General features: G+C 48.0%; 2 pseudogenes; one reads left to right on the top strand and one right to left on the bottom strand.

Moving 5' to 3' along the window:
- Positions 1-29,942: 29,942 nt before the first annotated feature.
- LOC134729852 (lymphocyte-specific protein 1-like) lies at positions 29,943-130,481 on the top strand (annotated as a pseudogene).
- An 812-nt stretch (positions 130,482-131,293) lies between these two features.
- Positions 131,294-134,076, bottom strand: LOC129395673 (proline-rich protein 33-like; annotated as a pseudogene).
- Between the last annotated feature and the right edge of the window lie 10,103 nt (positions 134,077-144,179).

Below are 144,179 nucleotides of genomic sequence, written 5' to 3'. Positions count from 1 at the left end.
CCTACCCTAGCCTCTTTGACACCCCCCGCTGCCACATTGTTTTGCTCCTGGACCATTTCCCCTCCCTGCCCTTCCACTCTCTGACCCCCACAGCTCTGCTTCTCATTACTTGGGGGAGGAAAGAAACTCCTGATCATTTGCCAAAAGGACATACCCCTGGAAAGGCCAAGTGCCTTCTAGGAAGGTAGGATGTTGAGGCATAGCCTATGCAGAGAGGGCGGGTCACCCCCTAGATCTGAGGGGAAACTACAGGTCAACGGCTGACAATGGCCATGCTGGATGCTCGATGCTGCCTCGCCACTGCACTCTGCTTGCCACCCCTCACTCCCCCATTTTGTGTAATAAAGCTCCCTGTGTATTCCCAAGTGCTGGCTGTCTTGTACTCACTAAGGGGGCAGGGCTGCCCAGCATGGAAAGGCTGGGCCAGTGGACAGCTCATTCCCACACTGCACAGCATACTGTGGCCTCTGGGTTTAGGCAGTCTGTCCTGTCTCATGGCCTTTGCAGTATCAGACTCCAGCACATAAGCTCTGTGGTGGCCTAAGTCAGGGTACACACAAAGGTGGGGTCCAGGCTTCCTTTTCCAGAATGTCTGTGATAACCTACCCCCACCATGACTAGCCAGCAAGATCCACCTTGGGGTCTATGCCCAACACCCCCGAGAATGTGCTCAGTGAAGGTTTTATAAACAGACAAATGGGTGGATGGGTTGGTGGGTGGGTGGATGGATGGATGGATGGATGGATGGATAGATGGATGTGTAGGTGAGTGGTTGAATGGATGGATGAATAGATGAATGGATGGCTGAGTGGATGGATAGGTGGGTGAATGGATGGGTAGGTGGGTGAGTGGATGAATGTTTGGGTGGGTGAGTGGAGGGATGGGTGAGTGGATAAATAGGGGGCTGGATGAATGGATAGAAGGATGTATGGGCGAATGGGTAAGCGGGTAATTGGATGGATTGATGGATGGATGAGAGGGCGAATAGGTGGGTGAATGGATGGGTGAGTGGGAGGATGGCTGGCTGGATGGCTGGATGCATTGATGGGTTAGTGAATGGATAGGTGGATGGATGAATGGAGGCATATATGAGTGGATTGGTAGATGAGAGAATGGTTGGATGGATGAAGGGATGACTATGGATGAAGGGATGACTGGATGTATGGACAGAGGGAGGGAGGGAGGAATAGGGAATGGGATGAGTGAGTGGATGAGTGGGGAGTAGGTTAATGGATCATTGGATAGAAGGAAGGAGGGATAAATGAAGGATGGGTAGATGGTTGGATGGATGGATAGGTGGATGAGTGGATGGATGGATGAATGAAAGGATGGATGAATACACGTGTAGATAGATGGATGGATGGATGAGTGAATGGACATTGGGTGGATGGATCAATAGGTGGATGGATGAATGGGGTGTGGATGTGTGGATGGGGAGATGAATGGGTGGATGAAAGATGGATGGATAGATAGGTGAGTGAGTGAATGGATAGGTGGATGAGTGAATGGAGGGATGGATGAGTGGATGGGTAAATGGGTGGGTGGATGAATGGGTGAGGGAGTGGATGAATGTATGAACATGGGGAGAGACAGATGGATGGAGGAAGGGGTGAATGAGTCCATGGGTAGGTGGGTGGGTGGAGGGATGCATGAGTGGACATGTGGATGGATAGATGGATGGATGGATGGATGAACGGTGGGTGGATGGAGGGGTGGATGGAGAGAGGGAGGGATGGAGGGATGGATAGATGCATAGATGGGTAGACGATTGGATGAAGAGGTGGATGGATGCATAGATAGATAGATAGATAGTTAGATGAAGTACATGAATGTATAGGTGGGTGGATGGAGGGATCAATGGATGGATAGATGAGTGATGGATGGATGGATGGATCAATGGATGGGTGGCAGAAGGGATAGAGGAAATGGAGGGATAAATGACTGAATGGTTAGGTGATTGTATGGGTGGATGAAGGGATGGACAGACGGAGGGATGGATGACGGAAAAGAAGGAGGGAAGATGGAAGTAGTGAAAGTGAGAGTGAATCCATGGGAATGAATGATGGGTGGGAATCCATGGGAATCCATGGGAATGAATTGACAACTGTAAAAATCACAAACAGCCTAGAGACATCATATCTCCTCTCCCTTGTCTCCCAGGTCCAGCACTGAGGCCTGACACTCAGCCCTGCAGCCCTGAGTGTCTGGAAAGCCCCATTGAGGAGCAGGCCCTCCAACCTCTGATGTTCTGGCTTTCACCTTACCATTCCCTCGGCTCTGCAGAGGCAGTTTTCTGAAGGATTCATGTCAAACCCTGCTTGCCTCATGAATACAGAAAAGCAAAACCTCAACAGAGCCACCACCCACTCAAGGGAGGTGAGATGTTTCCCTCCTTTCTCAGATGACTCAGCCACTGAGAGATCATCCAGGCCACCCTGCCCAGCTGGGGAGCCACCCAGTGACAGCACTCCCTTCCTTTCCCATGTGATCTGTATGGGACAGTAAGCAAGGGCAGCTGGCAGAGGCATGCCCAAAGGCCACAGCTGGGCACTCAACATGGGTGCATAATGATCAGCACCGGGGGAAGGGGATAGCTGGTGTCAGCAGTGCTGAGGAGCCAGCCATTGCCCCCTGCCCCTGACCAGCCCTGGCCCTTCATCAGATCCTCTGCACCCCTTGGCTGAGATCCAGGGCTTGTCCCTCTAAGCTCTGCCCAGCCACAGCTCTGCTGTGTTTCTGATGCAGCCTCCCCTCCATGGCCACAGCAACCCCATGTCCCTGATCCTGGAAATCTGGAGGTCAGGTCCTGCCCAATACAGAGGTCAGGAGGCTTAAAGGGGCTGCAGCCTATGAGGCCCCTGGCCAGGGATAGCAGATGAAGTCTCTAGCCTCTGTCCTGCCTGCCCAAGCAGCCACTTGACACCCTGTGACTCCTGCTTTAGGCCCCTAGACCACCCCCACACAGAAGACACCTGTCATCTCTGCAGAATGAGTCAATGAATCTGCAAAATTCAGAAGGACTAGGCATGTGGGGAGGCAGCTACCTGGGGCTGGAGCAGCTCAGTCCACAGGTGCTGTGTCAGCTGCTCCTGTCTTGGGCCTGGCAGTGTTTGAGCCCACATCTGGGCCAAGCGCACTCCAGGCTGCATCCATCTTGGGCACTCAGGACAGCTCAGGACACCAGTAGATGCTCAGGACACAATTGGTCTCCACCATTCCCAACCATGTGCAATGGGTGCTGGGAACGAGATTGAGGGGCCCTGGCCACCATCAGCGTGTCACTCAGGCAGGGAGCTGGAGCCAAGACACTCAGGAGGCTGTCTTCCCTCCCTCAGCCTGCTCCCCGCGCTCTGGGCTCGGCTCAGCATTCACCAATTTCAGAACTGCCTTACCATGCACAACTGCCCTGGAGCCAAGGCCCCGTGGTCTGTACTCAGACTCCTCCTGGGTGGAAATCACTCCACAACCCAGGCTGGGAATCTCCTGTGCTGTGCCCTCACCCAGGTCTACGATGGCCCCCAGGAGGCCCCTGCCCTGCCTTCTCTCCTTGGATCACCCCAGTCAGGCCACATGGCATCAGGGCACAGATTACCTGGTGCAGGCCCTCCAGGCTGCTGGTGCCTGCTCTGTGCTGTCCTTGCTACCAAAGATGGTTGGCACCTCATTCAACCCCTCCATGGAAGAGCAAGGCCACAGAGCCCAGGGACAGGCAGAATGTGCCTGAGGCCATATGACAAGGCAGGCTGGCTCTAGGCAGCCAGCTGAAAGGACAGGTACCATCCCCTGCCTGTGTCTTCCCCCTGAGTGCCGGGCACTGGGAAGGCTGTTGGAGCTTTAGTTGCTGGGAACGTCACTGTCCTCCTGCTTTGGATATGTGGCTTCCTCTGCGCTAGACACCTTCTCCTTCCTGTTTGTGTCCTCAAGGCTTCGGGGGTAACATACAGCTCTGTCCCCTGGACATCTGTGACCAGTTTTCTGCCCACTGGAGACATCTGCCTGCACCAGTCCTGGGGGAGGTACAGTAGACATAGACTACAGCCAGCCTGGCTGTGTCTCTCATCAGACACTTATTGTGTGGGCCCCAGTGGTGTCCACCTGGGAAAGCAGAGCTGACCTCTAGGGGTGTCTCAGATGGGATGGGGGCCTAGCCTCAGTTCCATGGGGGGTCTTCCAGGCCTCAGGCTGCTTCCTCCCCATGGGGAGACAGCAAAGGGCCTGGGGCATTGAGCCAGGTAGCAGGAGGCAACCCTGGCTGTGCAGACCCTTTTCCTGGACCAAATGTTTACTCTCACCGAACATGCTGGGAAACTTGGCAGTCCAGTTCTGGTGACCCCCACACCAGTCTGGCCCAAAGGGAGCCCTGGACTTTGTGTCCCAGGGCCACCCAACCTTCCTTTTCCCCTCCTCAGCCCAACCAGAATGTATCTGCTGCTGGGAGTAAAAATCGAAGCTGACACCTCCTAGAGGCAGAGGGAGGACATTGCCTCCTTCTCCAAGCATGTCCTCTGCATCCTGGACTCCTTCAGCCTCCTCCTCTGGCCGTTCCTATACTATGTTAAAGGCCTGCAGGGGCACAGCCCCCCTGCCCCACACACACAGGGAGCTTAAGCATTTCTCACACTCAATCCACAAGTGGGTATGGGCAGGAGCAGTCACCCAGGGTTGGGGCCAATGGGGCCTCCTGCATGGAGGACAGCCTCTCATTCCAGGGACACTCTGGGGTCCTGGGGCACTGAGGTCCCAGGCCCTTGTGGTACTGAGCATCTCAACTTGAAGCATTATGGTTCAGAAGCCCCAGGCAGCTGCTCCAGGGTCTGGAGAGTTTGTGATTCAAACACAATGATGTGATGGTCTCAGCACCAGGAGGATGCAGAAGAAGGTGGAATGTCAGAGGCCAAGGGGGAAATTGGTGCTCAGGGAAGCCCAGTGCTAGGGAGTGGCCTGAGACAGGAGGCAGAGAGGTGCGGGATGTGAGCAGCATGGGAGAGGCTGTGTGGGGATGCTGCTAGGGCTTAGGATGCCAGCTTGTGGCCGCCATGCATACAGATATTTGCCCGGGCTAGTCCTGGCCTTGCTAGGCTGTTCTCTAGCCTTGGCCTCCAAAACCATTTTGTAGAGATGCAAATGAAGACAGGAGGGCAGGGGCTCATGTATGGCCAGCCGAGTAGTGCATTGGAGTGGGGCATCTAAATCCCATGAAGCCTTGGGAGCCAGCGTCTGAAGGTGCAGGACTTAATTGGACAGAGGCTGGACTGGGGCAGGATGGGGCATGAATGAGGGGCTGGGCTTCATCACTTCCCACTGGCTGGAGGCTGGAGGAGCTGGGGCTCCTACGAGTCCCCACCCACCCTCCCTGCCCTAGACATGGTCCCCCCTGACTTGTGCCATCTGATCAGGGCTTGGCCACCCCTCAAGTCCATGGGGAGACATGGGGCAAGGCAAAGGCTGGCTGGGTGGACAACAGGTCTAGGGTCATGGTCATGCCACAGCAAGCAAGGGGCAGTGGCTCCTGCCTCCCCACCCTGCCCTGCCCCCATTACCTATGAAGGAGGGAAGGGTGCTGCATGTGCCCAAGGAACCTGATGGCATAGGTTATTTTTATGCAGCCTCTCTGAGACAGGCACTTACTGGACACCTGCTTTGCTCTTCAGTTGTTGAAATGCCATCCCCTGCCCCCGGCCAAGGGCCAAGGGCCAAGACTACGCCTTCAGTCATTCTCCAGTCTCACTTTTCCTTTTGGGCCTGTTTCTCTTGGTCCCTATATAGAACACTGATGTTGCCAGGTTTAATATTGCCTCCAGATTTTGTTCAGGGCCCAAAGCTCACTTTTGGAGCTTTCTCCTGATATCTGAGACTGGTTGGGTAATAAACTTATCTTTTAGAATCAATTGTTCCTCTAGTGAGTCAGTTGACAGGGGAGTATATATTCTTAAGGCCTCCTGTAGCTGCTCGAGGAAGACAGAAGGATTTTCTTCCTTTCCCTGAGTTATGGTAGACATCATTGAATAATCAATGAGCTTTTTCCTAATTCTCCTTAGTCCTTCTAGAACACATGTCAACAGAAATTTATGACTCCAGTCCCCATGATCTGAGTCAAGGTTCCAGTGGGGATCCATACTGCGCATGGCTTGCTGAGTGGTAGGGAATTTATCCTTTTCTTTGGCTGTCATTCTATCATTTACTTGACTAAGATACCCGGTATCTCCAAGCTCTCAGGCTGCAGCTAAAGGTGCAATCTTTTCATTAAAAACCAGTGTTTGATCTAACTAGTTTGATCTAATAGCATGACATCTCTCCAAGTGAGATCAAAGGTTTACACTAGACCCTGTAGGACATCTATATACCTGTCAGGATCATCTGAAAACTTCCCCAGATCTACCTTGATCTGCTTTAAATCAGAGAGGGAGAAGAGGACATGTACCTGGGTTGGGCCAAATTCCCCTCCCCCTACAGCTGGAAGGGGACATAACAAATAGCAGGGGGTTTTTGTGGTCCTTCTGAGATTCCTTTGCTTGTTTCCTTCTGGGCAGGGGTGATTAGAGGAGGCTTATCAATAATATGAAGGGGAGCTATAGGGAGGCTAGGATATAGGGGTAAACTGAGAAGTCCTCCTGTGGGATATAAATTGCAAGCTTTGCAGAGTTGTGGATTCTCCTTCAATGAAAAGAAAGCTTGAACAAAAGGTATTTCACTCCACATGCCTTCCCCCTTACAGACGGAATGTGATGTCAAACTGCAGAATGGTAGTGTACTTTATACTTCCCTCACATGACCATTTTTCTCCATCAGAGAGAGAATATTGGGGCCAGGTCATAGTGCAGAATAAAATGAGCCACCTTTTTTTCAGGGTTTGCAGGTCAAGTTGGTCCCAATGGCTTAGGATGTATTTCAAGGGTGAGCCTGTTGATGCCTGAGTGTTTCCCATCTGAAAGACAGAACTGCCCATGGTTTTGGTTTGTTTGTTTCTCCCCTTGCCCAAGAACCCACAATGGTCCCTGGACCCTGCTGATTGGAATAATTGCACTCACCAACACAGAAGCAGAAACACTAGTTTTCCTCCTTGACCACAAGGAAGATTGAGGAAGGTCAGATTTAGTGGCCCTTACTGACATATTCTCAAAAACCTGCACCCTTGCTTGTCCTCTTAGACCACAAGGAAGATCGGATTTAGTGGCCCTTACCAACACATTCTCCTGTTAGAGTCCTAAGCATTCTCCTCTTAGTATTGGGACTTTACCCTTGTCCTATAAAGATGTTATGCCCCAAAAATGAAGTGGAGGGCCATACCCTGAGGGAGGGAAGGGATCTCCAGTGTTGGAAGAGTGATGCCTTTTGTCCTCACTTGAATAAGAAGGATATCATTTCTGAGGCTCCCCATATCTTAGCTTCAGAAAGAGCTTTTGTTAGGCCTGCTAGTCTGAGGAGGGATCCTAAAATTCCAGATAGTCCCCTGCCTCAACCAGGCTTTAGGCAAAAATTATGTCTTTCTGATTGGTGAGCCCAGGTGCCAAAAGAATGTAACAGTGTACTGAAGTTTATACTAGAAATTATTCTTATAAGAGAAACTAAAAAAGCACCAGAGACAGGGAGTGGTTTTTAGAAGCAGGACTAGCCTCAAAGAAGGCAGGTGAGAGGAAATTTTTCTGACAGACATTAGGACCTAGGAGGCAAGGGTCAGGATAGATAGGATAGATGGGAAAGTCTTGCTTGGGTGACATGATTTTGAGAGTCCCACTCATGGCCACAGTGTCAACCAACTTGTCAGGACCCCAGAGCTGAATGGCTTTCCTCTCTGTCAACCCTCGGCTTAGCATAGAAGTACAGGAAAAGCAGAAGCTGGTTCTAGGCAAACCAATGCTCCCAACTCCAAATGGAGTCAGGGGGTGTTAGAGAGCTCTTTCCCAGAAAGCCTGACACCCATGTCTTTAGTCCAGCAGCCACACTAGTTGCTTTTAACTGGCCAGCAGGTGCCCAGTATTTAGCCCCAAATTCTAAGGAAAAATAGGGCAGAATAGCAAGCAAAAGGGGTCTGATGGTACTCAGCACTTGGTGATTGGCCCTTCATAGTTGCCAAAATGTGTTTGGAATTGGTTCCTTCCAGTGGGTTCTTGGTCTCACTGACTTCAAGAATGAAGCTGCAGACCCTCCTGGTGAGCGTTACACTTCTTAAAGATGGTGTGCCTGGAGTTTGTTCCTTAAGATGTTCAGATGTGTATGGAGTTTCTTCCTTCTGGTGGGTTCATGGTCTTGCTGACTTCAGGAGTGAAGCCGCAGACCTTTGCAGTGAGTGTTACAGCTCTTAAAGGTGATGCATCCAGAGTTGTTTGATCCTCCTGGTGGATTCATGGTCTCACTGGCTTCAAGAGTGAAGCTGCAGACCGTAGTTAATAGTATTACAGAAAAGTTTAAAGCTGTAATAAACAAACAATCCCTTGAATGTTAAGACTCTATAGGACAAGGGACCATTGATAGTATCAAAACAAGTTATCAAACACACTGGGAAAAGCAGTAATTACGTATGCATGTTACATAAACCACTCTGATGACTAAAGACGTTCTTAGGAGAAAAGGGCTGCAATGGGACAAAAATGCCAGTTACTTGTTCTGTTATCCAACTTCAATGTCCTCATATTATTTTCTATTTTCAACTTCTTAACACTTCCTTAAATGAAAAGGTCTTCATTAAATATACTTTCTCTAGAATGTATTTTCAGAGAGTGGGAAAGAATGTTTCCATCTCATGATTCTGTCTAGGTGTCTTCTACAGAACATTTCTTCTTGTAAGTCAGTCTAGGTGTCTATCCACAGTGTGTGTATGCTACAGAATTATTTCTGTAAATTGGAAATAATTCCCTTACCAGCATTTAATAAAGATTGACTTATTTCTCTCATTTTCCTGAGGGTTTCTTCTAAGTTTTAAGGCTCTTTGTAAGCTTTGAAAACCTGTTGACACTCCTGTTGAAATACAAACATGGAAACTGAATTACCACATACTAATTTATTTAATGTTTATTCCTATATCCTTTCAACTACACTTGCATTTATACAGCAAAAGGAAGAGGATAGCTAAAGCATTTCGGTTCATATGGCATTCTGCTGTCTTCAAAGTTTAGTCATACTAAAAAGACCTAGTAATACTGCTAATTGAAAAATAGAGTTAGGATATTATTCACTAGGGACCCTTACCTTTCCATTCATATCTTTGGCAGAATTCTTAGCATCTGCTGGGTTCTCACAAGTAATAAATGTGAAGCCTCTGCACTGGTCAGTTCAATCTTTCTTCAAAATAACTAAAATATATGAAAACATTTTACATTTATATAATGGAATCACCATGGTACTAACCATCTGAAAAACCATCTGAAAGTTACATCAAACCAAAGAAAAATGCATTTTACATCATTACTATGATTCTTAATACTAAGTCACCCATAGAGTCTGCATATTTTATTTCATTTTGTTTGCTACCTGCACAAATAACTTACTTTATCTTGTTTTCCTTTTGCAGTAGTAGGTGACTCTCAGCACAGACCCTTCACCTGCAGGCCATGAGAATTTTTCAAATATCGAATTGAAACTTCAAAACAGCAATTTAAACACACACACACAAAATCACTTTGAATGTATATATTGAAGCAAATATATTAAGTATGTTTTTACTGGGGTAAAAAATATATACAGAATATGTGAAAATATATGTTGGTGTTAAGAGTTACCTTCCAACAAGGGACACTGTTTCCCAAATACTGCCTTAAGTGTCCTTTCATTGTCTTCTCTACTTATGCCACAAAGAAACAGCTTGCCAGGCTGATCCGCTTCCATCATTTTGCTGTAAGTGGTAAAAAATTATCTATATTGTATTGAGATAAGGATAAGGACACCCAAAAGATAAAATTTTATTACATACAGTGTTGGAAACTCCAGTGAAATTCCTTTACAGAGGCTGACATCTTTTTAGTATTTCTTCTTTGAAATATGAAAAATGTGTAATTACGTATGCATGTTACATAAACCACTCTGATGATAACATACAGAGCAAAAGAAGCACTGACTTCATGGACAACTGCGGTATTTTACTATGTACCTCACAAACTTGTTTGTGCAAATTAATAACAAAAGTCTTGTGATTTTCTAAAGTTGCAATACACAGGAAGCCTATTGAAATAATTTAATTTGAAAATTATGCATTTAGGAGGTACAATGTGATTTTGTTTGTTTTCTTTTGTTTTTGGTTTTTTTTTTCCCACCTAGAGAATTTAATTTTCTTTGAGGATACTACAAGAGCATTTAGCAGAAAAGCAGTCACTGGGCTTTAACACTATTTAAAAAGATAACTAAGAATTGAGATGTAGACTTGAAGGAGTCTAACATTTTTCAGTTAAGTTGATATCACAGAAATGCAGAGTTGCAAGATTCAAGGACTGTACATTTATCATTGAGATTTTACAGGGAAGTTTACATCTTAACCCAAGATCCTTAGTGCAGAATTTGAAATTATTTGAGACAATTTAGAACTAAGCCACTTGAGGTGAGCAGTAAGATAGAATAGGAGTAATAATCTTGAGAAGGAGAAGAGTAAAATTTCAGACTGAACAGAAAAAAGGAAGACACAAAATTAACAGTTCACAGCAAAGAAGTTTAAACAGAACAAATTAAAATTCTTCCTCAAGTCTGCATCATAATATGGAGGAAATGGAAAACTTCCATTTTCAGTTTCACATTTTATATTAGAAGATTGATGAAGTTAGGCAGTAATTGAGTTCACAATACACAAGATAGCATATTTCCATTAAAAGATTAGCCAGTGAACATATCATAGGTGAAAGACTGACATCTAAGAGTATATTAAAGGAAAAACTTCAACAGACATTTCCGTGTGTGTGTATGTGTATATTGTGTGGTCCCTTGCCTGGGATGATGTTTCTGTGTTTGTGTGTCTTGGGGTCACACACCTGAGATGATGTTTCTGTGTGTATTGTTGGGTCTCATGCACCTGGGATGTTTCTGTGTGTGTTTGTGTATATGTATGTGTGTGTACTGGGGTCACACACCTGAGATGATGTTTGTGTGTGTGTGTGTTCTGGGGTCACACATTTGAGATGGTGTTTCTGTGTGTGTGTAGTTGAGGGGTGATTTTGTGTGTGTGTGTGTGTTATGGGGTCTCACACACCTGGGATGATGTTTCTTGGTGCGTAAGTGTTTGTGTGTGTTGTGGGTTCACACACTTGAGATTATGTTTCTGTGTGCATGTGTATTGTGGAGGGGGAAAGTTTTGTGTGGGGATGTGTTGTGGGGTCTCACACACCTGGGATGATGTTGCTATGTGTATGGCGTGGGGTCACATACCTGGGACGATGTTTCTGTGTGTTTATGTGTTTGTGTGTTGTAAGGTCACACACCTGAGGTGATGTTTCTGTGTGTGCGTGTGTGTGTTTTGGGGGGGTGCTGTGTGTATGTGTGTGTCTGTGTGTGTTGCAGGGTCTGCACACATGTATGATGCTATCTGGAGTTCTGCTTGGTCCTCTGGGTCCTGGCCTTGTCCCCATCCCCATCGCAAATTGAGGGGGTCTGTGCTGCCACCCCCCACCCCCATCTCCCTGCCAACCACAGCAGCAGAACTGCCAGATGTGGCTGCCTAGCCCCGAGTCTTTCTAGGGCCAGTTCTGGACTCCAAACTTTCCTCTGTGAATATTTTGCTGTACAAGTCTCTGCATCTTGATCCAATTGCTGTGATTTATATTTTCCATAATTTTCACTGGTCAGGATTTTCAGATTTATGACCCAAGTGTGCTCTGCTCTCCTGCATTCCAGAGAAGGCCTTCTGTGTCCTGCCTGCCATCTGCTGGGAGTGCGATCTCTTGCACTGCTCATCCCTGACCAGGGCCTGGAAGGTGCCCCTCACGTGGCAGCTGCTCCCGCCTGGCTCTGCCTTTCTGGGGGGTGGCAAAGTCTCACTCGCAGCCTTGCTGTCCTCCCTCACCCCCTCCAGAAGCAAAGTTTCTCTGCCCCCAGTGGATTGAGAGCTGGCATGGATGGACAGGGTCTGGGGCTGGGGGTGAGGCCTGCAGATCCCTTCTGCCTGAAGACCCCATGGAAGTGGAGAGAAGAGGGATCCTATAGGCTACAGCAGGGATGAAGCCTGAGTTTTAGAGGGAAAAGCCACGGGCAGCATCTGATGGGCATCTGGGCACCGCCCTGGCTATAGCAGCAGGTGGCATGTGCCGGCTAGTCCTCTCCTCAGCTGGCTGGAGGTGGTGAGGATGCTGTGCCCTTGGGCAGCCCCTACCCTCCCTCAGCCCATGATCCCCAGGGCCCTCATGCAGAAGCAAGTGCACTCTGTGGAGGGGGGTCTGAGGCTTTATTCACAGGCCCTGGGGAATGGAGGCAGCAAGGACAGAGATGGAGGCGGTGCTCCAGGATGGCCTCTCCATCCTCAGGATTATCAGGGAGTCCCTGACAAGATTGTGGGGGCTGGAGGATGTGGAGTCCAATGAGCAGTGGAGGGTCTTTGCCTTGAGGGGCCTTTTTGGCCTCTCTACTTCCAGCGCCCACCCACTTTGCCCTTGGTCTGGGACCCTTCTTGCTGCTGCAAATGGGAAGCAACTGGTCCTTGAGGGTTGGCCTCTGGCTGTGCTCTTCCTGCTCCCCCACCCTGGGAGGACTGTCAGCCTGATGCCAGGCTGCTCTTAGGGCACACACCCAGCTTCAGTCCAGGCCGTGCTGACTCACCCATGTCTGGCGGGCCTGGGTCGTTAGTGTGGTTAAGGAGCTAGCACGTGAGCCTGGGACACCCACCCTCAGTGCTCGCTACCTTGCCTGAGGTACCACTGCAGACAGACACCCCAGCTGAGGAAGACTGTCTTGTCAGATAATGATAATCCTCCCAGATGCTTGACCTCAAAAGAGCTCATACCCATCCAGGCGGTGGCCTCCAAGGGGCGGCAGTCCCAGGAGCCTGCCCCATTTGTCTGAGGCCTTCACATGGCCATGGGTGAGGAGGACCAGGGTGCAGGTGAGGAATGGAGGCAGGCAGAAGACAGGAGTGCTGGAGCCCACCAGGCTGGTCCCTTTCAGACATCACTGCTCAGCCAAACACATGGCTGGCAAAGGCCGTGCCCTTCCACATGTTCCTGAGCACCCTCAGCACATGCACTCATGCACAAACACAGGTGCCTGCACACCACACCAACTGCTTGCCCTCAGAGGGCCTGCAAGGATCCCTGACAGCACAACAGAGAAGCTGTGAGGTCATGTGCACCATGGAGGAGACTGCCCTGGGTGCTGCAGGGAAGCCAGGGCCACAGGAGGAGGGAGAAGAATCCCAGAAAACATTGATACCCCAAGTAGCCCCCTAACACTGCAATCCTTGGGGAAATGGAACTGGCTTCGCAGCTAGGCTCAATAACAGGATCCCCAGTGTGGCATCGCTGGGAACGCCCTGGATGCAGCCCTGTGCAGGTGGTCGAGTAGCTGTGTCAAGGGATTCCACAGCCTGCAGGGACATAATTCTATGGAAGAGGCATCATCATCCTGAGGAGTCCATGATTTTGGCCAGAGTAACAGAGGTGCTGGTGATGAACCCCTGGCTGCTTAATTTCCTGTCCTAGGCCCCTTGGAGGGTGGGACACTCGATGGATAACCTGGGGTCCAGGTTGGCCACACCAAAGGCCACCCTCACAGCCCCAACTGGAGGTCCCCTGGCTGCTTTCTCCCTGCAGACAGTGCCAGACTCAGGGTGAGGGCATGATGGGTGAGTCCTACTGGGCTCCCTCCTCCTGACTCTGCCATCCCCTAGGGCTCCCCTTGGTGCAGGAGAAGGAGGAGGCTCTGGGTCCCTGGCCACAGGCCTGCACATGCTGTCCTGAGTGACCTGGCCAAATTATTCTCATTTCTATCCTACTGAGGCCAGCCACCACCAGCCTTTGTTAGGGATTGGCTATAGCAGCCAGTCCCGAGGGCCCTTGTGCCCAGCATGGAGCAAGGATGGCAGGGCTACTCACTGCTTCTGGGCCAGGTCGATGCGGCTTCTGAGCTTGGTGATCTGTAAACAACACAAATGAGTCACTGCGGTGACCTGAGGGCCAGGCCTGCGTGCCTTGGGTGAAAGCCCATCTCCATCGCAGGGTGGGTGGGGCCGCTGGGACCCCATGAGGGCTCCTTGGCTCCCTTACTGCCTCCTGGCTCCTTGTGCAGGGGGACACCAACCTTTGGCCCCCTGGCTCGTGCCTGTCACTGGCCTGTACTGGAGTGGGCTGCCACACACAGCAGCCTGGACCTGGCCACTTAACTTCAGCCTGCGGCAGGATGTGGGGCTGAGCACATATGGGGTCAGGGTGCAGGTAAGGCCTGTGGACACTTCCTTCCCAACTCCGGTTCCCTTTAGCCTTGTCTCTGGGGCAGAGGATGTGGCAAGGCTTTGTTAAATAAGCCCCAAAGGTAGGGCTAGGCCACTAGAGTCCTCCTCCAGCCACCGACAAACAGGGGCCTTGGTTAGCCTGGTGAGCAGTTGCCTGGTGAGCAGTTGCCTGCGGAGCAATTGCCAGACTGTTACAGGATGGGAGAAATTATTGGATCACCATACATGTTACAATAAGTGAATATTTACATTACATACAGGACTCAAACGACTAAATAGCATGAAAATGAATGGGCTAATGACATGAATACTCATTCATTTTAGTAAGACATACAGTTGCCCGCACACGTACTACAAAGTGCTCATCACCCCTAATCCATCAGGCAGATGCAAATCAAACCCACGATGAAATGTCATCTCACTTCAGTCAGAATGGCTATTATCCAAAAGGCAAAAGAAACACATTTCTGGTGAGGATGCAGAGTAAAGGATATACGTGCACCCTTTTGGTGAGAATGTAAATTAGTGCAGGCCTTACACAAAGCTTTATGTCAATTTAAGTATGGAGAGTCCTAAGAAGTCTACAAGCAGAACCACCCATCATATGATCCAGCAATCTGTATAGCAGGGCAACACCATTTGTTTGGTTCCCTTCTTTCCAGCATATTCCCTCTGTAAACATTATTTAATGAGTCCCTATGTTGGAGACCAATTTTCCTTAATGGGATTTTTCCCATTTGCCTGGTCTTTATGGAAGATTATCTCTCTATATCACTAAATCTATGACTGTCCATGTCTATGTCTTTGTCTATGTCTACGTCCATGTCTATGTCCATGTCAAGATGTATGTCTGTGTCTGTGTGTATGTCTATGTCTATGTCTATGTCTATGTCCATGTCAAGTCTATGTCTTTATCTATGTCTATCTCTATCTCTCTGTCTGTGTCTTTGTCTGTATCTGTATGCATCTCTATCTCTATTTCTGTCTCTATCTCTCTATCTCTATCTCAATTAAAGCTGTTTGACACCTCTTTCTTCTTTATTTGGATACTTGCTTCTGCCGTGAGACTCTCTTAGTCAACTAAAACCCATCTTCTTGAACCCTGGTGAATTTAGGCTTTGCTAAGTAGACAGCCTTGTTGTTGGGATGCTTTTATAAGGATACTTTGGAACTTCAACGATCTTTGAGAAACTTAACATCTCACTACACTGGTGTGTTTTGACATCTTCCTTCCTAACACTTGTGATCTTTGCTTGTCCTCTTACTATCTTCTATCTACTGTTTAGCTCCCTTGAATGCTTTGGCATATCCTACTTCAAACCTCTCATTGTCCATCCTTCTATCCACTAAGCAAGGCTTTTTCTATTTCAGCCTCTCAGCCCACTGTAGTCACGAGAAATTCAGGCTCTCTGAATCAGAGGCTCTCGAGGGACTCAATAATCTTCCCCACCCTCCAAAAAATTATCTGACTGAAGGGGAAAGAAAAATGGCTAATTAGAAGAGATTGAGCATTTTAATTACCCAGCTTTTGGAGACATTCAGACTGTCACTGGATGTATATTAAAAGTAAAATATAGTCCTCTCACTCACTAGATTAAATCCTATGGTAAAATAATCTCAGAATATTCTTCTTTACCAATACAGATGAAATGTATTAGACCTCCTATGGCATAGGTAACCTTGTCTCATTTTCTGGAAGCACAATTTACAGTAAATATCAAATGGATATAAACCAGTGAGATTTATATTACCCTATTGCTTAATTCATGACTAAATTTTAGGAAAGTTGTGAACTCTGTTGTCCGCTATCTATATTTTCTGCATATACATTATGTGAGTGTGATATATTACTACCTCTGGATATGATTATCCCATTATCACTTAAAAGGGTGCCATATTAGTTGGCTTAGAGATAAGTGAGCACAATTGTGAATTACATACTCTTAAAAATCACAGAAATAGAAGACCAAGTTCACATGACTCATGCAAATATTTAGTAAATGAGATTAGTTTAAAATGGTTTATTGCACACAGCCACATATTACGAATTGTTGTTATTATTAAGTGCAGGGATACATTTTTGAGCCAGGTATGTTGGCTCATGCCTGTAATCCCTGCACTTTGAGAGGCCAAGGGATGTGGATCATCTGAATTCAGGAGTTTGAGACCAGGCCAGCCTGGGCAATATGGCAAAACTCCATCTCTCCTAGAAATACAAAAGTCAGCCAGGAATGGTGGTGCACACCTATAATCCCAGCTATGCAGAAGGCTGAGGCAGGACAAGTCCTTTATCCCAGAAGGCAGGGGTTGCACTGAGCTGAGATTTCACCACTGAACTCCAGCCTGGGCGAAAGTGGGTGACTCTGCCAGTGAAAAGAAGAAACAAACAAACCAAAAAACAAACAAAAAAATCTTAAAAAAGGAGAATACATTTGCATTCTTCTTGGATATACTAATTCACTAATTGAGCTACATTACATTTACTGGACATTTAATATTTTATAAACATTTTTATGACAATAGAGGCATTTCTGCTGTTCAGTAAAAAAGTGTTCTTTTTTGAATGAATGTTATTGGAAATTGATTTTATTGCCAAGCCTTGTCTGAAATATCAAACACGTTTAAGAATGATTTCCATAGAATCAGATATAACAGGGCAGCATTAAAAACTAAAGTTGACTGTGGGGACAATACTTATAAAGCCCTCTTGGGAAAAGCACCCTCGTAATTGATTACAGAGTTCCTAGCCTAAGAGACGAGAAAAACAGGTCACTTCTGAGCAAGTTCTGGAACCTCATGATATTTAGGGACTTTGAGAGGAGGGAAATTCAACCCAATCTACAGGTTCTCATAGAAAAACCTGGTGGGAAGTTCCTGGCTTAGCATCCAGTCTCAAGGCTTTACAAAATATAATCTGAGACTAATCATAGAAAGGTCTCAGGCCGGGTGCGGTGGCTCACGCCTGTAATCCCAGCACTTGTGGAAGCCGAGGCGAGTGGATCACGAGGTCAGGAGATTGAGACCATCCTGGCTAACACAATGAAACCCTGTCTCTACTAAAAATATGAAAAAAAAAAAAAAAACAAAAAACTTAGCCAGCTGTGGTGGGGGGCACCTGTAGTCCCAGCTACTCAGTAGCCTGAGGCAGGAGAATGCCATGAACCTGGGAGGCGGAGCTTGCAGTGAACTGAGATTGAGCTAGTGCACTCTAGCCTGGAGACAGAGGAAGACTCCATCTCCAAAAAAAAAAAAAAAAAAAAAAGTTAGTTCTCACAAAGCAAACTGGAAAGGCCTCTGTGGCCAGGCATGGTGGCTCTCACCTGGAATACCAGCACTGCCACAGGTCAAGGTGGGAGGAACACTTGAGCCCAGGAGTTCACATCTAGCCTAGACATCATGGTACAAGACAATATCCAAAAACAAACAAACAAACAAACAAAAATACAAAATTAGCCAGGCATGATGGTGTGTGCCTGTGGTCTCAGTTACTTTGGAGGCTAAGGTGGGAGGACAACTGGAGCCCTGGAGGTTGAGGCCGCAATGAGTCAGGCACTGTTTCTAATTTAAAAAGGAATAATGAATACTTGAAGAAATAAATAAATAAAGGCCTCTGTGGTCAATGGCCACTCTTACTGCATTTAGATAAATAATGACAAAACTAGTAAGACCAGACTTATTTTGTGAATAAGAGTCAGGAGAAGTAACTGCAGAGAGAATTATATTTCAGTGGAAAACTATAGAACATCCACATGAGGTATCTTACAAATTTTATTAGTCTGCATTTTCAATTCTTCTTTTATTCAATATATAGCTACAACTCTCCAAACTCAAACTTCAACATTGTGTCCCCCTTTCATGATTTAGCATCACTGACAACTAAAATTGCCCAATTATCCCCAAAACTTGTAACCTGAAGCCAGATGACTATGTATAAACATTTAAAAAAATCATCTTCATGTCTTTAATAACTGATGGCAACACCAGAGACACTAAAAACTGCAAACCAGGGAATTCATTCAGTCATCACTGCCATCCTCACTCCACCATCTAAAATATACTTTAAGCTCAACATACAGAAATGTCAATTGGCTGCCTTCTGGATGGGGAACAGGGCCTTTGATTAGAACTGATGAGGTCAGGAAGACAGCACCCTCATAAATGATACTAGTCCTCTCTTGTAAGCAACCCAAGAGGTCCCAAGCCCCTTTTACCATGTGTAGACTCAGCAAAATGGCTGTTTAAAATCCACAAGGTGGGCCCTTGCCAGAACACTATATTTGGTGATGCCTTCATCTTAGGCATCTCAGGCTCTAAGATTATAAGAAATGTTTGTTATAAACTACCAAGTCTAGGTATTTTCTCGTAGCAATCCTAGTGGCCATAGATCATAAAATGTATCCTATTATTCATTAAGAAGTATACTTTTATTATGAAAGTTAAGGAATAAGGCATTAGCTCTTGCTATATAAAGGCTTTTCACCATTTACTCTAACTTGTTGAAACACAGCCCCTATTCCAAGGTTGATAAATTGTATCTTATATGTTATGCTTCTGTTCCCCATTCCTTTAAGTCATTATGACAGAATGGCTCAAGAAGATAATTTGGGTTAAAAGTTCCCAGGGTCAGAGTATCATAGACACTTTGTCTTTTTTTTTTTTTTTTTTTGACAGGGTCTCACTTTGTCACCCAGGCAAAAATGCAGTGGAGCAAACATGCTCACTGCAGACTTGTCCTCCGGGCCACAAGCGATCCTCCCTCCCCAGTTCTGAGGGAGGGGGACTGCACTGATGCACTACCACATCCAGCAATTTTTTGTCTATTTTATAGGGACAAGATTGCTCCATGTTGCCAAGGCTTGTCCTAAACTCCTGAGCTAAAGAGTTATGCCCAGCTCAGCCTCCCAAAATGCTGGGAGTAAAGACCTGCACCATCACATCTTGAAAGACACTATTTCTTATGATGCCACTGTGAAGATACTAGGGAGTTTCATCTTTTCATTTAATCCTCACAGTCCTACATTATAGGTGAAGGAAAACATAACTTTATAACATAAATAACTCACTTGAAAATCAAAGTTGGTAACTTCCTCTTTAAAATTATTTGCATCATTTCCCTTTAAAAATGTATGATTCTGTCAAAGTTTTCTCATGAAAACCCTTCCTCCTTGCAGATCATTTTGCTACTAGAAGAATTACAGACTATAAAACGTATGGAACTTCATATATTCCATTCTGTACATTGCGTGTTCAGGAAAGTTAAATGGTTTACTTATTTGGTTCCTATTCTTTATATTTTTATCATTAGATAATTTATTATATCTTTAAGCCGTCCCCAATCTGAAATTTTATGCTGTTGTTTTATACACTTCACTTTACAAAAAGCATAGGGTTTAAAGTATTCCTATTCATATCTTCAATGATATCTGATAAGCTCAGCGTGATGGCTCGTGCTTGTAATCCAAGCACTCTGAGAGGCAGAAGAGGGTGGATCAGGATTTTTAGAGAAGCCTGGCCAACACAGTCAAATCCGGTCTGTACTAAAAATACAAAATTTCAGCTAGCTGTGGTGGCACACACCTGTAATGCCAGTTACTCGGGATGCTGAGAAAGGAGAATAACTTGAACCCAGAAGGTGGAAGTTGCAGTGAGCCAAGGTCCAGTCACTGCACCATGGCTTAGGTGATAAAGCCAGACTCTGTGTCAAAAAAAAAAAAAACAACAAAAACTGATTAATTCCCAACCCTCCTAGATTATTCTATTTGTAAGAATATATTGCTAAAACGTTGCTTTATAACGTTCATTGTCAAATATTTGAAGACAATATGAATGTGAGTACTTCCCAAAACTAAACACTCATTTTCACTATGTAAACCAAGACCATTTAATTTCGTTAGCTTTGTACCTAGGAAACTTAGCTGGTTCAGTTTTGATTTTGGTGGAAAATATGTTTTCATTGCTACTATCCCACTTCAGTCACAGAATGCTTCAAGAAGAATGTTCTGGATGTTTTAAACTCTAGTTTCAACAGTAGCTATTATTTTTTGACCTTTACTGTTCCTCTGAAGGATAAACGTTTCATGGTGAGGCTGACAGTTTCTGAAGGCTTCTGAAACTTGAATTTGTGATTATTCCACCTAGGTCCCTGAAAGAGAAGAGATTGCGGGCATGAGCCACCTTGCACAGCTGAAGCTGATAAGTTTTTTAAAAGAAACACAGCCTAATTAGGAAACTTGTGCAGCTTCCAAGGGAGACTTCAAATGTGCCTACTTTTGTATGCTTTTATGTGCAAACCAACAAAGGCAATTCTTCACAAACAACACAATTTACTCTGCTATTGAATTTGCTTTTGAGCATGTGTAGCAATAAAATCAGGCACTTTGCATTCCATCTATAGATTTATCCTGAAAATTTTACTACACACATTACACCTAAACAGATAGCTTTCAAATAGTATTTAAAATAATGAAATTACTTTGAAAAAGATTCCTTTTCACCTCAAAAAATTCATGGAGAAGTTAGTATCTACCTCTCCCCACAAAACTAACTTATTTCTAGTAGTGGTACTCAGGTAATAATGCAGAAACAACATTTTAATTTTCGATACCCAAGAAAGGTTTGGTATGCAAGAACTATTATTTTTAAAATATCTGCTTCAGTCTCCTTTTTCAGGCTGGCTTCCCCCAACACCTTTCCTAGAAGCCCTGTAACTTGAGCTCCCGTATTCTTCATGAGGATCACGGTGCACCCTATTCACTGAAGGTGGATAAGTTTGTTCTTTTCTGCCACTGCGCTCATGACCACTGGAATAGATATCACCATGGCTCCTTGAGTAACTCTCCCAACTCCTATCAAATCTATCTTTTGTATTGTTATATTCATGGCGACTGCTTCCACTGAAAGTCATCTGAGGACCTGGTACAGGTGGTATACCAGGAGAGGTTCCTGCAGGTTTGATGAAATAATAGCACTTACATTGAATTATATTTAAACATTTTTACTGGTATCACTAAACCATTAATCAGTTGAAGTTCTATTTGGAAATAACTGCATTCCTCTACCTCTGTTGACAGGATATTAATTGTAACTGCAATAGTCAAAATATTTTATTTAAAAGAAGTGTCAGTGTAGTACTTTGAAGCTTAAGAAAATCTCTTCTAAAATAAAGGTTGAGTCACGTTTTCTGTAAATGAATTGATGTTCTAACCTTCATATAGATCCCTAGGCTTTATACTGTTAACATTTCCCAATATTTAAACATGTTATGGTTTTCCTTTCTGATTTTCCCTAAAATTTTGTTACAGCAATGATCTGGTCTACTAAATATAATTCTATAATTTATAAAACATACCTAGACTCTTACTATAACTCTGATATGTATGTCTGTAGGAACTTCCACTTGGATGTTCTGAATCATCTCTACCACGGCCATCATGATCACTATTGAAAAAACAACAAAACAAAAACAAAACAAAAAAACACTTCGTTAGTGTCAGAATGAACAATTTAAGATAATATTGGAGAAAACCAGAAAATGTTATAGTACCCGTATCCTCTAGAGGAATGTTTATCACGGAAAGAATGACCATAATCACGCCATGCAGAGTCTTTACATGGCGGAGCATAACACCTGGTGTCCCGAGAACTTCGATGATTTATGCTTGCATAAGTTAAAGAAACAAATTTTAAATGATCAACTTCTAGTATTCAAAACATAACCTGTTTACAACTTAAAAAAAAAAAAGACCAGACATCTAAACAGACATTTCTTCAAGTACAATATATTCAAATACCCAAAAAGTGTGGGGAACTGATACTCCTTATTAGGGCTTCAGAAAATGCATTTCTAAGCCAAAATGTGATACCATACTTCCCACATACTGGAATGCCTATAAATTGTAACGAGCTGGAAATATCAAGTCTTTGAGAGGATATAGGTAAATTGGAACCCTGATACAGTGCTTGTTGGAATGGAAAATGATGCAGCTACTATGGAGACATGTGGTGGATCCTCAAGAAAACAAACATAATTATCATATGATCAAGCAACTCCACACATATATAGCCAGAATTGAGTAAGTGTACTCAAACTAATGTTTGTTCCTAGAAATACTGTGGTAGAAACAACCCAAACAAAATAATGGGTTAACAGCTTGTGTAAGGAGTGAAGTGTGATGATATAAACAAACCTTCAGGACATCCAGCAGAAAGAAAAGAGACAGACAAAAAAGTTGTGTAGTGTTTGAGCCCATTACAAGGAAATGCCCACAACAGGTAAGTTCATAAACAGAACACAGATTGATGTTTCCTGGTGGCTGCAGGAAGGGAGAAAATGAAAGGGACTGCTTAACTGGTAGTGGAGTTGTAGTGTGGAGTCATGAAAATGTTTTTATTACTAAATAGAGGTGGTTGTTACACAACACAGAATGTATTAAATGCCATTTAATTGTTAACCCCAAAATGTTTGATTTTGTTTTGTGAATTTCATCACCACAAAAAAAATCAACTATTTTTTTCAATTCTCCTTTACCTATCTTCAGTTGCATAAGCATCATATCTTGTTGAGATACTGTTGTTTCTCCAGGAGGAGGATGGCTGTCTGCGTGAAGGACCTGCATATTTCTCTCTTCCGTGTGAAATGGGACCTTTAATTGAACATGATTACATATTATGTGAAGTACAGAAAATTTTTAAAACTATCCTTTCTTCTCTAAAACAACTTTAAAAATGATTTCTCCCATGACTCTCCTTCTCTTTCCCTGAGTTACCAGACATTCATGACACCTTCAGTACAGCTTACAGCTTTGTATAATCTCTTGGCTCCTACAAGTCCAATTCTTCTTAAACACAGTTTAAGCTGAACATTCATTCTCAGGTTAACAGTTCATTTTTAACAGTAAATAACTAGTTAGTTATTATTTTCCTTTTCATATGAATTACCGATGACTATTAATGACACAGGGAAAATAAGTAAAACCATCAAAATTTACACTGATTTTAAAGTTTACATATGTTGTCCTATCTCAGTCAAAGAAAGTAAATTTACTCATCATGTTCAATCTGTCTCACACACACACAAGTACTGCAACTCATTGACTACTGAATGTGAAATTTATACATAAAATTTCTTTGTCTCCAAGTGGTTGGCTCTATCTTAAATGAGGACAAATTAAAATATGCTACTCCAGCTTTTCTAACGATGGCTAAGATTTATTTTACATGGAATAAGAAATACTGGTAAAAGAGCCATTACATCATTGTGCCTCATTCAAAATAGAGCAGTTTTTCCTTTAATATAGCTTTCACCTGCTATTTCTGACAGGTCAGTCTCTTACCTATGATGTGTTCACTGGCTACTCTTTAAGGGGAAATGTGCTAGCTTAAGTATTGTGAACTCAATTACTTCCTAATTTCACCAATCCTCTAATACGAAATGTAAAATTGAAAACAGAAGGTTTCCATTTCCTCCATATTATGATGCCTGCCTTAGTAAGAATTTTAACTTGTTCTGCTTAAACTTCTTTGCTGAGAACTGTGACTTTTTTATCGTGCTTTCTTCTGCTCAGTCTGAAATCTTACCCTTCTCCTCCTTCTCAAGATTAGTACTTCTATTCAATCCTACTGCTCACCGCATGTTGCCTATTTCTAAATTCTCTGTTTCACAACTCTGCATTTCTGTGATATCCACTTAACTGAAAAATGATGGACTCTTCCATGGCTACATGTGAAGACTTACTTTACTTTCTAAATAGTATTTCAGCGTGATGATCCCTTTTCTGATAAATCCTCTTGTCCTTCCTAGTATCCTCAGATAACCAGTAAGAATGCCTTGCATATAAGCATTACCTAAGTCACAGAAATTTTATGGCCAGGCACAGTGGCTCACACTGGAGCCAGTGTGGAAGACTGACACATATGGACTGTGTGAGCCCAGGGCTTTGATATCAGCTGCGACAATATAGTGAGATCCTGTCTCTACAAAAATACAGAAAAAAAAATTGAATAGGTGTGGTGGTGCATGCCACTTGTGTAGCAACTCAGGAGGTTGAAACAGGAGAATTGCAAGTGCTCAGGAATTTGAGGCTGTAGTGAGCCATCATTTCACCAATGCACTCTGTCCTGGTGAGAGAAAGACACCAAACTGACAAAGAAACTGAACATGCAATTTTTAAATTGGAACACCACAGGTCCAATACAAAGAGACCTAGGAAATGGAAGAATTGATCAGATTAAGAAGCTTATCATCAAAGAATACTGCCAGGAACTTTAAGAAAACTTAGGAGGAATTCTCTAGGAAACAAAGCATAAATTGGATTGATTGCCTCACTGTAATCCCTTCTTTGATCTACAGTTAGGTCAAGTATTTTTTCACCATGAATCTGAAATTCACCTAGTGAGATGGAAACTATAATAAAAGCCATCGATCAATAAATGTATCCATGTATGTGACAATGCTAGTATGTTTCTCAATCTTAAAGTTAATCATTCAGGTAAATAGCTCATTTTCAGTCATACAAAAACTACTGTCTTCCTCTCAGGTAGCATTTGCCTTGGCCTCCCATCCCACCGTTGCTTCTTGCCACAGTCGAAGGAGCAGATTTTTTAGGAGGAGGACTTCTAGTTCTTGAAAATGGACCTCTTTTAACCCCAAATGTTCCCTAAGAAGAACTCACGTTGAGATCAAGGGTGTATCTACTCTCATCTGTGTTTCAAACAAAATCTGTTTAGTTGAGACACATCGCTGTTTCTTAAAATGCTGAATTTTAGATGTTTAGAAACCTTTCCTACATATTGTAAACTTAAAATTGCACATTTCTCTAAACTTAAAAAATTTAGTATTTCTATATGAAATTAGTGTAATTCAAGCAATAAAAGTCCATTTAGAAAATCTACAAATTAATCAGGAGTCATTATGTACTGGTGTGAGAGACAGATGTGGGATAAGTGGAGAGTGAAAAGAGAGCAGAAATCTATCAGTTAAATGTTTAATTATAATCTAGATCAAGAAAAACATATTAGGAGATCAATGATAAATGGCTGCTCATATCATTCTGGTATGAAGAAAGCTTTGTCAAAACATACCAGAATGTTAAATGAAATTCCACACAAAGGAACTCAACTACAGAATCAAAAAGTGACACCTCAGAAAAATATATTATCTGTAAAATGTGTTAACAGAATTTAGGATTCCTACAGTTCCTTTATGAAATAGTAACTTCCAGCTTAGGTTGTGCTCAATTTTAATAATCTTTAAGAATTGAATTTTAAATAATGAAAACATTTTTGTATATCTACAAAGAATGTAAATATATTCCAATTCCCCAGTGGTGTCACAGATATCAACAGGGACATTCTCATACATAGCAGAGTATTATTAAATTTCACCCTCAAGATCAATTGAGAGTCAAGTAAAATATAACACAAAGCTCTGTCTCTTAGAATGGAACATACACTGCAATTTCTAGTTGAGAAAACATCTCCAATGAATTACACATCTAGTTGTCCAAATTCCAGATTAAGTGTTAGGTTTTTGAAGATTGGTTAATAGATAATATAATTTAACCAGTAGGTGTATTTTTAATGCACCATTTGCTTGTTTTTTTAGGTAAAAATTGACCCCTCATTCCTATCAGTAAATCCCTCATAATACCATTTTCAGTGACCCATCCTCCAGCAAGGAAAGTTACATTCTTATTTGTGAAGCAGTGGTTTTTAGACTTTTCCTGAGTCATATAATCTTTGGAGAAATTAAAGTTCTACATTCCTTAAATGAAAGATTCTGTATGGCAGGCCAATGTGCATATTCTCCACACCAAATGGAAAAGGAATAGATTTGTATACATGTGTGCAAGTGTATTCACAGAAAAACACATATTTTGAAATGAATCCTAAAATACTGAGTTACTAATGTCCTGTTGGAAGGTTTTCATGATTTCATCATATTTTAACAATGCAACTTTTATGAGTTTCAGGGCCCCAAAGTAAGAAACTCTAAATATTATGAATGGGAATGAGTTCTGCAGATATCCTTTTGAGTACACATAATCAGCATTTATAAACTCAATTCACTTTGAAATTTGTATTATTTCAATACAAAGTAAGTTTTTAAAACAATTTTTAGATATAAATATAATCATTCTTAATAATACTTCCTTAGTACTTACAAATCACTTTGCTCATGAAGAAGAATTTACTTTTCATAGGATGTAAATATAATTGAGAAATTTCTACATCTTCAAACACTGTCTTTCATTACTACGGTTTCATCTTTATATGTTAAAATGTTACCCCAGTGTCCCCCATCTGAGGGATGCCATCCACCTGTTCCTCCACTACTTCCTCTTTTCAATCTCAGAATTCCTAAAGGGCTTCTGTGTCTTGAAGGAGATGGTGTTCTCCACGTACCACAACTTTGAAAAGATGGTTTGTTGGCTGCTTCTACTTTATTGCTTTTGCATACAAAAACTAAAAGTATTAAGTGTACTATCGATGAAATTCTTACATTTAACCTAACATTTTACAAACATTTTTTCAACAAATATATTTCAGTTCTAGATGTTTTCTTTGAAACAAACTTTTCTTTCTTTTTTTTTCCCTGAAATGACCACATCGTTCTCAAGGTGAAAGTTAAGACATTTACTGAGTACCTGCCTTCCATGAAGGAATACGCACAAATTCTATCATTCAAATTTCTTGAAAGACCTCCAGCATTAAAAAATGACACCTCAAGAAAAATTAACCTATCACAAATTCTATAAGACAATGCAGCACATCTGTTCTTTACAATACATAATTTACTTCATCTTTGCATCCACATCACTTATTTAAAAAAGCTTCAGTGTCTCAAGTGTATATGAAAGAATGGGTCATTAGAAAAGTAAGGTTATTGGCTGGGCGCGGTGGCTCACACATGTAATGCCAGCACTTTGGGAGGCAGAGGTGGTTGGATCATGTGATCAGGAGATAGAGACCATCCTGCCTAACACGGTGAAATCTTGTTCCTACTAAAAATAAAAAAAAAAAAAAAAATAGCTGGGCATAATGGCAGGCAAACATAGTCCCAGCTACTAGGGGAGGCTGAGGCAGGAGAATGACATGAACCTGTGAGGCGGAGCTTACAGTAAGCCAAGATAACACCACTGCATTCCAGCCTGGGTGACAGAGGGAGACTCCATCTCAAAAAAAAAATTAGATTATTTATTCAAAATGATGATTCAAAATATTGATTTTGTATTATTTCTTGTTTATTTTGCTCATAGTTACATACAATGTCTCTGTATGATTTAAAATTCTGCATTTACTCTACTTCTGTTTCATTAAATGAGATCCATGGTTGATCTCCTTCATGTTTTCTACCTTACTAATTTCTTATTGGCCTTAGACATGTCCCTAAAAACAACTTTTTGTAGAGTACTGCATGTTATGTCTCAGAAATGCTTAAATGTCCTAATTAAATTCATAACAACTTTCTTCAGTTTAATCTTTTCTATAGTCCAAAGTAATGTTTGAAAATAGTTCTTTTAAGAACACTATTTAAAAATTACATGGCTTTTGTTAATTGGTGGAAGATCTTAAATCCCTTCCAAGATATCTTGCAGCCGCATAGCCAATATTTCCTACCTTGAGACTTCTTTTGTTATTTCTGGTCCTAAAATATTTCCCCAGATGTGCATATGGGTGCTTGCTTCCTATTGAGGTTAGTCAAAATTTCTTAAACTGTTTATTCCCTCTGAAAACTCTCAGTACCCCTTTTATGTCTGTTCTTAATAGTTATATAATATAGTTATAACATATATTTATTTTTATTCAATAAAATATGTGATATGAAGTAATTTAGAAATCACATCTACACAAATTACCTGTTTTGTGCTTGAAAACTAGTGGAAAAAAATATCATAGTTTACTATACATAAGTCAAAATTAATAAAATAACTTAAGCACGTTTATTTTGCTTCTGTTTTAGGCTATCTCTCACCGTTTATCTTGATTATACTCACTTATTTGGTTTAAATTATTTTCAATATCAGAGATACAGGAAACATGTTTCAAATACTGTCATACAAGGAGGGAGGCAATTCAAGGTTTTATGGAGGCAAATTTAAACTGTGATTATTTATGGCCCCAGATTCTACATACACTAAAGTAACACACTTTAAGTCAAAAATCCATTATTTCTGTCAAGCAAATCAGAAATTTGACACATGCAGACTAAAAGGACAAGTTTTCAATCACAGTGGTTAAGTAGATTGTGTATTTAAATTATGGCCACATTCACAAAGAAAAACCACTTTAATAAAAGTGCACATGAAAATTATGGTGCCCTAGCTCGCTGTCCCTCAACTTGCCCACCCGTCAGACATGGCCGACAGTAAAAGGAAGAGTCTTCAAGAAACAGACAATGAGTTTACAAAAATGAGTTTCTTAATAACACTAGAGATTTCTTTCCCTAAAGTCTCCTCCCATAGTTCAACACCGATACGTTCAAAACACATCCTGTTTTATAAACAATATCCAAAAAACTTGCTGTCTTTGTATTTTTGCTGAGAGACAAACCTGAGCAGAGAAACAGAAAATAAAGGTGCTTCAGTGTATGAAAAACAGCCTCTGTGTTGCAGGGCCCTCATGGTGCATACATCTGGCTTCAGGACCACAGTTGGCCGACTGCAGCATAAGATCCATACTGTACCTAAAGGACACCGAAAGTGCTGGAAAACCCAGCCTCTCTCCATGGCTGATCAGTGCAGGGGCAGTGGGCATCTTCTGGAGCTCCCTGCATCCTGGTGGCCTGATGTTCCACCCTCCTGGGAAAAGTATCCTGTGAGAAGCCATCAGAGCTTGTACCAGGTGGCACTGGCAGTGTGCACTTTGGAATTGGGTATTTGGAAGTCCTACACTCTAACTGGCACCCTGACTGTTGCAAGCCATTGTCCCACAGTGAACACATGAAACATCTCTCTTCCTTAGGCAGGCCTGGCAGATGATACTGAGAATTGCTGATCTAGAGGAGAGAGAGAGGGACCAGTGCTGGTTGCTTGGGCGTCTTGGGCGCAGTGGGCCTGGGCAGGAGAGTAGGAGGAAATTTGCGTTGTACAGTGGAATTCTTCTGCTCTCGAGGCCAACAGCACTGCAGGAACTCTTACAGGCTTAGGAAAATACAGGCTTCCAGTACCATTCTTCTTCCCTGAGCCTAGTATCATGCTGAACTCCCAGGAGCATTCTGAAGGACCTCTCACCCAGTGTCCTGGGAACACCAGAGGCCAGCAGCCACGGATGCTCATGGAGAGTATGTGTGGACACTGTTGTGCACTGCCTTGCTGACCCTGTGGCTCCTGGAAGCACAGAGGCACCCCTGATGCTTGCTGGCAGGGCTTTCGCCTATGGCTCCTAGACTTCTGTATGCAGCTGACTGGGCTGTGGGCCAGGGTCCGACAGCAAAAGCAGCAGACGGCAGGCCTGGTGGGGCTTCCCAGGAAACCTGGGTCAACGTAGGTGTGACAAAGGATTGACAGCAGGGGACTCCTGAGGGCTTCCAGGGGAGTGGCACACAGAGGCCAGGGGTCATGGTGTTGTGGGGTGGGAGGAGTAGGCCATGGTATGTGGGAGCTCTGGAGGAGGGCGCCCCTGTTCAGCCTTCAGGAAGGAGAAGGCAGCAGGGGAGCAGAGCAAAGAGGCAGCCTTGGGTGATGATGCAGTGCTGGTGGTGGACAACGTAATGGAGATGGTCAAGCTGGTGGCTGGGGAGGAGGCCGATGAGAAGTGGCAGAAGGACCAGAAGCCACAGCCTGGCCTTGGCCTCAACTGGCAATGGACTCTAGATATCCATCTCTTGGAGGTTGGCTATGTGAACACCCCAGGCCCCAGGGCATCCCCGGTTTCTGGACAAGATCCTCAACCTTGCAGCTGCTCGTTCGGTATGGCTCACAGCTCGGGCTGGGTGTTAGGCTTCCCAAAGCAAGATGGAGTGGGGCCAGGCCAGAGGTCCTTGGGGTCAGCCAGAAGGGGATGGAGGACAGAGGAGAAACCAAGGTCAGGCTCCCGTAGAAAGGAGGGCAGGTTGTTTGTGGGTTCTGTGAGAGCACATGGTAGGGACAGGTAGGCAAGATCATGAGGAAGTAGGGAGAATGACAGTGCCAAGTACCCTTTACACACAGCAGAATGTTGAAGGGGACTTTTCTCTTGGAAAGTCCCTGGAGGAAGGAGATTCTGCATGTCCATTCCAGCCATGAAACCATCCCCACTCCCCATGCCCGTTTCCAGCAGTCTTACCCCAGAAACCCAATGTGCACACCCAGAAGTCAGCCCGGGTCACAAAACATGAAGAAGTCCTGCTTAGCTGCATGATGGAATTTCACGTCAGGTTGTAGACATTGTGTTTGAGGAAGGGGTGGGGTTTCTGAGCCAGTTGATGTCCCTCTGGTACCACAAGGTGTCTCAGCAGAAGAACTGAGAAGAAGGAAATCATGCTTCACCCCAGCTAGCTGGCCACCTCTGCCCATCTAGATGAAATGGTACCTTTGAGTCTCTCTTTCCCCTTTTTAGCCAGGCAGGTGGAGGAACTCAGCCATCCCAGGTACCAGTGACAGGATGAAGTTTTCCTCTTGTCACCACACTTACTTCTTCAAGGAAGTGATCACTAAGGAGCATTACGTTGACGTCCTCCTAAAGGAGTGCCTCCTGGCGTGGTAGAGGAGGTGGTATGTGGAAGGGTATGTCTGGCATAAGCCTTCAGGACTCCTCTCCCTCTAGGATAAAGGGTTTCTCATTCCACTGCATGCTAGTGGTTCTGGGATCATGAAGTTCAAGCCCCCAGCTACAGGCAGGACACCACCTAATTGAGGTTCTTCAGCTGGTTGGCTGACCATGACTGTCCACAGTCTGGCAGCATTGCTAAGATGGAGCTGCTGTGGGTCCTCATGTGAAAGGAGTTTAGGGGTTATGCCTTGGCCTCTGGGGAATTCGCTTTGAGCCAAGACCTGACCTGTCCTGGAACACTTTCCCCAGTCCCCCAGATCATCAGCCAGGGCCAGTAGCTCAATCCCCTGTAGTACTACCTGAGGGAGTTAGGGCCTCAGAGAGGGAACAGAGAGGAGGCCAGGGTGGGTGCTGAGAGGCCTGTGGGTGCTGGAGCTGGGACACCTGGAGAACCTGAATTTCAGAGAAGAGACTGCAGTGAGCAAAGCCAGGCCATTCATGGACTGAGGAAGAGAGGCCCATCAGGGAACTGTAACATGCACATTCCAGGATTGTAGTACCTTAAGCCTCCTAATTGGCCTGAGTGGCTAAGTGCACTGTTTTGAGAAGCAAGTCTTAATGGATAGCTGCTTCATCATCCCTTATCAGCTGCCTTCCCCTCCCTTAGGCCTGCTACAACCTGAGGCTCAGTTTGGACTCAAATAAGGCCCTCTCACCCTCTATGCATATGTCCATGCCAGGTCCGTCTATGTCTATGTGTTTTCAGAATGGGTCTCCCAGACCTGTCCTATACATTTACAATGACCTCAGTCTTTTAAAAACATGTTTTGTTCTCTGCAATTCTCACTAACCCTACCATGGCAACCCAGAGAAGATAGGCCACTGCACAGGGAATCTGGATAACCATACTAAGCACACAGAGGGGAGGAAATTGAAGACATGTCCAAATGGCAGAGGACAATTTGTGTGTGTCCAGGGAGGAAATCTGGCTGAGCATTACAGCCCACCTAAGTATTGATGCAAACACCCAGTGTCATTTGTCCCTGAGCATGTGCAGCAAGCCATAAGGATTAAATAACATTCACGTCAATACTACCTAAGTGACCTACAGATTCTAAGCCATCCCAGTGTAAATATCAATGACCTATTCCTCATACAAAAACACTCTGAATATCCTAAATTTGCTATGAAATAGAAGATCCTGAAGAGCCAGAGCAATCCAGTAAACAGCACAGGGCTAGAGGCAGCACACTACCTAACTTTATAATATACTGCAAAGTTTTACCTAAAATAGCACAGCACAAAAGAAAGGAAGACAGACAAGCTAAAGAAAAACAATATGGTCACAGAACAAAGTCACTGCTTTTGCTTCTCACGACCTTTACCCAAAGAAGCAAGAATGCACAATGCAATGTTAAGTCTTTTCTATACGCTAGGTGAAGAAGAACCTGAATGTCTATGTAAAGGATTTTAAAATTAGATTATTTTGGCCAGGCTTGGTGGCTTATGCCTGTAATTCCATCACTTTGGTAGGCCGAGGCAGGTGGATCAACTGAGATCACGAGTTTGACCCCAGGCTGCCCAACATGGCAAAACCCTGTCTCTACTAAAAATACCCTAAGGTAGCCAGGAGTGTTGGTGGGAGCCTGTAATCCCAGCTACTCGGGAGGCTGAGTCAGGAGAATTTCTTCAACCCGGGAGGCAGAGGTTGCAGTATGACAAGATTGTACCACTGAACTCCAGCTAGGGCAACAAGAGCAAAATTCTGTCTCAAAAATAAAAAATAAAAATAAAAATAAAAGAGTAGACAATTTCTCATCAATCTCCAATATCAGTCACATGATGATAAAAAACACAAGAAAAAATCAGAAGGAAGAATCTCCATGACAATGGTGTCAGTAATGATTATCTCAAAGGGACTGCAAAAGCACAGTAAAGAACATCAAAAATAGAGAATGAGGTTATATTAAATTAAGGTGCTTCAGAAGAACACGAGAAACTAAACAGAGGGAGGAGACATCCTACAGGATGTGAAAAATTATTGGATCACCATACATCTTACAATAAGTGAATATTTACAATACATACAGTACTCAAACGACTAAATAGCATGAAAATGAATGGGCTAATGAGTTGAATATTCAGTTATTTTAGTAAGACATACAGTTGCCCAGCACACGTACTACAAAATGCTCATGATCCCTAATCCATAAGGCAAAAGCAAATCAAATCCACTATGAAATGTCATCTCACTTCAGTCAGAATGGCTATTATCCAAAAGGCAAAAGAAACACATTTCTGGTGAGGATGCAGAGTAAAGGATATATGTGCACCCTTTTGGTGAGAATGTAAATTAGTGCAGGCCTTAAACAGAGCTTTTTGTCAGTTTAAGTACAGACAGCCCTAAGAAATCTACCAGCAGAACCACGCATCATATGATCCAGCAATCCGAGTAGCGGGGCAACACCATGTGTTTGGTTCCATTCTTTCTAGCATATTTCCTCAGTGTGCATTATTTAATGACTCCCTATGTTTGAGACCAATTTTCCTTAATGGGATGTTTCCCATTTGCCTGGTGTTTCTGGAACTTTCTCTGTCTCTGTCACTACGCCTATGTCAAGGTCTACGTCTATATCTATGTCTATCTATGCCTATCTCTATCTCTATCTCTCTGTCTGTCTTTGTCTCTGTCTCTATCTATATTTCTGTACCTATCTCTATCTTTATATACCTGTAACTCTATATTTATCTAACTTGAAGCTGTTTGACACCTCTTTGCTCTTTGTTTGGATTATTGCTTCTGTCATGCGACTCTCTTAATCAACCGAAACCCATCTTCTTGAACCCTGGTGGATCTAGGCTTTGCTAAAGAGGCATCCTTGTTGTTTCCATGCTGTTGTAAGGGTAATCTGGAACTTCAATGATCTTTGAGAAAGTTAACATCTCCCTACACTGGTGCATCTTCACATCTTCCCTCCTATTACTTGTGTTCCTTGTTTTTCCTTTTACTATCTTCCATTTAGCTCCATTCAATTCTTTGACATATCCCACTTCAAACCTCTCATCTTCCATCCTTCTATTTACCGCTAAACAAGTCTTTTTTTTTCTACTTCAGCTCTCAACCCACTATAGGCATGAGAAAATTAGGGTCTCAAAATCAGAGGCTCTTGAGGGATTCAAGGATCTTGTCCATATTCCAAAAAAATTATCTGATGGAAGTGGAAAGGAAAAATGGCTAATTGGAAGAGACTGAGCATTTTAACTACCCAAGTTTTGAAGACATCCAGACTGTCTCTGAATGTATCCTATGGGTAAAATGTAGTCCTCTGATCCCCTAGATTAAACATTAGGGCTAAATAATCTCAGAAAATTCTTCTTTACCAATACAGTCAAAAGGTATTAGACCTCCTGTTGAATAGATAACCTTGTCTTATTTTTTTGGAAGCAAAATTTAGATAAAAACATAAAATAGATATAAACCAGTGAGATTTACATTACTCTATTGCTTTATTCATGACTAAATTTTAGGAGAGTTATAAAATCTGTTTGCCAATATCTATATCTTTTACATATACATTATGTGTGTGTTATGTTTCTACCACTATGTGTTATTACCATGTTAATTTTGAATATCACTTAAAAGGGTGCTACTCTAATTGATTTAGAGACAAGTGAGCAGTATTGTGAATTACATACTCCTAAAAATCCTGGAAATAGATAACCAAGTTCACATGACTTATGCAAATACTTAGTAAATGAGATTAGCTTAAAATTATTTAATGCTTTGAACTTAAAAATGAATTAAATAATTAAATTAATTAATTATTTAAAATTATTACCAGTTGTTATGGTGTAAGTGCATGAATACTTTTGTGGGCCAGGTATGGTGGCTCACACCTATAGTCTCTGCACTTTGAGAGGCCAAGGCAGGTGGATCATCTGAATTCAGGAGTTTAAGACCAGACCAGCCTGGCCAATATGGCAAAACCGAAACTCTACTAGAAATACAAAAGTTAGCCAGGAATGGTGGTGCACACCTGTAATCCCAGCTACACAGGAGGCTGAGGAAGGACATTGCTTGATCCCAGGAGGGACAGGTGGCAGTGAGCTGAGATCTCGCCACTGCACTCCAGACTGAGTGAAACAGGGAGACTCTCTCAGTGAAAAGGAGAAAGAAAAAAAAGAAAAAAAAATGTGAAAAAAGAGAATACATTTACATTCTTCTTGGATTTACTAATTCACTAATTGGGCTGCATTACATTCACTGGACATTTAGTATTTTATAAACATTTTTGTGACAGCAGAGGCATTTCTGCTGTTCAGTAAAAAAGTGTTCTTTTTCTTTTAACAGAATGTTATTGGAAACTGGTTTTATTACCAATCCTTGTCTAAAATATCAAATACATTTAAGAATGATTTCCATAGAATCAGATATAACCAGGCAGCATTAAAATCTAAAGTTGACTGTGGGAACTTATAAAGGCCCATTGGGAAAAATAGCCTTGTAATTGTTTATAGATTTCTTAGACTAAGTGATGAAAAAGATCACTTCTGGGCAAGTTCTGGTATTTGGCAACTTTGAGAGGAGAGGATTTCAGCATAATCTACAGGTTCTCATAGAAAAGTCTGGTGGCAAGTTCCTGGCTTGGCATCTAGTTCCAAGGCTTTACAAAATGTAATCTGAGACTAACAGAAAGTTCTCACAAAGGAAACTGTAAAGGCCTCTGTGGCCAGGCCTGGTGGCTCGCACCTGTAATCCCAGCACTCTCACAGGCCAAGGTGGGAGGAAAACTTGAGCCCTGGAGATCACGACTAGCCTATGCAGCATGGTGCAACCCAGTATCCAAAAACAAACAAACAAAATACAAAATTAGCTAGGCATGATGCTGTGCACCTACAGTCTCAGTTACTCTGGAGGCTGAGGTGAGAGGGCCACTTGAGCCCAGGAGGTTTAGGCTGCAGTGAGCCAGATGATGTGTCTAATTTAAAAAAGTAAATAATGAATAAACGAGGAAATAAATAAATAAAGGTCTCTTTGGTCAATGAGCACTGTTACTTCATTTAGGTAAATAATGACAAAACTAGTAAGACCAGACTTATTTTGTGAACAGGAGTCAAGAGAAGTAACTGCAGAGAGAATTCTGTTTCAGTGGAAAACTAGAGAACACCCACATGAGATGTCTTACAAATTTTTATTAGCCTACACTTTCGATTCTTGTTTTATTCAAAATAAAGCTACAGCTCTCCAAACTAAAATTTCAACATTGTGTCCTCCTATCTTGATTTAGCATTACTGAAGACTACAACTACCTAATTGTCCCCAAACCTTGTAATCTGAAGCTGGATGACTCAGTATCAACATTTTAAAAAGTCATCTTAATGTTTTTAACACCCGATTGCAACACTGGAGTCACTAAAAACTGCAAACCAGGAAATTCATCCAATCGTTACTGCCATCCTCACTGCATCTTCTAAAATATACTTTAAGTTCAACATAGAGAAATGTCAATTGGCTGCCCTCTGGATAATGAATACGATCTTTGATTAGAACTAATGAGGTCAGGAAGACAGCACCCTCATAAATGTTATTAGTAACCTCCTGTAAGAAACCCAAGAGTCCCCAACCCCTTCTAACATGTGTAGACTCAGCAAGATGTCTGTTTAAAATCCACAAAGTGGACCCTCGCCAGAACACTATCCTTATTGATTCCTTCATCTTTGGCTTCTCAGGCTCTGGATTACAATAAATGGTTATAAACCTCCAAATCTAGCTATTTTCTCAGAGCAATCCTGGTGGCCAAAGATGATAAAATGTATTCTATTATTCATTAAAAAGCATGATTTTCATAGAAAATTAAGGAATACGTCTTTATAGAAAGGTTCATTATAGAAGAGCTTTTCACCGTTTACTATAACTTGCTGAAGCCTGTATTCCAAGGTTGATGAATTGTTTTTTGCATGTTATGCTTCTGTTTCCCATTACTTTAAATTATTATGATAGAATGCCTCATAAAGATAATTTAGGTTCAAAACTCATAGGGTCAGAGTATCACAGTTCGTCTTTTTTTTTTTTTTTTTTTTTTTTTTTTTGCAGAGTCTCACTTTGTCACCCAGGTGAAAATGCAGTGTGCAGTGGAGCAAAGATGCTCACTGCAGCCTGGTCCTCATGGCCACAAGCAATCCTTCTGCCACAGTCCTCCAAGGAGCTGGACTGCACTGATGCACTACCACCTCCAGCAATTTGTTGTCTATTTTATAGCGACAAGATTTCTCCACGTTGCCCAGGCTTGACTCAAACTCCTGAGCTAAATCAATATGCCTGCCTTAGCCTCCCAAAATGCAGGGATTGAAGACCTGAAGCATCACAACTCGACAGACACTAATTCTTATGCTGCCACTTGGAAGATAGACAAGACTAGGGAGTTTTATCTTTGCATTTAATCCTCACAGTCCTACATTATAGGTGAAGGAAAACATAACTTCATAATGTAAGTAACTCACTTGAAAGTCAAAGTTGGTAACTTCTACTTTAAAATTATTTTCAGATATTCCCTTTAAACACTGATAATCTTGTCAACATTTTCCATGAAAATGCTTCCTCTTTGCAGATTATTCTGTTAATTGTAAGAATTATCAACTGAGAAACTTCTGGAAGTCAATATATTCTATTCTGTAAGTTGTAGGTTCAGGAAATTTATTTGGTTTTCTTATTTGGGTCCTATTCCTTATACTTTTATTGTTACATAATTTCTTAAACCTTTAAGCCATCCCCTATCTGAATCTTTGTTTTGTTGTTTTATACACAACTGTCCAAAAAACATCGGTTTAAAATATTCCTATTCATATATTCAATGATATCTGATAGGCTGAGCATGGTGGCTTATGCTCATAATCCTAGCACTTTATAAGGCAGAAGGGGGGGATCAAGATTTTAAGACAAGCCTGGCCAATATGGTAAAATGCTGTCTGCACTAAAAATACAAAATTTTACCCAGCTGTGGTGCCACACTCCTGTATTTCCAGTTACTTGGAATGCTGAGAAAGGGGAATAGCTTGAGCCCATAAGGTGGAGGTTGCAGTGAGCCAAGGTCGAGTCACTGCAACTTACGTGATAAACTAGCACCGCAGCTTAGGTGATAAAGCTAGACTCTATCTCAAACAAACAAACAAACAAACAAACAAAAACCTGATAAATTTTCAATCCTCCCAGATTGTTCCTATTAGTAAGAATATGTTGCTAAACTGTTGGTTACAACAACTATTGTCAAATATTTGAAGACAATATTAATGTGAGTATTTTCCAAATCTAAACACTCATTTTCCACTATTTAAACTAGGAACATTTAATTTCATTAAGCTATATACTTAGGAAACTTAGCTGATTCAGTTTTGATTTTGTTGCAAAATATGTTTTCAATACCATTGTCCCACTCCAGTCACAGAATCCTTCAAGAAGATTGTTCTGGATGTTTTAAACTCTAGTATCAACCATATCTAATTATTTCCTTTGACCTTTGCTATTCCTCTGAAGGATAAACATTTTAGGGTGAGGCAGACAGTTTTGTGGTCTTTCTGAAGACTTCTGAAACTTGACTTTGTGATCCATCCGCCTCTGCCCCACAAAGCACAGGGATTACAGGTGTGAGCCAATTTGTCAGGCTGAAGCTGGTAAGTTTTTAAAAAGAAACACAGCCTAATTAGGAAACTTGTGCAGTTTCCAAGGGAGACTTCACATATGCCTCTATTTATGTGCAAACCAACAAAGGAAATTATTCACAAACAAAACAATTTACTTTCCTTTTGCATTTGCTTTTGAGCATGTGTAGCAATAACATCAGGCATTTTGCATTACAAGTATAATTTCATTTGGAAACTTTTAATACAAACATCACACCTAAGCCTACAGTATTCAAATAGCATTAAAAATTATGAAATTACTGGCCATGAACAGTGGCTCACAACTGTAATCCCAGCACTTTGGGAGGCTGAGGTGGATGGATCATGAGGTCAGGAGATCGAGACTATCCTGGTTAACACATGTGAAACCCTGTCTCTACTAAAAATACAAAAATTAGCAGGGGGTGGTGACACTCACCTGTAATCCCAGCTACCAGAGCCTGAGGTGGAGAATCACTTGAGCCCGCGAGGCGGAGGTTGCAGTGAGCTGAGAGAGAGAGTAATTATAAATATATGTAATTACTTTAAAAACAATCCTTTTCATCCTAATACCTCAAAAACTTCATGGAGGAAGGTAGTATCTATCTCTCCACACAAAACTATCTGTTTCTTATGGTGCTACTCAGGAAACTATGCAGAAACAACATCTTAATTTTCAATATGAAAACAAGACTTCATATGCAAGAACTATTATTTTAAATATCTGCTTTAGTCTCCTTTTTCAGACTGGCTTCCCCCAGCACCTTTTCTAGAAGTCCTGTAACTTGAGAGGATCACAGTGCACCCTATCCACTGAAGGTGGATACATTCATTGTTTTCTGCCACCATGCTCATGACCACTGGAATAGAAATCACCACAGCTTCTTGAGTAACCCTGCCAGCTTCTGTCATATCTATCTTGTGTATTGTTATAATCATGGTGACTGCTTCTGCCAGAAGTCACCAGAGCACCTGGTGCATGTGCTGCACCAGGAGAGGTCCCTGCAGGGTTGATAAAATAATAGAACTTACGTTGAACTACTTTTGAACATTTTTACTGGTATCACTAAACCATGAATCAGTTAAAGTACTATTTGGAAATATCTGCTTTCTTCTGCCTCTGTTTTGGATATTAACTGACTGCCAAGGTCAAAATGTTTTATTTAAAAGAAGTGTCAGAATAGTATTTTGAAACTTAAGAAAGTTTACTCTAAAATAATGGTTGAGTCACATTTTCTGAAAATAAGTTGAAGTTCTAACCTTTGTATAAATCCCTGTGCTTTATACTGTTAACAATTCTCAATATTTTCACATGGTATTTTTTCCTTTGTAATTTTCCTTAACATTTCATTAAAACAATGATCTGTTCTATTAAATATAATTATATAATTTACAAATAACACCTGGAATCTTTGATATGTATCTCTTTAAGAACTTCCACTTGGACATTCAGAATGATCTCTACCACAGTCATCATGATCACTATATTAAAAAAAAAAAAGGCCAGGCATAGTGGCTCATGCCTGTAATCCCAGCACTCTGGGAGGCCTTGGTGGGTGGATCACAAGGTCAGGAGTGCAATACCAACCTGGACAAGATGATGAAACCCTGTCTTTACTAAAAATACAACAACAACAAAAAATAACTGGGTGTGGTGGCAGGCACCTGTAACCCCATCTATTCATGAGGCTGACGCAGAGAATTGCTTGAACTCAAGAGGCAGAGGTTGCAATGAGCCAAGATCACACCACTGCACTCCAGCCGGGTGACAGAGTGAGTGAGAATCCATCTCAAAAAACAAAACAAAACAAAACAAACACACACACACACTTTTTTAGTATAAGAATGAACAATTTAAGAGATCCATTGGAGAAAATCAGAAAATGTTATAGTACCATAGTTTCCATATTCTCTACAGGAATGTTTATCCCAGTGAGAACAATCATAATCCTGGTATGCATAGTCTTTATGTGGTGGAGCATAATCCCTGGTATCTCAGGAACTTGCATGATGTCTGCCTGCATAAGTTAAAGCAACAAATTTTAAATGATCAGCTTCTAGTATCCAAATCATAACCTGTTTACAATTTAAAAAAGTTAAAGGGCTAGACCTCTAAACAGATATTTCTCCAAATATATTATGCAAATATCCCAAAAGCAGGTGGAACAGATTCTCATAATTAGGGATTCAGAAAATGAACTTCAAATACAAAATGAGACACCATATGTCTCACATACAGGAATGCCAATAAATTGTAAAAAGCTAGAAATATCAAGTCTTTGAGAGGATGGAGGCAAATTGGAACCTGGATACAGTGCTTGTTGGAATGGAAAATGATGCAGCTACTATGCAGACATGTGGTGGGTCCTCAAGAAAACAAACATAATTATCATATGATCAAGAAATCTTCACTCATTTATACCCAGAATTGAATAAGTGTACTCAAACTAATATTTGTGCCTAGAAGTACCGTGGTGGAGACAACCCAACTGAAATAATAGGTTAACATCTTGTGTAAGGATGTAAATGATCCTTCAGCACATCCGGCAGAAAGAAAGGAGGCAGAAAAACTCATGTAGCATGTGAGCTCATTAAAAGGAAACACCAAGAACAGGTAAGTTCATACACAGAACACAGATTAGTGCATGGGAGGGAGCCCCAGACTGATAGGGGAGGCCCAACCCTGTCCTTGGGAGTTTTGGACAGATTGCGGAGGCCCAGCCCTGCCCTAAGGAGCCCCAGACTGATGAAGGAGGCACAGTCCTACTCTTAGGGAGCCACAGGATGACAGATGAAGCACAGCCCTGCCCTCAGGGAGCCCTACACTGATGGAAGAGGGACAGCCCTGAGGAGCCTCAAGGAGCCCTGGATTGATGGGGGAAGCACAGTTCTCAGGGAGCCCCAGACTGATAGGGGAGACACAGTCTTGCCCACAGGGATTCTCTGATCACAGGAGACAGAGCCCAGAGCTGGCTTTGTGGCAGACAGGGTTTCCTACTCTTGGAGCCTTTATAGGCAGCCTCAGCCTGAAGCCCCTGAAATTGCATGAGGATGATGGCTTTGGTGACTGGTCCCAGAGGCCAGAGCAGCAACAGCAGTGCAAGGGGGCCCAGGGTGCCTCAGACAGCAGAGAGCCCCCCACTACCCATACAGGAGTCCTAAAGGGGAGCAAGAGGACAGGTGAGTGGGGGCATAGAGAGTGGGCGCTGGGCAGAGTGGGGCTCCCTCTGGCCTTGAGGGTGGGTGCTGGGCAAATCAGGGCTCCCTTCAGGCCCCCAACCTGCATTTGAGCAGCCACCCCATGCTCCCTGTTCCAAGCAGCCCCTGAAATTCCCCCCTGGCCAGGAAAGGGGGAGAAAGGAGGGAAGGGAGGAAGAGGGTGAGACAGCATGGTGGCCTGAGAGGGGCCATGAGGAAACCTCATTCTGGGGCTCCCCAGGGCCCCTGGGCCCCATCCAGGCAGGTGCCAGGCCGGGTGCTGCCACATGAGCACACAGCTCGGGCGGCTTCCATAATGGAGGTTGAGAGCCTGCTGCTGCCACTCCTTCCTCCCTTGGGGCTGGCTGATCTCCATGCCCACAGATGGGAGCAGGTATTTCCAGATGTGCATGCTGGAGAGTCAGACGGGAGAAAACACTTTCCAGATGTGTGGATGTGTGTGTGCCTGTTTCAACCCCGGCAGTCCCAACAGGGGCTGCTCCCAGTTCCCACCTCACTGCTGCTGCTCAGGGTCGTTGCCACTCTCAGTCACCTGTGGCCATGATGTAGCCGACCCCACCCACCCTGTGGGGTCCAGGCTGTCTGGGAACCCAGACCTTCTCAGGACCTCCTTGCCCTGAGTGGGACCAGAACCCATAGCTGTGCTGACAGTTCTCCCTGCTTAGGGTCTTTCTTGGCTGCTCTGAGGCTCTAAAGCAGCCTGGAGCTCTAGAGACCAGTGTTGCTTCACAATACTCTCTTGTCCTCCTGCAACCAGGTTCCCACTCCCCAAGAGTCACTTGTCCTTGTATGTCTGAAATTGGTTCCTTTTGGTGGGTTATTGGTCTCACTGACTTCAATAATGAAGCAGGGAACCCTCATGGCGAGTGTTACAGTTCTGAAAGATGGTTTGTCTGGAGTTTGTTCCTTCAGATGTTCAGATGTGTATAGAGTTTCTTCCTTCTGGTGGGTTCGTGGTCTTTCTGACTTCAGGAGTGAAGCCGCAGACCTCCGCAGTGAGTGTTACAGCTCTTAAAGGTGGTGCGTCCGGAGTTGCTCATTCCTCCCAGTGAGTTTGTGGCCTTACTGGCTTCAGGAGTGAAGCCACAGACCTTCATGGTGAGTGTTACAGTTCATATAGGTGGCTCTTCTGGAGTTGTTCAGTCCTCCCGGTGGGTTTGTGGTCTGTCTGGCTTCAGGAGTGAAGCTGCAGACCTTCGCGGTGTGTTACTGCTCATAAAGGTGGTGCATCCAGAGTTGTTCCTTCCTACCGGTGGGTTTGTGGTCTCGCTGGCTTCAGGAATGAAGCTGCAGACCTTCATGGTGAGTGTTACAGCTCATACAGATAGTGCGGACCCAAAGAGTGAGCAGCAGCAAGATTTAATGTGAAGAGCAAAAGAACAAATCTTCACAGCATGGAAGGGGACCCCAGCAGGTTGCCACTGCTAGCTTGGAAGGCCTACTGTTATTCCCTTATTTGGCCCCACCAACATCCTGATGATTGGTCCATTTTACAGAGAACTGATTGGTCCATTTTACAGAGTGCTGATTGGTCTGTTTTACAGAGGGCTGACTGGTTCATTTTACAGAGTGCTGATTATTCCATTTTTACAGAGTGCTATTTGGTGCATTTACAATCCTTTAGCTAGACAGAAAAGTTCTCCAAGTCCCCTACCCAATTAGCTGGATGCAGGGCACTGATTGGTGCATTTACAAACCTTTAGCTAGACACAGAGTTCTGATTGGTGCATTTACAATCCTTTAGCTAAACAGAAAATTTCTCCAAGTCCCCACCTAACCCAGAAGCCCAGCCAGCTTCACCTCTCAATACCCCCTCTAAACAGGACACCTCAACTGCTGTTGGGAATTGGGCACTGACTGCTCTAGCTATTTCCTGCTTGATAGGGGTGAAGAACGGGTCCTGCAGTTATAGTGTCCTCTAGAGTGGAAATGTTTAGGCCAGTGGAAAGGCCAGAGGGTTGGTCCAGGTGTCCTCCGTAGAAGTTTTTATTTGAACTCATTTGGGGCTCCATTTGTAAGACCATGAGTAGCTTGATGGCCTCGATTCTAGAGGAAACAAATTTGACAAGAATGTTAAAAATATAGGACTGAAAGGCAAGTAACAGCAAGATGGCTGCCATGGGATCTAGAAAGGGGAAAAGCCATGTTGCTGAACTCCAGAGGTTATTATAAGAGTTTGAAAGGCTTTGTCTGATTTCAGAAGCCATTCCTTATAAACACTGGGCGTCATCTCCTACTCTCCCTGAATGGTTAGTGTAAAAACAACATTATTCCCCTAAGAAGGTTCAGAGTCCTCCTTTCTCAAGTGAAGAGGTCTAGGCCTCAGTGGTTTTGGAGAGTCACTGCTGCTAAAAAGTCTATTTGGGATTGACTAATAAGGAGAGATTTTAATATTTCTTGCAAACTGTCTGAGAAATCTTTTGAGAGTGTGTGGTAGTAGGATAATGGAGTAGATAAACTGGCTATTCTGGTTCCTGTAGTAGTAGCCATTCCTAACCTTATAAGTAGGGGTATTAGTTGTATGGCTCTGCCCTGATGGACTTGAGCTTTGAGGGGTACTGATAAGGACTGATTTCCTGGGGCAATGTTAATGTTGGGAATTAGAAAAACAAAGATGCAGGGGAGTTTCCAAAATGGCCGAATAGGAACACCTTCATCTACAGCTCCCAACATAAGTGACACAGAAGATGGGCGATTTCTGCTTTTCCAACTGAGGTTTGAAGAGGCTAGTTGTTCTCCCAGCACATAGTTTGAGATCTGAGAACAGACAGACTGCCTCCTCATGTGAGTCCCTGACCCCCAGAGTAGACGAACTAGGAGGCACCTCCCAGTAGGGGCAAACCAACATCTCATACAGCCTGATGCCCCTGAGATGAAGCTTCCAGGGGAACAATCAGGCAGCAACATTTGCCGTCCTGCAATATTTGCAGTTCTGCAGCCTCTGCTGCTGATGCCCAGGCAAACAGCTTCTGGAGTGGACCACTGGCCAACTCCAACAGACTTGCAGCAGAGGGTTCTGACTGTTAGAAGGAAAACCAACAAACAGAAAGGACATCCACACCAAAAACCCATCTGTACTTCACCATCATCAAAGACCAAAAGTACTGCACCAACTAATGAGCAAAATAACCAGCTAACATCATAATGACAGGATCAAATTCACACATAAGAATATTAACCTTAAGTGTAAATGGGGTAAATTCTCCAATTAAAAGACACAGACTGGCAAATTGGGTAAATAGTCAAGACCCATCAATGTGCTGTATTCAGAAGACCTATCTCACGTGCAGAGACAGACATAGGCTCAAAGTAAAGGGCTGGAGGAAGATCTACCAGGCAATGGAAGGCAAAAAAAAAAAAAGCAGGGTTTGCAAACCTAGTCTCTGATAAAACAGACTTTAAACCAAAAAAAGATCAGAAAAGACAAAGAAGGCCATTACATAGTAGGAAAGGGATCAATTCAACAAGAAGATTGAACTATCCCACAAAAATATGAATCCAATACAGGAGCACCCAGATTCATAAAGCAAGTCCTTAGAGACCTACAAAGAGACTTAGACTCCCACAGAATAATAATGGGAGACTTTAACACCCCACTGTCAACATTAGACAAATCCATGAGAGAAAGTTAACACGGCTATCCAGGAATTGAACTCAGCTCTACACCAAAAGGACCTAATAGAACTTACCACCTGAAATCAACAGAATACACATTCTTCTCAGCACTACATCACACTTATTCCAAAATTGACCACATGGACAGAAGGAAAGCACTCCTCAGAAAATGTAAAACACAGAAATTATAACAAAGTGTCTTTCAGACCACAGTGGAATCAAACAAGAACTCAGTATTAAAAAAACTCACTGAAAACTGCTCAACTACATGGAAACTGAACAACCTGCTCCTGAATGACTACTGGGTACATAATGAAATGAAGGCAGAAATAAAGTTGTTCTTTGAAACCAATGAGAACAAACACACAACATACCAGAATCTCTGGGACACATTTAAAGCAGTGTGTAGAGGGAAATTTATAGCAGTAAATGCCCACGAGAGAAAGCAGGGAAGATCTAAAATTGACATCCTAAAATCACAATTAAAAGAACTAGAGAAGCAACAGCAAACACATTAAAAAGCTAGCAGAAAGCAAGAAATAACCAAGATCAGAGCAGAACTGAAGGAGATAGACACACAAAAAACCCTTCAGACAATCAATGAATCCAGGAGCTGGGTTTTTGAAAAGATCAACAAAATTGATAGACTGCTAGCAAACCTAATAAAGAAGAAAAGAGAGAAGAATCAAATAGACATAATCAAAAATGATAAAAGGGATATCACTGCTGATCCCACAGAGATGCAAACTACCATCAGAGAATAATATAAGCACCTCTATGCAAATAAACTAGAAAATCTGTAAGAAATGGATAAATTTCAGGACACATACACCCTCCCAAGACTAAACCAGGAGGAAGCTGAATCCCTGAATAGACCAATAACATGTTCCAAAATTAAGGCCATAATTAAGAGCCTACCAACCAAAAGAAATCCAGGACTAGATGGATTCATAGCTGAATTCTACCAGAGGTACAAAGAGGAGATGGTACCATTCCCTCTGAAATTATTCCAATCAATGGAAAAAGAGGAAATCCTCCCTAACTCATTTTATGAGGCCAACATCATCCCAATACCAAAGGCTGGCAGAGACACAACAAATCAAGAGAACTTTAGACCAACATCCCTGATGAATATTGATGCAAAAATCCTCAATAAAATATTGGCAAACTGAATCCAGCAGCACATCAAAAAGCTTATGCACTATGATCAAGTGGGCTTCATCCCTAGGATGCAAGGCTGGTTCATCATAGGCAAATCAATGAAAGTAATCCATCATCTAAACAGAACCAAAGACAAAAACCACATGATTATCTGAATAGATGCAGAAAAGGCCTTTGACAAATTTCAACAGCGCTTCATGCAAAAAAACTCTCAATAAATTAGGTATTGATGGGACATATCTCAAAATAATAAGAGCTATTTATGACAAACCCACAGCCAATATCATACTGATTGGCAAACCTGGAAGCGTTCCCTTTGAAACCTGCCACAAGACAGGGATGCCCTCTCTCACCACTCCTATTCAACATAGTGTTGGAAGCTCTGGCCAGGGCAATCAGGCAGTAAAAAGAAATAAAGGGTATTCAACTAGGAAAAGAGGAAGTCAAAATGTTCCTGTTTGCAGATGATACCAATGTATATTTAGAAAACCCCATCATCTCAGCCCAAAATCTCCTTAAGCTGAAAAGCAACTTCAGCAAATTATCAGGATACAAAATCAATGTGCAAAAATCACAAGCATTCCTATACACCAATAAAAGACAAACAGAGAGCCAAATCATGAGTGAACTCCCATTCAGGATTGCTACAAAGAGAAAAAAATACCTAGAAATCCAACTTACAAGGGATGTGAAGGAACTCTTCAAGGAGAACTACAAACCACTGCTCAATGAAATAAAAGAGGACACAAACAAATGGAAGGACATTCCATGCTCATGGATAGGAAGAATCAATGTCATGAAAATGGCCATACTGCCCAAGGTAATTTATAGATTCAATGCCACTCCCATCAAGCTACGAATGACTTTCTTCACAGAATTAGAAAAAAACTACTTTTAAAGTTCATATGGAACCAAAAAAGAGCCTGCATTGCCAAGACAATACTAAGCCAAAAGAACAAAGCTGGAGGTATCACTCTACCTGACATCAAACTATAGTATAAACCTATAGTAATGAAAACAGCATGGTACTGGTACCAAAACAGAGATATAGACCAATGGAACAGAACAGAGTTGTCAGAAATAATACCACACATCTACAACCATCTGATCTTTGACAATCCTGACAAAAACAAGAAATGGGGAAATGATTCCCTATTTATTAAATGGAACTGGGAAAAATGGCTAGCCATATATAGAAAGCTGAAACTGGATCCCTTCCTTACACCTTCTACAAAAATTAATTCAAGATGGATTAAAGACTTAAATGTCAGACCTAAAACCATAAAAACCCTAGAAGAAAACCTAGGTAATACCATTCAGGACATAGGCATGGGCAAGAACTTCATGTCTAAAACACCAAAAGCAACAGCAACAAAAGCCATAATTGAGAAATGGGATCTCATTAAACTAAAGAGCTTCTGCAAAGCAAAAGAAACTACCACCAGAGTTAACAGCAACCTACAGAGTTGGAGAAAAATTTTGCAATCTACCCATCTCACAAAGGACTAATATCCAGAATCTACAAAGAACTTAAACAAATTTACAAGAAAAAAAATTAAACAACCTCAACAAAAAGTGGGCAAAGGATATGAACATACACTTCTCAAAATAAGACATTTATGCACCCAACAGACACATGAAAAAATGCTCATCATCACTGACCATCAGAGAAATGCAAATCAAAACCACAATGAGATACCATCTCACACCAGTTAGAATGACAATCATAAAACAAAACAAAACAAACAAACAAACAAAAAACAGGTGCTGGAGAGGATGTGGAGAAATCAGAACACGTTTGCTCTGTTGGTGGGACTCTAAACTAGTTTAACCATTGTGGAAGACAGTGTGGCGATTCCTCAAGGATCTAGAACTAGAAATACCATTTGACCCATCCATCCCATTACTTGATATATAGCCAAAGGATTATAAATCATGCTGCTATAAAGACACATGCACACGTACATTTATTGTGGGACAATTGACAGTAGCAAACACTTGGAACCAACCCATATGTCCATCAGTGATAGACTGGATTAAACAAATTTGACACATATACACCATAGGATACTATACAGCCATAAAAATGATGAGTTCATGTCCTTTGTCAGGACATGGATGAAGCTGGAAACCATCATTCTGAGTAAAGTATCGCAAGGACAGACAACAAAACACTGCATGTTCTCACTCATAGGTGAGAATTGAACAATAACACTTTGACACAGGGTGGGGAACACCACCCATTAACTTGTCTAAATGACGAGTTAATTGATGCAGAACACCAAAGTGGCACATGTATACATATGTAACAAATCTGCACGTTGTGCACATGTACTCTAGAACTTAAAGTATATATATATATATATATAATATTTATGTATACATATATAATATTTATATATGTATATATACACATATGTGTGTATATATATGTGTGTATGTATATGTATATATGTATATATATGTATATACATATATATATATACACACACACACACGCACACACACTAAGGTGCAGGTGCCTGTGCAGTTAGTGGGAAGGCAGATATAGGTAGACTTTCCACATAAGAAGAATATACCTTGGCTGGGTAGACAAAACTTGTTGTGTATGTTAAAAAGTGTGTGAGTTTGTTGTTTTAATTTTCCCATACTCCTAGAGTACTGGCCAAGTTAGCTCTGGTGAGTCACTGGAAAGGGCTTTTGGGAGCAAACTGAGTGGCTCCCTGTGTTCTATTTTCCCATTGGAGGAAAAACTGTTTTGTGTCTACTAGGAAACATTCAAGAGAGTGATTGAAAGAGGGGATGAGAAGGCATTCACTAGCGGTGGGGGTGCTGCTGCAGAGGAGTGAGGGGTGAATGCTCATGCAGGGAGTATGTTTGCCATTACAAAACCTGGGCTGTTTGTCAAACAGGGAGGAGGTGATGATATCTGGGGGCCCTGAGAAGCAGACAAGCCATCTGAATGGAGCTACTTGAGTGACTTGGAAGTTACTATGATCACTTGGGGCTAGAAGTTGTAGGGTGTAATTACACTGATGGGGTAGGATTTGACTACCTGTCAGATGGTCCAGAGAAGACTTAGCACAGTAAATAGGGATTTGGCCATTTGATGAGTGTTTTCAATATCCATATGAAGAGTTTGGTGGAGGGTTTTAAGTATTTTCCATTGGCTGGCTTTGGATATAAGTACCTTTCCTTCTTCTGTCATGAACCAACCCAAGGGGAGAAAACTCTGCCCCTTTGAAAGTCCCCATTCTGTTTCAGTTGGGGAATACTGGAGATTAATCTCTTGGAAGGGATTGTTCCATACCAAGGGTCCTTCTGTAGATATTTCTAATGGGAGGTTCCACCTGGCAGCAATTTTGGCCTCAGCATCTGTGTGACAGGTTTCCTTCTACATTTTCTCCTTCACCTTTCTGATGGCTTTGGCAGTGTAAGAATTCCACCTTGTTGGGTTTTTGCACTGCATGCAGTAACTCCATAATTTCATTGTGGTATTTAATGGGGGTTCCCCCAGAGGTTAGGAACTCCCTTTATTTCCATATTGCAGCATGGGCATGTAGGATTAGATAAGCATACTTGCTATCTGTATACACATTTATTCTTTTCCCTTTCCCAGTTCCAAGGCTTGGGCAAGTGCAACTAGTTCTGCTAAAGGGGCACTGGTCCCTGGGGGAAGAGGCTTACTTTCAAGTACTGTTACAGCACTATCTATGGCATAACCTGCCCTTCACATCCCATTCTCCACAAATGAACTTCCATTGGTATATAGGTTAAGGTCAAGATTAGCTAAGAGGACTTCTAAGAGATCATCTCTGGCGGCATAAGTATGGACTAAAATTTTTTGGCAGTCATACTCCATTGGTTCCCCATCCTCTGGGAGAAAAATAGCAGGGTTGATGGCCACACACGTACATATTTGAAGCAATGGCCCCTCAAGGAGTATCACCTGGTATCTAAGTAGGCCTTTGTCTGATAGCCATAAACTTCCTTTGGCACCTGGTATGCCATTTACATCATGAGTAGTCCAGACAGTAAGACACTTTCCTTGTATTATTTTGATAGCCTCTGACACTAAGACAGCCACTGCTGCAAGTACTCTTAAACACTGAGGCCAGCCTCTTGCTACCACATCAATTTCCTTACTTAGGTATGCCACAGGATGTGGGGTTGTCCCATGAGTCTGAGTAAGGACTGCAAGAGCTATCCCTGCTCTCTCTGTGATCTATAAAGAGAAGTTTTGTGCTGTGGGAAGGCTTAAAGCTGGAGCTTGTACTGCTTTAAGGTTTTGAAGGTTGTTTCTGCCCTTTGTTCCCATTCTACTGGATAAGTATTTGCCCTCTGTGTCTCTTTGATTAGAGTATAGAGGGGCCTGGCTAACTTGCAGTATCCAGAAATCCACAGTTAGCAAAAGCCGGTGATTCCAAGGAACCCTCACAAACATTTTAATGTCTTAGGGTGAGGATAATCCAGCATAGTCTGTATTCATTCCTTGCTGAGGGCCCTGGTCCATCTGGCTAAGATTAGGCCTAGATATTTGACCTGCTGTAGTCAAAACTGGGCCTTCAACCTAGACACCATGTACCCTCGATTAGCTAGAAAGTTCAAGAGATCCTGAGTAGCCTGCTGGCATGAGGCTTCTAAACTGGGAACCAAAAGTAAATCATCCAATACTGAAGGACCAGCATGCCTGGAATTGAGAAGTGGCCGAGATCTTGGGCCAGTGCCTGACCAAACAGATGAGGACAATACCTAAACCCTTGGGGCACAACCGTCCATGTAACTTGGTGTGTGTGGTCTGTGGGATCCTTAAAGGCAAAGAGAAACTGGGAGTCAGAATGCAGGGGAATACAGAAGAAGACATCCTTGAGGTCCAGAACAGTGAACCATTCTTCTTCCTCTGGTATTTGAGAGAGCAGGGTATAGCGGTTGGGTACAACGATATAGAGGAATTACTGCCTCATTGATGAGTCTAAGATCTTGCACTAGTCTCCACCAACTGTTTGATTTTTGCACTACTAGAATTGGGGTGTTGCAGCGACTGCTGCACTTCCTTACTAAGCCTTGAGCTTTTAAATGTTTAAAAATATCCCGTAATCCTTTATGAGCTTCAGGCCTTAAGTGACATTGCCTTTGGTAATGAAAAGTGGTGGGATCTTTTAGCCTGATTTGGCCTTGGTGGGCATTTTTTACCCTTCCAAATTGTCCTTCCAATGCCCAGATTTCAGGGCTGATTTCCTCCTCAAGTAGGGGACAAGACATAGGTAATTTTCCCCACATTCATGTAGATAATAGCTCCAGCTTTGGCTAATATATCCCTCCCTAATAAGGGTGTGGGTCTTTCAGGCCTAACAAGAAAGCCATGTGAAAAGAACAAAATCTCCCAATTACAAATGAGGGGGTAGGAGAAATAACTGGTTAAAGGCTGTCCCAGGAACCCTCAGATGGTAACGGACCTTGAGGACAGTCGTCCTGGACAGGAGATTAACGCAGAGAAGGCCACACCAGTGTCCAGGAGAAAGTCAATTTCCTGGCCCTCAATGGTTAAACGTACCTGGGGCTCAGTGAGGGTGATGACATGAGCTGGCTGTTGCTCTGGGCACCCTCAGTCCTGTTGTTGAGTCATCTGGTTGGGGGCTTCTGACCCAGAGAACCTTTGTAGTCTGGGGCAGTGCACCTTCCACTGATTGCCTTGGCATAGTGGACATGGATGAGGGGGTGGCTTGTTTCTCATTGGACAATCTTTTTTTTAAAGTCTCTTGTAAACCACACTGATAACAAGCCCTACTGGGTGACTGGCCTGCTCCATTTTCTCTCCCTTCTGAACCACCAAGGTTTCTTTGTCTGAGGTCCATGACTAAGGCTGTGACCTTTCTCTGATCTTGCTTTCCCTTTTGGGCCTGTTCCTCTTGGTCCCTATTATAAAACACCGAGGTTTTCAGGTTTAATAATGCCTCTAGATTTTGTTCAGGGCCCAGGGTTTGCTTTTTGAGCTTTCTGCCAATATCTGTGGCTGATTGGGTAATAAACTTATCTTTTAAAGTCAATTGACCCTCGAGTGATTCAGGTGACAGGGGAGTATATTTTCTTAAGGCCTCCCATAGCCACTTGACGAAGACAGAAGGATTTTTTTCTTTCCCTGAGTTATGGTGGACTTCATTGAATAATTCATGGGCTTTTTCCTAATTCTTTTTGTCCTTCTAGAACACAGGTGAACAGATGTTTGCAACTCCAGTCCCCCTGATCTTAGTCAAGTTTCCAGTGGGGATGCATACTGGTGATGACTTGATGACTGGTAGGGAATTTGTTCCTTTCTTTGGCTGTCATTCTATCATTTACTTGACTAAGATACCAAGTGTCTGCAAACTCTTGGCTGCAGCTAAAGCTGCATTCTTTTCATTAAATACCAGGGTTTTATCTAACAATAACATGACATCTCTCCAAGTGAGATTGAAGGTTTGCCCTACACCCTGTAAGAAACCTATGTACCTATGTGCCTATCAGGATCATCTGAAAACTTCCCCAGATCTGCCTTGATCTGCTTTAAATCAGAGAGGTAGAGGGGGCCATGTACCTGGGTTGGGCCAAATTCCTCTCCCCCATGGCTTGAAGGGGATATAACAGATAGCCCAGGGGTTTTTGTGGTCCTTTTGAGATTTCTTTGCTTATTTTCTTCTAGGTAGGGGAGATTAGAGGAGGCTTATTATTAATAGGAAGGGGAGCTATAGGGATGCTAGGATATGGATGCAAACTGTAAGGTCCTCCTGTGGACCTTTCACAATGGAATGTGAATTGCAATGTAAATTGCAAGCTTTGCATAGTTTTGTATTCTCCTTCAATGAAAAGAAAGCTTGGACATAAGGTATTTCACTCCATTTGCCTTCCCTCTTTCAGAAAAGTCAAGCTGCAGGATAGTATTGTACTTTATACTTCCCTCAGGTGGCCATTTTTTCCCATCAGAGAGAGAATATTGGGTCTAGGCCATAGTGCAGAAAAAAATGAGCTGCCACTTTTTCAGGGTTTGTGGGTCAAATTGGTCCCAATGGCTTAGGATGCATTTAAGGGTGAGCCTGTGGATGTCTGAGTGTTTCCCATCTGAAAGACAAAAACACCCATGGTTTTGGTTTGTTTGTTTCTCCCCCTGCCCAAGAACCCACAATTGTCCCTGGACCCTGCTGATTGGAATAGTTGCATTCACTGATACAGCAGCAGAAACACCTCTTACCCACAAACCCACAACAGTCCCCAGGCCCTGCTGATTGGAATAGTTGCGCCCACCAATGCAGTGGCAGAAACACTAGTTTTCCTCCTAGACAACAGGGGGGACTGAGGAAGGTCAGATTTAGTGGCCTTTACTGACACATTCTTGAAAACCTGCGCCTTTGCCTATCCTCCTAGACCACAAAGAGGACTAGCAAAAATTGGAATCTGTGTCCCTTACTGACGCATTCTTGAAAACCTGTTAGAGTCCTAAGCATTCTCCTGTTAGTATTGGGAACTTACCTGTGTCCCATAAAGATGTTATGTCCCAAAAAATGAAGTGGAGGGGCATACTCTGAGGGAGGGAAGTGATCTCCACAGTTGAAAGAGTGATGCCTTTTGCCCTCATTTATATAAATAGGAAGGATACAATTTCTGAGGCTCCCCATGTCCTAGCTTCAGGAATAGCTTTTATAAGGCATGGTTGTCTGAGTAGGGATCCTAAAATTCCAGATAGTCTCCCCTACAGTAGGACCTTGGGCAAAAATTATGTCTTTCTGATTGGTGAGCCCAGTTGCCTAAAGAAGGTAACAGAGTCTTGGAGTTTATACTAGAAATCATTCTTATGGGAGAAACTAGAAAAGCACCAGAGACAGAGTGGTTTTTTTAGAAGCAGGACTAGCCTCAGAGAAGAGAGACAAGAGGAAGTTTGTCTGGCAGGCATAAAGACCCAGGAGGCAAGGTCAGGATAGACTCAGCAAAATGGATGAGTCTTGCTTGAGTGACATGATTTTGAGAGTTCTGCTCATTGATGCAGGGTCAACCAACTTGTCAGGACCCCAGAGCTGGATGGCTTTCTTCTCTGTCAACCCTCAGCTCAGCCCAGAGGTACAGGAAAAGCAGAAGATGGTTCCAGGCAAACCAATGATCCCAATTCTGAAGAGCTGGGGGTTGTTAGAGAGCCCTTTCCCAGAAAGCCTGACACCTGTGTCTTTAGTCCAGTGGCCATGCTAGTCACTTTTAACTGGCCAACAGGTGTCCGGTATTTGGTCCCCGAATTCTAAGGAAAAATAGGACAGAATAGCAAGTGAAAGGGGTCCGATGGTACTCACCACTTGTCAATAGTTGATGGTCCCTTCGTCATCACCAAAATGTGTCCAGAGTTGGTTCCTTCTGGTGGGTTCTTGGTCTCATTGACTTCAAGAATGAAGCCGTGGGAACTTGTGATGAGTGTTACAGTTCTTAGAGACAATGTGTCCGGAGTTTTTTCCTTCAGATGTTCAGATGTGTCTGGAGTTTCTTCCTTCTGGTGGGTTCCTGGTCTTACTGACTTCAGAAGTGAAGGCACAGACCTTCGCAGTGAGTATTATAGCTCTTAAAGTTGGCATGTCCAGAGTTGTTCATTCCTTCCCATGGGTTGGTGGCCCTGCTGGCTTCAGGAGTGAAGCTGCAGGCCTTCACAGTGAATGTTACAGCTCATAAAGCCAGCACCTCCAGAGTTGTTTGTTCCCCACAATGGGTTTGTTGTCTTGCTGGCTTCAGGAATGAAGCTGCAGACCTTTGCAGTGAGTATTACAGCTCCTTGTTCATTCCTCCTGGTGCATTGGTGGTCTCACTGGCTTCAGGAATGAAGCTGCATACCTTCACAGAGAGTGTTACAGCTCATAAATATGGTGCAGACCCAAAGAGTCAGCAGCGACAAGATTTATTGTGAAGAGCCAAAGAACAAATCTTCCACAGTGTGGAACAGGACCAAAGTAGGTTGCCGCTGCTGGCTCAGAAGGCCAGCTTTTTTCCCCTTATTTGCCCCACCCACAGACTGCTGATTTGTCCATTTTACAGAGTGCTGATTGGTCCATTTTACAGAGTGCTGATTGGTCCATTTTTACAGAGTGCTGACTGGTGCATTTACAATCCTTTAGCTAGACAGAAAAGTTCTCTAAGTCTTCCAACCAATTAGGTAGACACAGAGCACTGATTGGTGTGTTTACAAATTTTAGCTAGACACAAAGTGCTGATTGGTGCATTTACAATCCTTTAGCTAGACAGAAAAATTCTCCAACTGCCCACCCAACCCAGAAGCTCAGCTGGCTTCACCTCTCACTGGCTTGGTGCAGGTGCCCACCTGCACCCACAGCAAGCCCAACCTGGGTCGCCCCATATGCACTTGGGAGTCAGCAACCCTGCATTTCTGAGATGGGGCAATTACCTTCTCCATGGCCTCAGGCTTAGGTGGGCATGGCTTCTCCCAACAGCAGGGAGTCCCTGTGGGACTAGCCCAGAGTGGGTCAGCACCCCACAACCCTAGACCTCACAGCCCCTTTTGGGCCAAATTCTCAGAGAGGGCAAGGCTCAGATACCCTCTTGTAAGATCTGGAGATATTTCCCCAGACTCTTCAGTTCCTCAACAACAGCTCCAGAACTAGAGCACATCAGGGCCATAGAGAACCTGAGGCCCATGGAGGGGACATCATTTGTTCCCACAAGTGCTGGGTGATGCAGAAGGGGTACAAGCAGGGGGTCACTTTGTATGTCTGTTTGATTGTTTTCTAAGACCAGAAATATCAGGATCCCAGGACACCCAGCCCCTTGGTCTTGGAAGGGATCATTGAACAGTGTTCCCCTCCCCTGAGCCCCACCACCAAAGTAGGTCAAGCTGACAAGCCCAGCTTCTTTTTCTCTCTCCCGGACTAATACCTGAATGGTCAATGCCACATGCCAGCCACAGGAAGACCTGGCCCAGGCCTGGCTTTTGTCTGCTATTCTGCTGTTGCCTGGAACTCAGAAAACCTCCATGATATAAGGGTGGGAGTTTGCATTGGTGGATGGAGTAGTTGGGTGCATGGAGGGTGGGCTTTTCCTCAGCTGCTGCAGGCCCATGTCTCTCTCCACCCACTGCAGCTAATTGACAGGACTGAGTCCTAAACTGCTCCATAGAAAGGAGGTCTGTCTGTCTGTCTGCCTGCTTTCTGGGCTCAGATGTTAGGTTTCTCCAAGTGGGGGTTGAAAGGAGTCACAAGGTAGAGATCTGAAGACTGAATGGAGTTCTAGGAGAGGCTCAGGGAGGTAGGGAGGAGACTTATGGGAAGACATGGGGCCTGACACATCTTCTACCCTCCAGTAAGAATGTGAAGAAGTATCAGCCAGAATTGCCCATCTCCAAGACTGAACAGTGGGCTTTGAGGTATGACCTGGCTACCCTCTGCTTCCAGGTTCCTTCTCCATCCTGGCACCATTCCCTCCTGCAACCAATACTCATCCAATTAATCGGTGTTCTTCCATGCAATCAATGCCCCCTGTTGGAAAAATACTCTACCATCCAATAAATGTTCCTCCATCCATTCAATGCCCTTTCATCCTATCAATTCTCTTATATCCAGCCAATACTCCTCCAGTCAACCAATGCCTCTTTATCCAACGAGTGCTCCTTAATCCAATCAATGTCTCTCCATTCAATCAAGATTTCTCAATCCATCAAATACTGCTCCATACAATCAATGCCTCTGCATCCAATCAATGCCCCTTCATCCAATCAATGTCCCTTCCATCCACTCAATTCTCCTCCATCAGTCAATGTTTCTCCATCTGACCAATACCCCTCCAAACAACCAATACTCAACTATCCAATTAATGGCTCTCCACGTAACCAATGACCCTCCAATCAATCACTCAGTGCCTCTCCATCCAATCATTGCTCCTTCATTTAACCAACACTTCTACCTTCAGTCAATATCCCTGCCTCCAACCAATATCCCTTCATCCATCAACTCCCTTCAATCCAACCAACAAATCTTCACCCAAACAATATACCTATTCATTCAGTGCTCTTCTATTCAATAAATTCCCTTCCATCCAAACACTATTCCACCAGCTAACCAAAACAACTTCATCCAATCGATGTCCCTCCATCCAATAATACCTTGCCATCCAATCAATGGCCTTCTATCAATTTCCCTCCATCCAGTCATTATGTCTCCATCTAAAAATAATAGTTTCACCCTGTCAATGCCTCTGCTTCCAATCAGTGCCCTATTCAATAATACTTCCTTATCTAATCTGGACATCTCCATCTAACCAGTATCCTTCCATCCAACAAATACTCCTCTACTAAATCAGTGCCACTAAATCCATCCAGTGCCCCTCAATCCACCCAGTACTCACTTTTCCAACAAGCACTTCTCTATCTTACCAGTTTTCCTTCATTCAATCAGTTCACCTCTGTGCAATTAATGGCCTTCCATCCATCGATTACTCCTTCACTGAATCAACAACCTTCCATTCAACTAATACTTCTGATTTCAATTAATCCCCCTTCAACCAACAAATACTCTTCCATCCAACCAGTACTCGTCCATCCAATCAATGTTCCTCTATCCAACAAAAACCCTTCTACCAAGCCAATATTTCTCCATCCAATTAATGCCTCTCCATCCAACCAGTAATCCTCTGTCCTATCAATGCTTCTGTATCCTATCTATTCCTCCATCCAACCAATACTTTCCCATCCAATCAATACTCCTTGAAACATTCACTGCTCCTCCATCCAGTCAATACCTTGCATGCTATCAGTGCCCCTCCAACCAACAAATAAGGCTTCATCTAACCAGTATTGTTGCATGCAATCAATGCCGCTTCATTGAACAAATATGGCTCTACCCAACCAAAATTAATTCATTCAATCCGTGCCCCTCCATCTAACAAATACTCCCTCATATAATCAGGACCCCACAATCCAAGTAATAGTTTTTCATCTATCAACACCTGTCTATATAACTAGTACTCCTCCATATAATCAATTGTCCCCCATCCAACCAATACATCAATATTTAACCACTGTCCCTCCATCCATTCAGTGCCCCTCCATTGAAACCATGGCCCACCAGCTTTATCCCATGAGCAGCATGGAGGCAGACCCACATCTGCCCTGTGTGCCATCATCTCCCTGGTGCTCTTCAGGACAGGGAACTGTCTCACAATTCCATCCAATGAAGGAAGGCACATCTTTTCAGTGATTCCCCACTCTAGTGCTCCCAGGGAAAATACAAAGATAAAGTAGAGGGTTGTCCAGTGTGTCCCTCCAAAGCGTCAACAGTGGTCATCCACTAAGGTAATCCTGATTCTAAGGCAACCCCCAAACTAGCCTGCCAGGCCTCCATAGAGCTGCCCAGCATGGCTGTGGCCAGTACCAAGAGTCAGTGGGATATGGGTAAGGTGCAGGCTCAGTCTGCAGCCAAGATTCTGTCTTGCAATATAAGGTCACCTCCAGGGGTAAGGCTGGGCTGCATAGCCAGTGCCTGGGAGTTTAGTAGCAGGCCAGGTTTCCTTGTTAAGGCAGGTGTGGGACTGTCCAACATGAATGTGGTTAGACAGAACACTGAGGCATTGCAGTAGGGTCGTGTTCACTCTTGTTGGTGTTAAAGGCTGTGTTGGCTGAGTGGAGATGGATGGCACCTTTATTCCTTTATGTGCCTCTTTCACTGGGATCACACAAAAAAAGGTAGGCAAGTCCCAGGCTCGCTGGCCAGGTAAAGCAAAGCAAGAGAGAAGGGCCCAGGGCTTCTACTCATGGAGATGCAGGGGTCTGCATTTGTGACATAGCCTACTGCTGCCCCCAGGATATTGTGGCTGGAGACATGAGCAAGAAAAGCCTCTGAAAGCAGAAGGGGGGGCTCCAAGATCTTACCACCAATTAAGGAATAGCCTAAGAGTCATCAGGGCAAGCAGGGTGGGTGCAGCAGGGGAGGGCAAACAGGGGCTGTCCTCTTGCATCTGGGAGTGTTTCCCAGAGGCAAAGCCAACCTCATCTCCTTTGTGCTGTTCTCATCTTCACTCTTGATCTCCTTCCCCAACACTCTCGGCCTCCTGCCTTCTGGGAAGAGGTATACGTTTGTGGTCCTCTGGCATGGGAAGAATGACAAGATGCTTGTGGAAGGGGGCCTAGCACCCTAGGCCTCCCATCTCAGTGAGTCCCCGGCAACCCATAGAGCAGGACCAGGTTCACGCATGTGCACCATGCTGAGAACTTGGAAGGCTCGAGGGGGCATGGAACACTGTTGCAGGCAGCAAAAGTGGGCCCTGAGTTGGCCAGAACCCAGACCAGCTCAGTCTCCCCACCCTGCACAGACACCACCTCCCTCACCTGACAAAGGATTCAAAGTCTGGTCATTTCAGCAAAGTGAGACTGGCTTAGCCACTGCTCCAGTAGGAGAGCTCAATATCCCATCTAGGACTCCCAAAAAGCCCCAGCAAGGCTCATGACAGAAGTGAGGGGCAGCCTGACCACCAAGGGGTTAGCATTGAAGAAAGGGGATGGCATGGAGCCCGGGTTCCCTGCCCATCTGTGTGCTGGGGGTCCATAGAGGGGCAGTAACTTAGGTCCTACTCCCTTGTCCCAGCTGAGAGCCATTCAGGAGTCCCAATGTCCTCCCCATCCCATGCTGCAGACATAACAGTGCCACTCCTGCCATGGTTAGACACACATTTGTTAGTGACCTGGGCCTTCTGCCCCATTTCCAGCACACATCACAGCCCAGAGTGGGGCAGGTGGCCTCCTATCATCTTTCCCTGCTAAACCCTGACTCTCAAGGAGCTGCAGCAGAGGCTTTTTCTAGTACCTTTGTGTCCCAATCCTGTGGTTGGCAACCCCCAACAGAGCCTGGCCGATGGCCTACTGGGCCCCTCCACTGTCCTTACTGGGGCCACAGCCCCTTCTCGGCCTTGCTTGGCCAACTGTCCTAGCAGACTTTGGACTGAGGGCTCTCTCCTCATCCAGCTTCCAAAGCCTGGTCATAGCCAGTGATGAAACACTTTCTCTCCCTTCTCTCCTACCAGGCAACCCCTAGAGTCCTGGTTGAGGTTGGCCTCACTCACTGGGAACATGGAAGTGCAGAAGGTCCTGAGAGGGGTGAGGTGCATACCCCCTGTCATCTTCTGGGCTGCCTTCCTAAGGAGCTTCTGGGAATGCAGATTGTCCTTCCCTGGCTTGGGAAGCAGGGGCAGTGGGGGTCAAGGGGTTCCCTTGAAGCTCAGGCCATGCACCTCGTGTGCCATTGACATGGCCAAGATGAGCATGGCTGTGTCCTGGGGTGGGAGGGACAGTGGTCAGCCCAGCCCTCCTCCCTCCCAAGTTGGGAGGCCTGTGTCTCCCTTAGTCCAGGGAGGACCTGGGGCCAGCGTTGTGGAGACCTGACCATTCCGCTTCCTGAGCACCCAGAATCTGCCTGGGGTGTCCTGAGCTCAACTGTGCCTTGGGGACTTTGGTGTGACCCCACCATCACCCTGGTACAGAAATGAGGTCACAGAGGCTGAGTCCTTCTGGGGACAGGGCTAGAACCTGCCTCTGGAGCTCTGTCATCCATGCCACCCTGGCACAAAGTAGGACCCAAGTACACAGCGTGAGTCAGGATGCAATGCCATGTGGGCTGGGGTGGGGGGTCGTAGGTGAGCCCCGAGTGACAGGCATGTCCCTGGCCAGCTACCAGCCACTCCAAGGTCTGGAAAAGTGGCTGGCCTCAGACACATCAGGAGTGCCCTGCCATCGCCAGCCCAACCACAGTTGTGTTCACTGTGAGTCAGCAGTGAGGGGTGGCAGCCAAGAGGCTCAAGAAAGCTGATGCTGCATCATCACAGGTACATTGGCCAGAAGGTGGGAGCAGTTTTCACTGAGCTATGCCAAATGAGATATTCCTGCAGATCTCCTGGCGGGGTGATCCGTCCTAGCTACCCATCTGGTTTGTGGGCACCACATGTTTGCAAAGACATTGACAAGTGGCATCTGTCAGAGCCAGAGGCTATCTGGTTTGGGGAAGGAGGGAGACCTGGGGGCTGCTGCTGGTGGGGGTTGGCTCTGCTGAGGCAAGAACAGAGCTGCTGGAGGAGTTTGGAAACAAGGAAACTGCCCAGGACTCGCTCACAGCTGCCGGCCTGCTCTGGATGCCAGGATTGCAGGAAATATGAGAAACCCAGTTCTAGCTCCTGGGGTGGACAGGCTGCTTGGGAGGCAGGCCACCTTCCCTTCACCTGGAGTTGGTCTCCAGCCAGAGGCCCAGACCTGGAGCACAAGTTCTCACACTGGGAAGCAGGCCTCTGAGGCAGGACATCTTGTCTCATGATGGAGATGTCATGTGGGCAGGACATGGAGGCAAGCAGAGAGAGGTGCAGGGAGCAGGCTCTGTGGGCTTGCAGGAGGCAGGTCTGTGGTCTCTCCATAGACTCCAGTATAATGTCCCCTGAATCCTATGCCTATATTCCAGCTTCCTGGGTCTGCAAGTCCAGCCGTGTGACACCGTCCATGTACCCAGGGGAGATTCCAGCCAGATACCTGCCCCCTTATCCTGGATAAGGAGCTGCTTCCTATTGCCAGCATGGCCTACCCTCGCCTCTTTGACAACACCCACTGCCACCTTCTTTTGATCCTGGGCCTTTTTGCCTCCCCACCCTTCCATTCTTTGACCCCCAGAGCTCTGCTTCTCATTACTTGGAGGAGGAAAGGAACTCCTAATCATTGCCCAAAGGGACATACCCCTGGAGAGGCCAAGTGCCTTCTAGGAAGGTAGGAGGTTGAGGCACAGCCTGTGCAGAGAGGATGGGTCACCCTCAAGTCTGAGGGGAAACTGCAGGTCAAGGTCTGACATTGGCCATGCAGGACGCTTGATGCTTCCTCTCTCCTGCACTCTGATTGCCAATCCTCTCTCCTCAATTTTGTGTAATAATTCACCCTGTGTATTCCCATGTGCTGGCTGTCTTGCACTCACTAAGGTGTCAGGACTGGCCAGGATGGGACAGCTGAGCCAGTGGCCAGCCCATTCCCACAGCACAGAGTATAATATGGCCCCTGGGTTCAGGCAGTCTGTCCTGCCTCATGGTCTTTGCAGTGTAAGACTCCAGCACATAAGCTCTGTGGTGGTCTAAGACAGGGCACACACAATGGGTGGGGTCCAGGCTTCCTTTTCCAGAATGTCTGTGATATCCTACCACCACCATGACTAGCCAAATATAAACTTATGTGCCCTGATTGTGCACCCACTGAGGGCAAGATCCACCTTGGGGTCTCCCCCAACATCCCCCAGGATGTGCTAAGTGAAGGTTTTGTAAACAGACAAATGGGTGGATGGTGGGTGGATGGATGGATAGATGGATACATGGGTGGTTGAGTGGATAGATGATTAGATGAATGGATGGATGAGTGTATGGATAGGTGGGTGAATGGATGGGGAGGTGCGTGAGTGGGTGAATGGTTGGGTGGGTGAGTGGAGCAATGGGTGAGTGGGTAAATTGGGGATGGATTAATGGATAGAGGGGTGTATGGGTGAATGGGTAAGCGGGTGGGTGGATGGTTTGATAGATGGAGGGATGAGTGGGTGAATAGATGGGTGAATAGGGGGTGGGTGGGTGGGTGGCTGGAAGGCTCTGTGGATGGATGGATGGATGGATGGATGGATGGATGCATGGATGGATGCATGGATGGGTTAGTGAATGGACAGGTGGATGGATGAATGCAGGGATATATGAGTGGATGGGTAGATGAGAGAATGGTTCGATGGATGAATGATGATTGGATGGATGAAGGGATGACTGGATGAATGGACAGAGGGAAGGAGGAATACATAGGGAGAGGGATGAGTAAGTGGATGGGTAGGAGGGTGGGTTGATGGATCAATGGATAGAAGGAAGGGGGGATAAATGAAGGGATGGGTAGATGGTTGGATGGATGGATAGGTGGATGAATGCATGGATGGGTCAGTGAATGAAAGGATGGATGCATGCATGTATAGATGGATGGATGGATTAAGGGATTGATGAGTGATGGAGAGTTAGGTGGATGGATCAATAGGTGGATGGATGAATGGAGGGGTGGGTGTGTGGATGGGGAGTTGAATGGATGGATGAAAGGACGCATGGATAGATAAGTGAGTGGGAGAATGGATAGGTGGATAGATGAATGGAGGGATGCATGAGTGGGCATGTGGATGGATGGATGGATGGATGAAGGGTGGGTGGATGGATGGGTAGATGGAGGATGGAGGGAGGGATGCAGGGATGGATGGATACGTGGATGAGTAGATGATTGGATGAAGAGATGGATGGATGGATAGATACCCAGATACATGATAGATAGATAGATAGATAGATAGATAGATAGATAGATAGATAGAGTAGCTGGATATATAGGTGGGTAGATGGGGGGATCAATGGATGGATAGATGAATGATGGATGGATGGATAGCAGGAAGCATGGATGAAATGGAGGGATAAATGACTGGATGGTTAGGTGATTGTATGGGCGAATAAAGACAGAGGGATGAATGATGGAAGAGAAGGAGGGAAGATGGAAGAAGTGAAAGTGAGACTGAATGCATGGGAATGAATAGATGGGTGGATGAATTGACAACTGTGAAATAGCAAAGAGCCTGGGGACATCCCCCCTCCTCTACATCCTCTCCCAGGTCCAGCATTAGGGCCTGACACTCAGCCCTGCAGCCCTCAGTGCCGGAGAAGCCTCTTTGAGGAGAAGGCCCTCCAACCTCTGATTTTATGTACTTCACTTTGCCATTCCCTTGGCTCCTCAGAGGCAATATTTTCTGAAGGATTCATGTCAAACCCTGAATGAACACACACAGTTCAGAAAAGTGAAACCTTGACAGAGCCACCACCTATGCAAGGGAGGTGACATGTTCCCATCCTTTCTCAGATGCCCTGGCCACTGAGAGATCATCCAAGCCACCCTACCCAGTTGGGGATCCACCGAGTGACAGCACTCCCTTCCTTTCCCACCTGATCTGGATGGGGCGGTGACCAAGGGCAGATGGCAGAGGCATGCCCAAAGGCCACAGCTGGGCACTCAACATGAGTGCAGAGAGATCAGCACCAGGGGCAGGGGATAGCTGGGGTCTACAGTGCTGAGGAGACAGCCACTGCCCCCAGCCCCTGATCAGCCCTGGCCCCTCATCAGATCCTCTGCATCCCTCAGCTGAGCTCCAGGGCTTGCTAGTCCCTCTGAGCAATGCCCAGCCACAGTTCTGCTGTGTTTCTGATGCAGCCTCCCCTCCATGGCCACAGCAACCCCATGCCCCTGCTCCTGGTAATCTGGAGATCAGGCCATGCCCAATGCAGAGATCAGGAGGCTAAAAGGGGTTGCAGCCTAAGAGGCCCCTTGCCAGGGATAGCAGATGAAGTCCCTAGCCTCTTTCCTGCCTGGCCGAGCGACCACTTGACACCCTGTGACCCCTGCTACAGGCTCCTAGGCCAATCCCACACAGATGATGCCTGTCATCTCTGCAGAACGAGTCAATTAATCTGCAAAATCAGGACTAGGCATGTACGGAGGCAGCTACCTGGGGCTGGAGCAGCTCAGTCCCCAAGTGCTGTGTCAGCTTCTCCTGTCCTGGACCTGGCAGTGTCTGAGCCCACAGCTGGGCCGAATGGCCTCCAGGCTGGATCCATCTTGGGCACTCAGGTCAGTTCAGGGAAGCAGTAGAGGCTCAGGATCCTCTTGGTCTCCACCATCCCCAACCATGCTCCTTGGGTGCTGGGAACTAGATTGCAGGGCCCCAGCCACCATCTGGGTGTCACCCAGGCAGGTTGCTGGAGGCAAGACACTCAGAAGGCCATCTTCCCTCCCACAGCCTGCTCCCCACTCTGTGGGCTTGACTTAGCATTCTCCAATTTCAGAAACCCAACAACTGCCCTGGAGCCAAGGCCCCGTGGTCCATACTCAGACTCCTCCTGGTTGGAAATGACTTTCCAACCCAGGCTGGGACTCTCTTGTGCATGCCCCAACCAAGGCCTACAGTGGCCCAAGAGTCCCCTGTCCCACCTCCTCTCCTTAGACCACCACAGTCAGGCCAGATAGCAGCAGGGCACATGTTACTTGGTGCAGGCTCTCAAGGCCCCTGGTGTCTGCTCTGTGCTGTCCCTGCTACCAATCATGGTTGGCACTTCATTCAACCCCTCCATGGAAGAGTGAGGCCGCAGAGCCCATGGACAGGCAGGGTGTGCCTGAGACCACATTACAAGGCAGGCAGGCCTTAGGGTACTGGCTTAAAGGACAAGGACTCTCCCCTTCCTGCCTCCCCTGAGTGCCAGGCACTTGGAACGCTGTTGGAGCTTTAGTTGCTGGGAACATCACTGTCTTCCTGCTCTGGGTCTATGGCTTCCTCTGTGCTGCATGCCTTCTCCTCCCTGTCCATGTCCTCGATGGGCAAGGTTTTGCAGGAAACTTAACAGCACTGTCCCCTGGACATCTGTGACCTGATTTCTGCCTACTGGGGATGTCTGCCAGCACCAGCCCCTGGGGGAGGTATGGTAAACTCAGACTGCAGCCAGCCTGGCTGTGTCTCTCAGCCACTTATTGTGTGGGCCCCAATGGATGCCCACCTAGGAAAGCAGAGTTGACCTCTAAGGGGGGCCTCAGATGGGATGCAAGTGTATCCTCAGTTCCATGCGGGGTGTCCCAGGCTTCAGGCTTCTTCCTCCCCTGGGGTAGACAGTGAAGGGCCTGCCTGGGACATTGGGCTGGGGAGCGGGAGGGAACACTGGCTGTGCAGACCGTTTTTCTGGACTAAATGTTTACTCCCACAAAACATGCTGGGAAACTTGGAAGCCCAGTTCTGGTGACCACCACACCAGTTTGGCCCAAAGAGATCCCTCAGCTTTGTGCCCCAGGGCCACCCAACACCTTCCTTTTCTCCTCCCCTCCAAACCAGAATGTACCCACTCCTGAGAGTAAAAATAGAAGCTGACACCTCCTGGAGGCACAAGGAGGACCTTGCCTCTTCTCCAAGCACATCTTCTGCATCCTGAACTTCAGCCTTCTCCTCTGGCCATTCCTATACTTTATTAAATGCCTGTATGGGCACAGCACCCTAGTCCCACACACTCCCCACACACTCCAGCCACCCAGCCACAGGCCAATGGGCTGCTGGGAAGATCAAATGTCACTAAAGCGGGGGAGGGGGGGTATGAGCTGAGCACCAGTGCCTGCAGCTTGTACTGTACACAGGTAGCTCAAGCTCTTCTCACACTCAATCCGCAGGTCCTTATGGGCAGGAGCAGTCACCCAGGGCTGGGGCTGTTGGGGCCTTCTGCATGCAGGTGGATGGCCCCTCATTCCAGGGACACTCTGGGGTCCTGGGGCACTGAGGTCCAAGGCCCTTGTGGTACTGAGTATCTCAAATTCAAGCATCATGGTTCAGAGCCCTAGGCGGCTGCTTCAGGCTCTGGAGAGTGCAATTCAGACACTGTCTCAGCACCAGGAGGATGCAGAAGAAGGTGGAGTGTGGGAGGCCAGGAGGGGGAATTTGATGCTCAGGGAAGCCCAGTGCTAAGGAGTGGCCTGAGGCAGGAAGCAGGGAGGCATGGGCTGTGAGTGGCATGGGAGAGGCCACACAGGAGCTCTGCCAGGGCTTAGTTTGCTGGCTAGTGGCTGCAATGCAGACAGACATTTGCCCAGGCTACTCCTGGCTTTGCCATGATGCTCTTGCAGCCTTGGCCTCCAAAACAACCATTTTGTAGAGATGAAAACAAGGACAAGAGGGCAGGGGTTCATGTATGGCCAGCCGAGTGCATCAGGGTGAGGGCATCTAAAGCCCATGCAGCATTGGGGGCCAGTGTCTGGAAGTGCAGGACAAAAGTGGACAAGGGCTGCACTGGGGCAGGATGGGGCATGAGTGAGAGGCTGGGCTTCATCACTTCCCACTGGCTGGAGGCTGGAGGAGCTGGCACTTCTAAGAGTCCCCACACCCCCTCCGTGCCCTGGACATGGTCTCCCTGACTTGTGCCATCTGATCAGGCTTGGCCACCCCTCCTGAAGTCCGTGGGGAGACATGGGGCAAGCCAAAGGCTGGCTAGGTGGACAACAGGTCAACGGTCATGGTCAGCACCACAGAAAGCAAGGGGCAGTGGCTCCTGCCTCCCTACCCTGTCTTGGCCCCATCACCTCTGAAGGAGTGAAGGGTGATGCATGTGCCCAAGGAATCTGATGGCACAGGTTATTTTTAAGCAGCCCCCCTTGAGACAGGCCCTTGCTGGACACCTACTTTGCTCTTCAGTTGTTGAAATTCCATCCCCTGTCCCTAGCCCCTCCCCACAACAGGGGCGATGACACAGGCCACACTGGGGGAAACAGAGCAGCCTTGTGTTGTTTTCAGGCACTCAGCAGAAAAGCAGATGCCTCAGTTTTCCCATTTGGAGAGTGGGTCTTTGCCACCTCATGTCGGGAGGCCTTGAGGTCACCATGACTGGGGGTATAGGGACAACCATGTGACTCTGGCCAGGGGGCACAGGAGGCAGATATGAGGACCTGGGGAGGGCCTGGCTGCCTGAGTTTGAGGGGGCTGCTGCGGGCCAAGAAGGACTGAGCTGTCACACCCACTTCACCTACTTCTTGGGTTTCTGAGCAGAAATGTCTCTTCTGTTTCTGGACACCTCAGCTGCCACTGGCTCCTTATAAATTACCCACCCCAGGCGAGGGCCACTTGGCCCACATCTTGGGGCTCTTGACAGGTGTCAGCCCAGCCAGGTCCAGTGTGGGCACAGCAGGGCGGGTTCAGGCTCCTGCCCCTTTCTTAACTGACCCTCCTCCCTACAGAGGATGGCCCTAGAGGAGGTTGTGGGGTTTGGGGCCTGAACCAGCTGGGAGGACAACACCAAAGGCAAAGAGAAGCACAAGGGGCCAGTCAGCAGCCTGGAGCTGGGTCACACCAGGGGCCTGGGCAATGCTGTCTGGTGGGGTTGAGGACTGAGGAGAGACTTGCCCAGCCACAGCAGTTACAGAAGGCTTAACCTGAGGGGTAGCAGTCTCAGGAAAAGATTCCAGGATAGGAAAAAGCTGCCACCATTGCCTGGAAGATAGCTATCTACTGGGTAATTCTGCATGGAACTTAAGTTGCTCTGGGAAAATTAATATCCTTGACAGAGGGTTTGGAAAATTGTTCCCACCTCAGGAATGCAATGTAGATGCATTTTTAGCCAATGAATGTGTATTTTTTTCATACAACACTCACAGGGGGGACCATAACTATTGTCTTCCAGTGATCTGTACTGCATTGTTATGATCTTTGTTTTCTAAAACCTCAGCCATCATGCCGGTGCAGCTATTCAGAGCCTCCCCAGGCCTGGCCACCCTGGTGTGCATGGTGGCCAGCTCACAGAGAGGCAGTCCCCAGCATGCTGGCCTGGCACCACCACCACACATGGATAGGGCAGCCAGTTGCAGGCACAGAGCTTCCCCTAGACAGGAACCGATCCAGAGCATCCTAGGGCCTGGGAAAAGTAGCCACAAGGAGGGAAATAGGGATGGCTGCTCAGTGGGCTCTTTCAGTCCGAGTATGCTATGCACAGAGGCCAGTTCAGGGGACACACTGGAAGCAGCCCAGACAGAACCCAATGTGTTCCATGGCTCAGCCTCAATGTCTTCAGGGGACATGGGTGATGAGGAGATGGAACAGCTTCAGTGCTCTGTGATCTTGGAAGAGGGGACCTCAGAGGGTTGTGGGGGACACACCAGAGACTTTGAGCTCAAATAAGGAAGAGGTTCTCATTGGGAATGCTAGGGTGAGCAGATTACCCATCTTGGGGTACCAGCCTCAGTCATCCAGGGGCTCCCAGAGAGACCCCGCCTACACGTACTGGGCAGAGAACACCCAGAAACAGTTTTCAGCTCCATCAGCAGGACCTTTCCAGTGTCCAGAGCAGGCTGGATGGCACATGCCCTGCATTCTGGATGACCCTCCTCAGGGGAAGTTGCAAAGAGGATGTCTGCTTCTGGTGGGGGTGGACGCCATGACCTTCTAATGTCCCATCCAGCTCCAAGATTCCAAGATCCAGGCTGGAATCAGGGAAGGAAGAGGGAACAGAGTCCAGGGTGCCAAGGGCTGGGAGGGGCCGGAAGCCCTGGGAGAAGGGGTAATCTGAGAAGGTGGACTCATCCAAGGCCAGAGATGGCCCCCAAACCCTGCCCACAGTCCCCGGACAGCTCTTCTCTGAGAGACCCTCCATCACCCAACACCCAGGCAGCTCCTAACTCTCTTGTCTCCTCTCTGTCTCTGTCTCTGTCTCTATCTTTCTCAACCTCTTGGCAGAAACCACCCACTTTCACCATGTCTGATGAGGAAGTTTGAGTACCCAGCTAGTGGCTGCCCCCCTCCTGGCTCGGGATCCTGACCCCTTGGCTTTTGTGGGGCTGGAGCATGCACTAACTTGCACAAGTACAAGCAAAGTCCAGCCTCAACACCTCTCTCTCTCTCTGTTTCTCTCCCTGTCCCTACCCCACAGTGAACAGGTAGAGGCTAAGTGTACAGCCATTTTATTTCGACTTCCTGCTCTAGACGCAAGGGTTACACATGGGCAGGGGGCTGGACTGTGCATACCATGTGTCCCCATCACAGCCCTACGTTGTGGTGATCAGACCATTACCAGCCCATGGGGGCTAAGAACTCTGGCAGAGTCAAAGGAATGAGAAAAGATAAGTTAAGTGAGAAAGTGGGACAAGGAGGCCAACTCTAGTATGGAGGCTGCAAACGCCCCCAGCTAGGGAAGCCCATACCATTTATTGGTGATCAAACAAAGAAACAGGTGATGAGGGTGTGGGGGTTGAAAGGAAATGGTGTATCTACAAATAAGCTACAGCTGTGATAGTGTAGCATTTTCTTTGAAACATATGGCTACTTGAGATAATGGGAGTGCTAGAAGCAAGGAAATTGGCAAGTGTAGCAGGCATGCAAGCCCTGCCTCAGCTTCTCTCCCAACAGTCAGCTTTTCTCCCAACAGCCCTACATTTCTTCCATCCCATGGGTTGCTTCTGAGTGACCCCCTGAAAACAGCTCTCTGACACGGGCCTTGTCTTTTCCCCAGTGTGTGGCCACAGGATCCTGAGGGGCTTATAGGGATGGGTCAGGCTCTGGGTCCTGTCTCTCTGCCTCTCTCATGCTCACTGTGGGACCTGGGCATCCAGTACCCCTAAGACCTCAAAAAGCCACTGTCGTCACGACAGCCTCTGCCTTCCGCAGTGCCTCTTCTGGGCCTGAGGACCACTGATGTCCTACCACTGGCCAGGGGAGTCACTCCTCCTCCCTTCTTGGGCAGCCCCTTCTAATGTGGTTGCCCTCTTTTGTTCTGTCTGAATACAGAGCAGTATGAAGAAGGTAACTCAAGCAACTGCTGGAAGCCCCCCAGCCCCTCCTTGGAATTTAACCTCTCTCCCATGTGTCACTCACAGAGCCCCCCACTCCTGTCCCCAGGCTGCTCCAGGCTGCCTTGAGCTTGTCAATCAACGATCCATCTTCCTCATGATTAGTCATTAATGATCACCATTAATTAATGATGAATGAGGCCATCACTTAAATAATGATGAATGACAGTCGTTAATTCATCACTAACCTCCATCTCTTTAATTAATTAATATACACTCATGATCCTTCATTAATCCTTCATTCTCCATGTGCAATGGCATGTGGGGTTCACTGGGGCTGGTCATGAAGGCCTCACTCTCATTAACAATGAATGCTCTGCCATGCCCAGTGCTGTTGTCTCTCAGCATATCTCTCTATCTCCACCCTCCCAGTGTCTGAGTCTCCCCATCTCTCTCCAGTTCCTTTATGTGTCTCCCTTGGCACCCTCATGTCTCTGTGCACCTGTGTATCTCTTAGCTTCTCTTTGTCTCTGTATCTCTCAGCCTCTTGGTCTCTGAGAGAGGTGACAGGGTGCTGGCAACTCTTACAGCCCTCACTCACTCTTGGCACCTCCTCAGCCTCGGCATTCACTCTGGCCATGCTTGAGGAGCCCTTCAGCCCACCACTGCACTGTGGGAGCCCCTTTCTGGGCTGGCCAAGGCCGCCGGCTCCCTCAGCTTGTGGGGAGGTGTGGAGGGAGAGGTGCAGGCAGGAACTGGGGCTGTGCAGGGTGCTTGCAGGCCAGCACCAGTTCCACGTGGATGTGGGCTCCCCAGCCCCACACTCAGAGTGGCCAGCCAGCCCTGCCGGCCCCAGGCAGTGAGGGACTTAGTACCCAGGCCAGCAGCTGCGGAGGGTGCACTGGGTCCCCCAGCAGTGCTGGCCCACCGGTGCAGCCTGCCATGCCTGAGCCACCCACCCCCACCTGGCCTAGGCTCCTACATGGCCAGAACCTCCCTGACAACTGCTGCCCCCTGCTCCACGGCACCTGGTCTCATCCACCGCCCAAGGGCTGAGGAGTGCAGGCACAAGGCGCGGGACTGGCCCACAGCTCCACCTGTGGTCCCCGTGCAGGATCCACTGAGTGAAGCCAGCTGGGCTCCTGAGTCTTGTGTAGACTTGGAGAACCTTTATGTCTAGCTAAGGGATTATAAATACACCAATCAGCACTCTGTGTTTAGCTGAAGGTTTGCAAACACACCAATCTTCAACCTTCATCTAGCTCAATTTTTGTAAATGCACCAATCGGCTCTCTGTGTCTAGCTGATCTGGTGGGGACTTGGAGAACTTTTATGTCTAGCTAAGGGACTGTAAATACACCAATCAGCACTCTGTATTTAGCTCAAGGTTTGTAAATGCACCAATCAGCACTCTGTGTCTAGCTCAAGACTTGTAAATGCACCAATCAGTGCTCAGTGGGGACTTGGAGACTTTTGTGTCTAGCTCAGGGATTGTAAACACACCAATCAGCACCCTGTAAAAATGGACCAATCAGCTCTCTGTAAAACAGACCAATCAGCTCTCTGTAATATGGACCAATCAGCAGGATGTGGGTGGGACCAGATAAGGGAATACAAGCAGGCTGCCCAAGCTAGCAGTGGCAATGCACTCAGGTCCCCTTCCATGCTGTGGAAGCTTAGTTCTTCCACTCTTTGCAATAAATCTTGCTGCTGCTCACTCTTTGGGTTCGCACTGCCTTTATGAGCTGTAATAATCACTGTGAGGGTCTGAAGCTTCACTCCTGAGGCTGATGAGACCTCACTGGGAGGAATGAACAAATCCGGACAGGAGGAATGAACAACTCCAGACATGCTGCCTTAAGAGCTGTAACACTCACCTTGAAGGTCTGCAGAACACTCCGGAAGCCAGCGAGACCACAAACCCACCAGAAGGAAGAAACTTCAAACATGTCTGAACATCAGAAGGAACAAACTCTGGACACATCAACTTTAAGAACTGTAACACTCACTGTGAGAGTCCGTGGCTTCATTCTTGAAGTCGGTGAGACCAAGAACCAAATTCCAGACACATCTGTCTCCCCCACCTCTCTCTCTCAGTCTCTGTCTCCTTTGGGGTCTCTGTCTCCATTTCTCCACCTCCATCTCCATGTCTCTCTCTATACATGCATCTTTGCATAACACCCACCCCCACCCTGTGCTGTAGCCCAGGGTGCCTGGAGCCCCCTTCCTGTGCTGGCCACATATGGTCTGTGTGTGCCTCCATGGTGACTGGGCAGGTGTGGGCAGGTTTGGGCACACTTGGGAACTGTGCGGGGTGGCAGCTCTCTGGTCAATGACACTGCCCTGGAATCCCTGGCACCCACTCAACTGGGAGCACGTTCTCACAACCTTTCCAGGCAGGGCTGTCCTGTGAGGAGTCGTGAGTGCTAAATTTTCAAAATGATTTGAGAATACTTGGCTACCCTAAACATGAGCAAAACATTTCTCTTACTGCCAAAAGGTAGAAAGACTTATTTCTGCAAGGGAAATATGGCCCTGGGGAGTCATCTTTTCTCCTGAAGTAGCCACATGGCACGCCCAGAGGCCACAGAAGGGTCTTCATATGACATGTCCCCAAAGACATTTCAGTGCCAGCCTTGTTTCTGGTTGCACTCACCAGGGCTTCCCCCAGGCCCTGTGGGTTTTGTCCCCATCCTCACTTGTGTCACCTGCAGAGCAGAACACAGCAAGGGTATCTGTGCACAAATGCCTCTAGGCATGGGAATAGCAGGCCCCCAGGAGGGAGGGGCCTCAGAACCCCCAACAGGGGCTGGGCCCAACCCAGTTGACAGTGACCAGCTATGCTGATGGGAGTTGCTGTTCTCCAGGGCTGGCCAGAGATGCAGGACTGACCCCCATCTTTCACCCCAGCCAAGAAGAGAGCTCAGGTGCTCTTCTCCTGGCCAGCCAGCATCCTGTCCTTGCGGCCTGAGTACACTCTAATCACTGTCTCTGTTCTGTCTCTCCCCCAACCCTGTCTTCTCCTGCTCCAGGCTTCTCCAGCTCTCAGAGGAAGCCCAGGAGGAAGATAAGTGGGATTCAAGGCCCCGACCCCCATGTCTCCTCCCCAGACTCACTGCTCCACATGTCATTGACCTCCATCCTGCCTCTATGGATTGCTGTGTGCCCCTGTCTAACCCTCTCCTATCTCCCCCTGCAGCCTGCAACCCCTCTCATCCACTGCAACTCTCATCTGCTGCAGAAATCCATGAGGAAGGTGGGAGAACACAGGACTTGTGGTCTTCATGTGTGTCCCAGGGCCCTGGGCCTGGCTGGAGCCCACATGGGGGTGGGGGAGAGGGTGGGACAGCCAGGAGGAACCAGCCAGCCAAGGGGCCCCCATATGTGGGCCTAATGTAACCCACTAACAATGGCCAATGCTTGACCAGAGAGAGCACGGGGTCTCCAGGGTGGAACCCCTTTGCTGCAGTCCCCCAGGCAGCAGCAGAGCCAGGGATTCAACAGGCAGGTGCAGGCTGGGCTTCTTGTCAACAAGGCATCCCCAGGCATGGGCCAGAGGGGATGCTGCATGGCCAGAAGTAGGCCCGCCCTAGCCCTCCATCCCAGGTTAGACAGCCGAGAACCCCTGGTGGCATTGACCCCTGGGCCTGGCCAGGACCCCAGCCACATCTTGGGACAGTACAGGGGGAGGGGAAGCACTTAGCTATGGGGCTGCACCCACCCCAGCTGCGAGGCCTTCTTGGTAGGGAGAATCTCACATTCCAAGGTTGCTCTTGCCAGACCCAAGAGAACAGACCAGGGGGACAGATGATACCCAGTGCCCTTAGCCCCCTACCTTGCCCTATGAGGTCCCATGTCTCCCCTACTCTCCACCAGATCTTCTGGGGAGGAGCTCCACTGGGAACCTAGCCCCTTCCACCCTGTCCCCAAGCATCAATTCCCTGGCCCAAGCTTGGGGCACTGGTAGGGCCCCATAGGCACACCCTGGGGAAAAGAGGGTCTGAGTGAAAGGGGCCCCTTGTCCACCACATGCCCCATGCCTGCTGCTCCCCCACAGCCATGCTGCCTTTTCTCTTGCATGTGTCCTTGTGCTTTTTGCCACCTCAAAGACACTGCAGGAGAGGATTCGAAAAGTAAGGGCCCACTCCTGCTGCTGGAGATGCAGGATGCTGGCTCTGACTGATGCCAGGTAAACAGCACTGTCTGGGGTCTCTGGCTGCCCTGCCTCCAGCTCACCCTGTCCTCTTTCTCTTCCCCTGACATGTGGGCCTTGGAAGGCCAGCCCTTGCTGCCCCATGCAATGCTGCTGGGGTCAGGCTGCCAGGGCTTTGCAGATGCCACTGCTCTGAGGTTCTGCCACACAGCAGAAGGGGAGGTTGTGGGACCACCCAGCAGTACCAGAGCCCTGGCAGGCCACATCCCCTCTTTCCCAATCATCTTTCCAATCCCCTATCCTCTTTCCTCCCTGTCCTCCCTTCCCAGCCTTCAAGGAAACTGCCTGTCTCACTCCTACTTCTTCGCTTCCTCTTCCTCACCCTTCCTCCTGGCCCCAGGCCCTGTATTCTTTCCCTTCAAACCCCTCCAAAGGGGCTTTTGGAGGTCTACAGCAAAAACTGGACCCAGGCCCTTCGACCCCCTCCAGAGGCATTGAATTACCCGCCCCAGCTCAGGGCACCTGTAGGGCCCCATAGGCACACTCTGGGGAAGAGAGGGTCCGAATGAGGTTGGTGGGGGGGCCTTGCCCACCTCAGGACCATTGCCCGCTGCTCCCCCGCAGGTGAACTGGTTTTTTTCTTGCATGTGTGCTTGTGGGTTTTCCCACCTCAAAAACACCACAGAGGAGGACGTGGAAAGTAAGGGCCCACCCGTGCCACTGGAGGTGCAGGACACTGGCTGTGGCCAACATGAGGAAAATGGCATGGGCTGGGGTCTCTGGCTGCCCTGCCTCCCTCTCCCTTTGTCCTCTTTCTCATGAGCCCCTTCCTTCCCAATCTTCTTTCTGAGCCCCTCTCCTCTTTGCTCCCCTTCCTCCTTTCCCAGCCTGTCTTGCTCCTATTTCTTCCCTTCCTCTTCCTCACCCTTTCTCCCGACCCCAGGCCCTGAGCTCTTCCCCTCTGACCCCACCAGAGGCTTTTGGAGGTCTAGAGCAGAAACAGGACCGTCTTGTTTCTGAGGGTTGGGAATAAACTCAGCTGAAATGGAGGGTGGCCTTCAGCAGGTGGGGGAACCCAGGGCCCCAAGCTTCCCAGTCTCACCCAGTGTCTTTCTCCCTCTCCCCACGCTGGTGGTGTGCTGACCCAAGTAAATGTGGGGTCCTGGCAGGCCTGGTGCTGAGTGTGTTCCATGGTGGGGGCAGAGGAGCGGGCCAGGACCAGCTGCCTAGAGTCTGCACTCGGAGTGATGCTCAGAGTGCAGGGTGGGAGGGATGAGGGTCACCTGGGAGATGGTCTTGGGAGTCCCAGCAGGGTGTGATTTTGTGCAAGCTGGCAACTGCTACACTATATGCAGTTTTTGCAGGGAAATCTGAGGTAGGAACACAGCACTGCTGCCTTCTCAGTTGAGCTTCAAACCTGTATGGGCTCCAGGGGCTCTACTGCAAAGACGGCACCTGCATTCTGAATAGAGACCTCCTCTTGGCTGCACTTGGGCTCTGGGTGGTGGAGCCACATGTCTTACTGAAGCTGTAGCATCACCATTTGGTAAGAATAAAGCTCAATCAAGTTCATAGCAGCCTAGAGGAGTAGTTTTTGTTTGTTTGTTTGAAGTAGAGACAGGTTTCGGGGTTTCACCATGTTAGCCAGGCTGGTCTCGAACTCCTGAACTCAGGTGATCCACTGTGCCCAGCCTATAGTAGTATTTTTTAAATGTACACCCAACTCACTTCTTTCCAATGTTAGGAATCATTTGGGGTGGACAGGCTGAGGACAGGCAAAGGCAGTGAAACCCCACTGCATGGTGTCACCTTCCAGGAGTCACCCCAGTAGCAGCACCATGCTCCAATCTGACACAGCCCACTCCTTCCCCCCACATCCGAGTTTCTGCCCATCATCCTGGGACAGTCACCTCTCACCCTGCTCCCTGGATCATGACAGTGGCAGGCTTTCCTCTCACATGACCTACAGACACAGTAGTGATTCCCCAGTCAGCTTTGGCCAAGGCCCGTGGAGCCAGCATCTGCCGAGACCCGCCTTCATCATGACCTCCGTGTGCTCCAACATCCAGCCCACCAAGGCATGGCCCGATTCAGAAATGCAACCACTTTCTGTTCTTCCTTGGCCAGGATCTTGTTCTTTTTGGCAGTCCCTGAAAGAATGCCAGAGTGTGTGTCGGGCACGGTGGCTCACTCCTGTAATCCCAGCTCTTTGGGAGGTCAAGATGGGCGGATCACCTGAGGTCAGGAGTTTGAGACCAGCCTGATCAATACGGTGAAGCTCTGTCTCTACTAAAACTACAAAAATTATCCAGGCATGTTAATGGGTGCCTGTAGTCTCAGCTACTTGGGAGGCTGAGGCAGGATAATCACTTGAACCCAGTAGGTGGAGGTTACAGTGAGCTGAGATGATGACACTGCACTCCAGCCTGAGCAACAGAGCATGACTCCTCTCAAAAAACAAACAAAAAAGAATGCCAGGGGTGTGAGCTGAGGTCCTGGCCTCTCCCTGTCTGGGCCCTGCTCCTGCCCCATGTAGTCAAAGCAAGGCTCTCTCTGCACATCTGCCTCTTGTAGCTCTGCGCCAAACTTCACTGCAGCCATAGCTCTGGACACCCCAACTCAAAATGACACTCTTCAGCTGAAAATGCTGTTGAAGGAGGTCGTGATTTCTTCTTCTATAAATGTTGCAATAATCAAAATAGCTTCTGCTGCTTTTAGGAAGAAGTGCAACCCTCTGAGGAGCCTCTCCTCCTACCCCAGTATTGGGAGGGGCCTGCAGGGCTAGGGCAGTGGTCACAGAACAACAGCTTTTGACATTCTCCCTAGCAGGATGGGCAGAGGTCTCCTCAGAGTTATGGGCCTCCTGCTTACTTTCCCTCTCCCCTCAGACCTGGCAGGGCAGCTCCTGTGCCTATCACTTTATGGCTCCTTATGGCTTCTACTCATCCCTTCAGAGGCCTTTCGCCTCGGGGACAAGACTTCTTCTTTTTTTTTTTTTTTTTTTAAGAGGCAGGGTCTTATTCTGTTGCCCAGGCTGGAGGGCAGTGATGCAATCATGGCTCACTGCTGGTTCAACTTCCCGGGTTCAAGCAATCCTCCTGCCCCAGCTTCCTGAGTAGCTGGGACCAGAGGTGTGCTCCACCACCATACCTGGCTAATACTCTTTTTTTCTTTTCTTTCTTTTTATTTTTTAAGAGTTGGGGTCTTGGGTCTTGCTATGTTGCCCAGGCTGGTCTCGAACTCCTGGCCTCAAGCAGTTCTCCTGCCTCAGCCCTCAGAGTGCTGGGATTACAGGCATGAGCCACAGTGACCAGCTAGGGACAAAAGTTTGCATTAAATTTCTCCTGTTCAGCTTACTGGTGAGCCTTCATTTCCTGTCTCAGATTTTCCACACATGTATAGGTTTCCATTTTGTACAACTTAAATCAGCTCAAGAAAGAAAATACTGAGCACTCAAGTACATCATGCTACTGGAACCTTCCACCACCGCTTTACTGCAAGGATTTAAATCCTAAGAGACACTGGCTGTGGCCAATGAGTAACTTCAACCAGGGCTGGCTACAGGACTACGTATAAAGGCATGAGACAACAGGGCTTACAAGACAGGATTTACCTGAAAACAAGGGAGTGTGTTTCTAGTATGGACTAGCACAGGCAGGCCATCGACACCAGAAGAAGCGACAAGCTTAGTTCAACAGGGATGGTATGGCCAAGCCTGCAGCCTGGGCACCAGGAGGACACCATGCCCTACTGCCTATATCAGTGACCAGAGATGAGCACTTAGGGGCATCTCTCCCACCCAGGAGCCTGGGCTCCCCATGCTTCCTGCACTTCCTTTAATCAGACCATTCAGGCATTTGCCCCTGAACCTGCAATGACCACTCCCCATTCCCTGTGCATATGGCTCATTGCCACATGCTCTCCCTTCTCTCTGCCTTACCCTTCTCTTCTGCCTTGTGGGATCTGGAGACAGAGGATGGCCCTCCCCACTCCTGGTGCCCTCCAGGCCCAGGATCTGTAAGTAATATGTTTTTGAACTTGTTTCCTATTGTGGTAGGGACTGAATTTGCACCTTCCACAAGGAAGAACCAGGGACTGCCCAGGCTGGGTTTTCTCAGGGATGCGGGGGACCCAGGGCAGGCTCCCAGCACCAGAGTGATGGTCAAGCAGGCATAACATGGACACAAATCAGACAAGAGCAACTGAGTGTCTGCCAGTGTGAGCAAGTTTCCTGGAGGGACTCCTGGACTTACAATGGACATTAAGCTGTCCACTGGGTCAAAGATGCATCCCTTGCAGGGTGCAGGATAATCACCACCAATAGTACCTTCATCTCCCCTGAGAGCAGGACTGCCAGCCACCAGGCACTGGTACCTAGTTTAGCTGGGGGATCTCAAGACTCGGGCTGTCCACACTAAAGATGAACACAGAGTACTCACTCAGTGCATTACACATGTGAGATGGCGTCCTGTTAGTATTTTCCTTTTTTCTCCTGGAACTGGGGGTCTCACTCTGTTGCCCAGGCTGAACTGCAGTGGTGTGATCACAGCTCACTATAGCCTCAACCTCCTGGGCTTAAGCCATCCTCCTGCCTTGGTCTCCTGAAGAGTTGGGCTTAAAGGCATGAACCATCACACCCTGCCCCAGCTGTATTTTCTTTCAACTGGTCTGTAGTTCCCACTCAGTCCTTCCTGCTTTTCCTCTATTACCAAAAGCTTATCAATTTCCACATAAAAGTAAACGGTTACACAAAAATACATTTTAGTAAGACACAGGCAGTGCCAATCCTCTCAACCCATGGGACTGTTGTGGAGAAGCCAGGTGTGTTTTGCACAGCATCTGGCACAGCAGCTGGCCCCACTCCTCTGCAGGGACCCGCTGCTTTCTCAAGCAGAAGCCCCAGGGACCTGTGAGAGGTGTGTGTGTGCTAGGAATTCACTCAAATTGAGGGTGAGGGAACTCGGTTCTTGCAGGGATAGCTCGCATGGGAGGTTCATGCTCCTCAAACACCTGGGGCAAGAACCACTTCCCTTTTCAAACTTTCTCTCTGTCTCAAACTGACAGTGCAGGTCTGAACTTCATCCCATAAGAAGATGACTGATCACATCTGGGCGTCACCGCCATAGCTACAGAAACCTCCAGCAGCTCCGATTCCTGGTTTGGTCCCGCTCCCCTCACAGACATCGCAGACCCCACACTGAGCAGCCACAAAACAGCACTGTCAGAGGTGGCCAGCCCACCCGTCATCCATCACCGAAACTCATCTCCTGTTCCTACTGATGTCGGTGCCATGAGTTTTGCCAGAGGTCACGCTGCGGATCCACACCTCTCCACAGAGCCCCTACTGCGCTGAAGGCACAGATGTCCCTCCATGGCCATGGGCAGCAGCAGCCCTCCGGTCCACAGTCAGCCGTTGGAGCTCAGCCCCCATTAGGCCGGTTCTGGGCTGAGCCCACCACACCCAGACCAGCTAGGCATTTTTACTTTTTATTTTATCATTTTTATTTTTTGGGGGGGGCATTTTTCATTTTCTTTGGCCAGGCGTTTTTATATTTCTGATGGACGAGTCTGTCTATTCTTACGTAAATCTGTGATGTTTTAAACTGAGGAAAAGTACATGGTATCATAAAGACATGAGTTACACAGAACTGAAACACAACATGTGTTCCTTTCCATGTAATGGTTCCCTGCCACTAAATTACAGGATAATCAGGCTTGGATCTGGCTCTCTCCACCTTGCCTCTAAATACCTGCCTGAGTATTTCTGGGGTTCAAGCCGTGCTAAGAACAGCCTTTGCCCAGGGCACAGCCCCTGTACCTTCAAGAATGCGCTGCATGGTGTACTTGAAGTTGACAGTGTGCACGAAGTGTGTCCTTCCCATGCCGAGTGCAGTGCAGCCTCATTGCAGATGTTGGTGATGTCAGCCCTTGTTAATTCAAACAACAGCCATGGCGTGGGTGGGGTGGGGTTCTGCTCTCTATCAGGGCTTAAGAAGAGGAAGGAGCCCTCAAGGAAAGACAAAAAATGGCTGGGCATGGGGGCTCACACCTATAATCTCAGCACTTTGGGGGGCGGAGGTGGGTGGATCACCTGAGATCAGGAGTTTGAGACCAGCCTGGTCAACATTGTGAAAACCTGTCTCTACTAAAAATACAAAAATTAGCTGGGCATGGTGCGCACCTGTAATCCCAGTTCTGCCAGAGGCTGAGGCAGGAGAATCGCTTGAACCTAGGAGGTGGAGGCTGCAGTGAGCCAAGATCACGCAACTGCATTCCAGCCTGGGCGACAGAGCAGGACTCTAAGTAAGTAAGTAAGTTAAGTAAGTAAGTAAGTAAATAAATAAATAAATAAATAAATAAATAAATAAATAAATGGAAGAAAAAAGAAGGAAAGAAACCAGGAACCAAGAGTGGTGAGAGCGTGTGGGAAAGAGGCACGGGGAGCTGGCACCAGGAACAGAGGTGGGGAGAGCAGCTAGCACTTGGACCATGTTCTACTGAGGCCATTCCGCAGAAGAGACACAGAACCCCCAAGGTCCATCCACCCTGACACCCGTCTCTCATCGCAAGGGCAGTTTCACACACCATCTTGTGACTGACTCCACCTAACAGCTGATGGGCATTGATAGCAAAGAAATTAAAGGCTCTCTAGTATCCACAAAATTCCAGTGGAAGACCTTAACAAATAATCAAAGGGGAAGTTCATCTCATAATAAAAGGGAGTTTTGTTTACACTAACTTTTAAAATGTGAGTCATACAGAAAAGCATCTTGAGGTATGATTTCTGTTTCTGCAATGTGACAGAGACTGAGGGTCAGAGGGACGCGGCTTTGCTGGTACTGCCTGGTCTGACTCCGGTTCTAACAGGAAACGCCGGGGATGACTGGTCACCATGTGGAAGAAAACATAACTCCACTATCTCTGGAGTCAACACAGACCTGGAACTAAGGTCTACTTTTCCACCTCTGGGGCGGAGGAAGGAGCACGCGTGCCATTTTGACCTCCTGCTGCCCCACATATACATCAGCTCCTACCCAGGCTTGTACTGAGTAGGGGCCCCCAGAGAAGAAGCAGCACCCACCCCATATAGGAGGTCTCGATGCCATGTGCGCAGATGAGACCATCTGTCCTCAGGACGTGACACTGCCCAGGCTGTGAGCTGAGAAAGTACCACTGAATCCTGGTGTCAGCATTGCCAGATGCTGGGAGTAAAAGGTGCTGGAACTGGGTCAGCTTCAGGCTCTTCAGGTGCTGCTTGAAAATCTCCTGCCTCTCCTGCCAGAACCAGGAGTGGAGGACAGACCGTTGGGCTCACACTCAGGTACTGCTGCAGGCATGGCATGTCTGTCTGTGGGGAGAGAGTGGGCTCCCCAATGTGCCTGCCCTGGGAACAAGCCTCAGCTTCTCAAGTAGCTGGGATTACAGGTGTGTGCCATCACCTGTAATATGCCTGTTTTATATTTTTAGCAGAGACAAGAGTTTCGCAGAGTTGGCCAAGCTGGTCTCAAACTCCTGGCTTCAAGTGATCCACCCGCCTCAGCCTCCCAAAGTGCTGGGATTACAGGCATGAGCCACCACTCCTGGCCATGAGCAGAATTTTAAACATGAACAGAATGCTCTTGAGTGGCCAGGCCCAGTGCTTCACACTTGTAATCCTAGCACTTTGGGAGGCCTAGCAGCCTGGCCAACATGGTGAAACCCTGTCCCTACTAAAATATAAAAATTAGATGGGCATGATGGTAGGTGCCTGTAATCCCAGCTACTTGGGAGGCTGAGTTGGGACAACCACTTGAACCTGGGAGATGGTAGTTGCAGTGAGCTGAGATCATGCCGCTGCACTCCAGCCTGGGGGGATAGAATGAGACTCTGTCTCAAAAAAAAATAATAATAATAATGATGCTCTTGGAAGCCAAGGTGGGTGGGGATCACTTTAGGTCAGAGGTTTGACACCAGCCTCGGCAACACAGGGAGACCCTGTTAAAAATTAGTTGACATGGTGGTGCACACCTATAGTAGTCCCAGCTCCTCAGCTTGAGTCCTGAAGACTAAGGCTGCAGTGAGTGATGATCGCAGCACAGCACTCCAGACTGGGTGATGGTGCAACACCCTTTCTCTAAAAATTAAAAGAAACAATTAAAAATAAAAAACTAATGCAGAATAGCTAATGAAGCATGTCACATACAGCAAAGGCTTTTCTGCAAAACCTCTAATTCCCAGACATATTCCATGCGTCCAAATCCTGATGTAAAATGTTTCCTGCCCAGTCAAGACAGACAGGAGCTGCCCTTCCCTGAAGAAGCAGTGTCCCAGTGGGAAGAGTTTCTGCTCTGCCCCTTCATTGTCCATCCCAACACAGGCCAAGCACCTGCTGAGGCATCTTGGCAGCCACCTGTGTCAGCCCAGCCCTGCTCCCCAGGTGGCACTGATGGAACATTAACCCACCAGTGGACCCTAAGTTCCTCTCTCCAAACCCTCCCCTCCCCTCCATGAGCTGAACTCCTGCTCCCTCAGGGTGGCAACAAAGGCCCTTTGGCCAGGAGGTATAACATCCAACCAGAGCCCTGTGACAGGGGAGGGATCGGGCAAGAGACCTCAGGACTTCTACTCCCACCCCAATTTCAGGGCGGCTGCGTAGTCCATGTCCCCAGAGCCCATGCTCTGGATGGAAGGGAGTGATGAAACCCAAGAATGAAGTTTCCCACGATTTATCCTCCTGGATTTTGTTTCAAAGGATTTGCTATAAAAACTAGATTGATACTGGAGATAAAAGGAAAACCAATAGCGAGTGAATAGAACTGCAAAACCATGAGTAGTGACTGCAGGGGGTGGGTGGGTCTGCCAAGGGGCATGTGGCCCATGTGGGGGCCACGCTGGACAGATGCCAGAACCTGTGGGGCTGCGGTAGGCTTCACATGAAGAAGTGTCTTAGAGGAGAGGCCAGACCACTCAGAATGAGAGTAAGGGTGGCCCAGGCAGACTGAAAGAGGCTGAGGTCCTGGCTCTGACCTGCAGCATGGGAAGATCAATGAAGTTATGTCAGTCCAGTTGGCCTGGCCTCTTCAGAGCAACATCCAAAATGTCACTTTGGTTCTTGGACCCCAGGATGATGACATGGTCTGTGGTGCCCATTCCTGGGGGGACAGAGCAAACAGTGGCCCTAAGGGTGGGGGTCCTGACAGAATAGATTTCCCCTGCAGCTTCCCCAGCAGGATACAGGAGGGGGAGAGACCACCCCGCCAAGGCCCAGTGAGAAAAGAACAGGCCTGTCCTTCTGAGCTAGGAGCTATGATCCTTCCCCCATCCCTCCCAGCCAACATCACCAGGAGGAATAGGAATTTGCCTATTTTGACAAGTGAAAACAGCAATGCCATCCTTCAGTCTGGCTACTGAGGCAGAACTGTCCAAGACCCTCCTGGAGCTCCCAGGGCATCCTGGAGTATTTCCCTGTCTCACGGTGCCACCAGGGATCCCATCCTGGGATCTGGTCCTCAAAGTCCCCCTCTCCCTGGGCCCTGTCATTATTATTGTGACCTTGTAACATTTTAGCTAACAACCCTTTAGCTAACAACCCCACTTTAGAGTGTGACTTTGAAACACTTTATCTTCAATGCCTGGCCTTAGACCCTAGGTTTCAGGCTTGAGGTTTGTCATTGGAGAATTTAAAAGTGAGTCCAAAAACAAACATTGATCCCTGGTGTATGTGAACCTTGACTGGCCCATGATGTGAATAAATCAACTGTGAAATGAGATTTATGAAGCCGCTGGGAACACCTGACTGGGTGCTCATATGAACATTCAGGTGTTATGATGCTGTGATATTTCTCTGAATTTAAAGAAATGTACTCAGAGCATATAAGATTCAAAACCCTGGATCTGCTTTAAAAGAATCCACTTGGCCAGGCACGGTGGCTCACGCCTGTAATCCCAGCACTTTGGGAGGCCAAGGCAGGTGGATCAAGAGACCAGGAATCTGAGATCAGTCTGGCCAAAATGGTGAAACCCTGTCTCTACTAAAGATACAAAAAATTAGCCAGGCACAGTGGTGGACACCTATAGTCCCAGCTATTTGGGAGGCTGAGGCAGGAGAATTGTTTGAACCTGGGAGGCAGAGGTTGCAGTAAGCTGAGATCATGCCATTGCACTCCAGCCTGGGCTACAGGGCAAGACTCCATCTGAAAAAAAAAAAAAAGAGAGTCCACTGGTGGCCAGGCACATTGGCTTGCACCTGTAATCCCAGCACTTTGGGAGGCCAAGGTGGGCGGATCACCTGAGGTCTGGAGTCTGAGACCATCCTGGCCAACATGGTGAAACCTCATCTCTACTAAAAATACAAAAATTAGCTGGGTGTGGCACATGCCTGTAATCCCAGCTACTTGGGAGGCTGTGGCAGGGGAATCTTTTCAACCTAGGAGGCAGAGGTTACAGTGAACCGACATTGCGTCACTGCACCCCAGCCTGGGCAACAGAGTGAGACTCAAAAAAAAAAAAAAAAAAAAAGAATGTCCACAGTATGTCCACAATAAACAGTGTTAAAAGTAAAGATGCAAGACTCTACCTTGACTAATGTAAGAACAGGATCTCTACCTTGACTAATGTAAGAACAGGCTCTACCTTGACTAATTTAAGAAATCTTTAATAATCCCAGCATGCTGAGTGGCGAAGGTGGAGGATCATGTGAGCCCAGAAGGTGGAGGCTGCAGTGACCTATGATCATGTCCCTGCACTCCTGCCTGGGCAATGGAGTGAGACTCTGTTTCCAGCAACCCCATGTTCTTAGGAGAAGACTCTGAATGCTCTGAGGGGACTGAGGGGAGGGACTTGATCAGCTTCTCCAAGGCCACTGTCCTGAGCCTAAGCTGTAGCTGCAAGGACAGGACAGAAGCTCAGTCCAAGCCACACCCCATTCCCAAGCAAATCACTCCCGAATTTCAAAGGAACTTTAGAAAGACACAATCATCCTCCCTGGTTCCACATGTCAGAATGTGATGAGCTGGGATGCTGAGTCCCAGTCACATTGCTACAAGGGAGATTGCAGAAGAGAACCACCTTGCCAAGGCAAAGGCAGTGCCTTAAAATGACAGTGACTTTTAAAATAAACTAAGAAACAAAAACAGTCAGCAGAGAGCACAAGTGCTTTGTCTCACTATGACACAGGGAGCAAGAGGCTGGGGAGGGCGAGGACTGGGACTCCAGCTGGCCCCTCCAGAGCGGTCTGGAAGGTCTGCCAAGGCTTATTGCTCAGTGTTGTGGAGTGCCTTCCTTGCAGGGGCCAGGGCTGTGGATACGGAATTCTGAGATTGTATAGAGAGTGAAAAAAATGTGAAAAGTAATAGGAGCATTGGTCTCAAAGAAAAACAGCAGCCAGGAAAGGGAAGTGCAGTGTGAGCTCCCTAGAGGGGGCAGCATCTGGTACAAAGCACAGCTGGGCCTTCAGCAGAGCCTGGCCACCCTACAGGGCACATGCTCCCCTCTGGGCCACTATGTGTCAGGGACACGTGGTTTCAGGATAAGGACTTCCTGGGACTGGATTCCTGGTTTGACTTTTTAAGTTTTGTATTCTGATGGTAATAGATACACAACAAATTGCAAAAACAGCACAAAGCAGTCCCTTTGGCCCAGGTCCCCCAACAGCTGTGCATTTAGTAGCTGCAATACAAAGGCAAAGCCAGGAGACTGACACGGATATGTCAGGCCTTGCTCAGACAATCCCACTCCTACGTGCTCTCACCTGTGTGTGTTCCACATAGATGGACACCTGCATCATCCACACATTCACGTAACCACCACCTCCCATCAAGACAGAGAACTGCCCCTCTCCAGAGCCTCCCTCCACCCTGCAGGCCTCCCCTAACTGCTGCCAACCACTAACCTGTTCTCCATCGCTAAAATTTTGTAATTTTGACAATATCCCACAAGTGGAGTCATACGATAGTAAGCCTGGCTCTTCTCACTCGGCATCATTTCCTTGTTGCTGCAGGAAGAAAGTTGCCTTCTATCACTGTGTAGAACACCATGATAAGGATCCACCAGTTTAAGCTCTCAGCCACTGAATGGCACCTGGGTTGTTTCCAGTTTTTTGCTATTAACAGATAAATGAGCATCGGCGCACAGGCAGCATAGATGCACAGGCATTTTGTGTGAGCCTAAGTCTTTGTTTCCCTGAGATAAGCACCCAGGAGGGTGGACACGGGGTCATATGGTGAGCGCATGTGGACACGGGGTCATATGGTGAGCGCATGTGGACACGGGGTCATATGGTGAGCACATGTGGACACGGGGTCTTATGGTGAGCACACGTTTAGTTTCTTATGAAACTGCCAAACTATTTCCCAGTGAAACTGCACCATGTCACATCCCCATCAGCAACGTACAAGGGATCTGGTTTCTTTGCATCCTCAGCAGCATTTGGTGGTATCACTGTTTTTGTTTTTTGAGATTTGTTTTGTTTTTGAGATGGTGTCTCGCCCTGTAGCCCAGGCTAGACTGCAGTGGGGTGATCATGGCTTCCTGTAGTCTTGAACTGCCAGGCTTAAGTGACCCTCCCACCTCAGTCTTCTGAGCAGCTAAGACTACAGTTGCACCAGAGCCCTGTGACAGAGGCGCACACCACTACTCCTAGCTAATTTTTATATTTTTTTAGAGACAGAATCTCACTAAGTTGCTCAGGCTGGTCTCAAACTCCTGGGCTCAAATAATCCTTCCGACTCAGCCCTGCAAAGTGCTAGGATCACAGGTGTGGCCCCAATCCCAGCCTGTCACTGCTTTTTCCTCTACCTTTCCTATGGGGTGTGTGTGCCTATATACTTTGGTATATAGGAACAAGCTTATTCTAAAATTTATAGGAAAAGGCAAAGGAATAGCTGAAACAATTCCAGTAAAGATAAAAGTGGGAGGAATCACTCCACCTGCTCTCAAGTCTCAGGTAAGCAAGAGACCAGGCATGTGTGGAAGGACAGACTCACAGAGCCAGCACATACTCCCATGCCCACCTGAGCTCTGGCAAAGGTGTAAGCACACTTTGGTAGAGAGAAGACAGCGTTTCAGACCAGTGGGGCTGAAGTATTTTTCACAGGCAGAAAATGAACCTGACCAAACCTCCCACTTCATGTAAAAGTTAACTTAAAATGAGATCATGGATTAAATCTAAAACTTCTATAACAAACACGTGAGAGGCCAGGCATGGGGGCTCACACCTGTATTCCCAACAATGTGGGGAGGTGAGGTGAAAGGATCTTTTGATCCCAGGAGTTCAAGTCCAGTCTGGGCAACAAGGTGAGACCCCCAACACCAGACAAATTTTAATTAGCCGGGCAAGTTGGGGCACACACCTGTGTCCCCAGCTACTCAGGAGGCTGAGGTGGGAGTGATGGCTTGAGTCCCAGAGGCTGAGGCTGCAGTGCAGTGAGCAATGATTGTACCACTGCACTCCAGCCTGAGTGACAAAGCAAGACTCTGTCTCAAGGAAAAGAAAAAAGAAACCCACAGGAAAAAATATTTAGGATCTAGGAATAGGCAATGAGTTGTTAGACTTCACAGTAAAAATGAGATAAATAAAAGCAAAAATTGATAAATTGAACTTTATCAAAATGAGCAGCTTTTGTCGTTCCCCATTAGAGGGTGAAAAGACAAAGGACAGATGGGGAGAAAGTGCGTAAACCACACATCCAAAATAGGGCTGTATCCAGAGCCCTGGAAAACACTCAGAACTCAGTCAAGACACCCGCTGAGAAGATGCACCCTTGGGTCTCAAGATCTGCGCCTTCCAGCCCTGAGCTCCCACCCCTTACCCCCGCCTGGGTTTCCCACAATATCCTCAGTGCTCAGGGCTGCCTGTTTGTCCACCATCCCGGGGACCTAAGACAGTGTCCAGAAAAAATAAGCAACCAAACTCTGAGGATAAAGGACAAGCTGCCAAGCCTTGCTTCCCAGAGGGCCCCAGACACGTTCCCCCAGAGGCTCTCAACTTGCTGCAGGAGACAACTGACAGTTTGGGGGACATTTTTGGGTCAGAGGCTCCTTTCATTCCCCATCAGAGGTGGATGTGGAGGACAGCAGGGCAGGCAGAGATGGCACCACGGGGAGCAAGCCACAGACAGCAGCTAGACCTGACCCTGCTCTCCCACTCAGAGCCTGAGATCCTCGAACCAGCACCCACTGCCTCTGAGAGAAGAAAGGGCAGAAACAGCAGCAACACCTCTGGGCCATGAGCAAGCGCTCAAGAGGTGACTCAACCAGGAATAAACCACCCCGCTGGCCGCTCCCTGCCTAGGAAGCCCAGAAGCCCAGGCCTCCTCGTCCAACAGGGGAATAAGCCACACTCCTGGCTCCTCCCTGCCTGGGGAGCACAGAAGCCCAGTCCTCCTTGTCCACCCATCCCCCAGGCTTGCTGTCCATTCTGGCTTGGGTCTGGGAGAATCTCCCCCAGTGTTCCCTAAATGGCTCTTATCAAGAATTTACCCATAGGACTTCCACATACAGCAGGTGACAGCGGATGCCTTTGCTCTGTGGGGGTGGAGGATACCGGTGCTTTGAGGGATGTCTCAATGCACCAGGACAGCATGAGATGCCCAACCCAGAGCAGCTGCTCCCACCTGAGTTCACCCTTCCAACCTGAGGTCTAAAATGGGGAAAAAGGCTGCATCCCCAAACCACTCCCAGCAGAGCTGATGCTTCTGAGCAGGAGAACACAGTCTGAACCCCCAGTGCCATTCTCTGTGCGCCAGCCAGGCCATAACACCATCATCCAGAGCTCAGCAGTGCTCACAACCCCCGTGGGTGTGCAGGGGCAGTAGGTGGGCATAAGTTGTGAGTCAGACAGCCGGCTCCTGCTGGGCCTCAGCTTCTCCCTCTGCCAGTGTCCATCTACTCACCTGGCAGGCAGTTCAAGGCTCCCAGGCAGAGCATGCTTGATACATTCACTGCCATATTAAGGACAGAGGTAGGGGTGTCCCTGGGTCACACTGGGACCAGGACCAGGACCCTGGCTTCCCAGGACCTCATTCACTGCCCAGACACTGGAAGCCTGGACCTGAAAGAGCCCCTGGCAATCACTGCCAGGCGCACATGCTGATGACTTTATTTTTCACAGACTGAAAAAAACAGAGCCTGGCATTGTAGCTCAAGCCTTGAGTCCCAGCTACTTGGGAAGCTGAGGCATCATGGCTGCTTGAGACTAGGAGGTGGAGGCTGCAGTGAACTATGATGATGGCACTGCACTCCAGCCTGGGTGACAGAATGAGACCCTGTCTCTGAAGAAAAAAAAAAAAGTTGAAGCATGAAATTTTCACAGCAGCCTTTTCCATGTGTGGCTGCATGTCAGGGGCCATCATCTCGGCTTCTGCCACCCGAGGATGATTACACTGAAAGGAGACCTGTGTGAACCACTGCGCATCCTCGGCTCCCATGTGAGATTAGTGCTGATGCTCCCCAATACTACTTTCTAGCACAGTAGCCGGGACCTGGATGTCCATCGCTGGAGGAGCCTGCAGTGCTCTCTGACTTACGCCCTTTCCAGGGCGGTCTGGGGTTGGCAGGACACCGCCACGGACTGGCTGATGTAACCAACAAGGCTGCAGCTTTTCTCTTCCCCAGTGAGATTTTTCCATGACTGGCACAGTGTCCACCCCATCCCGTGTAATTTCATGAGCAGAAACTTCCCCACAGAAGCAACAAAACCTGGCCTGGGACCTCAGAAGGGCTGAGCATGCACAGCTGTGGCTCTACATAAAGGAACTTGTTTGGAGCTGGCATGATTCAACAAGAGGCCTTCAGTCAGTGGATTCCCCGGCCTGAGGAAATCCAGGGGGCACAAGTAGCTATTCTTATGATAGCACAGAGAGGTTATGTGGAAAAGTCGTTTGATAGATTTTTGCCGTTGGGCTCCAGTCATTCAGAAAGGTGGTCTCTGTCTTCAGTGTGAAAAGCAACCCAAGCAGAGTGAAAAACATTGCCCTCCATGGCCCTGTGGGCTCTGTGAGACAGGAGCAAGCAGGGGTCTCTCCTCTGAGCTTCCTTCTGGTCCCCTGGGAGGGCACCTGGTCAACATGGAGAAGGCCACAGGCTCACAGGACGAAGACCTCATGAAAGAGCATAATCAGTGAAAATTAAACAAGAATCTGAATTCAGAAGTGCCAGACCACTAAAGAAAGTGACTAAACAAACTCCAACAAACTTGCACACAGTTGGCCTCCATAGCCACGGGTTCTACCTCTGCAGGTTCAACCAAGCACACATTGAAAATATTTGGGGAAAAATGTGCATCTGTACTGAACATATACAGATACTTTTTTGTCATTATTCCCTAAACAATAAAGTATAATGATTGAAATAGTATTTACAGGGTATTGGGTATTATTAGCAACCTAGAGATGATTTAAAGCATATCAGAGGATTTTTGGAATTTTTTTATTTTTATGTTGAGACGGAGTCTTGCTCTGTTGCTCAGACTGGAGTGCAGTGGTGCTATCTCAGCTCACTGCAACCTCTGCCTCCGGGGTTCAAGCCATTCTCCTGCCTTAGCGTCCAGAGTAGCTAGGACTACAGGTGCCTGCCACCACATCCGGCTAATTGTTGTATTTTTAGTAGAGACAGGGTTTCACCATGTTGGGCAGGATGGTCTTGATCTCCTGACTTCAGGTGATCCACCCACCTTGGCCCCTGAAAGTGTTGGGATTTCAGGCATAAGCCACCGTGCCCAGCCACTTCTACATTTATTTAACCCTCCCACAAAAAAAGGCCACTTAACCACTTTGGGAGGCTGAGGTGGGCGGATCACAAGGTCAGGAGATCGAGACCATCCTGGCTAACACGGTGAAAGCCCATCCCTACTAAAAAAATACAAAAAATTAGCTGGGTGTCATGGCGGGCGCCGGTAGTCACAACTACTCCTGAGGCAGGAGAATGGCGTGAACCCAGGAGGTGGAACTTGCAGTGAGCCAAAATTGTGCCACTGCACTCCAGCCTGGGCGACAGAGTGAGACTCCATCTCAAAAAAAAAAAAAAAAAAAAAAAAAAAGGGCTAGTTAACTATAGGCAAAGACAGTTTGAGATTTTGTTTGCAATCTGTTTCTCACATTAAAAAGACAAGCTAGGTTTAGTTCAAGTGTCTACAAAGATGTCCAACATACTTTCTGAAGAATCCTGTTCACTTGTAGGAAACTGGGATCCTGTCCTTGGCCTTGATATTCAGCTCACCTTCAGCTACTCAAAGCTTCTCTTCAAACTTGTCAATATTTGTAACCTGCATTCGGTACATCAAGGCTAGTCGCTGTGGGGCAGAAGGGAGAGGGGACCAAAAGAAACATGCAGGGACAGACGGGCAACCCCCCAACTCAACAGAGAACCTGCCTAGAACTCATGGTAATGACAACCTCAGCATTGTGAAGAGGACATCATTCAGAAACTAGAGATTCCTAACATACAACAGTACCATTTATGGTCTTTCTACTTTACAACAATGTGAAAGCAAGTGCAACCTAAGCTCCTTGTGTGAAAGCAATATGCACGCTAAACTCCTTGACCTACGATGGAGCTACCTCCCAGTGAGACCCTGGGAAGCTGAAAATATCCTAATTCAAGGAGCATCTGTACTTCCAAGTCTAAACAATTTTAGTTTCCTTAACCAAAATTTGAGAAATAAAATTTCAACAGGCTTTGTGATGTATGTTCCACTCATAGGAAAACTAAGAAATGGAGGGGTGTCAGCACATTAGCTTACAGCCCCACCTCTGATGTGTGCCTCAGACTCAGCTATACTTGCAGACAGAGCAGGAGCCTCCCTGAGAGGCCAGCATGGCTTCAGCATGGGACTGAGAATGGCACAATCAAGAACACAGCCAAAAATAGATGTTTTAGGAAACTGCGGCCATGGAGGGTTCGTGTTTAAACACAAAACCTGAGACCATTCATCCCTCACACCAGGACACCAATGGGTCTGTTTCTCTGGCACATGGTTCTCCAAATGCAGTGTTTTCCTAAGTAAGCTCCACATGTTTCACTCAGATTTCAGCAGGACTGGACGGCAACAGCCGAAAGGGAGGACAAAGATGGACCTGCAGGACTCTCTTTGAGGTTAACTGGAAACTCCAGAAGAGGACAGAGATGAGATGAGGGAGTGGCACCTGTTGCTCCCTCTCTCACACCCCAAACTACTATGACAGAATTCTGAGCATTTCCTCTTTAAGGAAGCTATTTCTTCAGTTGACTCATCCAGAGATGAGCACAGTGTTGTAGGTTAAAATAACCTTCCAGGCTGAAATAATCAGTCATCCATCAGAGGATTTACGTGAATAAGCACCATCCTCTGCACTTAGTCATGGTGTATTTTAAAAACAGGGTTTCCTGTTTTTAAAAATATCAAGACAGAGCAGGGTGTGGTGGCTGACGCCTGTGACCAGGCACTTTGGAAGGCCAAGGTATAAGGATCACTTGAAGCCAGGAGTTCAAGTGGAGCCTGGGCAATATAGTGAGACCTCATCTCTCCAAATAAACAAAAAATTTAAAAATTAGCCAGGTGTGGTGGCCTGCAATCCCAGCTACAGTGGAGGCCGAGGTGGGAGGATCACCTGCGCCCTGGAGGTCAAGGCTACAGTGAGCAGAGATCACAGACCACTGCATCTTGGCCTGGGTGAGAAAGAGAAACTCTGCAAAAAAAAGAAAGAAAAGAAAAAAAGAAAGAGAGAGAGAGAAAGAAAAAGAAAGAAAAGAAAGAAAGAAAGGGAGAAAGAAAGAGAGTGAAAGAAGGTAAGAAAGAATGAAAGAAAGAGAAAGAAAGAAAGAAAGAAAGAAAGAGGGAAGGGAGGGGAAGGGAGGGGAAGGGAAGGGAAGGGAAGGGAATGGAAGGGAAGGAAAGGAAAAGAGAGAGAAGGAGGGAGGGAGGGAAGGAAGGAAGGAAAGGGAAGGAAGGAAGAAAAAAAAAAGAAAAGGAAAAAGCATTCTGAATCCTGAGGAACCCAGCAAAGGGGCAGAAGCTCCGGTGGAGGCCATGGTTGTTTCCAGACCCTGGGCTGGGCCACAACAAACCCAGACCACTTTCCTAACCGGTGGTCCGCACATTGTCCAGGGTTAAATTGCTCCAAGCACAGGTTCTGATGCACTCTTGGAATCTAAAGTTACCAGATCTGGCTAGGCATGGTGGCTCACCCCTGTAATCCCAGCATTTTGGGAGATCAAGGTGGGCAGATCACCTGAGGCCAGGAGTTCGACACCAGCCTGGCCCAACATGGAGAAACCCCATTTCTACTAAAAATACAAAAATTAGCCAGGCATGGTGGTGCATGCCTGTAATCCCAGCTACCTGGGAGGCTGAGGCATGAGAATCACTAGAACTCAGGAGGCAGATGTTCCAGTGAGCTGAGAATACATCATTGTGCTTCAGCCTGGGCAACAGAGCAAGACTGTCTCAAAACCAAACCAAACCAAAACAAAACAAAAACAAAAAAAGACAACCAAATAAGTGTAAATCAATGGGCTGAGGTTCCTCATGATAAAGAAGCATGCCCTCAACTCCAGGTATCCAAAAGAACAGCAACAGCCTGCACCCACACGCTCACTCACAGGCTGCCCAAACACCACAGCTCCAGGGTGCAGGTAGACTTCCACCATGTCACTCTCCAGCACCACATGGACACACTGCACCTCTCCCTTGGCCAGCATCTCATAGACAATGTTGTCCTAGGAAATGCTGCGTCCGCTGGCACTGAGAGCATTCAGGAGGCTCATGACAACTGCGATGACCAGAAAGAGGGGCAGCCACTCTTGGTACATCTAGTCATCCAGCTCCTGGCATCTCCTCTCCTCTGAGCTGGCAGAGAAGCAAAAGGGAGAAACAAACACTTGAGCATCAGACATGGGCAACATCCAGAACTTCTTCAGCAAAGCTCAACTGGACTGGGAGGTGCAGTGTCCTGCACGGAAGATCCTGCACTTCTGCCAATTTTTCCCTGAAGTTTTTAGAGGCAAAGACTAATGGTGTACCATTTGAGGTCACCAACATTTCATTCACTGAGGTCACTTCAGCGAGGGCAGGAGTGGTTCCTGCCTGAGATAACAGGAAACCATTTCTAAATTGAAACACTCAGAGCTGGGCACAATGGTGCATGCCTGTGGTCCCAGCTACTAGGAAGGCTGAGGAGGGAGGTTGAAGCTGCGGTGAGCCATGATCGTGCCACTACACTCCAGCCTGGGCAGCAGAGCAAGACCCTATCTCAAAAAACAAACGACTGTCCCAGGCCTTCTGAGCTGTCACAGATGCAGTGAGCTTTCCCAATGCAAAGTGCACACTCACAATGGCCATGAATCCAGTCACTTGGAGTCTGATCAAATACGAAAACACCACATAAGTTATTAAATAGCAAAACATAAGTTGTTAAATATCAAAACATACACATAAGTTATTAAAAACAATAAAACAAATACCTTTTACCACAACCTGTCTCAAGAAATAATATCTTCCCAATCCCTCTGAAGACCCATGTGCCTTCTCTCTTCCTACCCAACAACCATTCTGAACTTTTTACTCATCACAATGAGTAACGTTTAACAGAAAGTTGTAGGTTATTTATCACAACATCTGAAAATATAACTTAAAAGTATCATAAGATACACTGTTCAGTCTAAAGGCATATACTCCAGACTACTTAACTCTAGAACTTTCCCAGAGACCAACTCTTTGTAAGAAGCATCAGGTGAATTCTTCTAAATCACCTTCCTCAGTTATTATCCTATTGAAGACACAGCAGCATCATGCTCACCTCTAAGAGGATGGAAAAGACACTCAGCCCCTGTTCTTGAGACACAGGGATACCTCGAGGGGAGGTGGACAGGTGCACCCCACAGGCAGCAGGAGACTAGCTGAAGCCCAGTCTGGGGCCAGCGCAGAGGGGATCTGGAGCAGCAGGTGCTCACAGGCCCTTCATGGGGGCCTGCAAGGAGGTGTGGCAAACAGGAATAGGCAGGGTAGCCAGGGAGATGCCTCTGAGGAGGGCCTGGTGGGAAAAAGGGCAGCCAGTATGGCCACTAGGTAAAGTGCCTGAAGGGGTCACTTCCCGCAGCCCAGGGCCCAGGTGGAGAGCAGTCCTGCAGTCAGGCAAGCTCCCAACAGTGACCACCCAAGGGTAATCCAGTCTTCCTTCAAATCCTCTGGTCAAGTAAGTCTCTCCTCCAGCTCTGGGAGGGCATGAGTGACTTGTTTTGTTTACAGTGCTTTCCTACAGGATCTCATTCACCCACTGACCCAGGTCTCTACAAGCAGCCTGGGGCACCTCTGCTTTACACCAGGAAGAGGAGGGACGCCTGGTGAGGCCAGTGACAGACCTGTGCCATCATCGCTGCATAGCCAGCGTCTACTGCAAACCACTCCATGTGGAGCTTCCCTCAAGACAGGCCCACATCTGTCAAAGAAACCAAAGCTTCAACTGGTTACCGGTTATCCTAGCTGTACACAAGGAACTCGATCTCATTACACACACCTGCTCAGAGCAAGAGCAGAGACCCAGACACAGGAAGGGCCAGGAAAAGCACACAAAACGCAAGTCTGAGGGCCAAACCCAGACAGGGGAAGCCCACTTGGTCTCACCATATCTGCCACAGACCCAGCAATGGGAACAATGCCATCTCCAGACCACCTGCATCTGTGGACACAGCACCACAGACCCAGTAGCGGGAACAATGTCATTTCCAGAACACCTGTGCCTGCGGACACAGCGCCACGGACCCAGCACCAGGAACAACATCATTTCCAGAACACCTGTGCCTGTGGACAAACCACCATAGACCCAGCTGAGGGAACGACGTCATTTCCAGAACACCTGTGCCTATGGACAAACCACCAAGGACCCAGCACTGGGGAAAAGAGACTCACCTGTGCTAGAGATTCACAGCTGTGCTCCTCCTGCATTGTCTGGGGCCTTCACACTGGCATCAAAGCCAGACCTGGGCATGTCCCATGTACCACCATCCTTTCCAACAATCATTTTAGATGAATTCAAACAATTTTTAAATCAGCTTAAAAACACAAAATGAAACCTACTGAAAAGGTTTGGCAAAATAATTGCTTTGAATATACGAAGGTACATTTTAGATATCACTGTGTCTTGTTATAATCGATTCTAATTGTGCGTCTAATACTTAAAGCTCATATTCATGAAGGCAATTATATAAAGCCCACTGCTTATTTCAGGGAGCAAATTTTTGTTCTCAGGTTAGTATCTCATTATTAAAAACTATCTACTTCCAATATTTAATTACCAATTGTGTTTTCTACTAGAAATATGGGGCACCCTGTGAAAGTGTGAGAAATACTTTCCAGCTGCTACTCTAGCTACCCTGGAGGGAGGATCCAGAATCACGACCAACATTTCTCCTTCAGAAGCTCTGTGACCATATCAAGAGTGTCACATTTTCTTTTCATTTTTACTTTTGTTGAGATGGGGTCTTGCTCTGTCACCCAGGCTGGAGTGTGGTGGTGCACTGCAGGAGAAACCCACAGTGTTCCATGGGCCAACCTGGGCTCACTGCAGCCTTGACCTCCTGGGCTCAAGTGATCTTCCCACCTCAGCCTGAGAAGCAGCTGGGACTACAGGTGCATGCCACTGTGCCTGGCTAATTTTTAAAATTTTAGTAGAAGACAAGTTCTCACTATGTTGCCCAAGCCAGTTGCAAACGACTGAGCTCAAGTGATCCTCCCACCTCGGTCTCCCAAAGTGCTGGGATTATAGGCATGAGCCACCACACCCGGCCAAAGAATTTCTAATAATAGTGAAATGACAGCTTGGATTTGGTCTACAATAAACACCTCTTGTGCTTTTGTCACAAACATGTAGCCCTTCTCCAGTGAGGGTCAGCCAGGCATGTTAATTCACAGGTATGTGACACAGGATGGCTCTTAGTCCCACTGTGTCAGGAAGCAGGATCTGCCCAACAAGATGCTGAGGCCACACAGCTCTTGGGAGAGCCTAGCCCCATCATGACACCTTCTTCTGAAGCTCCTTAGGTTCAAATCATTTAGCTGTTCAGCAAGTCCTCTCTGGCCTCCACGGCCTCCTCAGTGGCAGGAAGGAGGCCAACAGAGCACCCAGGACACAGGACCACAGAGAAGTCTCTTCCAGCCACAAGTGAAGCCACCACAGGGAAAATCCACATGCTCCGTGAGCACACGCAGGTGGATGACGTAGAGAGCCAGGCCAAGGAGGGTCCACAAACAGGACTTGCACACATTCTGGGGTGGTGCAAACCGGTACAACCCTGTCTGATAACTGCCTGGTAGACCGATCAACAGCCATAGACAGTATTTCGTTTCTTTAATTCAAAAATCCTGCTTCTGACACTTTAACCTAAGGAAACAAACCTTAAGAAATTCCGGCCACGCACAGTTGGCTCATGACTGTCATCCCAGCAATTTGGGAGTCAAGACAGGTAGATCACTTGAGTCCAAGAGTTAGAAACCAGCCTGGGCTACATGGCAAAAGCCCATCTCTATAGGAAAAAATAAAAATGAAATACAACTTAGCTCGGGCTGGGCGTAGTGTTCACGCCTGTCATCCCAGCACTTTGGGAGGCTGAGGTGGGTGGATCACCTGGTGGGTAGATCAACTGAGTTCAGGAGTTCGAAACCAGCCTGGCCAACATGGTAAAACCCCATCTCTACTAAAAATAAAAAAATTAGATGTGCGTGGTGGCACACACCTGTAATCCCAGCTACTAGGGAGGCTAAGGCAGGAAAATCATTTAAACCTGGTAGGCGGAAGTTGCAGTGAGCCGAGATCATGCCTCTTCACTCCAGCCTGGGCAACAAAGAGTGAAATTCCATCTCAAAACAAAACAAACAAACAAACAAATGCACTCTTGGTATAAAAGGCACTTCCTCTGCCTGGAAGACCCTCCACCTCCTTCCCATGAAGTCCTTAACTTCTGTCCAGCCCAAGCCTCCAGTGCATCCCTTCCACTGAACTGCCTAACACACCTCTTCCTGCCACGCCTTCAGTGTTATGGCCATTAGTGCCTGTGCACCCAGCACAGCCAGTGCACTCAGCACAGCCAGTGCACTGCTCCTGGGATGGTTATTCAGGATGCTCAGATAAGCCGCCAGATCACAGAGAGCTGGGAGTGCGAGCTCAGCATTTGCTGCCTGTGTTCTTGAGGCAGTGCTGCTGCAGATGTGCTCAGGAAGCTCACCTGCCTCCTGAGCCTCATATGCACATCCTGTAGATGGCAGCCTGCAGGACCACTGGTAAGTTCTGTTGAAAAACCCGCCTTCGAGGAAAAAAGAGTCAATTGTTGACAATTAGATATTATGATCACATAACTCACCTCAGTCAGTCATCTAAAAACAAATGGCTGATACCACTGAGTCTCAAGGAAGCAACCACAGGGTCCAGAACAGGCTTATCCCACTTGGAAACAGCCCCTGAAGACAGCAGCCCCGAGTGCCACAGCTGACCCCAACAGATGAGAGGCCTCCAGGGCAGGGGCTCCACCTTGACACAGTCACACTTCACAGGGCAGAGGGGGCCTTCTCCACAAGAAGCTGTGTGAAAATGTTAGCAACTGCTGCTGGGCACAGTGGCTCATGCCTGTAATCCCAGCACCTTGGGAAGCTGAAGCTGAGGCCTGAGGTCAGGAGTTCAAGACTAGCCTGACCAACATGGAGAAACTCTGTCTTTACTAAAACTACAAAAAATCAGCCAGGTGTGGTGATACATGCCTGTAATCCCAGCTACTCAGGAGGCTGAGGCAGGAGAATCACTTGAACCCAGGAGGTGGAGGTTTCAGTGAGCATAGATCACACTATTGCACTCTAGGCTGGGCAACAAGAGCAAAACTCCACCTCAAAAAAAGGAAAAAAAAATGTTTGCACCTGCTTTTTGTCTAGTTAAAGTTCTGACTATGAAGTAACTATAGCTTCACATGTAGTTGTAAGAAATGGCAAAGAGCTTGTTGGGTGCAGTGGCTCACCCCTGTAATCCCAGCACTTTGGGGAGCTGAGGCAGGTGGATCACAAAGTCAGGAGTTCGACATCAGCCTGAACGACATGCTGAAACCCTGTCTCTACTAAAAAAAAAAAACAAAATTAGTCAGGCATGGTGGCATGAACCTGTAATCCCAGCTACTCAGGAGGCTGAGGCAGGAGAATCGCTTGAACCCAGGAGGCAGAGGTTGCAGTGAGCAGAGATCCAGCCACTGCACTCCAGCCTGGGCGACAGAGTGCAACACAAGCAAGCAAGCAAAGAAGGAAGAAAGAAAGAAAGACAGAGAGAGAGAGAGAGAGAGAGAGAGAGAGAGAAAGGAGGGAGGGAAGGAAGGAAAGAAAGAAGGAAGGAAGGAAGGAAGGAAGGAAGGAAGGAAGGAAGGAAGGAAGGAAAGAAGGAAGGAAGGAAGGAAGGGGCACAGAGCAATACGTTGTCCACCTGCTTCCAGTGGTTACATCTTGCAAAACTATAAACAGTATCACAGCCAGGCTTTCCCACTGCGACAGTCACTTAAGCTCCCTGGTGTTGTCCCGTGACACATGCTCAGTGTATTCTCATGAACCCACCGCAGCCAAGGCAGGCAACAGTCCAACCACAGGCTCCCTCCAGCTGTATCCCTCCCCCATCCTTAGCCCCTAGCAAACATGAAACTGTGTTCCATCTCTTTATTTTTTGTCTTTAGATAATGCTCTATAAAGAACTGAAAACCATATGGAATATGATCTTTTGAGTCAGCCTTTTTTTACTCAGCATAATTGCTTCCAGATTCACCCACATTAACAGTAAGTGGTATTCCAAGCAACTACTTTTTGGGCAACCACTACTTACAATCTTTCTGCATGGCTGGCAAAACTGTTTCTAAGTCACATTCAGTATCGTTCTTTCATTTAAAGGGGAGGCAAAATAATTTTCACGTTAACAGATGCAATGTGGTTCAGCATCCGACCATGAAGAAGGCCTGTCTGAGGGCTGAGACTGTGCTGTGTGTGTCTGATATAGTCAGTGGTCCTGAAAACCCACACAAACCAACTCCCCCCGCAACCACAGCAGAAGGCCCAGGGGAAACCAAGAATAGGTTCTCACGAGAAAGATTCTTTTGGCTCAGTAAACAATTACCCCCTAATGCAAATTTAACAGACATTATTTTATCAAAGCAAACTACAGTTCAACCCAAAACAGAATAAATATAAGACAATCACTCGGCTGGGTGCGGTGGTGAGGCTCATGTCTGTAATCCCAGCACTTTGGGAGGCCAAGGAGGGTGGATCAGGAGGTCAGGAGAATGAGACCATACTGGCTAACACAGCGAAACCCCATCTCTACTAAAAACACAAAAAATCAGCCAGGCGTTGTGGCATGCACCTGTAGTCCCAGCTATTCGGGAGGCTGAGGCAGGAGAATAGCTTGAACCCGGGAGGCAGAGGTTGCTGTGAGCCAAGATTATGCCATTGAACTCCAGTTTGGGCAAGAGAGAAACTTGCCTCAAAAAAAAAGACGATCACTCAGATGCAGGAGAGACACACAAGTGGGCCATGTGCACCCTCACCCATAAGCAAGTGCAGGACCCAGAAGAGCAAAGGGCATGATGACTGCCTGCCCTCCCACATGCCAGGGCACCTGCCAATGCAGCAGTGATTAGGATTTCACCAAATAAGCATCTACAACACCCCAAGAGTGATAACCAGGAAGCTGCCATTGCTTTGCCTTGTAATGGCAATGGGGGCTGCCATGCCATTCCTTCCAGGAATCAGTTATTAGTGAAGCCACACATATCCCTGAGTAACCATAACACAACACACAAGACTGAATGCAAAATATGCTCAGGCCACAAAATTCTTCCCTCTTCTCTGACAGGTGACCCTTGAGCAGCATGGGAGTGAGTTGCATAAATTCACTTACACGTGGATTTTCTTCCACCCCTGCTACCCCTGAGACAACAAGACCAGCCCCTCGTCCTCCTCAGCCCACTCAAAGTGAAGTCCATGAGAATGAAGCCTTTTATGGTGATCTGCTTCCACTTCATAAATAGGAAATATATTTTCTTTAATGACATTTTTTTTCTTTCTTAATTTTTTATGTTTGAGACAGAAAGGTCTCACTCAGTTACCCAGGCTGGAGTGCAATGCCTCAATCTCAGCTCCTCTGCAACCTCTGCCTCCAAGGTTCAGATGATTCTCATGCCTCAGACTCTGGAGTAGCTGGGATTCCAAGCACGTACCACCACGCCTGGCTATTTTTTCTTTTTTTCTTTTTCTTTTTTTTTTTTGGTATTTTTAGTAGACAAGGGGTTTCACCATGTTGGCCAGGCTGGTTTCAAACTCCTGGCCTCAAGTGATCTGCCTGCCTTTCTTCTTTTATTAAAAAAAAAAAAATAGCCAGGTGTGGTGGCTTATGCCTGTAATCCCAGCACTTTGGGAGGCCAAGGTGGTTGGATCACCTGAGGTCAGAAGTTTGAGACAACACTAACCAACATGGTGAAACCCTGTCTCTACTAAAAATACAAAAATTAGCTGGGTGTGATGTTGCATTGCTGTGATCCCAGCTATTTAGGAGGTTGAGGCAGGGGGATCACTTGAACCCTGGAGGCAGAGGTTCCAATGATCCAAACTCACGCCATTGCACTCTAGCATGGGCAACAAAAGCAAAACTCCAGGCTAGGTGCGATGGATCACGCCTGTAATCCCAGCGCTTTGGGATGCCAAAGCAGGTGGATCACCTGAGGTCAGGAGTTCGAGACCAGCCTGACCAATGTGGAGAAACCCTGTCTGTCCTCAAAATACAAAATTAGCCAGGTGTGATGGCTCATGCCTGTAATCCCAGCTACTCGGGAGACTGAGGCAGGAAAATCACTTATACCCAGGAGGTGGAGGTTGTGGTGAGCCAAGATCGCGTCATTGCACTCCAGCCTGGTGACAGAGTGAGATTCCATCTCAAAAAAAAAAAAAAAAAAAAAAAGTGTGAAATTCCGTCTCAACATAATAATAACAATGGCCAGGCACAGTGGCTTATGGCTGTAATCCCAGTACTTTGGGAGGCCAAGGTGGGTGGATCATGAGGTCAAGAGATCAAGACTGGCCGGGTGTGGTGGCTTACACTTGTAATCCCGGCACTTTGGGAGGCCGAGCCAGGCAGATGACAAGGTCAGGAGATTGAGACCATCCTGGCTAACATGGTGAAACCCTGTCTCTACTAAAAATACAAAAAGTTAGCTGGTTGTGGTGGTGGGTGCCTGTAGTCCCAGCTACTGTGCAGGCTGAGGCAGGAGAATAGCATGAACCCAGCAGGCAGAGCTTGCAATGAGCCGAGGTCACGCCAATGTACTCCAGCCTGGATGACAGAGTGAGACTCCATCTCAAAAAAAAAAAAAAAAAAAATAGAGAAATGATTTAACAATTGAGTTTTGCAACCACAGGGGAGGAATATAGGAGAACAGTATACTCCTAAATAACTAAAGCAAAACACAGAAACCATCTGAAAAATCTGCTTATGTCCACAAGATTTAAAAATTTGAAATAAACCATTACCTATATTATTTAGTACATTATTTACTAATTATAGAACAATAAACTATTTCAACTTATGAAGTTAAATATCTTTGCTATTTAAATTGCTAATGTGAGAGAATAAAAATAGTTATGAACACAACTTTGGGAAAATATCAGGAATCCCTTTAATACATGAAATTGCTTTAAAATAACTTAAACAGGCCAGGCACAGTGGCTCATGCCTGTAATCCTAGCACTTTGGGAGGCCGAGACCAGTGGATCATGAGGTCAGGAGTTCAAGACCTGGCCAAGATGGTGAAACCCTTTCTCTACTAAAAATACAAAAATTAACCTGGCGTGGTGGCAGGCACCTGTAATCCCAGCTACTCAAGAGGCTGAGGCAGAATTGCTTGAACCGAGGAAGTGGAGGTTGCAGTGAGCTGAGATCACACCACTGCATTCCAGCCTGGGTGACAGAGTGAGACTCCCACTCACAAGCAGCTTCCAGCCAAGTGGCAACAGCAGCAGCCCAGCCACCACCAAGACGGACTGGCATGACACCCCTCACACAAGGCTCTATCTCACCCAAAGTCTGAATAAGTAACATTTACAAATGGGGGAGGGAGTTGCAGTGGCTCCTGCCTGTAATCCCAGCACTTTGGGAAGCTGTTGGAGGAGGATGGCTTGAGCCCAGGAATTCAAGACCAGTGGAGGCAACATGGACAAAACTTCATCTCTAAAACAACAGCAGCAACAACAACAACAACAACAATAAATAAAAGTGTAGCTGTAGCTGGATGTGGTGACACATACCTGAAGTCCCAGATTCTCAGGAGGCTGAGGTGGGAAGAGCACCTGGGCACAGGAGGTTGAGGCTGCAGTGAGTGGAGATTGTGCCTGGGCAACAGGGCAAGACGCTGTCTCAAATAATAAGAAAAAATATAAAGATGGGGAAAGAGTTTCATAACCATGACCTGAAATATAACTTTCTTCACAAAGACATGAATGGGTTCACCAATGAAACGACCCTGTTGCCACTTGCACATAACCTCAGGTGTTAAAGGGGCTGAAGCATGTGCTTCTTGTTTCACAGCCACAGGCACCTGTGGGCTGACGTGAAACACTGGCAGCAGATGGGCAGGTTGCTGATGCACGGCCAATCAGTGGGCACAGCACTCTCCCTACCCATGTGTTGGCACAAGGCTGTATAATGTCAGTTATGGGTAGAGATATTTTTTCTTTTTCCCTGTTCTGACTGCATAAAGCGGAGCATGAAATAAAGGTAAGAGGTGTCAATCCTTCAGGTTTTTTAACTTAAAGTCAAGAGACCAAAGAATGTTACAAGGTTTAATTAAATGATTATTGAAGAGCAAATTATTTGCAGGGTAGTTTTAGTGATTGTGTGGATATAAAACATCTGAAGCCACTTTGTAAATCCTTACTAAACATTCTTACAGCTGACTAGACAACATGAAAAACCTTTTTCAAGCAGCCAGTTACTGCAATACAGCAGAATTTTTTTTTACAAAAGGACAACTTGGGCAGGTGTGGTGGCTCATGCCTGTAATCTCAACACTTTGGGACGCCAAGGCAGGCCAATCGCTTGAATGCAGGAGTTCAAGACCAGCGACCAGCCTGGGAAATGTGGCAAAACCCAATCTCTACAAAAAATACCCCCCAAAAATTAGCTAGGTGTAGTGGTGTGTCCCTGTAGTCCTGGCTATTTGGAAGCCTGAAGTGGGAGGATCATTTGATTTATAGTTAGCCTGGCCTCTGGAGCTCTTGGACTGCAACACCCATAATGACTGCCAAAGCTGCACCCACGGGGACTCCTCCTGCTGAAGTTAAGTCATGCAGACAACAAGTTATGTGTGAATACGAGGATGTCTTACATAAAACACGTTACTTTGTGGAATGCTTGAAAATAAACAAACTCATCTTTGTAAATTTTTGTAAATTTTCTTCCTGAAGCTCTTTCTTAGGAAACAGTTTCTTGTCATATCACTTGTTAACTGGGCTTCAATCATCCCATGTACAACCAGATTTTATTCTTCTTTAAAATACAGGGCCAGGTGCAGTGGCTCACGCCTGTAATCCCAGCACTTTGGGAGGCCAAGGTGGGTGGATCACCTGAGGTCAGGAGTTGAAGACTAGCCTGGCCAACATGGTGAATGAAATGTCTCTATTAAAAATAGGAAAATTAGCTGGGTGTGGTGGCAGATGCCTATAATCCCAGCTACCTGGGAGAATGAGGCAGGAGAATCACTTGAACCTGGGAGGTGGCAGTTGTGGTGAGCCGAGATCATGCCACTGCACTCCAGCCTGTGTGACAGAGTAAGACTGCTTCTCCAAAACAAACAGACAAAAAAACCCAAACCAAACCAAAACAAAACAAAAAAACAAAAAGATGGAAAGTCCCTTTCTTTCTTTTTTTTTGAGACAGAGTTTCACTCTTGTTGCCCAGGCTGAAGTGCGATGGTGGGATCTTGGCTTACTGCAAACTCCGCCTCCCAGGTTCAAGCGATTATCTTGCCTCAGCCTCCTGAGTAGCTAAGATTATAGGCGTGTGCCACAACACCTGGCTAATTTTGTATTTTTAGTAGAGAGAGTTTCTCCATGTTGGTCAAGGTGGTCTCAAACTCCCGACCTGAGATGATCCACCTACCTCAGCCTCCCAGAGTGCTAGGATTACAGGCATGAGCCACTGTGCCCAGCAGATAGTCCCTTTCTACTAGTAAGAAACCTGTACAGGAATTTGAGGATGACTAAATAATCATGTATTTCTCAGTGTTACTTTAGACTGTTGGGTGTGGGACTTCGGACAGGTGTTTAAGGCCATGGAAGGGACAGCCTATGTCCTCTCCATGTGATAGAAACCCCCACAGCCCTGGGCAGTGCATTCCAAGTTCACCAACATGGCAACTTAAAACAACAAATACTTATCTCACTCTGTTTCTGAGGGTCAGGAATCTGGGAGTGGCTTGACTGGATTGTTTAGTCTCTTGGACTGGATGATCTTGCAGTCCAACTGATTGATGGTCAGGGCTGTGGTCGTCTGAAACTTGACTGGTGCCGAAGGACCTGCGTCACATCCAGGGTGGAGCACTCATGCAGCTGTTGCCAGGAGGCCTCAGCTCCTCCTCACGTGGGCCCTTCCCCAGAACCAATGACCAGAGGGCAGGAGCCACGGCCTTTTCTATCCTCATCTCAGAATTGACTGTCACCTCTGCCATATGCAGTTGGTAACTAAAATCCACCCTTATACCACATGAGAGGGACTGGCTGGGGGTATGAATATCAAGTGACAGGGGTCATAGAGGGCCAGCTTGGCTGCTGACCATATTGATGATTATATTGAGATCTGCTCAGCAAGACCCATCCAGTCAGCTCCTCGTGGCTCCTGATCATGTGGACCAGGCCCAGGCCCAGCCTTCACAGCCACATTGATTAGCTCAGGAACAGAAAGTCAAACCTGTTAAGTCCTTCATCTCGATTTGTATTTGGCAAAGAGACTTTTTGCCTTTGGGGTCCTGGAGCTAGAAGGGTGAATTGTGAAGAGAGGTGTTAGCATCTTTCCACCATGGTGAGGAAACCAGCCGTGGCTGAAGAGGATCAGGTCCACAGAGTGTAAAAGAAGGTGGGAGATGAGCATCCCAGAGCCAGGCCTGTGTCCCTAGATCCAGCTCCTTGAAGGGGTGTGTTCCCTTTCATTTCCTTGTCATGAGCCAATCCCCTTTTTACTATGCTGCCTGTCCAAGTCCATTAACTACTGGGCTGCTCGTACTGGCTGGAGGCCTGAGGACCTTCCTAAACATCCCTGGCAAGGGTTCAGAAGCCTCATATGAGTTTAGCTACTAGGAAAGAAGGATCACATCTGGGCATCCAATTTATAGCCTATTCCTAAAAGTAACTAGTTTGAGGTGTCTCTGCTTCCAGGGAGTATTCCTTAGGGGAATGATAAGATATTTGAAGTGAGAAAGGGTTTGCCGGTCTGTGGCTGGTCTCTTAGTTTCATTTTCATTTATTTATTTATTTTTTGAGATGGAGTTTCACTCTTGCTGCCCAGGCTGGAGTGCAATGGCGCATTCGTTGCTCAATGCAACCTCCATCTCCCGGGTTCAAGTGATTCTCCTGCCTCAACCTCCTAAGTAGCTGGGTTACAGGCACCTGCCACCATGCCCAGATAATTTTTGTAGTTTTCAGTAGAGACAGGGTTTCACCATGTTGGCCAGGCTGGTCTGGAACCCCTGACCTCAGGTAAACAGCCTGCCTTGGCCTCCCAAACTGTTGGGATTATAGGTGTGAACCACCATGACCAGCCTGGTCTCTCGGTTTTGACCTAAATGTGTCATGTAACCAACAGGATGCTCTGTTTGCTTGTTTCTGGGATACAGCCAGTTATCACATGTCTGTGTCTTCATCGTTTCATTCCCAGTCAGCCACTGTCAACTGCACTGCTCCCTGATGCCTGCTGGACAGAACCTGAAGTCTCCCTTAAGGATGGCAGTCTTATGCCATCAGCCCTTATCATTAGGTGACAGGTTATCACTGGCTTGTTCTGGATCCCAGTGGCCTCTGGCCATTTTAGGTTCTCAGCACATCAGTGGTGGATCTGCCACTCTGGAGTTTACCATGAACCACATTGGAATTTTGATGGCCACAGCTAACAGAGAAGAGGCTCAGGGACCAGTAACACATCCCAGGCTTTTTCTGCCAACACCTAAAAGAAACTACTTGGTGGGGTGCAGTGGCTCACGCCTGTAATCCCAGCACTTTGAGAGGCCAAGGCAAGTCGATCACTTGAGGTCAGGAGTTCAAGACCAGCCTGGCCAACGTGGTGAAACCCTACTGTTACTAAAAAAATACAAAAAAAAAAAAAAAAAAAGCCAGGAATGGTGGCACACACTTGAAATCCCAGCTACTCAGGAGGCTGAGGCAGGAGGATTGCTTGAACCTGGGAAGCAGAGGTTGCAGTGAACCAAGATGGCACCACTGCACTCCAGCCTGGACAACAGAGCGAGGCTCTGTCTCAAAAAACAAAAACAAAAACAAAAACAAACAAACCAAACCAAACCAAACAAAAAACCAAGTAGGGTTTCTGGATGAGAACAAACAAATAAAAGAACACTTCACATAAAGATTAGGTATCTAGAGAATGGCCTTGTGCTGCAGGCAGGCCAGGCCTCATCACCATGTGGGGCTGTGCCCAGGGCCAAGGTGGGAGCAAGCTCTGGTGCCACGCAGGACTACTGCTTCCAGCTACTCCTCACTCCCCCTTCCTCACTCTCCCCAGTGGCCCCCTCAAGGCAAACAGGCATTTGGTGTTTGATCCTCTCAGTCATATGTGTCTTTGGAACTGGAGCTGACATTGAAGGTTCTTGGAAAGGTTCCCTTGAAGGGCTTCCCTCCCTTTTTCCGCCTGGCTGCTGACTTCTCGTCTTCTCTGCTTGAGGACGCCTCCCTCCTCCTGGGCCTCTGAGGCCAAGTGCCTGTGTGAGGGGGAAGGGGCTGAGTCAGAGCCCTTCTCAGGGGCTTTGGGCACCATTCAATATTTAGATGATTGTTAAACAAACTAGTGGTTGGTGGAGTTGTTAACTTATATAAGGAGAGGAACATTTGCCCAGGATGTACTTAAAGGCCTGTTTTATCAAAATACTGTGGAAGACAATCTGAATTTGAAGTGTTCTCTTTCTCTCTGGGAGTCTGTGGAGAGTAATGTTCTCACAACTGTTCAGGAAGAGAGACTCACCCAGGTGGAAGGGGGTTTGGTGTTTTAATACAAATTACAGTGAACCCTTGAATAACACAGGGGTTGAGGGCAACAACCTCCTGTGCAGATGACAATTTGTGTATAGCTTTTAACTTTCCTCAAACTTAACTAACAGCCTCCTGTTGACCAGAGCCTTCCTGACCACATAAAGCTGGACACACACATTTTGTATGTTATGTGTGTTATACTCTTATTGTTAGGGTAAAGCAAGCTAGAGACATGAAAATACTAAGATCATGAGGAGAAAATAGGCTTAAGCTTCATGTAGCAGCAGTGGATCTCCATGAATGGCTTCCGTCCTCCTCGTTTTCACATTGAGGAGGCAGAAGAGGTAGATGAGAGATAGGTCTTGCAGTCTCAGGAGTGGCAGAGGTGGAAGAAAATCTGCGTATAAGTGAACCCATGCAGTGCAATCCCAGAGCCAGGTTGTTCAAGGGTCAACTCTACTTACATTCCATCCCTTTATTGAAAGGGAATTTCAACCCAACCCCGAATAAGTCTTTTTTTCCTGTGAGTTTTAAGAATGAGTTGTGTCATTACAAGTTTTTTCTTGTACAGTGCTTCTCAGATGTTAGTATGCAGAACAGAACATGATTAAAGTGCAAGTGTGGATTAAGAAAGTCTGAGTGGACCTGTGAATCTCCATGTTCCACGAACTCCCTGGTGATGTCAAGGGCTCTGGTAAGGAGTGCTCCCCGGCAGCCCCTGCCCCTAAGCTCCCCACTCCCCACCCTGCCCCACAGCCCCTTCCCCACAGGCCCCACCCCACAGCCCCAATTTCCACATCCTGCCCTGCCCCACAGGTGTCTCAGGGTCATCCTGGCCTAGCTCTGATCCTGGAAGCCCAGTAGAGGTAGCTCTGGATTCCCCACCAGTGCCTGCTCTTCAATTGTGAGCTGAAGGGCCCAGATAGGCTGAAATTCCTGGGGTTTTTGCTAAACTGACCTTGCAGCTGTCAATGTAACCCATTCTGTGTCATGCTTTGTCCTGGAGGAAGGCTCTTTGGTGCTCACTGCGTCTCCTGTGGTGCAGAGGGAATCACAGTGGGGCTCCTGTGTGTGCAGAGGGGGAGGACACAGTGCCTGGATGGTTTAGATGAAGGCTCTGTGCTTGCTGGCAGGTGGTGGGTGCTGGGAAACCTGCCCTGTGGTTTCCCTGGGCTGGTCTTGACAGCACCTCTCACGCCTGAGTGCTCTCGAAGCCACCTTCAGGGAGGAGCAGGGCATCGTTGTTCTTGTTATGTCTGTCCTGCCAGCCAAGTAGAAGGATTGTCTCTTGAGCCCCATGGTGGGAGAGGTGGCTCCCCTATGGGCTGCAGGGCCTCTTGCAGTGTGGAGAGGTCACAGGACAAGGACAGCTGTTCCCAGCATCAGCTGTCCCTGGATCCCAGAGTTGGCCACAGACACTGTTCACTCTTCTGGGCTGAGTTGTGTGCTATTTTGGCACAGATGTGAGGCTGCCTGGTAATCGGCAAGTTTCGTGAGTCCACAGGATTGGCGCTGTGGCTTCTGTGTCAGGTAGTATGCCAGTGGCTCATGTGGGGGTCTCTTGCCACCCTGGACTCTTTGTGACCCTGACAATCCATGAAGCTGGGGCGATTGCCATCTGGAGGTGAGGGAACAGGGAATGTGTGGCCTGGGGCTGGTCAGGGCCAGGTGCTGTCCAGCCCCTTCAGCTGCCGGCTCTGCATTTCGCTTCCCGTGGGCCATGCCTTGCCACTCAGCACAGGGTGTGAGTTAGCCTCAGTGTCCCCAGGCATGTTTCATTCTCCTGCTGACTCACGGTTCATGAATTTAAAATAGACTTTGCTTGATAATTTGGAAATGAGGGAGATTTAAGCTGCACTTAAAATGAGTCTAGGCAGGGACAGCCAAGTCACCTTTCAGGTAGGAGTCTCTCCCGGAAATGAGATCCAGTGGCCCCTGTTTTGTGGCCAGCTGTGCAGCATCTTGATGAGAAGGCATAGGGTCCAGGCCTGGGCAGCTGAGGAACTGTCTAAAGAGGGGACCTCCAACTTTGAAGCCCAGTAGAGGCAGCTCTGGATTCTCCACCAGTGCCTGCTCTTCAATTATCCCAGATAGGCTGAAATTCCTGGGATTTTTGCTAAACTGACCTTGCAGCACTCAGTGTAACCACCAGTGAATCAGCAGAGCCTGTCGGCTTGATTCCAGAGTGCTGTGCAGCCCCTGGGAGAAGTCACTGACACGGCTGAGTAACACTGTCTTGGCCCTCGTCTGGCTCTGCCATTTGATGGCAAGGGGCGAGGCTGATAAGCCCTGAGCCCAGTATAAGGAACACAGGGTAGTGCGGGGGCCAGAGGTGCCAGAGGCATCACTAGGGCAGCTTCTGGGAGAACTGGGATGGCAAGTCTTGGAAGAGAACAGAAGCAGCCGGAGCCTCTGTCCTCATCTGGTCTCTCATTGAAAAAGTATCTAGAGTGGGCAACATGCTGCATACCTGGTGTCTGCAGACAGGTCCTGGGAGGTGCAGGATGGTCTAGATGGCAGCTACATCAAAACCAGCTTCATCCACATCCACCTAAATGCTTCAGCAGCACATCTCAGCTGTCACCCATCTCGATGACTGTGATGAGCGTGGTTGTTCATGGAGAGGCGGGGGCTGGGGTTACAGGGCCTCAAGCACATAGCTGCTATCCTTAATGTTGCCATCGGTAACATGTTGTAGCCAAGGCCAGGTGAACATGAGGGTCCTGGAACGGCAGCGACCTGGATGGTCTTAGCTATTGTCATGCTGGTGGCTGGAGAAACATCTCTTTCCAGAAAACAGCACACAACTGGGACAACACTCCTGAGCCCCAGGAGTGTTCACTGTGATATTCTGCCTGATGGGTGCAACCCACTTCCTCCACATCCTGAGTGGACTCTCAGATCCCTGGTCCATTGGGAAAGGTTCCTGGGAACAGCAACAAGCTAGGGACATGGAGAAAATCAGGTGTTTCAGGAGTGAAGTGATATGCCCCCGCACTGTCAGGACCCAGACATTGTCCGTAGGCCATGTGGTTTTCACCTTGACCATGCCAAAGCTGTTCTGGGTATGTACATGGGTCACACACTCACATCTGGGATCAGGACAGTGGACTCTAATGGTGAAGACCCCATTTTTCCATCCTGAGAGCAGGCAGTCTGGATTTTTAAAAACATTACTTCCTGATAATCCTTAAACTTCTACTAAACATTAACATGGAATTTCACACCCATCAGTTTGAACAGCCTTCCCTGAGTCAGGTGTTGAGATGCCATTTCTCCATGCTGAGACATTCCAGTTTTGTGGTGGAAAATTGGAAAAGAATGTAAAATTAGTAGGTTCCAGTAGAGAGAGAAAATATCTCTGGCCTCAGCCATCAGGGATGGTGGATAGAAACACCTGCTCACCTGCACTGCAGGTGGAGGTGTCAGGCAGTGAATACATTGACCTGACCTGTCCTCTCCAGAATAGCTTTAGATATGTTCTTGTCTCAGTTAAGTACTAAGACAGCACTTTGTGAGATTTTATCATTTATTTTGGAAAGACAAAGCAGGTTGTTAGACAGTGTTGAGGAGAAGCATCTTGTGGTCTCACCCAAGCCTGCATCCAGGGGCAGGTGGCACACACTGTAACCTTGAGCTGACGAGGTGCAAGTGGGAGAGGCTTAGAGAGGCGCTGCCACCCACAGTTGTGTCTGAGCCTTGTGTTTCAAAAGCCACACTTTGTGGGTGAGCAAGATGGTAAATATAGGGGAGCATGTTGCATAAGCTACTTCTCTTGGAATGGTCGTGCACAGAGGTGCTGCTGTGGCAAAAAGAGCAGAGATGCATGCACAGATTGGTTTGTATGAAATGTTTTCTAACTGATGATGTGGTGAGGACATGACGGGACAGTGGCTTTGGGCGTGGGGGTTTAGGTGTTCCCCCATTCCTCTTGTAAGTGCACCAGGAAGGCCTGGCTGTGATGATGAACAAACCTAGAAGGCCTGCAGGCAGAGAGGAGGCCCATGCTCCTAAGAGTGTCCATGCTGGGCATGGTGTGGTGAAGTTGGTGCCACCACAGAAGAGACCAGGACGAGGCTGGGAAGGAAGAAGTGTGCTTGCACCGTGTGTTACAGATGGGCCACCTCACACCATGGTGGCCGGGAGTCGGAAGCAGGGGCTCAGGAAGGCCTCCACCACTGCCTGTTGTGTTTTCTGCAGGACGAGTGGGAGAGAGCAGAGCAAATAGTTCAGGAGTGGCTACTTTGGAAAGTTCTTGCAGGCTTTGTGCTGTAGGGATGCTTTCTAGCTTCCTGTATTACCTGGCTCTGCGATGGCTTCAGGCCAGGGATTGGCTTTTTTACCTGGCTGTGTGCTGGTTTCAGGCAGGGCTTGGCTTGGGTGTGGAGTTGGGTAAGAAGGTGGTTGGGTTGCTTGGGAGCCCTTGGCAATCTAGGAGTTTGCTAGCCCTGAGAGGGGCACTCTCTTCCTGGGCAGAAACTTTTTAAGATGCCAAAATTTCCTAAAATAAAATATGATTAATAAAAATAAAACATGATTAATACAGTATGTGTCCTTGGATTTCCTGGGAAACACACAAGCTGGAGCCTGAATCCCTTTGAAGGCATCTGCTTCCATAAGTGTGAAGTTGGGACCTCAGAGCTTGCGGATTCCCTCAGAGACACCCTTTGCCAACCAATTTAGGGAACTGAGTGTGCAAAAAGCACAGGCCTGGTGGGGACAGGAGCTACTTCTCAGGTGGTGAGTGGGGTGTGAGGTTGAGGCTGTGGACATGACCTGCCAGACCTAAGGGCTGGGGTACTACACTACATGTTGTGACCTTACCTGTGCTGCAGGGAAGGGACTGCCTTGTGGCACATGACCATTTTGTGTGCAGCCTGTACCAGCAGGGACCCAGGATCCAAGTGCTGCTGACTGCCACCCAGAACAAAGCCACACCCTAGACCATATGTCCCTTTCTGCCACCACAAAGTGCTTGAGCCCTCTCTGTTCTCCTTCCTGCTCAAAGCTGCCATTCCTGTTGCTGGTGACCACTTTATGGGAGGCACATCCTGAGAAGTCCCTTCATGGGCCTGGTACCGGCCCCAGCCCTGATCAGAACAGCTGCCTGCCTTGACCAGTTGCTGGGTCTGTCAAGGACAGTGTGAGAGTGGATCAGTTTTGTGCTGCCTCTGAATTCAGTGAATTGTGTCCTCTCTTTTGAAGCAGGTGGTTGATGATGAAGCGTTGGCCATGTAAATGAAGATCAGGTGAGGAGCAGGACAATGCCCAAGAGTGGGTGCCCTAAAGCACCACAGCAGGAAGACTTTCCCCTCAGCAGCAACACGGTGGAGAACCAGACTGGGGAAAAGGTAATGCTGCCCCAGTCCCACCCCTGCATGCTCACTGCACCCAGAGGGGGATGAGGCGGGAATGGAGTCCTGCCCGCACGTGGCCTGTTCTCCGCCCTCTGGCCCTTTCCTTGTGCCTCTGTCTGCAGCCAGGGGTGGAGACGGTGGTAAGGAGTGATCTTTCCAATATTGGCCTTGCTTTTTTTGTATTTGTCATTGGGAACCAAAGTTAAGCATTAAATGATAGCTTTATGTACAGAAATTGCCCTGAATCTCAATGTGGCTGCACGTTTCTACGCCCAGGAATACAGGATTTCTCTCCTGGCTTCCGTTAGGCCTGTCAGACATTCAGGTATCCTGACTGCAAGCAGTGCTGGGGCATGTTACTTCCAATTTTGGTTTATTCTAAATGTGAATAGGAAAATGGGATGTAAATCCAAACCACTGCATTTTATTAATATGCGGTTAATGCTGATTCCTGGGATGAAAACTTCTTACCTTGCAGTGTGGGGGGTGATGCAGTTTCCTGGGGTGCAAACTTCCTGTTCTGCAGTATTGGTGGGTGCTGCCAGGTTCTGGGGTGTTAGAAAGCACAAACTTCCTGTCCTGCAGTTTCAGGGAGATGTGAGTTTTGGGGTGTGCCCAGCGAATGTGAAGTTGGACAGATCCTGGTTCAAGTTCAGGCTTTGCCATGTGTTCTCTTTGTGACTGTCAACAAGTCAGGTGTCTGTCTTGAGTCATCTTCCTGTCTCTGCAGCAGGCACAGTAGTGGTTGGTGGAGTGAATGGTGAAGCAGGGCCTTGCTGTTCAGGATGCGTGTCATCTCTTGCCATCCTGTTGCTGACATCCTTTGATCCTCATGCCTCCTTGCTCCTCCTCCCTGCTTGGCGTGTGTGGCAGGCCATTCATCTGTGACCTGTCTGACTCTCTGAGGTCCCTGGTAGGCAGGTTCCCTTCAGTGTGGTTCCTGGTTGCTGCTTGCTCTGGGCTGCCTTCTGGTCCCCAGGTCACTGCTGCAAGGCCTCTTGCTGCTTCCTGTGCTGCTGTGCTGCAGCTCACCTCTCTGCTCATGTTATGGGTTTGGTGTGGTGTGAGCTTAGCAGGGATTCCACATGTGAACATAACCAGCCAGATGAATTTCCTCTCAGCAGCAACATGGTGGCAATTCAGTTCACTTCTTTTTGGTTAATTGTGAAGCATTTTGTGAACACGGACATATGCAGGTGCTAAATGACAGTAGCTCTGAGACCCTTGATGTCTGGGCAGTGTCTGAGTGTATGCTCCCACTTGCTCTGTCCTGAGCTCCTCATGCCCTGTGCCGGGCCGGGTGGGTACCATGGCTTGCAGCCACCAGTGAAGGATGAGCTGAAGCTGGTGCTTCGTCAGCACCACACTACCGAGTTCACACATGAGGACATGTGTTTGTGAAGCCTATGGAGGGTCTGGGCTTGGTGGGTGGGTTGGTGTATCCTGCTGAGCTCCTGAGGAGATGGGGGTTCAGAATGCTAATGTATGGCCTTCAGCAGTGAGGCAGAAAGGTGTGAGGATAGATCACACTTCCTGGTGGTTCCTGCTCTTTTGTGGCTAAGCGCTCAGAGTGTTGGGATAGCTTTATGTTGCCACCTTGGTCTCATTTTCCTCATCGTGTGGGGTTGGGTCCTGGGACTCAGCATTCATGGGGAGCAGCCCTGCTCTGCAATGGTGCAGAATGCTGTCCACACAGCCCAAGCCCTGCCCCCATCCTCTTGAGCTCCTGCCACTGCCACCAAGCTTCAGCTTCAGCATGCTCCATGCCTCCACTGAGCACTGTCTCCCAAAGAGGTTGTGTATGGTATGGTTTCACCCTGAAAGTGTGGAGGAGTGGGCTGTGTTTTGGATCAAAAACATGTCATGTTCACAGGGGTGATGTGGGTGGGGGTTCCAGGACCTCAAAACATCTGTGAAAGGGTTGCTTGGCTTCTGCACCTGGGTTGTACTCTGGGAACAAATACGTTTTGGTCATGCCCTTGAGGGTCTGATGCTGGAGTTCTGGAGTGGCTGCATAAATGGACTGCTGAATGAACCTGGCTTGTGCTTCATAGAGGATCCCAGCCTCCGTGTCTGCAGGTTTTAGGGTAAGGGTGGTAGTGCTAGCCTGGGTAGGATGAGGAAGGCACATGGGGAAAGGAGATGCTGGCCCAGGCATTGATGGCAAGGTAGCACCTGTCACTCCCAGTCTTCTCTCTGCCTGGTCTGATGAAGATGAATAAGCAGTGGAGGGAACAGGGAGCTCTTCTGGCTCAGGTCTGAAATGCTTATTGAGGAGGTGGTTCTCTGAGCCACTTGACACACCAGCATGCTGGGCATGGTGGAGCCCTGCATTAGTGGACTTACGGGAAGGCTGTCCAGGCAGGGTAGCATGAGAAAGGCCAGGAGAGCAACAGAGAGCAGGTTATGTTGGCTCATGAGGCAGGTTGTCATGATTTGCAGGAAGCCCCAGTGCTGACATGTGCTCTCAGCTGCTTTGAGTTATTCTCTTGCTTAAGAAGAAGAGACACTTGATATTGTACATGCAAGCTCTGTTCACACATGTGCCATGAGGGACACAAGGATTTCACACTAGGCTTTTCCAGTAAGGTAGCTGTGTTCTGGGTTCAGTTGTGTGTGTGTGTGCGCGTGTGTGTGTGTGTTTGAGACAGAGTCTGGCTCTGTTACCCAGGCTGGAGTGCAGTGGTACAATCTCAGCTCGCTTTCCCCATGTGCCTTCTGCACCACCGCCCCCCCCGCCACCCACCCCAGGCTCAAGAAATCTTCCTACTTCAGCCTTCCTCATAGCTGGGACCACAGGAGCATACCAACACACTCGGCTACTTTTTGTGTTTTTTATAGAGAGGAAGTCTTATCATGTTGTCCAGGCTGGTCTCAAACTTCTGAGCTCAAGTGATCCTTCAGCCTTGGCCTCTCAACGTGCTGGTATCAGAGGCATGAGCTACCACACCCAGCCTGTCCTATTTTCTTTTATTTCCCAACTACTCATGGTAAAGCCAGGCATTTTCCTCACGGAGGCAGACAAATTTTAAGTGCATTACAGGGAGTAGGGAGCTCTCAGGCCTAGTGGAGCTTTCTTAGCGAAATAACACAGTAGCTTGAAATGGAATGCCTAGGAAGACACACTCCTGGTTGCAGCTGCTATAAGAAGAGGCTGTATTCCTTAGGGAGGAAGTGATCCCAGAGTACCAGAACTCAGGTGCACACATTTGACCTGCCTTCTCCTGGTACAGGCTGAAATGGTTTCTGCTCAGTTTTCTACCATAAACTCCCTCTTCCCCAGATATGTTTTATGTTATCAAAAACAATATATTTTTAGATTTTTCCAAAAGCATCATGATCTCAGTGACATATACATGGAAGACGGAAACAGAGCCCATGACTCTGCAGTGCATCCTGAGGCCATGCTGACCTGAGGGCTTGTGCATGTCCCTTTGGCTGCACCAGTGAGCACAGTGGAAGGCATGTCAGAGAAAGGGATCCTCCTTGGGCATTCTCTCAGGGCCCATCCTGCAGACGCGGTCTCTCACCGCTGCTGAACATGGAGTCCCAGAACCACAGAGCTGCCTCAGGAAGAACCAGCACGTGTCTGCATTGTTGAGTTTGTTCTGATCCAAAGGTGTCCAGTGCCACAGAGAACAGTGTCATCTCACCCCATGGCACAGTCATCCTGTTTCATTGTGCTCTTTGCATGCCGTTCAGAGTACAGACAGCCTCACAGCCAACTGAGCTCCACTTGGTAGTTCTCAAAGTGTGTCCTCTGAGTCACCTGAGCATCTGGAGCTTGTTAGGAAACCACATTTGCAGCCCCAATCAGAGCTGGTGAGCTTTGTGGAGGCCGAGACACTGGAGGTGGCACCCACAGGCATGGATGCTGCAGTTGAGAACTGAGCATGTGAACCCTCCAGTGAGTCTCAGTGGAACACCCACCCCCCACAGTCTGCACCAGTTACAGACACATCTGGTCTGAGGCCCCTCCCTGAAGGTAGCTTTGTCAGTGCTGCAAGTGAGGAGCTGTGAGCTACGTTCTCCCAAGACAAGTATTCTAGCAGTGACCTTAGCTGAGAAGCTGGGAGGCTCATGGCTGGGCCTCAATGTGTCCCACCTCAGGCTGTGGCTTCATGAGTAGGTCTGGGATGGGGTCTGTATTCAGAATAGAACCCAGAACTCACCCTCATGCTTCCGGAGGAGCAGGAGGCCATGTTTGATGGCGAGAGCAAAGGAGGACAAAGCTGGGCTCAGATAGCCCTGAGGCTGCTGTGGGCCCATGTGGGCTCCTGGAGAGGGTGGTTTCTGTCCATATTTTCACTAAGGCAGAAGAGGACATAGAGCAGCATCACAGAGGAAGCTGGGCTTTCTGGGCTTGATGGACTTGGGTCTGCTTCTCTTCCCAGTCCTAGGGCTCAGAGCAAGGGGCCTGTGGCTGGCCACCTCAGCACAGCCAGCATATCCTGGCAAGCTCCTACCACTTCTGCTTACCTAACAGTTGGGCTTCCCTGACCACCCAATTCATATGCCTGCATGCTGCCTCTGCCCTGCCCCTCCCCTGTGTTATTCTTCTCTGTAGAACACACTGTTCTCATCTCCTCCCACCAAAGGTGTAGCTCTGAAGCAGCAAATTTGCATTCTCTGTATTCTCAGCTCTGCCACATGCAGTCTGCACTGAGGTTCACCTGATGCTGTGAACACTGAGCTCCTCAGGTTCTCACATCAAGTTTAAGAAGTGGAAGTTCCTGGCTGGGCATGGTGGCTCACACCTGTAATCCCAGCACTTTGGGAGGTCAAGGCACAAGGATCACCCAAGGTCGGGTGTTTGAGACCACCCTGGTCAACATGGCCATCTCTACTAAAAATACAAAACTTATCGGTGCGTGGTGGCGCACACCTACAATCCCAGGATAATTATAGGTGTACAGGATATATGAGGATATATGAGGCAGGATAATTGCTTAAACCAAGGAGGCATAGGCTGCAGTGAGCTGAGATCACGTCACTGCACTTCAGCCTGGGCAAGAGAGTGAGATTGTTTCAAGGAAAAAAAAAGAAGTGGAAGTCCTTCCTTGTGTTCTTCTTCCTGATTTTCATTAATAGAATAAAGCAAAAACTTCCCACTTTAAGAAAGGAAAACCAAGGAAATCCCTTGGCTCTTAGTCCTTAGACAGTGGTGCATAGAATGCTCTGAGCAGTGTTCACTCTTCTCCACCTTCCAAGACAGAAGTCCACTCTATTTAATTTTTTCTTCTCTGTGCCATCTTCTAGAAGCTTCCATGGGTGAAGAAAGGGATTGAGCCCAGTCTGATTCCAGAGGAGGCCTGGGTACAGATGTTCCTAGCTTGGTTGCTGGATTCATCTGCCACTGTATTCATGGGGCTCCTTCACAAGGCTGCGTGCACCTCCCGTGTTTATCACGTGTGACTCTGCTGTTTACTGCACACACCACGTGTTTACTGCATACACCTCTTGTTTACTGCATGCACCCTGTGTTTACTGCGTGCACCCTGTTTTCATGATGCTCACCCTCGGTGTTTATGCCACATATCCCCATTTTGATGGCACACACCCCGTGTTTATGGTGAGCACCACGCGTTTATGACATGCACCCTGTTTTCATAGTGCTCACCCTTGATGTTTATGTTGCACACCCCCCGTGCTCACAGCGCACACCCCGTGTGGTATTTCATTTGTATTCTAGAGTTGTTCATTTGCCTTTGGACAGGCAGTTTAAATTTGTCGTTTTTGTATTACAAACAAAACTGCCTTGAACATCCTTGTACTTGTTTGTGAACACACATTTGTTTCAACCACACCATGGGAAATGCACCAGCAGCTCTCCCTCGAAGCCTCGGCAGTGTTTACTGGGGCCTGCAGAGTCTGTCTTCTCCCAGCTGTCCTAGTGGAAGTGCTGGTGTGCATCTCCTGGTGGCTGTAATTCGCATTCTCCTGATGAGAAACAGCATTTCAAGTGTTCATTGTGTATTTGGAGATTTTCTTTTGGAAGTGCTTGTCGGGGGGTGCCTGTAGGCATTCTTACCTTGACCATGGACCTGTGAAGAGTGTTCCTTCTGTCCAGCCTGGACGCCTTGATCAGTTTGGGGCTATCCTCCCACACCACAAACAGTGTGGAATTTTATCACAGGCCTTTTCTGTAGCTGTTAAAATGAGCACATGACTTTCTTTCGTTTATTTTCTTAATGTAGTGAAATACATTGCTTTTTAAATTTCTTGCATTCTTGAATCTATTCTTAGTCCTATCATTTGTGTTGTCTTTTTTTATATAGCCTGTGTATGTTCATAAGGTACGTTGGTTTATAATTTTGTTTTCATAGAATACCCTCATCAGGTTCTGAAATTAGTCATGGTAGCCTCTTCAAATGTTTGGTAGAACCCACCCCCTGCATCAGGAGTTTTCTTGGAGGAAGGGGTTTAGGATTGTAGCCTCTTCCTGGTGTGCGCCATTCTTTCCTGGTGTTCCCTGGCCCCGTGGAGGATGCCTCTCTCATTCCAGGTGGGGACCGCACTCCGAGGGGGCCATAGAAAAGCTCAGATGAGCTGCAGCCAGGTGGCAGATGAGCTGCATCTGGGCACCCAGGCTGAGGGCCGGGAGGGACTTGCACAGCTGGGGTGGGTGTTACTCACCCTAGGTCTGGGAGGGACCAGCCACTGCTTGAATGGATGTTAACACTCCCAAAGCCCTGGAGGGACCTGCACTGCTGGGGTGGGTGTTATGGTCCCAAGGCCCCATCTCCCCAGAGATCTGTCTGGCACCCTCCTCCTGTCCCCATATCTCACTGGAGAGGTGGGCATACTGCCATGGCTCCGGTCTGCTTGCCAGCTTCTCTTTGATTCCAGTTGCACTCTGAGCTTGCAGCATGTTCTGGAAAGCTCTCCTATGGTCACTCAGGGATGTCTCTGATTAACTGCCAGGTTTGGTGGATGCAGTGTTGACCAGTCATGCTAGAAGATGCATGGGTCCCAGGAGGCAGGACCGTGGCTGGGGGTTCTTGGGCTACTCCCAGGAACAGTTGGGTGTCTCAGTCCTGGTGCAGCAGAGGCCTCCAGTGCTCCGAAGGCACCACTGACCACTGCACAGTATTTGCTGGCAGCTTACCTAAGGAAAGTTCTGGAAAGAAGGCTTACTGATGGAGAAGAGGGCAGTATGCTTCTGGGGACCATGCTGTCCATGATGGCAACAAGGTTTAGCACCCAGGACTTCTGTGTGTGAGGTGCTTGGCTGGCGTGGGTGGGCGCTGCCCTGGCATCTTCTCTGTGGATCTGCCATTTGGCTGTGCCTTTACATGGCTGGTGCCCCATGTAAGGGAAGTTGCCATTTATGGAGGCTCCAACTGTGACATGTACTGGGAAGGCCAGGGATTGGGGCTGCTATATCTGTCCAGTCCTGTAGCTGACTAGAATTTGTAAGACTCCACTAAGCAGCCTGACCTAGGTCAGCCTGGGGGCTGGGGCCCCTTCTGGTGCTAGTGTCTAGTCTGTGAGAGGAGCCTGTTTTGACAGCTGTGGCAGTGGCTGAGTCTGTCTCTGTGCTCTCACTATCGCATGCTCCCTGGCCTGGGTTTAGGTTTGGGTTCCCCCACCCTCTCCCTCTCCCTCCGTGGCTACGAGTTATACCATTTCCATGTACCCATCTACAGTTCAGGAGACCACAGAAATTATGGAAACTCTGCTTTCTGAAGGCTGTATGTGTTGTACCATCTCCCTCCTCCATCCTCAGGGCATGTCTTCTAGCCAGTGGATTATGCCACTGAGGCAGACACTTGCTCAAGGCCAACCTTGGGACCGGGCTGGAATTAGGGCTTCACAATCCCTGTCCTGTCTCTTGCCTGGTGAGTGCGCCCTGCACTCAGGCCTGCAAGGGGCTATGCTACCCTGCAGGGGCTCCTCCCGCCTCTCTGGGAGGGCAGAGATGGGGATGGGGTCTGTGCAGCAGCCTCTAGAACAGTGGAAAAGTCCATGTTCAGAAATGGAAAAGGCAAAGCTACAGCACAACCAGTGTGAGATGGGCAGAGTAAGAAGTGCCCAGCCAGAACTCAGAACTCAAGGTGGACAGAGCTGTGCCCAGCCACTCACCTGGGGAAGACATGCCCTACCCTGAAGGCCCTGCTAGCCTTCACTCTACAGCGAGTCTCCTGATGGGAGGATGGCTATGCATGGCAATGCCTCTCTTTTGAGAAGGCAAAGCCTTCATTATTCTCATTGTTCAGTACCTCCCACAAAGGCAGGGGTGGGGTGGGAGGTAGCATGTGTCTGTCTCCTCTGCTTTCTCCACACACACAAGCATCCTGAGCGTCCCTCCAGTGCACAGGATGAGACATGAGCTAGAGTCAGGGATGAGCCACAGCCCAACCCCAGGCTTCTGGGTGAAGGTTCTGTAGTCAGAGACCAACCTCACACAACCAAGCCCTGGGGTGCAGGAAAGGTGTTCATTGCTCAAATAAGAGATTTGCTTCTCCTGGCACATGAAACACAATCTTGAGAACTTCAGAATTTAATTTGGGAATCACGACTGAAAGCATCCTTTTCTTTTCTAGGATAAAGATAAAAGCTTCTCTAAGCAAGACCACAAAACTGGAGCACAGCGATGGTGGGAGGGAGGTAAGTGAGTGAGCCGGTATGCGGAACCTGCCCTTCACCCCCGGCACCAATGGGGAGCAGAATGACTTGGACACAGGTACAAGCCTGCAGCATCTCCTACAGTCAGCCCTCCATGGGCAGCCCAGAGCAGCCCAGGCAGGGTGTCCCTGGCTCCACACCTCCCGGCTTTGGACTGGGACCCATTCTAGCACCCTGCAAGCCATCCATGGTAAGGGGCAGCAGGGGTGGAGCACAGGCCCCCATGTGCCACCTCCTCTTTACCTGAGGCTCAGGCCCACGGGGCTGATTGGAGAGCTTCACTCTTGGGTTCCACATGTGTGGAGATGCACCCAGTGCATGTCCAGCCAAGGGTGAGGTATGGGGCTCCTCACCTGTGGGTCTTCTGATAGCTGGACACAGGAGGGAGACAATGGTTCCCCTCAGGGCCACAAAGTAACAGGAAGAAACTCCATTGCTTGTAGTAAAAACCAAAGGGAGCCCTAAAAGTGAGCAGCAGGCAGGGAAGTCTTCCCAAGCGCAGGTGGGGTATGAGGCTGCAGAGCAGCAAAACGTACTGTGTGCGTGTGCCTATGCCAGAGTGTGTGCCCATGTGTGTATGCCCATGTGTATGAGTGCCTATGTGTGCATGCCCATGTATCCGTGTCCATGTGCCCATGCGTGTGCCTGTGTGTGCCCGTGTGCATGCAAGTGTGTGTCCATGTGTGTATGCCCGTGTGCCCATGTGTGTGCCTGTGTGTTCCCATGTGTGAGCCCCTGTATGTGTGTGCTTGTGTGTGTACCCATGTGTGTGCCTGTGTATATGTGCGCCCATGTGTGTATGCCTGTGTGTGCCCATGTGTGTAGTTTTGTGTGCCCATTTGTGTGCCCATCTGTATATATGCGTGCGAATGTGTGCATGCCTATGCACATGTGTGTACCTGTATGCATGTGTCTGTGTGCATGTGTGTGTCCATGTGCATATGCCAGTGTACCTGTGTGTGCCCATGCATGTTCCTTTGTATATGTGCACCCATGTGTGTCCTTGTGTGTGCCCATGTGTATGCCCATGTGTGTGCCCATGTATGTGTGTGGTTGTGTGTGTGCCCATGTGTGTGACTGCATATATGTGTGCCCATGTGTGCATGCCCGTGGGCATATATGTGCCCATGTGCATGTGCCTGTGTGTGTGCCCATATGAATGTATGCCCATGTGTGTGTGCATGCCTGTGTTCATATGTGCCTATGTTCCTGTGTGCCTGTATGCTTGTGCATGCCTGTTTTAGTGTGTGCCCATGTGTGTGCATGTGTGTGTCCATGTGTGTATGCCTGTGTGTGCCTATGTGTGCTCCTGTGTGTGTGTGCTTGTGTACCAATGCATGTGCCTGTGTATATGTGCACCCATGTGTGTATGCCTCTGTGTGTGCACATGTGTGTGGTTTGTGTGTGCCCCTGTGTGCCTATCTGTGTATTTGTGTTCCCATGAACACACACCCTTGTGCATGTGTGCCTGTGTGCATGTGCCTGTGTGCATGTGTGTGCCCATGTGCATATGCCCATGTGTACCTATGTGTGCTTGTGCGTACCCGTGTGTGCCCATGTCTGTTCCTGTGTATATGTACGCCCATGTGTGTATGCTCATGTGTGTGCTTGTGTATGCCCGTGTGTGCGTGTGCCCATGTGTGTATGCCCATTTGTGTGTCCATGTATGTGCGTGGTTGTGTGTGTGCCCATGTGTGTGCCCGTGTATATGTGTGCCCATGTGCACATGCCTGTGTGTATGTTTGTGCCCATTTGCATGTGCCCATGTGACTGCCCATATGCATGTGTGCTCATGTGTGCATGCCTGTGTTCCTGTGTGCCCACGTGTGCAAGTGTGCCCCTGTGTGCCTATGTGTGCCTGTGTGCCCATATGTGTGTGCATGTCTGTGTTCGTGTGTTCTCATGTGTGTGCATGCCTGCGTTCGTGTATGCCCGTGAATGTGTGTGCCTGTATGCGTGTGCATACCTGTTTTTGTGTGTGCCCATGTGTGAGCCCATGTGTATTCATGTGCACATGCTCCTGGTGGGGTCAGCACCTCCTGCAATGCCAGCTTTCCAATGGATTCTGTCTTGAGCTGCTCTGCAGGGAGCCCAGGTCTCTGCCCTGGCCATGCTTGCTCTTTGGTGATTTATGTGTCCAGAGACCTCCTTGTTCTGCTGGTCATTCAGTTTCTCTACAGTCATGCTGGGGAAGGTTGTGGGCAGTAGAGCACTAAGTAGCTACAAAGCCTGGAGTGCACCAGGAGAGCACTGAGTCAGGTCTTGGGCTCTGTCCCTGGCTTCCTAAGACTTTGAGAATGCAGCCATAGCACAAGGCACAGAGGCTGTGCCAGGATGCATGGTTTGGAGCAGATGGGGGAAAGAGTCCAAGTGAGAGTTGCTCATGACACTAAGGAGATTGTTGAAGAGGAAAGGCAGCAGGCACAGCCAGTAATGAGAATCCACACCCTGGCTTTTGTCGGCACAGCCCAGGAAGCCTTGGCCTTTATGATTGTGTGGCTGCTGTATGCCCGTGGCCCCTCCTCTCCTATGTGGGGTACTCCAGGGATGTGCTCACAGTAGCCAGGTGGAGATTCTGCTGAGTGAAAGGCCAGCAGAGATGGCTGGTTTTCCCAGATGGGAAGGGAGGGGTTTGTGCAGTGCCAGGGACATGGTTCTTGTCTCTGGGCCAGCACAAGTGGGGATAGGAAGGCTGCAGGGAAACTAGCACAGGCTCAGGGAGGATTCCTCTTTCTAGCAGCGGACAGCTCCAAGGAAGAGCACTGGGAGGCACAGGGAAGCGAGTGGACAGAAAGTGTGGATAGGACATGTGAGGGACTCAGCACCCAGAAGGGAGGGCCTGGGTGACTCCCTGGAGCTCCCAGCGGCACTGTGTACTCTTGGACTTTAGGCCTAGAGAAAAATCAGTCCAGGCCTGAAAATCCTGTGTTTGCTGTCTTTGGTCCCCATGCTGGTTTTGGTTGTAGAAGGCCATCACATTGATAAGTTGCTGTTAGCTCATTGCACAGTGGCTGTGTGGGAGTTGGCCTCAGACCTTTGAGGTGTTTCTGTGATGCCTCTGGAAGTGTTAAAAAAAAATCCATGAAGTGCTCACAAGCAGGTATGTAGAGGACAAGATCCTCTGAATTCTGCCCCAAAGGGGACCAGGGGCCCCTGCACAGAAAGCTGTTTTGGACACGGTCAAGGTCTCATTCTGAAGTGGGTTTCTCGGGTGATGAGTCCCCCACCTTTATCCCATTTCCCAACTCACTTTCCTGTCAACTTTCACATCTAGGGCTCTGGGGCCTCAGAGGGTCTGGGTGAACCCCCACCACATGGATGACCCTGCATTTGCTGTCTGTACCACTCTGTGGGCCCTGTGGGACTAGCTCAGTGTGGGTCAGCACACCACACCCGTGGACCTTGCAACCCCTTCTGGGCCCACATTCTCAGAGAGGGCAAGGCTCAGATACCCTCTTGCAAGATCCAGAGATGCTTCCCCAGATCTCTCAGCCCCTCACCACCAGCTCCAGAACTAGAGCATATCAGGGCCATGGAGAACTTGAGGCCTATGGAGGGGACCGCATTTGTTCCCACAGGTGCTGGGTGAGACAGGAGGGTACAAGCAGGGGGTTACCTGCGATGTCTGTTTATTTATTTGTTTTCTAAGACCAGAAATATCAGCAGCCCAGGACACCCAGCCTGTTTGTCTTGAAGGGCACCATCAAACAGAGCTCACCTACCCTGAGCCCCACAACCAATGTAGGTCAAGCTGACAAATCACTATCTTCTCCCCTCTCCCGGACTAATACCCAAAAGGCCAATGGCACATGCCAGCCACAGGAAGACCAGGCTCTGGCCCTGCTTTTGTCTATTATTCCCCCATTGCCTGGTGCTCAGCAAACCCCCATGATACAAGTGTTTGAGGTTGGATTGGTGGATGGAGTAGTTGAAGGGATGGAGGGTGGGTCTTGCCTCGGCTGCTGCAGGCCTGTGTCTGTCTCCATCCTCTGCAACTCATTGACAGTACCGAGTCCCTAAACTGCTCCACAGAGAAGAGGTCTGTGTATCTGCTTTCTGGGCTCAGATCATAAGCTTCCCTAAGTGAGGGTTGAGAGGAGTCACAGGGTAGAGATCTGGAGAATGAGTGGGGCTCTGGGAGAGGCTTGGGTGGGCTGGGAGAAGCCTTGTGGGAGACATGGGGCCTGACATATCTTCTACTCTCCAGTAACAGTGCGAAGAAGAAGTCTGAACCAGACTTGCCCATCTCCAAGATTCACCAGTAGCTGGAACAATACACCCAGGCCAACGAGGTATGTCCTGGCTCCCCTCTCCTGCAAGGTCCCTCCTCCATTATGGCACCATTCCTTCATGGAACCAACACCTTTCCATCCATTCCATCAGTGCTGCCTTATTCAACCAACACTAGATCCAACTGATACTTCTCCATCCAATCACTGCCCTCTACACAACCAATGCTCTCCCATCTAATCAGTGTCCCTCCATGTAATCAATGCCCCTTCATCCAATCAATGCGACTCCATCCAACCAATAGTCACCCATCCTATCAATGCTACTGCGCCCAATTAATGTTCCTTTATACGATCAATAATCCTGCAACCAATACTCCTCCAATTATTCAGTGTTCCTCCATTTAATCAGTGCCCCCTATTGGAACAATACTCCACCATCCAATCAATGCTCCTCCATCCATTCAATGCCCTTTCATCCTATCAATGATCCTATATCCAGCCAATACTCCTCCAGTCAACCAATGTCTCTATCCAACCAGTGCTCCTTAATCCAATCAATGCCCCTCCATCCAATCAAGATTCCTTCATCCATCCAATACTACTCGATATAATCAATGCCTCTGCATCCAACCAATGCCCCTTCATCCAATCAATGTGCCTCCCATCCAGTCAATTATCCTCCATCTGTCAATGCTTCTCCATCTGACCAATACCCCTCCATGCAACCAATACACGACTATCCAATTAATAGCTCTCCATGTAACCAATGTCCCTCCATTCAATAGTGCCTCTCCATCCAATCATCGCTCCTTCATTTAGCCAATACTCCTATATTCAATCAATGTCCCTGCATCCAATCAATATTCCTTCATCCATCAACTCCCTTCAATCCAACCAATAAATCTTCATCCAAATAATATACCTATTAATTCAGTGCTCCTCCAATCAATCAATTCCCTCCATGTAAACACTATTCCTCCAGCCAATCAAAACAACTTCATCCAATCAATACCCCTCATCCAGTAATGCCTTGCCATCCAACCAGTGGCCTTCTATCAATTTCCCTCCAACCAGCCAATATACCTCCATCTACAAAAAGTTTTCACCCAGTGAATTCCTCTGTTTCCAATCAATGCCCTTCTATTCAACCAGTACTTCTTTACATCTCCATCTAACCAGTATCCTTCTATCCAACCAATACTCCTCTACTAAATCCAGTACTCCTTCATCCACCCAGTTCCCCTCCATCCACCCACTTCTCACTTATCCAACAAGCACTTCTCTATCTTACCAGATTTCCTCCATCCAATCAGTTCACTTCTGTGCAATTAATGACCCTCCATCCATATATATGCAGCATGGCCATGGCCAGTACCAAGAGTTGGTGGGAGACGGGTGAGGTGCAGATTCAGTCTGAGGCCAAGACTCTGTCTTGCAAGGTAAGGTCCCCTCCAGAGGCAAGGCTGGGCTGCAGAGCTAGTGCTTGGGAGTTTAGCAGCAGGCCAGTTTTCCTTGTTAAGACAAGCATGGGACTGTTCAGGATGAATGTGGGTAGACAGAACACTGAGACATTGCAATAGGGTTGGGTTCACCCTTCCTGGTGTCAGAGGCTGTGTTGGCCGAGTGGAGGTGGATCTCACCTTTATTCCTTTCCCTACCTATTCCACTGGGATCGCACAGAAAAAGGTTAGGTAGGGAGGTCCCAGGACCCCTGGCCAGGTAAGGCAAGACAGGAGAGAAGGCCCAGGGCTTCTACTCCCTGAGATGCTTAGGTCTACACTTGTGACATATCCTGCTGCCCACAGGATATTGTGGCTGGAGACATGAGCAAGAAAAGCCTCTGTGAGCAGAAGGGAGGCTCCAAGAACTCATCAACAATTAAGGTAGAGCCTAAATGTGCTTGGTGCAATCACAGTGGGTGTAACAGGGAAGGGCAAAGAGGGGCTGTCCTCTGTGCTTCAGGGAGGGCTTCCCAGAGGTGGAGGCAGTATCATCTCCTTTCTGCTGCTCTCACTTTCACTTTTGGTCTCCTTCCCCAACAGAGCACCCCATCTGGGAAGAGGTATAAGTTTGTGGCCACTGGGCATTGGAAGTAAGAGAAGGTGCTTGTGGAAGGGGCCTGGTGCCCTAGGCATCCCATCTTGGTGAATCCCCAGCAACCCACAGAGCAGGATGAGGTGCACACACATGCACTGTGCTGGGAACTTGGTGGCTTGGAGGGGGGCCTGGAGCCCTGTTGCAGTCTGCAAGAGTGGGCCCCAAGTTTGCTGGAACCCAGACCAGCTCAGTCTCCCAGCCCTGCACTAATGCTGCCTCCATCACCTGACACGAGCTTCAAAGTCTGCTCATTTCACAAGAGTCAGCCTGGCTCAACAACTTCTCCACCAGGGAAGCCTAAGTCTCCCATCTGGCATTCCCCAAAAGCCCCAGCAGGGCTCATGAGGGGAGTGAGGGGCAGCCTGGCTACCAAAGGGCTAGTGATGAAGGAAGTGGATGGCATGGAGCCAAGTTTCCCTGCCCATCTGTCTGCCGGGGGTCCATAGAGGTGCAGGAACTTATGTCCTACTCCCTGTACCAGCTGAGGGCCATTCAGGGGTCCTAATGCCCTCCCCATCCTATGCTGCAGACAGAGCAGTGCCACTCCTGCCATGGTTAGACACACATTTATTAGTGACCTGGGCCCAGGGCTGCATTTCCAGCACCCATCACACCCCAGGGTAGGGCAGGCAGCCTCCTACCATCTTTCCCTGCTAAACTCTGACTCTCAAGCAACTACAGCAAAGGCTTTTTCTAGTACCTCTGAGTCCCTCTTCTGTGGTCGGTGACCCTCACCAGAGCCTGGCTGACTGCCAAGTAGACCCCTCCACTGTCCCTAGCTAAGCCACAGCACCTTCTCGGCTTTGCTTGGCCAATCTGTTCTCGCAGGGTTTGCACTGAGGGTTCCCTTCTCATCCAACTGTCAAACCTTGGCATGGTCAATGCTGAGACCTTGTCTCTCCCACAAGCCAAATTCTTGAGTTCTGTCCCCTCAGGCTGTCAGCCCAGGTGGAGAAAGCAGAGGTGGGAAGTTAGAGGGGTCATTCCAGGCCTTCTTCCACCCCCTGATGAACCCCTCCCTGCCTGTCCCTAAGCACTTGTATCAGTGCCAAGTCCCATGCTGGCTGGGGACTCCCCCGTGCACCCCAGTCCCAGGGTCTGGCTCTGCCATCAGGAAGCACAGGCAGCAAAACTGTTGATTGTGCTCCTGATGCTAATGGCCTAGCCAGCCTGACCACGCCCATGCCTCATCGAGCAGAGATCTGCCCCCAATCCTTTGACAGCAAAAGGAGGAACTATGGGAGCCCCAGGATGCTTAGGAGCTTGGGCTAGTTCAATAGGTGCAATTCTCTGCCATCATACCTAAAGTTTTCATCCCAAGGTGCCTATCCCACATCCCAACACAGACCCCTACTCTGTTCCCCTCACACCAATGCAGCCCGGGGGCTCCAGCTCGCCAACTCCACCCTGTCAACCTAACCACCCTGCTGACATCCACCTGACACTCTCCTGGCACCCCTTTTGCCCTTTCCAAGCTGCCCTGCACTCCATGCCCCTTGGGCCCTGGTGCATCCTCATGCAGTGACTGTGGGCCCTCAGCTAGAGCCTCAGGCCTCTCTTCTGTCCACCCCATGGTCCTTGGCCCTGAGACTGTTCTAGCCACTTAACTGGAGCCTCCAACTGGTCACTGTGCAGTTGAAGTTCTTGGGTGTGGGGTTCAGCTCCAGGATGGAGTGGACTGTGGTAGGGTGCCAGGTGGCCTCCTGCAGCTTCAGGGCTTGAAGCCAGGCTGGTACAGGGAGGGCAGGCAGGTGAGGCCAGAGGGCAGGCAGGTGAGGCCAGAGGTGGTGTGCTCCTCACCGCTGGGTCCTACCAGGCACCCTTGGGGCTCCACCACCATCATGCAGTATAGCACAGCATCCCACATCCTGGAGGCCCAGGAGGCGGGGCCTGTGGTACACAGGGGTGGGCACCTCCTGCTCCATGGGGGCGGGCACCTCCAGCTCCAGGCTCTGCTGCAACCTAGGGCACAGAGGCTCTAGGGCCTCCTCCAGCAGCTGCTTCTTGAGCTGGGGCTTGGGCGCAGCTGTGGGGACAGGGCATTGGTGAGGGCCTGATGCTAGGGCAGGGGATGAGGCCCAGGTAGGGCTGGACACTCGCTCAGCCTCAGGGGCAGGGCCACCCATTGGGGTTTCTTCCAGGTGCTCTCCACCAGGGCCCATGGGGACGAGGCTGTGCAGTGAGGGCTCCAACATGTGGCAGGTCAGGGCTATAGGTACCATGATCCTGGCATTAGCCTCTCTGGGCACCGAGGTCTGGAAACTGGGTGGCGGTTGTAGTACAGGGGGTTCCTCAGGCCAGTGAATGGCAGCCTGAGCTGCAGTGGGCATCAGGCAGATGTGAGCCACCACGACCAGGGTCTGTTCCCTGAGGGGACATGGTGGGGGCATCTCCGTCCTGGCTGTTGGATCCCCCTTCTGGGGCTGTACTGGGGGTTCAGGGGTACCATCATTTAGGGACAGTACCAGCTGGATGTGTACCCTGGTGATGTGGGTGCCCCCAGCCGTGGGGGCTGAGACAAGTGTAAAGCCACTAAGAGGCTGGGCAGGTTCAGGCGTCGGGGCTACAACCTGTGGCCCCTTGGCCTTGAAGTGAGCAGCTAGAATCCTCTGCTGGGTGAGGCTGAAGTAGAATGTGGACTTTTGCAGGGGTGACTCCATGTTGTGGATGATGGGGGTGTGCGGGGAGCAGGGTAGGGCAGCCATTGTAAGGGGAACCTCTTTGGGGCACGTGGCTTCAGGAAAGTGTGGGGCTTTGGCAGGGTGTGGGTCCTCAGCAGTGTGCAGGGCTGTGACCTCCTGGTCATGGCGGACATCTCTCAAGGGGGAAAGAGAGGTGCAGGAGGCCCCAGGTGGGGTGAAGTGCATAGCCCCTGTCATCTTCTTCTGGACTGCCTTCCTCAGGAGCTTCCGTAGATGTAGGTTGTCCTTTCCTGGCTTGAGCAGCAGGGGCAGCGGGGGTCCAGTGGTTCCCTGGAGGGTTGGGCCACACACCTTGGCTACCACTTACATGTCCAATATGAGCATGACTGTGTCCTGGGGTGAGTGGGATAGTGGTCAGGTCATCCATCCTCCCTCCTGAAGTGGGAGACCTGTGTCTCCCTTGGTCCAGGGAGGACCTGGGGCCAGGGGTGTGGAGACCTAAACATTCTGTATCCTGAGCATTCAGAACCTACCTGGGGCATCCTGAGCTCCACTGTGCCTCAGAGACTTTGGGGTCACCCCACCATCACCCTAGTGTAGAAATGAGGTCACAGAGGCCTAGTACCTCCAGGGACAGAGCTAGAATCTGCCTCTGGGGCTCTGTCCTCCAAGCCAACCTGGCACAAAGCAGGCCCCAAGTACACAGCCTGGGTCCAGCAACAATTCCATGGGGGCCAGGATGGAGACATGGGTGAGCCCCAAGTCAGAGGCATGCCCCTGGCCAGCTGTGGGCTGCTCCCAGGGATGGAAGAGAGGCTGCCCACAGGCAGTGAGGGGTGTCACCGGCCCAACCACAGGTGTGTCCACTGCGAGGCAGCAGTGAGGGGTGACGGCCAAGAGGCTCCAGAAAGCTGAGGCTGCATCATCAAGAGTAGAAGGTGGGAGCAATTTTTCTCTGAGCTATGCTAAATGGGATATTCTCACAGAGCTCCTGGCTGGGGTGGTCTGGCAAAGCTGCCCACCCTGGTTTGTGGGCACCACATGTTTGCAAGGACATTGACAAATGGAATCCGTCCAACCCAGAGGCTATCTCATTTGGGGAAGGAGGGAGGTCTGGGGGCTGCTGCTGGTGGGTGCTGGCTCTGCCAAGGCAAGAACAGAGCTGCTGGAGATGTGGAGACAGAAGGAGCCTACCCAGGACTCACTCTCAGCTGCCAGCCTCCTCTGGACAGCAGGACTGCAGGAACCATGAGAACCTCAGTTTTAGCTCCCAGGGTGGACAGGCTGCCTGGCAGGCAGGCCGCCTTCCCTCCACCTGGATTCAGGCCTCCAGCCAGAGGTGCAGACCCAGATCACAAGTGCTCACACTGAGAAGCAGGCCTCTGAGGCAGGGCGTCTTATCCTGTGATGGAGATGGGGCAAGGACAGGGCAGGAAGGCCAGCAGAGAGAGGCGGGAGAGTAGGCTCTGTGGGCCTGCTTGCAGGAGACAGGTCTGCTGCACCTCCCTGGTTCCCAGCCTAATGCCTCCTGCACTCCATGCCTATGTTCCAGCTTCCTGGGTCTGCAAGTTCAGCCATATGGCACCCTCCAGGTACCCAGGGGTGATTCCAGGGGTGGGCCAGACCCCTGACCCCCAGCCTTGGCTAAGAAGCTGCTTCCTGTTGCCAGCATGGCCTACTCTTGCCTCTTTGATGCACTCGCTGCCATCTCCTTTTGCTCCTAGACCCTTTAGCATATCTGCCCTTCCGCTGTCTGCCCCCCACCCCTAGCTCTGCTTCTCATTACTTGGGGGAGAAAGAAACTCCTGATCATTGGCCAAAGGGAATTACCCCTGGAGATGCTAAGTGTCTTCTAGGACGGTAGGAAGTTGAGGCACAGCCTGTGCAGAGAGGGTGGGTCACCTCCCACATCCAAGTGGAAACTGCATGTCAGGGGCTAACAATGGCCATGAAGGATGAGGCTCAATGCTGCCTCCCCACTGTATTCTGCTTGCCACCCCTCACTCCCACGTTTGTGTAATAAAGCTCCTTGTGTATTCCCATATGCTGGCTGTCTTGTACTCACTAAGGCGACAGGGCTGCCCAGGATTGAAAGGCTGGGCCAGTGGACAGCCCATTCCCACACCACACAGCATACTGTGGCCTCTGAGTTTGGGCAATCTGACCTGTCTCATGGCCTTTGCAGTGTAAGACTCCAGCACATAAGCTCTGTGGTGGCCTAAGTCAGGGTATACACAGTGAGTAGGGTCCAGGCTTCCTTTTCCAGAATATCTGTGATATCCTACCCCCACCATGACTAGCCCATTATAAACTTCTGTGCCCTGAGTGTGCACCCACAGAGAGCAAGGTCCACCTCGGGGTCTCCCCCAATACCCCCCAGTATGTGCTCAGTGAAGGTTTTGTAAACAGATAAATGGGTGGATGGGTGGGTGGATGGATGGATGGGTAGATAGGTCAATTAATTAATAGATGAATAGATATATGAATGGATGGATGAGTGGATGTATAAGTGGGTGAATGGATGAATGGTTGTGTGGGTGAGTGGAGACCTGGGTGAGTGGATGAATAGGGGATGGATGAATGGATAGAGGAATGTATGGATGAGTGAATGGGTAAGCGGGTGTGTGGATGGATTGATAGGTGCATGGATGAGTGGGTAAGTGGGTGGGTGAATAGATGGGTGGGTGAGAGTGTGGCTGGTTGGCTAGCAGGATGGATGGATGGATGGATGGATGGATGGATGGATGGATGGATAGATCGATGGTTAGTGAATGGATAGGTGGATGGATGAATAGAGGGATTTGTGAGTGAATGGGTAAATAAGTGGATGGGTTGATGAAGGGATGGCCTGATGAATGGTTAGAGGGAGAGGGAGAGAGAAAGAAGGATGAGTGAATGGATGGTTAGATGGGTGGATGGATGGATGGATGGATAGATAGAGGGATTAATGCAGGGATGGGTAGGCAGTTGGATGGATGGATAGGTGAATGGATGGATGGATGGATGGATGGATGGATGGATGGATGGATGAATAGAGGGATGGATGAATGGATGGGTAGATGGATGGATGAGTGGATGGACAGGTGGGTGCATGGATGAATAGGTGGATGGATGAAAGGAGGGGTGGATGCGTGGATGGGTGGATGAATGGATGGTTGAAAGGGGGGATGATAGGTGATTGAGTGAATTGATAGATTGATGGATGAATGGAGGGAAGGATGAGTGGATGGGTAGATGTGTGGGTGGATGAATGGGTGAAGGGTGGGTAGATGGGTGGGTGGATGAATGGGTGAAGGGATGGATGAATGTTTGGACATAGAGAGTGATGGAAGGAGGGAGGAATGAATGAGTCAATGGGTAGGTGGTTGGGTGGATGAGTGGATATGTGGATGGATGAAAGGATGGAGGGAGGGATGGAGGGAGGGGTGAGGAGTGGGTGGATGGATGGGTGGATGAAGTGAGGGAGGGATGGATGGATGAGTGGATGGGTAGTTGGATGGATGAAGAGATGGATGGATGGATAGATAGATTGATAGATGGATGTATATAGGTGGGTGGATGGATGAATGATGGATAGATGGGTGGGCAGATGGATGTTTAGGTAGGTGAATGATTGGATGAATGGATGGATAGATGAATGATGGATGCATGGATGGCAGGAAGGATGGATGAAATGGAGGGATAAATGAGTGGATGGTTAGGTGGTTTGATTGGTGGATGCATGGATGGACAGATGGAGGGATGATAGATGGAAGAGAAGGAGTAGGAAGAAAATATTGAAAGTGAGAATGAATACATAGGAATGAATAGATGGGTGAATGAATTGACAACTGTGAAATAGCAGACAGACTGGGGACATCATCCCTCCTCTCCCAGATCCTGCACTGGGGCCTGCCACTCAGTCCTGCAGCTCTCAGTGAGCATCTGGGAAGCTCCTTTAAGCAGGCCCTCCAGCTTTCTGTATTTCACTTTGCCGTTCCCTCGGCTCCACAGAGTCACTATTTTCTGAAGGCTTCATGTCAAACCCTGTTTGCCTCATGAATACACTCAGTTCAGAAAAGCAAAACCTCAACAGAGCCACCATCCATGTAAGGGAAATGATATGCTCCCATCTTTTCTGAGATGCCCTGGTCACTGAGACATCATCCAGGCCTTCCTTTCCCACCTGATTCAGATGGGATGGTGACCAAGGGCAGCAGGCAGAGGCAGGCCCAAAGGCCAAAGCTGGGCATTCAACACTGGGTTGCAGAGTGGACAGCATCTAGGCAGCGGGTAGTTTGGGTAAGTAGTGCTGAGGAGGCAGCCACTGCCCTACTGTGTGCCACCATCCCTGGCCCCTTGTCAGATCCTCCACACCCCTCAGCTCAGCCCCAGGGCTTGTCCCTCTGAGCTCTGCCCAACCACAGCTCTGCTGTATTTCTGATGCAGTCTTCCCTCCATGACAACAGCAACCCCATGCCCCTGCTCCTGGAAATCTGGAGGTCAGGCCATGCCCAACACAGAGGTCAGGAGGCTCAAAGGAGCTGCAGCCTAAAGGACCCTTTGCCATGGATGGCACACAAGCCCCTAGGCCAACCCCCACAACTGCCCTGCAGCCAAGGCCCCATGGTCCATCCTCAGACTACTCCTGGGTGGAAATGCCTCCCCAACCCAGGCTGAGACTCTCTTGCGCTGTGCCCCCACCAAGGTCTACAATGGCCCCCAGGAGGGTCCTGCCCTCCCTCCTCTCCTTGGACCAACCCCATCAGGCCAGATGGCAGCAGGGCTCTTGTTACCTTGTGCAGGCCCTTGAGGCTGCTGGTGACTGCTTTGTGCTGTCCCTGCTACCAAAGATGGTTGACACCTCATTCAACCCCTCCATGGAAGAGCCAGGCCACAGAGCCCAGGGACAGGCAGCATGTGCCTGAGGCCACATGACAAGAGAGGCTGGCCCTAGGTTCCCGTCTCAAAGGACAAGGACCACTCTCTGTCTGCCTTCTCCCCCTGAGTGCTGAGCACTGGGAAAGCTGTTGGAGCTTGACTTGCTGGGAATGTCACTGTCCTCCTACTCTGGGTCTCTGGCTTCCTCCACAGGGCACACTTTCTCCTCCCCATTTGTGTCCTCGATGGGCAAGGCTTTGGAAATAATGAACAGCCCTGGCCCCTGGACATCAGTGACCAGTTTTCTGCCCACTGGGAATATCTGACAGCACCAGTCCTGGGGAAGGTATGGTAGACTTGGACTTCAGCCAGCTTGTCATGTCTCTTTTCCACTTATTGTGTGGGCCCCAATGATGTCCACCTGGGAAAGCAGACCTGACCTCCAAGGGGGGTCTGAGAAGGGATGGGGACCTAGCCTCAGTTCCGTGGGTGGTCTCCCAGGCCTCAAGGTGCTTCCTCCCCATGGGGACACAGCAAAGGGCCTGTGGCATTGGGTCGGCTAGTGGGAGGAAACCCTGCTGTGCAGACCCTTTTCCTGGACCAAATGTTTACTCCCACAGAACATGCTGGGATATTGGCAGGCCAGTTCTCATGACCCCACACCAGTTTGGCCCAAAGAGAGCACTCAGCTTTGTGCCCCAGAGCCACCAAACACTTTCCTTTTCCCCTCTTCAGCCCAACCAGAATGTACACACTGCTGAGAGTACAAATAGAAGTTGACTATTCCTGGAGGTAAAGGAGTACTTTGCCTCCTTCTCCAAGCATATCCTATGCATCCTGGCCTCCTTCCAGCTCCTCCTCTGGCCATTCCTATATTTGTAAAGGGCCTGAAAGGGCACATCTCCCCAGCCCTGACTCCCCATACACCCCAGCCACCCAGCCACTGGCCAGTGGGCTGCTGGGAAGATCAAACGCCACTAAACAGGAGGTTGAGCTGGGTGCCATTGCCTGCAGTCCGTCCTGTCCACAGGGATCCCCAGCCCTTCTCACGCTCAACCCGCAGGTGTCTATGGGCAAAAGCAGCCAACCAGCATTTGGGCCAATGGGGCTTCCTGCAAGCGGGTGGACTACCCCTCTTTCCAGGGACACTCTGGGGTCCTGGGGCACTGATGTCCCAGGCCCTGGTGGAACCAAACATCTCAACTTGAAGCATTATGGTTCAGAGCACCCAGGTGACTGCTCCAGGTCTGGAGTCTGCAATTTGGACACAGTGATGTGATGGTCTCAGTACCAGGAGGATGCAGAAGGTGAAGTGTGGGAGGCTGAGAGGGGGGAAATTGGTGCTCAGGTAAGCCCAGTGTTGGGAGTGGCCTGAGGCAGGAAGCAGAGAGGCACAGGCTGTGAGCAGCATGGGAGAGGACATGTGGGAGCTCTGCCAGGGCTTAGGTTGCTGACTTGCAGCAGCCATGCAGACAGATATTTGCCCTAGGTAGTCCTGGCCTTGCCATGCTGCTATTGCAGCCTTGGCCTCCAAAACCACCATTTTGTAGAGATGAAAATGAGGAGAGGAGGGCAGGGGCTCATATATGGCCAGCAGAGAAGTGCATTGGGTTGGGGGTGTCTAACGCCCACACAGCCTTGGGGGCCAGCGTCGGGAGGTGCAGGACAAAAGTGGACAGAGGCTGGAATGGGGAAGGACAGGGCAAGAGTGGGGGCTGGGCTTCATCGCTTCTCACTGGAGACTGGAGGAGCTGGCACTTCCAAGAGTCCCCACCCCGCCTGCCTGCCTTGGACATGGTCTCCCTAACTTGTGCCACCTGATCAGGGCTTGGCCGCCCCTCCTGAAGTCCATGGGTAGACATGGGGCAAGGCAAATTTGAGTGGCTGGACAATAGGACTAGGATCATGCTCAGGGCCACAGTCAGCAAGGGACAATGGCTCCTGCATTCCCACCTTGCCCTGGCTCTGTCACCTCTGAAGGAGGGAAGGGTGCTGCATGTGCCCAAGGAACCTGATGGCATAGGTTATTTTTATGCAGCCCCTCTGAGACAGGCATTTACTGGACACCTGCTTTGCTCTTCAGCTGTTGAAATGTTATACCCTGCTCCCAGCCCCTCCCCACAACAGGGCCGATGAGACAGGCCACACTGTGGGGAACAGAGCAGGCTTGTATTGTTTCCAGGTGCTCAGCAAAGCAGGTGCCTCAGTTTCCCCACTGGGAGAGTGGGCCTTTCCTGCCTCCACTGGAAGGCCTTGAGGTCACCATGCCTGGGGTTGACGGGGCACCCATCTGACTTTGGCCAGGGGGCACAGGAAGGAAATATGAGGAGCTGGGGAGGGCCTGGCTGCATGAGTGTGAGGGGGCTGCTGCGGGCTAAGGAGGGCTGAGCTATCACCCCTGCTTCACCTATGGCTTGCGTTTCTGGGAAGAAATGTCTTGCCTATTTCTAGACACCTCAGCTGCTGCTGGTTCCTTATAAATAACTCACCCCAGGCGAGGGCCATGCAGCCCACATTTTGGGGCCACCAACTGGTGTCAGCCCAGCTGGGTTCAGGGGTGGGCAAAGCAGGGAGGGGCCAGACTCGGCTCACTTTCTTCAGTGACCCTCCTCTTTACAGAGGTTGGCCCTAGAGGAGGCTGTTGGGTTTGGGGTCTGAACCAGCTGGGAAGACAGCAGCAAGGGCAAAGAGAAGCCCAATGGGCCAGTGGGCAGCCCAGGGCTGGGTCATGCTAAGGGCCTGGGCAACGCTGACTGGTGGGGTTGAGGATTGAGGAGAGCCTTGCCCAGCTGTGGCAGGTACAAGAGGCTTAACCTGAGGGGCAGAAGTCTCAGGAAGAGATTCCGGGATAGGAAAAACCTGCCACCATTGCCAGGAAGATAGCTATCTGCTGGGTAATTTTGCATGGAGTTTAAGTTGCTCTCAGAAAATTAGCATTCTTGAATGAGGGTTTGGAAAATGGTTCCCACCTCAGGGATGCAATGTAGATGCATTTTTTTGCTGATGAACATGTGTTTTTCTTATACAACACTCCCGGGGGGACCATAACTATTGTCTTCCAGTGATCTGTACTGTGTTGTAATGAACTTTGTTTTCTAAAACCCCAGCCATCATGCCGGTGCAGCTCCTTGGATCCTCCCCAGGCCTGGCCATGCTGGTAGTCATGGTAGTCAGCTCAGAGAGAGACAGTCACCAGCACACTGGCCTGGCACCACTGCCACACATGGACAGGGCAGCTGGTCCTGGGCACGGAGCTTCCCCTGGAGAGGGACAGATCTCTCTCTCTGTCTCTTCCTCAACCTGTTAGCAGAAATCACCAACCTTCACCATGTCTGATGAGGAAGTGTGAGTATCCAACTGGTGGCTGCCCCCACACCTGGCTCTTGACCTTGGCCTCTTGGCTTGTGCATGGCTGGGGCATGCACTAACTTGCACAGGTCCAAGCAAAGCCCAGCCTCACCACTTCTTTCTCTCTTACTCTCTCTCTTCCTACCCCATAGTGAGCAGGTGGAGCGTAATTGTAACAGCCATTTTCTTTCTACTTCCTGCTGTACATGCAAGGGTTAAACATGGTCAGGGGGCTGGACTGTGCATACAATGTGTCCCCTTGGCAGCCCTATGTTGGGGTGATCAGGCCCAACACCAGGCCGTGGGGGCTATGAACTCCAGCAGAGTCAAAGGAATGAGAAAAGACAAGTTGAGAGACAGTGGGACAAGGGGGGCAATGCTAGTATGGAGGCTGTGAAGTCCCTGAGCTAGGGAAGCCCATGCTATTAATTGGAAATCAGACAAAGAAACGTGGTGAGGATGTGGGGGTTGAAAGGAAATGGTGTGTCAAGTGAAGGAGCTACAGCTGTGATGGTGTAGCATTTTCTTTGAAACATATGGCTACTTGAGATAATGGGAGTGCTAGAAGCAAGGAGCCAGCAAGTCTAGCAGACATGCAAGTTCTGCCTCAGCTTCTCTCCCAACAGTCAGCTTTACTCACAAAGGCCCTACATTGCTTCCATCCCATGGGTGGCTTCTGAGTGACCCCTTGAAAACAGTGTTCTGACATGGGCCTTGTCTTTTCCCCAATGTGTGGCCACACGGTCCTGAGGGGCTTGCAGGAATGGGTCAGGCTCTGGGTCCTGTCTCTCTGCCTCTCTCATGCTCAATATGGGACCTGGGCATCCAGTACCCCCGAGCCCTCCAAAAGCCACTGTCATCACTAGAGCCTCTGCCTTCCACATTGCGTCTTCTGGTCCTGAGGACCCCTGATTTCCCTCCACTGGCCAGGGGAGTCACTGGTCTGTCCAGGGCTGGGACACAGTGGCTCTTCATCTTCCCCCTTCCTTCACGGGCAGCCCCTTCTAATGTGGTTCCCGTCTTTTGTTCTGTCCCAATGCAGAGCAGTCCTAAGAAGGTAACTCAGCCCCCCAGCCCCACCTTGGAACTTAACTCCTCTCTCCCATGTCACTCACAGAGCCCCCTCCCCAGGCTGCTCCAGGCCACCTTAAGCTTATGAATCAACCATCCATCTTCCTTATCATTAGTCATTAATGATAACCATTCATCACTAATTAATCATTCATTCATTAATCATCAATAATTAATGATGAATGAGGCCATTGTGTTCAGAATTGGTTCCTTCTGATGGGTTTTTGGTAAAGAATGAAGCTGCGGACCCTCACAGTGAATGTTACAGTTCTTAAAGATGGTGTGTGCAGAGTTTGTTCCTTCAGATGTTCACGTGTGTCTGGAGTTTCTTCCTTTTGGTGGGTTTGTGGTGTCGCTGACTTCAGGAGAGAAGCTGCAGACCTTCACAGTGAGTGCTACAGCTCTTGAAGTTGGTGCATCTGGAGTTGCTCATTCCTCCTGGGAGATTCACGGTCTCGCTGGCTTCAGGAGTGAAGCTGCACACCTTTGAAGTGAGTGTTACATCTTAAAGGTGGAACGTTGGGAGTTGTTTGTTCCTCCCTGTGATTTTGTGGTCTCGCTGGCTTGGCTTCAGGAGTGAAGCTGCAGACCTTGGCAGTGAGTGTTACGGCTCATAAAGATAGTGCAGACCCAATAAGTGAGCAGCAGCAAGATTTATTGCAAAGAGTGAAAGAACAAAGCTTCCAGAGCGTGGAAGGGGACCCGAGCATGTCGCCCCTGCTGGCTCGGGTGGCCAGCTTATATTCCCTTCTTTGGCCCCACCCATAGCCTGCTGATTTGTCCATTTTACAGAGAGCTGATTCGTCCATTTTATAGAGTGTGAACTGGTCCAATTTACAGAGTGCTGATTGGTCTGTTTTTACAGAGTGCTGATTGGGTCATTTACAAACCTTTAGCTAGACACAGAGTACTGATTGGTGTGTTTTACCAGAGTGCTGATTGGTGCATTTACAAACATCTAGCTAAATACAGAGCACTCATTGGTGCATTTACAATCCTTTAACTAGACAGAAAAATTCTCCAAGTCCCCACCTGACCCAGAAGCCCAGCTGGCTTCACCTCTCAATCCTCCCTCTAAACAGGACACCCCAACTGCTGTTGGGAATTGGGCAATGACTGCTATAGCTACTTCCTGCTAAGTAGGGGCAAAGAAGGGGGCCTGCGGTTGTAGTGTACTCCAGAGGGGAACTCTCTAGGCCAGTGAAAGGGTCACTGGGTCAGTCCCAGGGTTCTCGGTAGAGGTTGTTACTTGAGCCCATTTGGTGTTCCATTTGTAAGATCATATGTAGCTTGATGGCTTTGATCCTAGAGGATACAATTTTGACAAGGAGGTTAAAAATACAGGACCCAAAGGTAAGCAATAGCAAGATGGCTGCCACAGGACCTACAAAGGGGAGAAGCCATGTTGCCCAAGTCCAGAGGTTGGTATAAGATTTTGAAAGGCATTGTCTGATTTCAGAAGAATTTTCATACAAATCCCAGGCAGCATCTTGTACTATCAATGACTGGTTAGTGTACAAAAAGATCTCCTGGTTGAAACATGCTTAGGGGAACATTCTTCCCCTAAGGTGAGGAGTCCTCCTTTCTCACCAGTGAGGAAGTCTAGGCCTCAGTGGTTTCAGAGAGTCACTGCTGCCAAAGAGTCTATTTAGGATTGTAGAATAAGGGTAGATTTCATTATTTATTGAAAACTCTCTTGAGAAATCCCTTGAAAATGTGTGGTAGTAGGATAACGAAGTAGGTAAACTGGCTATTCCAGTTCCTGTAGCAGTAGCCATTTCTAACCCTATAAGTAGGGGTATTAGTTGTATGGCTCTGTGCTGATGGACTTGAGCTTTGAGGGGTACTGATAGAGTCTGATTTCCTGGGGCAATGTCAATACTGGGACTTAGAAAGACTAAGGTGCAGGTGCTGGTCTAGTTGGTGGGGAGTCAGATATAGGTCGACATTCCACATAAGAAGATTATACCTTGGCTGGGTAGACAGAACTCGTTGTGTATGTTAAAAAGGTGTGTGAGTTTGTTATTTTCATTTGGCATACTCCCAGAGTATGCCAAAGTACTGTGAAGGTCTGCGGCTTCTCTCCTGAAGTCAGATCTGGTCAGTAGCTGGAAAAGGGTGTTTGGAGCAAACTGAGTAGCTCCTTGTGTTCTATTTTCCCATTGGAGAAAAAACCGTTTTGTATCTACTAGGAACCATTTGAGAGAGTGACTGAAAGAGGGGATAAAAAGGCATTCACAAGTGGTGGGGGCACTGCTGCAGGGGGTCCAGCAGTGAATGGTCATACAGGGAATAGGTTTGCCATTACAACACCTGGATTTTTCATTAAGCAGGGAGGAGGTGACGATTTTTGGAGGTCCTAACAAGCAGACAAGACAGCTCTGTATGGAGATGTTTGAGTGACTCAGAAGTTACTATGATCAGATGGGGTTTGAAGTTGTAGGGTGGAATTACACTGATGGGGTAGTAGGTGCCCTGGGGCAGGCCTGATTACAGGTTGAGTTGGATGCCTAAAGGGGCTTGGAAAGTTAAGATGATATCCAGAGTTACAGGGCTGTTT

The sequence above is a fragment of the Pan paniscus genome, chromosome Y, assembly GCF_029289425.2.
Source record: "Pan paniscus chromosome Y, NHGRI_mPanPan1-v2.0_pri, whole genome shotgun sequence".
In the NCBI taxonomy this organism is placed as follows: domain Eukaryota; kingdom Metazoa; phylum Chordata; class Mammalia; order Primates; family Hominidae; genus Pan; species Pan paniscus.
This window is presented reverse-complemented; position numbering and strand designations above follow the sequence as displayed.